We start from the raw sequence: 112,458 nt of genomic DNA on the forward strand, positions 1-112,458 counted from the left end.
GAGGGCATTCAGGGAGACAGGGGGTGTACGGGAGGGGGTGAGGGAGACGGGGGTGTACGGGAGGGGGTGAGGGAGACGGGGGTGTACGGGGGAGTGAGGGAGGGGGTTTACGGGAGTGGGTGAGGGAGACCGGGGGTGAGGGTTGAGGGAGACGGGGGGGTGTACGGGGGTGTACGGGAGGGGGTGAGGGAGACCGGGGGTGTACGGGGGGGGTGAGGGAGACGGGGGGTGTATGGGGGGTGAGGGAGACGGGGGTGTACGGGAGGGGGTGAGGGAGGGGGTGTGGGAGACCCGGGGGTGTACGGGAGGGGGTCAGGGAGATGGGAGTGAACGGGAGGGGGTGAGGGAGACCGGGGGTGTACGGGAGGGGGTGAGGGAGACGGGGGGTGAGGAAGGGGGTGTACGGGAGGGGGTGAGGGAGACCGGGGGTGTACGGGAGGGGGTGAGGGAGACGGGGGGGGTCTACGGGAGGGGGTGTACGGGAGGGGGTGTGGGAGACCGGGGGTGTACGGGAGGGGGTGTACGGGAGGGGGTGAGGGAGACGGGGGTGTACGGGAGGGGGTGAGGGAGACCGGGGGTGTGCGGGAGGGGGTGAGGGAGACGGGGGGTGTGCGGGAGGGGATGAGGGAGGGGGTGTGCAGGAGGGGGTAAGGGAGACCGGGGATGTACGGGAGGGGGTGAGGGAGACCGGGGGTGAGGGTTGAGGGAGACCGGGGGTGTACGGGAGGGGGTCAGGGAGACGGGGGGGTCTACGGGAGGGGGTGAGGGAGACCGGGGGTGTACGGGAGGGGGTGAGGGAGACTGGGGGTGTACGGGAGGGTGTGAGGGAGACCGGGCGTGTACAGGAGGGGGTGTACGGGAGGGGTTGAGGAAGACCAGGGGTGTACGGGAGGGGGTGAGGGAGACCGGGGCTGTATGGCAGGGGGTGAGGGAGACGGGGGGGGGAGGGGGACCGGGGGTGGACGGGGGGGGTGAGGGAGATGGGGGGTGTATGGGGGGGGTGAAGGAGATGGGGGGTATATGGGGGTGAGGGAGACCGGGGGTGTACGGGAGGGGGTCAGGGAGACGGGGGGTCTACGGGAGGGGGTGAGGGAGACCGGGGGTGTACGGGAGGGGGTGAGGGAGGGGGTGTACGGGAGGGGTTGGAGAGAGGGGGTGTACGGGAGGGGATGAGGGAGAGAGGGGGTGAGGGAGAGATGGGGTGTAGGGGAGGTGGTAAGGGAGAGGGGGGGGTGTACGGGAGAGGTTGAGAGAGAGGGGGTGTACGGCAGGGTTTGAGGGAGAGGGGGGTGTAAGGGAGGGCTTGAAGGATCGAGGGGGTGTACGGGAGGGGGTTTGATGGAGAGAGGGGTGTATGGGAGTTTTTGAGGGAAAGAGGGGCTGATGGAGATGGGGAGGGGTGTAGTGGAGGAAGAGGTGACGGAGACCTGGAGAGGTATAGTATTGATGTATTGACGGAGACGCAGAGGAAGGGGAGTAAGGGAGGTGGGGGTGACGGAGACGTGGAGGGAGGGGAGTCACGGAGACTGGGCGGGGTGTACAGCGATGGAGACTGGGTTGGTGATGGAGTCGGGGAGGAGTGACGGAAACGCGGAGGGAGGGGAGTCAGGGAGGTGGGGGTGACGGAGACTGGGCGGGAGGGAGCGATGGAGACTGGGTTGGTGATGGAGTCGGGGAGGAGTGACGGAGACGCGGAGGGAGGGGAGTCAGGGAGGTGGGGGTGACGGAGACTGGGCGGGAGGGAGCGATGGAGACTGGGTTGGTGATGGAGTCGGGGAGGAGTGACGGAGACGTGGAGGGAAGGGAGTAAGGGAGGTGGGGGTGACGGAGACTGGGCGGGAGGGAGCGATGGAGACTGGGTTGGTGATGGAGTCGGGGAGGAGTGACGGAGACGCGGAGGGACGGGAGTAAGGGAGGCGGGGGTGACGGAGACTGGGCGGGTGGGAGCGATGGAGACTGGGTTGGTGATGGAGTTGGGAAGGAGTGACGGAGACGTGGAGGGAGGGGAGTCACGGAGGTGGGGGTGACGGAGACTGGGCGGGAGGGAGCGATGGAGACTGGGTTGGTGATGGAGTCGGGAAGGAGTGACGGAGACGCGATGGGAGGGGAGTAAGGGAGGTGGGGGTGACGGAGACTGGGCGGGAGGGAGCGATGGAGACTGGGTTGGTGATGGAGTCGGGGAGGAGTGACGGAGACGCGGAGGGAGGGGAGTCAGGGAGGTGGGGGTGACGGAGACTGGGCGGGAGGGAGCGATGGAGATTGGGTTGGTGATGGAGTCGGGGAGGAGTGACGGAGACGTGGAGGGAGGGGAGTAAGGTAGGTGGGGGTGACGGAGACTGGGCGGGAGGGAGCGATGGAGACTGGGTTGGTGATGGAGTCGGGGAGGAGTGACGGAGACGCGATGGGAGGGGAGGTGGGGGTGACGGAGACTGGGCGGGAGGGAGCGATGGAGACTGGGTTGGTGATGGAGTCGGGGAGGAGTGACGGAGACGTGGAGGGAAGGGAGTAAGGGAGGTGGGGGTGACGGAGACTGGGCGGGAGGGAGCGATGGAGACTGGGTTGGTGATGGAGTCGGGGAGGAGTGACGGAGACGCGGAGGGACGGGAGTAAGGGAGGCGGGGGTGACGGAGACTGGGCGGGAGGGAGCGATGGAGACTGGGTTGGTGATGGAGTTGGGAAGGAGTGACGGAGACGTGGAGGGAGGGGAGTCACGGAGGTGGCGGTGACGGAGACTGGGCGGGAGGGAGCGATGGAGACTGGGTTGGTGACGGAGTCGGGAAGGAGTGACGGAGACGCGATGGGAGGGGAGTAAGGGAGTTGGGGGTGACGGAGACTGGGCGGGAGGGAGCGATGGAGACTGGGTTGGTGATGGAGTCGGGGAGGAGTGACGGAGACGCGGAGGGACGGGAGTAAGGGAGGCGGGGGTGACGGAGACTGGGCGGGAGGGAGCGATGGAGACTGGGTTGGTGATGGAGTCGGGAAGGAGTGACGGAGACGCGGAGGGAGGGGAGTAAGGGAGGTGGGGGTGACGGAGACTGGGCGGGAGGGAGCGATGGAGACTGGGTTGGTGATGGAGTCGGGAAGGAGTGACGGAGACGCGATGGGAGGGGAGTAAGGGAGGTGGGGGTGACGGAGACTGGGCGGGAGGGAGCGATGGAGATTGGGTTGGTGATGGAGTCGGGGAGGAGTGACGGAGACGCGGAGGGAGGGGAGTAAGGGAGGTGGGGGTGACGGAGACTGGGCGGGAGGGAGCGATGGAGACTGGGTTGGTGATGGAGTCGGGGAGGAGTGACGGAGACGCGGAGGAAGGGGAGTAAGGGAGGTGGGGGTGACGGAGACTGGGCGGGAGGGAGCGATGGAGACTGGGTTGGTGATGGAGTCGGGGAGGAGTGACGGAGACGTGGAGGGAGGGTGGTCTTGGAGATGGGCTGGCGTTCACCTTCTCGAGTTCCCGCGGCTCGACCGGCCCTTCCGGGGCGGGTTGTGCGGGCAGTGGCGGTACGGCGGAGGCACCGGGGGCCGGCTGGAGTCGATGTAGTCGTTGCCCTGACACAGGGGCTGGTTGGAGAGCCTGTTGGTTGGGGGACGAGGGTGGGGAAGGAGGCGGGTGGAACAGTCAGAGATTACTTCGCGGCGCCAGACGTTCAGGCCGAGTGTGCCCTGTCCCGCTTCCGTTTGAACCCCCAAGTGCCGCGCCGCGCACTGTCCCGACTTACGCCGCTCTGCCCCGACTTACGCCGCTCTGCCCCGCATCTCCGCCAGACTTTGCGCCCTCGTTCCAGCTGCCGTAGTTTTATTCGGGAGGACGGCGCGGAGCTGGGGCCTTCGATCCACCCGCCGAACGACCCCCCCCCCTCATCACGGGACGGTGACACCCACCCCCCGGCGTTATTATATGCGGTTTCAGACGCCACGAACTCCGCTGAGCTCAACACGAGGACAGTCAAGCCAAGGGAGAACATTGAAGGCAACCTGGGACTGGACTGGCTGGAATATGGGAGATCTTACAAAACCATATAAAATTATAAAAGGGACAGATAGGACAGAGGCAGGAAAGTCGTTCAGACCGGTAGGTGAGTCTAAAACAAGGGGGGGACAGCGTCAAGATTCGGGGGAGTGGATTAAGGACGGAGATGACACTCTATGTGGGTCCTCTGGACCACGACAGGAAACATCCTCTCCACATCCACTCTATCTCTGTCCTCTGGTCCTAGACTCCCCCACCATAGGAAACATCCTCTCCACATCCACACTATCTGTGTCCTCTGGTCCTAGACTCCCCCAATACAGGAAACATCCTCTCCCCATCCACTCTATCTGTGTCCTCTGGTCCTAGACTCCCCCACTATAGGAAACATCTTCTCCACATCCACTCTATCTGTGTCCTCTGGTCCAAGACTCCCCCACTACAGGAAACATTCTCAGCACATCCACTCTATCTGTGTCCTCTGGTCCTAGACTCCCCCACTACAGGAAACATCCTCTCCACATCCAATCTATCTGTGTCCTCTGGTCCTAGACTCTCCCACTACAGGAAACAACCTCTCCACATCCACTCTATCTGTGTCCTCTGGTCCTAGACTCCAGGACTAAAGGAAACAACCTCTCCACATCCACTCTATCTGTGTCCTCTGGTCCTAGACTCCACGACTACAGGAAACAACCTCTCCACATCCACTCTATCTCTGTCCGCTGGTCCTAAACTCCCCCACTACAGGAAATATCCTCTCTCCATCCACTCTATCTGTGTCCCCTGGTCCTAGACTCCCCCGCTAATGGAAACATCCTCTGCACATCCACTCTGTGTCATCTGGCCCTAGACTCCCCCACTACATGAAACAAACTCTCCACATCAACTCTACCTGTATCCTCTGGTACTAGGATCCCCCACTACAGGAAACATCCTCTCCACATCCAATCTGTCTGTGTCCTCTGGACCTAGACTACCCCACTACAGGAAACATCCTCTCCACATCCACTCTATGTGTGTCCTCTGGTCCTAGACTCCCCCACTACAGGAAGCATCCTCTCCACATCCACTCTACCTGTGTCCTCTGGTCCTAGACGCCGCCAGTACAGGAAACATCCTCTCCACATCCACTCTATGTGTGTCCTCTGGTCACAGACTCCCCCACTACAGGAAACATCCTCTCCACTTCCACTCAATCTGTGTCCTCTGGTCCTAGACTGCCCCACTACAGGAAACAACCTCTCAACATCCACACTATCTCGGTCCTCTGGCCCTAGACGCCAACACTACAGGAAACAAACTCTCCACATCCACTCGATCTGTGGTCCTAGACTCCCCCACGACAGGAAACATCCACTCCACATCCACTCTATCTGAATCCTCTGGTCGTAAACGCCCCCACAACAGGACATATCCTCTCTCCATCCACTCTATCTGTGTCCCCTGGTCCTAGACTCCCCCGCTAATGGAAACATCCTCTGCACATCCGCTCTGTGTCATCTGGTCCTAGACTCCCCCACCAAAGGAAACATCTTCAGCACATCCACTCTCTCTGTGTCCTCTGGTCCTAGACTCCCCCACTACAGGAAACATCCTCTCCACATCCACTCTATCTCTGTCCTCTGGTCCAACACTGCCCCACTGCAGGATGCATCCTCTCCACATCCACCCTATCTGTGTCCTCTGGTCCTAGACTCCCCCACTACAGGAAACATCCTCAGCACATCCACTCTAGCCGTGTCCGCTGGTCCTAGACTCCCCCACTATAGGAAACATCCTCTCCACATCCACTCAATCTGTGTCCTCTGGTCCTAGACTCTCTCACTACATGAAACATCCTCACCACATCCACTCTATCTGTGTCCCCTGGTCCTAGACTCCCCCGCTAATGGAAACATCCTCTGCACATCCACTCTGTGTCATCTGGTCCTAGACTCCCCCACTACAGGAAACAAACTCTCCACATCAAATCTACCTGTGTCCTCTGGTCCTAAACTCCCCCACTACAGGAAAGATCCTCTCCACATCCACTCTACCTGTATCCTCTGGTCCTAGACTCCCGCACTGCAGGAAACATCCTCTCCAACCACTTTACCTGTGTCCTCTGGTACTAGACGCCCCCACTACAGGAGACATCCTCTCCACATCCACTCTATCTGTGTCCTCTGGTCCTAGACTCTCCCACTACAGGAAACAACCTCTCCACATCCACTCCATCTGTGTCCTCTGGTCCTATACTCCCCCACTACAGGAAGCATACTCTCCAAATCCACTCTATCTGTGTCCTCTGGTCCTAGGATCCCACACTACAGGAAACATCCTCTCCCCATCCACTCTACCTGTGTCCTCTGGTCCTAGACGCCCCCAGTACAGGAAACATCCTCTACACATCCACTCTATCTGTGTCCCCTGGTCCTAGACTCCCCCGCTAATGGAAACATCCTCTGCACATCCACTCTGTGTCATCTGGTCCTAGACTCCCCCACTACAGGAAACAAACTCTCCACATCAAATCTACCTGTGTCCTCTGGTCCTAAACTCCCCCACTACAGGAAAGATCCTCTCCACATCCACTCTACCTGTATCCTCTGGTCCGAGACTCCCGCACTGTAGGAAACATCCTCTCCAACCACTCTACCTGTGTCCTCTGGTACCAGACGACCCCACTACAGGAAACATCCTCTCCACATCCACTCTATGTGTGTCCTCTGGTCCTAGACTCCCCCACTACAGGAAGCATCCTCTCCACATCCACTCTACCTGTGTCCTCTGGTCCTAGACGCCGCCAGTACAGGAAACATCCTCTCCACATCCACTCTATGTGTGTCCTCTGGTCACAGACTCCCCCACTACAGGAAACATCCTCTCCACTTCCACTCAATCTGTGTCCTCTGGTCCTAGACTGCCCCACTACAGGAAACTACCTCTCAACGTCCACTCTATCTCGGTCCTCTGGTCCTAGACGCCAACACTACAGGAAACAAACTCTCCACATCCACTCGATCTGTGGTCCTAGACTCCCCCACGACAGGAAACATCCACTCCACATCCACTCTATCTGAATCCTCTGGTCGTAAACGCCCCCACTACAGGACATATCCTCTCTCCATCCACTCTATCTGTGTCCCCTGGTCCTAGACTCCCCCGCTAATGGAAACATCCTCTGCACATCCGCTCTGTGTCATCTGGTCCTAGACTCCCCCACCAAAGGAAACATCCTCAGCACATCCAGTCTAGCTGTGTCCTCTGGGCCTAGACTCCCCCACTATAGGAAACATCCTCTCCACAACAACTCTGTCTGTGTCCTCGGGTCCTAAGCTCCCCCACTACAGGAAACATCCTCAGCACATCCACTCTATCTGTGTCCTCTGGTCCTAGACTCCTCCACTACAGGAAGCATCCTCTCCACATCCACTCTATCTGTGTCCTCTGGTCCTAGACTCTCTCACTACAGGAAACATCCTCTCCACATCCACTCTATCTCTGTCCTCTGGTCCAACACTGCCCCACTGCAGGATGCATCCTCTCCACATCCACTCTATCAGTGTCCTCTGGTCCTAGACTCCCCCACTACAGGGTACATCCTCTCCACATCCAATCTGTCTGTGTCCTCTGGACCTAGACTACCCCACTACAGGAAACATCCTCTCCACATCCACTCTATGTGTGTCCTCTGGTCCTAGACTCCCCCACTACAGGAAGCATCCTCTCCAAATCCACTCTACCTGTGTCCTCTGGTCCTAGACGCCGCCAGTACAGGAAACATCCTCTCCACATCCACTCTATGTCTGTCCTCTGGTCACAGACTCACCCACTACAGGAAACATCCTCTCCACTTCCACTCAATCTGTGTCCTCTGGTCCTAGACTGCCCCACTACAGGATACAACCTCTCAACATCCACTCTATCTCGGTCCTCTGGTTCTAGACGCCAACACTGCAGGAAACAAACTCTCCACATCCACTCGATCTGTGGTCCTAGACTCCCCCACGACAGGAAACATCCACTCCACATCCACTCTATCTGAATCCTCTGGTCGTAAACGCCCCCACTACAGGACATATCCTCTCTCCATCCACTCTATCTGTGTCCCCTGGTCCTAGACTCCCCCGCTAATGGAAACATCCTCTGCACATCCGCTCTGTGTCATCTGGTCCTAGACTCCCCCACCAAAGGAAACATCCTCAGCACATCCACTCTCTCTGTGTCCTCTGGTCCTAGACTCCCCCACTACAGGAAACATCCTCTCCACATCCACTCTATCTGTGTCCTCTGGTCCTAGACTCTCCCACTACAGGAAACAACCTCTCCACATCCACTCTACCTGTGTCCTCTGGTCCTAGACTCTCCCACTACAGGAAACAACCTCTCCACATCCACTCTATCTGTGTCCTCTGGTCCTAGACTCCAGGACTAAAGGAAACAACCTCTCCACATCCACTCTATCTGTGTCCTCTGGTCCTAGACTCCACGACTACAGGAAACAACCTCTCCACATCCACTCTATCTCTGTCCGCTGGTCCTAAACTCCCCCACTACAGGAAATATCCTCTCTCCATCCACTCTATCTGTGTCCCCTGGTCCTAGACTCCCCCGCTAATGGAAACATCCTCTGCACATCCACTCTGTGTCATCTGGCCCTAGACTCCCCCACTACATGAAACAAACTCTCCACATCAACTCAACCTGTATCCTCTGGTACTAGGATCCCCCACTACAGGAAACATCCTCTCCACATCCAATCTGTCTGTGTCCTCTGGACCTAGACTACCCCACTACAGGAAACATCCTCTCCACATCCACTCTATGTGTGTCCTCTGGTCCTAGACTCCCCCACTACAGGAAGCATCCTCTCCACATCCACTCTACCTGTGTCCTCTGGTCCTAGACGCCGCCAGTACAGGAAACATCCTCTCCACATCCACTCTATGTGTGTCCTCTGGTCACAGACTCCCCCACTACAGGAAACATCCTCTCCACTTCCACTCAATCTGTGTCCTCTGGTCCTAGACTGCCCCACTACAGGAAACAACCTCTCAACATCCACTCTATCTCGGTCCTCTGGCCCTAGACGCCAACACTACAGGAAACAAACTCTCCACATCCACTCGATCTGTGGTCCTAGACTCCCCCACGACAGGAAACATCCACTCCACATCCACTCTATCTGAATCCTCTGGTCGTAAACGCCCCCACTACAGGACATATCCTCTCTCCATCCACTCTATCTGTGTCCCCTGGTCCTAGACTCCCCCGCTAATGGAAACATCCTCTGCACATCCGCTCTGTGTCATCTGGTCCTAGACTCCCCCACCAAAGGAAACATCTTCAGCACATCCACTCTCTCTGTGTCCTCTGGTCCTACACTCCCCCACTACAGGAAATATCCTCTCCACATCCACTCTATCTCTGTCCTCTGGTCCAACACTGCCCCACTGCAGGATGCATCCTCTCCACATCCACCCTATCTGTGTCCTCTGGTCCTAGACTCCCCCACTACAGGAAACATCCTCAGCACATCCACTCTAGCCGTGTCCGCTGGTCCTAGACTCCCCCACTATAGGAAACATCCTCTCCACATCCACTCAATCTGTGTCCTCTGGTCCTAGACTCTCTCACTACATGAAACATCCTCACCACATCCACTCTATCTGTGTCCCCTGGTCCTAGACTCCCCCGCTAATGGAAACATCCTCTGCACATCCACTCTGTGTCATCTGGTCCTAGACTCCCCCACTACAGGAAACAAACTCTCCACATCAAATCTACCTGTGTCCTCTGGTCCTAAACTCCCCCACTACAGGAAAGATCCTCTCCACATCCACTCTACCTGTATCCTCTGGTCCTAGACTCCCGCACTGCAGGAAACATCCTCTCCAACCACTTTACCTGTGTCCTCTGGTACTAGACGCCCCCACTACAGGAGACATCCTCTCCACATCCACTCTATCTGTGTCCTCTGGTCCTAGACTCTCCCACTACAGGAAACAACCTCTCCACATCCACTCCATCTGTGTCCTCTGGTCCTATACTCCCCCACTACAGGAAGCATACTCTCCAAATCCACTCTATCTGTGTCCTCTGGTCCTAGGATCCCACACTACAGGAAACATCCTCTCCCCATCCACTCTACCTGTGTCCTCTGGTCCTAGACGCCCCCAGTACAGGAAACATCCTCTACACATCCACTCTATCTGTGTCCCCTGGTCCTAGACTCCCCCGCTAATGGAAACATCCTCTGCACATCCACTCTGTGTCATCTGGTCCTAGACTCCCCCACTACAGGAAACAAACTCTCCACATCAAATCTACCTGTGTCCTCTGGTCCTAAACTCCCCCACTACAGGAAAGATCCTCTCCACATCCACTCTACCTGTATCCTCTGGTCCGAGACTCCCGCACTGTAGGAAACATCCTCTCCAACCACTCTACCTGTGTCCTCTGGTACCAGACGACCCCACTACAGGAAACATCCTCTCCACATCCACTCTATCTGTGTCCTCTGGTCCTAGACTCTCCCACTACAGGAAACAGCCTCTCCACATCCACTCTACCTGTGTCCTCTGGTCCTAGACGCCCCCACTACAGGAAACATCCTCTCCACATCCACTCTGTCTGTGTCCTCTGGTCCCAGAACCCCCCACTACAGGAAACATCCTCTCCACATCAACTCTATCTGTGTCCTCTGGTCCTAGACTCCCCCATTACAGGATACATTCTCTCCACATCCAATCTGTCTGTGTCCTCTGGACCTAGACTACCCCACTACAGGAAACATCCTCTCCACATCCACTCTATGTGTGTCCTCTGGTCCTAGACTCCCCCACTACAGGAAGCATCCTCTCCACATCCACTCTACCTGTGTCCTCTGGTCCTAGACGCCGCCAGTACAGGAAACATCCTCTCCACATCCACTCTATGTGTGTCCTCTGGTCACAGACTCCCCCACTACAGGAAACATCCTCTCCACTTCCACTCAATCTGTGTCCTCTGGTCCTAGACTGCCCCACTACAGGAAACTACCTCTCAACGTCCACTCTATCTCGGTCCTCTGGTCCTAGACGCCAACACTACAGGAAACAAACTCTCCACATCCACTCGATCTGTGGTCCTAGACTCCCCCACGACAGGAAACATCCACTCCACATCCACTCTATCTGAATCCTCTGGTCGTAAACGCCCCCACTACAGGACATATCCTCTCTCCATCCACTCTATCTGTGTCCCCTGGTCCTAGACTCCCCCGCTAATGGAAACATCCTCTGCACATCCGCTCTGTGTCATCTGGTCCTAGACTCCCCCACCAAAGGAAACATCCTCAGCACATCCAGTCTAGCTGTGTCCTCTGGGCCTAGACTCCCCCACTATAGGAAACATCCTCTCCACAACAACTCTGTCTGTGTCCTCGGGTCCTAAGCTCCCCCACTACAGGAAACATCCTCAGCACATCCACTCTATCTGTGTCCTCTGGTCCTAGACTACTCCACTACAGGAAGCATCCTCTCCACATCCACTCTATCTGTGTCCTCTGGTCCTAGACTCTCTCACTACAGGAAACATCCTCTCCACATCCACTCTATCTCTGTCCTCTGGTCCAACACTGCCCCACTGCAGGATGCATCCTCTCCACATCCACTCTATCTGTGTCCTCTGGTCCTAGACTCCCCCGCTAATGGAAACATCCTCTGCACATCCGCTCTGTGTCATCTGGTCCTAGACTCCCCCACCAAAGGAAACATCCTCAGCACATCCACTCTCTCTGTGTCCTCTGGTCCTAGACTCCCCCACTACAGGAAACATCCTCTCCACATCCACTCTATCTGTGTCCTCTGGTCCTAGACTCTCCCACTACAGGAAACAACCTCTCCACATCCACTCTACCTGTGTCCTCTGGTCCTAGACTCTCCCACTACAGGAAACAACCTCTCCACATCCACTCTATCTGTGTCCTCTGGTCCTAGACTCCAGGACTAAAGGAAACAACCTCTCCACATCCACTCTATCTGTGTCCTCTGGTCCTAGACTCCACGACTACAGGAAACAACCTCTCCACATCCACTCTATCTCTGTCCGCTGGTCCTAAACTCCCCCACTACAGGAAATATCCTCTCTCCATCCACTCTATCTGTGTCCCCTGGTCCTAGACTCCCCCGCTAATGGAAACATCCTCTGCACATCCACTCTGTGTCATCTGGCCCTAGACTCCCCCACTACATGAAACAAACTCTCCACATCAACTCAACCTGTATCCTCTGGTACTAGGATCCCCCACTACAGGAAACATCCTCTCCACATCCAATCTGTCTGTGTCCTCTGGACCTAGACTACCCCACTACAGGAAACATCCTCTCCACATCCACTCTATGTGTGTCCTCTGGTCCTAGACTCCCCCACTACAGGAAGCATCCTCTCCACATCCACTCTACCTGTGTCCTCTGGTCCTAGACGCCGCCAGTACAGGAAACATCCTCTCCACATCCACTCTATGTGTGTCCTCTGGTCACAGACTCCCCCACTACAGGAAACATCCTCTCCACTTCCACTCAATCTGTGTCCTCTGGTCCTAGACTGCCCCACTACAGGAAACAACCTCTCAACATCCACTCTATCTCGGTCCTCTGGCCCTAGACGCCAACACTACAGGAAACAAACTCTCCACATCCACTCGATCTGTGGTCCTAGACTCCCCCACGACAGGAAACATCCACTCCACATCCACTCTATCTGAATCCTCTGGTCGTAAACGCCCCCACTACAGGACATATCCTCTCTCCATCCACTCTATCTGTGTCCCCTGGTCCTAGACTCCCCCGCTAATGGAAACATCCTCTGCACATCCGCTCTGTGTCATCTGGTCCTAGACTCCCCCACCAAAGGAAACATCTTCAGCACATCCACTCTCTCTGTGTCCTCTGGTCCTAGACTCCCCCACTACAGGAAATATCCTCTCCACATCCACTCTATCTCTGTCCTCTGGTCCAACACTGCCCCACTGCAGGATGCATCCTCTCCACATCCACCCTATCTGTGTCCTCTGGTCCTAGACTCCCCCACTACAGGAAACATCCTCAGCACATCCACTCTAGCCGTGTCCGCTGGTCCTAGACTCCCCCACTATAGGAAACATCCTCTCCACATCCACTCAATCTGTGTCCTCTGGTCCTAGACTCTCTCACTACATGAAACATCCTCACCACATCCACTCTATCTGTGTCCCCTGGTCCTAGACTCCCCCGCTAATGGAAACATCCTCTGCACATCCACTCTGTGTCATCTGGTCCTAGACTCCCCCACTACAGGAAACAAACTCTCCACATCAAATCTACCTGTGTCCTCTGGTCCTAAACTCCCCCACTACAGGAAAGATCCTCTCCACATCCACTCTACCTGTATCCTCTGGTCCTAGACTCCCGCACTGCAGGAAACATCCTCTCCAACCACTTTACCTGTGTCCTCTGGTACTAGACGCCCCCACTACAGGAGACATCCTCTCCACATCCACTCTATCTGTGTCCTCTGGTCCTAGACTCTCCCACTACAGGAAACAACCTCTCCACATCCACTCCATCTGTGTCCTCTGGTCCTATACTCCCCCACTACAGGAAGCATACTCTCCAAATCCACTCTATCTGTGTCCTCTGGTCCTAGGATCCCACACTACAGGAAACATCCTCTCCCCATCCACTCTACCTGTGTCCTCTGGTCCTAGACGCCCCCAGTACAGGAAACATCCTCTACACATCCACTCTATCTGTGTCCCCTGGTCCTAGACTCCCCCGCTAATGGAAACATCCTCTGCACATCCACTCTGTGTCATCTGGTCCTAGACTCCCCCACTACAGGAAACAAACTCTCCACATCAAATCTACCTGTGTCCTCTGGTCCTAAACTCCCCCACTACAGGAAAGATCCTCTCCACATCCACTCTACCTGTATCCTCTGGTCCGAGACTCCCGCACTGTAGGAAACATCCTCTCCAACCACTCTACCTGTGTCCTCTGGTACCAGACGACCCCACTACAGGAAACATCCTCTCCACATCCACTCTATCTGTGTCCTCTGGTCCTAGACTCTCCCACTACAGGAAACAGCCTCTCCACATCCACTCTACCTGTGTCCTCTGGTCCTAGACGCCCCCACTACAGGAAACATCCTCTCCACATCCACTCTGTCTGTGTCCTCTGGTCCCAGAACCCCCCACTACAGGAAACATCCTCTCCACATCAACTCTATCTGTGTCCTCTGGTCCTAGACTACCCCACTACAGGAAACATCCTCTCCACATCCACTCTATGTGTGTCCTCTGGTCCTAGACTCCCCCACTACAGGAAGCATCCTCTCCACATCCACTCTACCTGTGTCCTCTGGTCCTAGACGCCGCCAGTACAGGAAACATCCTCTCCACATCCACTCTATGTGTGTCCTCTGGTCACAGACTCCCCCACTACAGGAAACATCCTCTCCACTTCCACTCAATCTGTGTCCTCTGGTCCTAGACTGCCCCACTACAGGAAACTACCTCTCAACGTCCACTCTATCTCGGTCCTCTGGTCCTAGACGCCAACACTACAGGAAACAAACTCTCCACATCCACTCGATCTGTGGTCCTAGACTCCCCCACGACAGGAAACATCCACTCCACATCCACTCTATCTGAATCCTCTGGTCGTAAACGCCCCCACTACAGGACATATCCTCTCTCCATCCACTCTATCTGTGTCCCCTGGTCCTAGACTCCCCCGCTAATGGAAACATCCTCTGCACATCCGCTCTGTGTCATCTGGTCCTAGACTCCCCCACCAAAGGAAACATCCTCAGCACATCCAGTCTAGCTGTGTCCTCTGGGCCTAGACTCCCCCACTATAGGAAACATCCTCTCCACAACAACTCTGTCTGTGTCCTCGGGTCCTAAGCTCCCCCACTACAGGAAACATCCTCAGCACATCCACTCTATCTGTGTCCTCTGGTCCTAGACTACTCCACTACAGGAAGCATCCTCTCCACATCCACTCTATCTGTGTCCTCTGGTCCTAGACTCTCTCACTACAGGAAACATCCTCTCCACATCCACTCTATCTCTGTCCTCTGGTCCAACACTGCCCCACTGCAGGATGCATCCTCTCCACATCCACTCTATCTGTGTCCTCTGGTCCTAGACTCCCCCACTACAGGGTACATCCTCTCCACATCCAATCTGTCTGTGTCCTCTGGACCTAGAGTACCCCACTACAGGAAACATCCTCTCCACATCCACTCTATGTGTGTCCTCTGGTCCTAGACTCCCCCACTACAGGAAGCATCCTCTCCACATCCACTCTACCTGTGTCCTCTGGTCCTAGACGCCGCCAGTACAGGAAACATCCTCTCCACATCCACTCTATGTCTGTCCTCTGGTCACAGACTCACCCACTACAGGAAACATCCTCTCCACTTCCACTCAATCTGTGTCCTCTGGTCCTAGACTGCCCCACTACAGGATACAACCTCTCAACATCCACTCTATCTCGGTCCTCTGGTTCTAGACGCCAACACTGCAGGAAACAAACTCTCCACATCCACTCGATCTGTGGTCCTAGACTCCCCCACGACAGGAAACATCCACTCCACATCCACTCTATCTGAATCCTCTGGTCGTAAACGCCCCCACTACAGGACATATCCTCTCTCCATCCACTCTATCTGTGTCCCCTGGTCCTAGACTCCCCCGCTAATGGAAACATCCTCTGCACATCCGCTCTGTGTCATCTGGTCCTAGACTCCCCCACCAAAGGAAACATCCTCAGCACATCCACTCTCTCTGTGTCCTCTGGTCCTAGACTCCCCCACTACAGGAAACATACTCTCCACATCCACTCTATCTGTGTCCTCTGGTCCTAGACTCTCCCACTACAGGAAACAACCTCTCCACATCCACTCTACCTGTGTCCTCTGGTCCTAGACGCCCCCACTACAGGAAACATCCTCAGCACATCCACTCTAGCCGTGTCCGCTGGTCCTAGACTCCCCCACTACAGGAAACATCCTCTCCACATCCACTCAATCTGTGTCCTCTGGTCCTAGACTCCCCCGCTAATGGAAACATCCTCTGCACATCCACTCTGTGTCATCTGGTCCTAGACTCCCCCACTACAGGAAACAATCTCTCCACATCAAATCTACCTGTGTCCTCTGGTCCTAAACTCCCCCACTACAGGAAAGATCCTCTCCACATCCACTCTACCTGTATCCTCTGGTCCTAGACTCCCGCACTGCAGGAAACATCCTCTCCAACCACTTTACCTGTGTCCTCTGGTACTAGACGCCCCCACTACAGGAGACGTCCTCTCCACATCCACTCTATGTGTGTCCTCTGGTCACAGACTCCCCCACTACAGGAAACATCCTCTCCACTTCCACTCAATCTGTGTCCTCTGGTCCTAGACTGCCCCACTACAGGAAACAACCTCTCAACATCCACTCTATCTCGGTCCTCTGGTCCTAGACGCCAACACTACAGGAAACAAACTCTCCACATCCACTCGATCTGTGGTCCTAGACTCCCCCACGACAGGAAACATCCACTCCACATCCACTCTATCTGAATCCTCTGGTCGTAAACGCCCCCACTACAGGACATATCCTCTCTCCATCCACTCTATCTGTGTCCCCTGGTCCTAGACTCCCCCGCTAATGGAAACATCCTCTGCACATCCGCTCTGTGTCATCTGGTTCTAGACTCCCCCACTATAGGAAACATCCTCTCCACAACAACTCTGTCTGTGTCCTCGGGTCCTAAGCTCCCCCACTACAGGAAACATCCTCAGCACATCCACTCTCTCTGGGTCCTCTGGTCCTAGACTCCCCCACTACAGGAAACATCCTCTCCACATCCACTCTATCTGTGTCCTCTGGTCCTAGACTCCTCCACTACAGGAAGCATCCTCTCCACATCCACTCTATCTGTGTCCTCTGGTCCTAGACTCTCTCACTACAGGAAACATCCTCTCCATATCCACTCTATCTCTGTCCTCTGGTCCAACACTGCCCCACTGCAGGATGCATCCTCTCCACATCCACTCTATCTGTGTCCTCTGCTCCTAGACTCCCCCACTACAGGATACATCCTCTCCACATCCAATCTGTCTGTGTCCTCTGGACCTAGACTACCCCACTACAGGAAACATCCTCTCCACATCCACTCTATGTGTGTCCTCTGGTCCTAGACTCCCCCACTACAGGAAGCATCCTCTCCACATCCACTCTACCTGTGTGCTCTGGTCCTAGACGCCGCCAGTACAGGAAACATCCTCTCCACATCCACTCTATGTTTGTCCTCTGGTCACAGACTCACCCACTACAGGAAACATCCTCTCCACTTCCACTCAATCTGTGTCCTCTGGTCCTAGACTGCCCCACTACAGGATACAACCTCTCAACATCCACTCTATCTCGGTCCTCTGGTTCTAGACGCCAACACTGCAGGAAACAAACTCTCCACATCCACTCGATCTGTGGTCCTAGACTCCCCCACGACAGGAAACATCCACTCCACATCCACTCTATCTGAATCCTCTGGTCGTAAACGCCCCCACTACAGGACATATCCTCTCTCCATCCACTCTATCTGTGTCCCCTGGTCCTAGACTCCCCCGCTAATGGAAACATCCTCTGCACATCCGCTCTGTGTCATCTGGTCCTAGACTCCCCCACCAAAGGAAACATCCTCAGCACATCCAGTCTAGCTGTGTCCTCTGGTCCTAGACTCCCCCACTATAGGAAATATCCTCTCCACAACAACTCTGTCTGTGTCCTCGGGTCCTAAGCTCCCCCACTACAGGAAACATCCTCAGCACATCCACTCTCTCTGTGTCCTCTGGTCCTAGACTCCCCCACTACAGGAAACATCCTCTCCACATCCACTCTATCTGTGTCCTCTGGTCCTAGACTCTCCCACTACAGGAAACAACCTCTCCACATCCACTCTACCTGTGTCCTCTGGTCCTAGACGCCCCCACTACAGGAAACATCCTCAGCACATCCACTCTAGCCGTGTCCGCTGGTCCTAGACTCCCCCACTATAGGAAACATCCTCTCCACATCCACTCAATCTGTGTCCTCTGGTCCTAGACTCTCTCACTACAGGAAACATCCTCACCACATCCACTCTATCTGTGTCCCCTGGTCCTAGACTCCCCCGCTAATGGAAACATCCTCTGCACATCCACTCTGTGTCATCTGGTCCTAGACTCCCCCACTACAGGAAACAATCTCTCCACATCAAATCTACCTGTGTCCTCTGGTCCTAAACTCCCCCACTACAGGAAAGATCCTCTCCACATCCACTCTACCTGTATCCTCTGGTCCTAGACTCCCGCACTGCAGGAAACATCCTCTCCAACCACTTTACCTGTGTCCTCTGGTACTAGACGCCCCCACTACAGGAGACGTCCTCTCCACATCCACTCTATGTGTGTCCTCTGGTCACAGACTCCCCCACTACAGGAAACATCCTCTCCACTTCCACTCAATCTGTGTCCTCTGGTCCTAGACTGCCCCACTACAGGAAACAACCTCTCAACATCCACTCTATCTCGGTCCTCTGGTCCTAGACGCCAACACTACAGGAAACAAACTCTCCACATCCACTCGATCTGTGGTCCTAGACTCCCCCACGACAGGAAACATCCACTCCACATCCACTCTATCTGAATCCTCTGGTCGTAAACGCCCCCACTACAGGACATATCCTCTCTCCATCCACTCTATCTGTGTCCCCTGGTCCTAGACTCCCCCGCTAATGGAAACATCCTCTGCACATCCGCTCTGTGTCATCTGGTTCTAGACTCCCCCACTATAGGAAACATCTTCTCCACAACAACTCTGTCTGTGTCCTCGGGTCCTAAGCTCCCCCACTACAGGAAACATCCTCAGCACATCCACTCTATCTGTGTCCTCTGGTCCTAGACTCCTCCACTACAGGAAGCATCCTCTCCACATCCACTCTATCTGTGTCCTCTGGTCCTAGACTCTCTCACTACAGGAAACATCCTCTCCATATCCACTCTATCTCTGTCCTCTGGTCCAACACTGCCCCACTGCAGGATGCATCCTCTCCACATCCACTCTATCTGTGTCCTCTGCTCCTAGACTCCCCCACTACAGGATACATCCTCTCCACATCCAATCTGTCTGTGTCCTCTGGACCTAGACTACCCCACTACAGGAAACATCCTCTCCACATCCACTCTATGTGTGTCCTCTGGTCCTAGACTCCCCCACTACAGGAAGCATCCTCTCCACATCCACTCTACCTGTGTGCTCTGGTCCTAGACGCCGCCAGTACAGGAAACATCCTCTCCACATCCACTCTATGTTTGTCCTCTGGTCACAGACTCACCCACTACAGGAAACATCCTCTCCACTTCCACTCAATCTGTGTCCTCTGGTCCTAGACTGCCCCACTACAGGATACAACCTCTCAACATCCACTCTATCTCGGTCCTCTGGTTCTAGACGCCAACACTGCAGGAAACAAACTCTCCACATCCACTCGATCTGTGGTCCTAGACTCCCCCACGACAGGAAACATCCACTCCACATCCACTCTATCTGAATCCTCTGGTCGTAAACGCCCCCACCACAGGACATATCCTCTCTCCATCCACTCTATCTGTGTCCCCTGGTCCTAGACTCCCCCGCTAATGGAAACATCCTCTGCACATCCGCTCTGTGTCATCTGGTCCTAGACTCCCCCACCAAAGGAAACATCCTCAGCACATCCAGTCTAGCCGTGACCTCTGGTCCTAGACTCCCCCACTATAGGAAATATCCTCTCCACAACAACTCTGTCTGTGTCCTCGGGTCCTAAGCTCCCCCACTACAGGAAACATCCTCAGCACATCCACTCTCTCTGTGTCCTCTGGTCCTAGACTCCCCCACTACAGGAAACATCCTCTCCACATCCACTCTATCTGTGTCCTCTGGTCCTAGACTCTCCCACTACAGGAAACAACCTCTCCACATCCACTCTACCTGTGTCCTCTGGTCCTAGACGCCCCCACTACAGGAAACATCCTCAGCACATCCACTCTAGCCGTGTCCGCTGGTCCTAGACTCCCCCACTATAGGAAACATCCTCTCCACATCCACTCAATCTGTGTCCTCTGGTCCTAGACTCTCTCACTACAGGAAACATCCTCACCACATCCACTCTATCTGTGTCCCCTGGTCCTAGACTCCCCCGCTAATGGAAACATCCTCTGCACATCCACTCTGTGTCATCTGGTCCTAGACTCCCCCACTACAGGAAACAATCTCTCCACATCAAATCTACCTGTGTCCTCTGGTCCTAAACTCCCCCACTACAGGAAAGATCCTCTCCACATCCACTCTACCTGTATCCTCTGGTCCTAGACTCCCGCACTGCAGGAAACATCCTCTCCAACCACTTTACCTGTGTCCTCTGGTACTAGACGCCCCCACTACAGGAGACGTCCTCTCCACATCCACTCTATGTGTGTCCTCTGGTCACAGACTCCCCCACTACAGGAAACATCCTCTCCACTTCCACTCAATCTGTGTCCTCTGGTCCTAGACTGCCCCACTACAGGAAACAACCTCTCAACATCCACTCTATCTCGGTCCTCTGGTCCTAGACGCCAACACTACAGGAAACAAACTCTCCACATCCACTCGATCTGTGGTCCTAGACTCCCCCACGACAGGAAACATCCACTCCACATCCACTCTATCTGAATCCTCTGGTCGTAAACGCCCCCACTACAGGACATATCCTCTCTCCATCCACTCTATCTGTGTCCCCTGGTCCTAGACTCCCCCGCTAATGGAAACATCCTCTGCACATCCGCTCTGTGTCATCTGGTTCTAGACTCCCCCACTATAGGAAACATCCTCTCCACAACAACTCTGTCTGTGTCCTCGGGTCCTAAGCTCCCCCACTACAGGAAACATCCTCAGCACATCCACTCTATCTGTGTCCTCTGGTCCTAGACTCCTCCACTACAGGAAGCATCCTCTCCACATCCACTCTATCTGTGTCCTCTGGTCCTAGACTCTCTCACTACAGGAAACATCCTCTCCATATCCACTCTATCTCTGTCCTCTGGTCCAACACTGCCCCACTGCAGGATGCATCCTCTCCACATCCACTCTATCTGTGTCTTCTGCTCCTAGACTCCCCCACTACAGGATACATCCTCTCCACATCCAATCTGTCTGTGTCCTCTGGACCTAGACTACCCCACTACAGGAAACATCCTCTCCACATCCACTCTATGTGTGTCCTCTGGTCCTAGACTCCCCCACTACAGGAAGCATCCTCTCCACATCCACTCTACCTGTGTGCTCTGGTCCTAGACGCCGCCAGTACAGGAAACATCCTCTCCACATCCACTCTATGTTTGTCCTCTGGTCACAGACTCACCCACTACAGGAAACATCCTCTCCACTTCCACTCAATCTGTGTCCTCTGGTCCTAGACTGCCCCACTACAGGATACAACCTCTCAACATCCACTCTATCTCGGTCCTCTGGTTCTAGACGCCAACACTGCAGGAAACAAACTCTCCACATCCACTCGATCTGTGGTCCTAGACTCCCCCACGACAGGAAACATCCACTCCACATCCACTCTATCTGAATCCTCTGGTCGTAAACGCCCCCACCACAGGACATATCCTCTCTCCATCCACTCTATCTGTGTCCCCTGGTCCTAGACTCCCCCGCTAATGGAAACATCCTCTGCACATCCGCTCTGTGTCATCTGGTCCTAGACTCCCCCACCAAAGGAAACATCCTCAGCACATCCAGTCTAGCTGTGACCTCTGGTCCTAGACTCCCCCACTATAGGAAATATCCTCTCCACAACAACTCTGTCTGTGTCCTCGGGTCCTAAGCTCCCCCACTACAGGAAACATCCTCAGCACATCCACTCTCTCTGTGTCCTCTGGTCCTAGACTCCCCCACTACAGGAAACATCCTCTCCACATCCACTCTATCTGTGTCCTCTGGTCCTAGACTCTCCCACTACAGGAAACAACCTCTCCACATCCACTCTACCTGTGTCCTCTGGTCCTAGACGCCCCCACTACAGGAAACATCCTCAGCACATCCACTCTAGCCGTGTCCGCTGGTCCTAGACTCCCCCACTATAGGAAACATCCTCTCCACATCCACTCAATCTGTGTCCTCTGGTCCTAGACTCTCTCACTACAGGAAACATCCTCACCACATCCACTCTATCTGTGTCCCCTGGTCCTAGACTCCCCCGCTAATGGAAACATCCTCTGCACATCCACTCTGTGTCATCTGGTCCTAGACTCCCCCACTACAGGAAACAATCTCTCCACATCAAATCTACCTGTGTCCTCTGGTCCTAAACTCCCCCACTACAGGAAAGATCCTCTCCACATCCACTCTACCTGTATCCTCTGGTCCTAGACTCCCGCACTACAGGAAACATCCTCTCCCCATCCACTCTACCTGTGTCCTCTGGTCCTAGACGCCCCCAGTACAGGAAACATCCTCTACACATCCACTCTATCTGTGTCCCCTGGTCCTAGACTCTCCCACTACAGGAAACAACCTCTCCACATCCACTCCATCTGTGTCCTCTGGTCCTATACTCCCCCACTACAGGAAGCATCCTCTCCAAATCCACTCTATCTGTGTCCTCTGGTCCTAGGATCCCGCACTACAGGAAACATCCTCTCCCCATCCACTCTACCTGTGTCCTCTGGTCCTAGACGCCCCCAGTACAGGAAACATCCTCTACACATCCACTCTATCTGTGTCCCCTGGTCCTAGACTCCCCCGCTAATGGAAACATCCTCTGCACATCCACTCTGTGTCATCTGGTCCTAGACTCCCCCACTACAGGAAACAAACTCTCCACATCAAATCTACCTGTGTCCTCTGGTCCTAAACTCCCCCACTGTAGGAAACATCCTCTCCAACCACTCTACCTGTGTCCTCTGGTACCAGACGCCCCCACTACAGGAAACATCCTCTCCACATCCACTCTATCTGTGTCCTCTGGTCCTAGAATCTCCCACTACAGGAAACAACCTCTCCACATCCACTCTACCTGTGTCCTCTGGTACTAGACTCCCCCAATACAGGAAGCATCCTCTCCACATCCACTCTATCTGTGTCCTCTGGTCCTAGACTCCCCCACTACTGTAAGTATCCTCTCCACATCCACTCCATCTGTGTCCTCTGGTCCTAGACTCTCCCACTACAGGAAACAGCCTCTCCACATCCACTCTATCTGTTTCCTCTGGTTCTAGACTCACCCTCTACAGGAAACAACCTCTCCACATCCACTCTATGTGTGTCCTCTGGTCCCAGACTCCCCCACTACAGGAACCATCCTCTCCACATCCACTCTATCTGTGTCCTTTGGTCCTAGACTCTCCCTCTACAGGAAACAACCTCTCCACATCCACTCTATCTGTGTCCTCTGGTCCTAGACTCTCCCTCTACAGGAAACAACATCTCCACATCCACTCTATCTGTGTCCTCTGGTCCTAGACTCCCCCACTACATGAAAGTACGACTCCGCATCCACTCATTCTATGTCCTCTGGTCCTAGACTGCCCCACTACAGGAACCATCCTCTCCACATCCACTCTATCTGTGTCCTCTGGTCCCAGACTCCCCCACTACAGGAACCATCCTCTCTTCATCCACTCTATCTGAGTCCAATGGTCCTAGACTCCCCCACTACAGGAAACATCCTCTCCACATCCACTCCATCTGTGTCCTCTGGTCCTAGACTCTCCCACTACAGGAAACAGCCTCTCCACATCCACTCTATCTGTGTCCTCTGGTTCTAGACTCTCCCTCTACAGGAAACAACCTCTCCACATCCACTCTATCTGTGTCCTCTGGTCCTAGACTCTCCCTCTACAGGAAACAACCTCTCCAAATCCACTCTATCTGTGTCCTCTGGTCCTAGACTCCCCCACTACATGAAAGTACCACTCCGCATCCACTCATTCTGTGTCCTCTGGTCCTAGACTGCCCCACTACAGGAACCATCCTCTCCACATCCACTCTATCTGTGTCCTCTGGTCCCAGACTCCCCCACTACAGGAACCATCCTCTCTTCATCCACTCTATCTGAGTCCTATGGTCCTAGACTCCCCCACTACAGGAAACATCCTCTCCAAATCCACTCTATCTGAGTCCTCTGGTCCTAAACTCCCGCACTATAGGATACATCCTCTCCATATCCACTCTATCTGTGTCCTCTGGTCCTAGATTCTCTCACTACAGGAAGCATCCTCTCCACATCCACTCCATCTGTGTCCTCTGGTCCTAGGCTCCCCGACTACAGGAAACATCCTCTCCACATCCTGTCTACCTGTGTCCTCTGGTCCTGGACTAGCCCACTACAGGACACATCCTCTCCACCCACTCTGCCTTTGCCCTCTGGTCCTAGACTCCCCCACTACAGGAAGCATCCTCTCCACATCCACTCTATCTGTGTCCTCTGGTCCTAGACTCCCCCACTACAGGAAGCATCCTCTCCACATCCACTCCATCTGTGTCCTCTGGTCCTAGGCTCCCCGACTACAGGAAACATACTCTCCACATCGACTCTACCTGTGTCCTCTGGTCCTAGACTCCTGCACTACAGGAAACATCCTCTCCACCCACTCTGCCTATGTCCTCTGGTCCTAGACTCCCCCAATACAGGAAGCATCCTCTCCACATCCACTCTATCTGTGTCCTCTGGTCCTAGACTCCCCCACTACTGTAAGTATCCTCTCCACATCCACTCCATCTGTGTCCTCTGGTCCTAGACTCTCCCACTACAGGAAACAGCCTCTCCACATCCACTCTATCTGTTTCCTCTGGTTCTAGACTCTCCCTCTACAGGAAACAACCTCTCCACATCCACTCTATGTGTGTCCTCTGGTCCCAGACTCCCCCACTACAGGAACCATCCTCTCCACATCCACTCTATCTGTGTCCTCTGGTCCTAGACTCTCCCTCTACAGGAAACAACCTCTCCACATCCACTCTATCTGTGTCCTCTGGTCCTAGACTCTCCCTCTACAGGAAACAACCTCTCCACATCCACTCTATCTGTGTCCTCTGGTCCTAGACTCCCCCACTACATGAAAGTACCACTCCGCATCCACTCATTCTGTGTCCTCTGGTCCTAGACTGCCCCACTACAGGAACCATCCTCTCCACATCCACTCTATCTGTGTCCTCTGGTCCCAGACTCCCCAACTACAGGAACCATCCTCTCTTCATCCACTCTATCTGAGTCCAATGGTCCTAGACTCCCCCACTACAGGAAACATCCTCTCCACATCCACTCTATGTGTGTCCTCTGGTCCCAGACTCCCCCAATACAGGAAACATCCTCTCCACATCTACTCCATCTGTGTCCTCTGGTCCTAGATTCTCTCACTACAGGAAACATCCTCTCCACATCCACTCTATCTGTGTCCTCTGGTCCTAGACTCCCCCACGACAGGAAACATCCTCTCCACATCCACTCTATCTGTGTCCTCTGGTCCTAGACTCCCCCACTACAGGAAACATCCTCTCCACATCCACTCTATCTGTGTCCTCTGGTCCTAGATTCTCTCACTACAGGAAACATCCTCTCCACATCCACTCTATCTGTGTCCTCTGGTCCTAGACTCCCCCATTACAGGATACATCCTCTCCACATCCACTCTTTCTGTGTCCTCTGGTACTGGACTCCTCCACTACAGGAAACAACCTCTCCACATCCACTCTATCTGTGTCCTCTGGTCCTAGACTGCCCCACTACAGGAAACATCCTCTCCACATCCACTCTATCTGTGTCCTCTGGTCCTAGATTCTCTCACTGAAGGAAACATCCTCTCCACATCCACTCTATCTGTGTCCTCTGGTCTTAGACTCCCCCACTACAGGAAGCATCCTCTCCACATCCACTCCATCTGTGTCCTCTGGTCCTCGGCTCCCCGACTACAGGAAACATCCTCTCCACATCCACTCTACCTGTGTCCTCTGGTCCTAGACTCCTGCACTACAGGAACCATCCTCTCCACATCCACTCTATCTGTGTCCTCTGGTCCTAGACTCCCCCACTACAGGATACATCCTCTCCACATCCACTCTATCTGTGTCCTCTGGTCCTGGACTCCCCCACGACAGGAAACATCCTCTTCACATCCACTCTATGTTTCCTCTGGTCCTTGACTCCCACACAACAGGAAACATCGTCTCCACATCTACTCTATCTGTGTCCTCAGGTCCTAGATTCTCTCACTACAGGAAACATCCTCTCCACATCCACTCTATCTGTGTCCTCTTGTCCTAGACTCCCCCATTACAGGATACATCCTCTCCACATCCAATCTATCTGTGTCCTCTGGTCCTGGACTCCCTCACTACAGGAAACATGCTCTCCACATCCACTCTACCTGAGTCCTCTGGTCCTAGACGCCCCCACTACAGAAAACATCCTCTCCACATCCTCTCTGTCTGTGTCCTCTGGTCCCAGACTCCCCCACTACAGGAAACATCCTCTCCACATCCACTCTATCTGTGTCCTCTGGTCCTAGACTCCCCCATTACAGGATACATCCTCTCCACATCCACTCTATCTGTGTCCTCTGGTCCTGGACTCCCCCACTACAGGAAACATCCTCTCCACATCCACTCTATCTCTGTCCTCTGGTCCTAGACGCCCCCACTGCAGGAAACATCCTCTCCACATCCACTCTATCTGTGTCCTCTGGTCCTAGACTCCCCCACTACAGGAAACATCCTCTCCACATCCACTCTATCTGTGTCCTCTGGTCCTAGATTCTCTCACTACAGGAAACATCCTCTCCACATCCACTCTATCTGTGTCCTCTGGTCCTAGACTCCCCCATTACAGGATACATCCTCTCCACATCCACTCTTTCTGTGTCCTCTGGTCCTGGACTCCTCCACTACAGGAAACAACCTCTCCACATCCACTCTATCTGTGTCATCTGGTCCTAGACGCCCCCACTGCAGGAAACATCCTCTCCACATCCACTCTATCTGTGTCCTCTGGTCCTAGACTCCCCCACTACAGGAAACATCCTCTCCACATCCACTCTATCTGTGTCCTCTGGTCCTAGATTCTCTCACTACAGGAAACATCCTCTCCACATCCACTCTATCTGTGTCCTCTGGTCCTAGACTCCCCCATTACAGGAATCATCCTCTCCACATCCACTCTTTCTGTGTCCTCTGGTCCTGGACTCCTCCACTACAGGAAACAACCTCTCCACATCCACTCTATCTGTGTCCTCTGGTCCTAGACTGCCTCACTACAGGAAACATCCTCTCCACATCCACTCTATGTGTGTCCTCTGGTCCCAGACTCCCCCAATACAGGAAACATCCTCTCCACATCTACTCCATCTGTGTCCTCTGGTCCTAGATTCTCTCACTACAGGAAACATCCTCTCCACATCCACTCTATCTGTGTCCTCTGGTCCTAGACTCCCCCACGACAGGAAACATCCTCTCCACATCCACTCTATCTGTGTCCTCTGGTCCTAGACTCCCCCACTACAGGAAACATCCTCTCCACATCCACTCTATCTGTGTCCTCTGGTCCTAGATTCTCTCACTACAGGAAACATCCTCTCCACATCCACTCTATCTGTGTCCTCTGGTCCTAGACTCCCCCATTACAGGATACATCCTCTCCACATCCACTCTTTCTGTGGTCCTGGACTCCTCCACTACAGGAAACAACCTCTCCACATCCACTCTATCTGTGTCCTCTGGTCCTAGACTGCCCCACTACAGGAAACATCCTCTCCACATCCACTCTATCTGTGTCCTCTGGTCCTAGATTCTCTCACTGAAGGAAACATCCTCTCCACATCCACTCTATCTGTGTCCTCTGGTCTTAGACTCCCCCACTACAGGAAGCATCCTCTCCACATCCACTCCATCTGTGTCCTCTGGTCCTCGGCTCCCCGACAACAGGAAACATCCTCTCCACATCCACTCTACCTGTGTCCTCTGGTCCTAGACTCCTGCACTACAGGAAACATCCTCTCCACATCCACTCTATCTGTGTCCTCTGGTCCTAGACTCCCCCACTACAGGATACATCCTCTCCACATCCACTCTATCTGTGTCCTCTGGTCCTGGACTCCCCCACGACAGGAAACATCCTCTTCACATCCACTCTATGTTTCCTCTGGTCCTTGACTCCCACACAACAGGAAACATCGTCTCCACATCTACTCTATCTGTGTCCTCAGGTCCTAGATTCTCTCACTACAGGAAACATCCTCTCCACATCCACTCTATCTGTGTCCTCTTGTCCTAGACTCCCCCATTACAGGATACATCCTCTCCACATCCAATCTATCTGTGTCCTCTGGTCCTGGACTCCCCCACTACAGGAAACATCCTCTCCACATCCACTCTACCTGAGTCCTCTGGTCCTAGACGCCCCCACTACAGAAAACATCCTCTCCACATCCTCTCTGTCTGTGTCCTCTGGTCCCAGACTCCCCCACTACAGGAAACATCCTCTCCACATCCACTCTATCTGTGTCCTCTGGTCCTAGACTCCCCCATTACAGGATACATCCTCTCCACATCCACTCTATCTGTGTCCTCTGGTCCTGGACTCCCCCACTACAGGAAACATCCTCTCCACATCCACTCTATCTCTGTCCTCTGGTCCTAGACGCCCCCACTGCAGGAAACATCCTCTCCACATCCACTCTATCTGTGTCCTCTGGTCCTAGACTCCCCCACTACAGGAAACATCCTCTCCACATCCACTCTATCTGTGTCCTCTGGTCCTAGATTCTGTCACTACAGGAAACATCCTCTCCACATCCACTCTATCTGTGTCCTCTGGTCCTAGACTCCCCCATTACAGGATACATCCTCTCCACATCCACTCTTTCTGTGTCCTCTGGTCCTGGACTCCTCCACTACAGGAAACATCCTCTCCACATCCACTCTATCTGTGTCCTCTGGTCCTAGACTGCCCCACTACAGGAAACATCCTCTCCACATCCACTCTATCTGTGTCCTCTGGTCCTAGATTCTCTCACTGAAGGAAACATCCTCTCCACATCCACTCTATCTGTGTCCTCTGGTCTTAGACTCCCCCACTACAGGAAGCATCCTCTCCACATCCACTCCATCTGTGTCCTCTGGTCCTCGGCTCCCCGACTACAGGAAACATCCTCTCCACATCCACTCTACCTGTGTCCTCTGGTCCTAGACTCCTGCACTACAGGAAACATCCTCTCCACCCACTCTGCCTATGTCCTCTGGTCCTAGACTCCCCCACTACAGGAAGCATCCTCTCCACATCCACTCTATCTGTGGTCCTAGACTCCCCCACTACAGGAAGCATCCTCTCCACATCCACTCTATCTGTGTCCTCTGGTCCTAGACTCCCCCATTACAGGATACATCCTCTCCACATCCACTCTTTCTGTGTCCTCTGGTCCTGGACTCCTCCACTACAGGAAACAACCTCTCCACATCCACTCTATCTGTGTCCTCTGGTCCTAGACTGCCCCACTACAGGAAACATCCTCTCCACATCCACTCTATCTGTGTCCTCTGGTCCTAGATTCTCTCACTGAAGGAAACATCCTCTCCACATCCACTCTATCTGTGTCCTCTGGTCTTAGACTCCCCCACTACAGGAAGCATCCTCTCCACATCCACTCCATCTGTGTCCTCTGGTCCTCGGCTCCCCGACTACAGGAAACATCCTCTCCACATCCACTCTACCTGTGTCCTCTGGTCCTAGACTCCTGCACTACAGGAAACATCCTCTCCACCCACTCTGACTATGTCCTCTGGTCCTAGACTCCCCCACTACAGGAAGCATCCTCTCCACATCCACTCTATCTGTGGTCCTAGACTCCCCCACTACAGGAAGCATCCTCTCCACTTCCACTCCATCTGTGTCCTCTGGTCCTAGGCTCCCCGACTACAGGAAACATCCTCTCCACTTCCACTCTACCTATGTCCTCTGGTCCTAGATTCTCTCACTACAGGAAACATCCTCTCCACATCCACTCTATCTGTGTCCTCTGGTCCTAGACTGCCCCACTACAGGAAACATCCTCTCCACATCCACTCTATCTGTGTCCTCTGGTCCTAGATTCTCTCACTGAAGGAAACATCCTCTCCACATCCACTCTATCTGTGTCCTCTGGTCTTAGACTCCCCCACTACAGGAAGCATCCTCTCCACATCCACTCCATCTGTGTCCTCTGGTCCTCGGCTCCCCGACTACAGGAAACATCCTCTCCACATCCACTCTACCTGTGTCCTCTGGTCCTAGACTCCTGCACTACAGGAAACATCCTCTCCACCCACTCTGACTATGTCCTCTGGTCCTAGACTCCCCCACTACAGGAAGCATCCTCTCCACATCCACTCTATCTGTGGTCCTAGACTCCCCCACTACAGGAAGCATCCTCTCCACTTCCACTCCATCTGTGTCCTCTGGTCCTAGGCTCCCCGACTACAGGAAACATCCTCTCCACTTCCACTCTACCTATGTCCTCTGGTCCTAGATTCTCTCACTACAGGAAACATCCTCTCCACATCCACTCTACCTGTGTCCTCTGGTCCTAGACTCCTGCACTACAGGAAACATCCTCTCCACATCCACTCTATCTGTGTCCTCTGGTCCTAGACTCCCCCACTACAGGATACATCCTCTCCACATCCACTCTATCTGTGTCCTCTGGTCCTGGACTCCCCCACGACTGGAAACATCCTCTTCACATCCACTCTATGTTTCCTCTGGTCCTTGACTCCCACACAACAGGAAACATCGTCTCCACATCTACTCTATCTGTGTCCTCAGGTCCTAGATTCTCTCACTACAGGAAACATCCTCTCCACATCCACTCTATCTGTGTCCTCTTGTCCTGGACTCCCCCACTACAGGAAACATCCTCTCCACATCCACTCTACCTGTGTCCTCTGGTCCTAGACTCCCCCACTACAGGAAACATCCTCTCCACATCCACTCTATCTGTGTCCTCTGGTCCTAGATTCTCTCACTACAGGAAACATCCTCTCCACATCCACTCTATCTGTGTCCTCTGGTCCTAGACTCCCCCATTACAGGAATCATCCTCTCCACATCCACTCTTTCTGTGTCCTCTGGTCCTGGACTCCTCCACTACAGGAAACAACCTCTCCACATCCACTCTATCTGTGTCCTCTGGTCCTAGACTGCCTCACTACAGGAAACATCCTCTCCACATCCACTCTATGTGTGTCCTCTGGTCCCAGACTCCCCCAATACAGGAAACATCCTCTCCACATCTACTCCATCTGTGTCCTCTGGTCCTAGATTCTCTCACTACAGGAAACATCCTCTCCACATCCACTCTATCTGTGTCCTCTGGTCCTAGACTCCCCCACGACAGGAAACATCCTCTCCACATCCACTCTATCTGTGTCCTCTGGTCCTAGACTCCCCCACTACAGGAAACATCCTCTCCACATCCACTCTATCTGTGTCCTCTGGTCCTAGATTCTCTCACTACAGGAAACATCCTCTCCACATCCACTCTATCTGTGTCCTCTGGTCCTAGACTCCCCCATTACAGGATACATCCTCTCCACATCCACTCTTTCTGTGTCCTCTGGTCCTGGACTCCTCCACTACAGGAAACAACCTCTCCACATCCACTCTATCTGTGTCCTCTGGTCCTAGACTGCCCCACTACAGGAAACATCCTCTCCACATCCACTCTATCTGTGTCCTCTGGTCCTAGATTCTCTCACTGAAGGAAACATCCTCTCCACATCCACTCTATCTGTGTCCTCTGGTCTTAGACTCCCCCACTACAGGAAGCATCCTCTCCACATCCACTCCATCTGTGTCCTCTGGTCCTCGGCTCCCCGACAACAGGAAACATCCTCTCCACATCCACTCTACCTGTGTCCTCTGGTCCTAGACTCCTGCACTACAGGAAACATCCTCTCCACATCCACTCTATCTGTGTCCTCTGGTCCTAGACTCCCCCACTACAGGATACATCCTCTCCACATCCACTCTATCTGTGTCCTCTGGTCCTGGACTCCCCCACGACAGGAAACATCCTCTTCACATCCACTCTATGTTTCCTCTGGTCCTTGACTCCCACACAACAGGAAACATCGTCTCCACATCTACTCTATCTGTGTCCTCAGGTCCTAGATTCTCTCACTACAGGAAACATCCTCTCCACATCCACTCTATCTGTGTCCTCTTGTCCTAGACTCCCCCATTACAGGATACATCCTCTCCACATCCAATCTATCTGTGTCCTCTGGTCCTGGACTCCCCCACTACAGGAAACATCCTCTCCACATCCACTCTACCTGAGTCCTCTGGTCCTAGACGCCCCCACTACAGAAAACATCCTCTCCACATCCTCTCTGTCTGTGTCCTCTGGTCCCAGACTCCCCCACTACAGGAAACATCCTCTCCACATCCACTCTATCTGTGTCCTCTGGTCCTAGACTCCCCCATTACAGGATACATCCTCTCCACATCCACTCTATCTGTGTCCTCTGGTCCTGGACTCCCCCACTACAGGAAACATCCTCTCCACATCCACTCTATCTCTGTCCTCTGGTCCTAGACGCCCCCACTGCAGGAAACATCCTCTCCACATCCACTCTATCTGTGTCCTCTGGTCCTAGACTCCCCCACTACAGGAAACATCCTCTCCACATCCACTCTATCTGTGTCCTCTGGTCCTAGATTCTGTCACTACAGGAAACATCCTCTCCACATCCACTCTATCTGTGTCCTCTGGTCCTAGACTCCCCCATTACAGGATACATCCTCTCCACATCCACTCTTTCTGTGTCCTCTGGTCCTGGACTCCTCCACTACAGGAAACATCCTCTCCACATCCACTCTATCTGTGTCCTCTGGTCCTAGACTGCCCCACTACAGGAAACATCCTCTCCACATCCACTCTATCTGTGTCCTCTGGTCCTAGATTCTCTCACTGAAGGAAACATCCTCTCCACATCCACTCTATCTGTGTCCTCTGGTCTTAGACTCCCCCACTACAGGAAGCATCCTCTCCACATCCACTCCATCTGTGTCCTCTGGTCCTCGGCTCCCCGACTACAGGAAACATCCTCTCCACATCCACTCTACCTGTGTCCTCTGGTCCTAGACTCCTGCACTACAGGAAACATCCTCTCCACCCACTCTGCCTATGTCCTCTGGTCCTAGACTCCCCCACTACAGGAAGCATCCTCTCCACATCCACTCTATCTGTGGTCCTAGACTCCCCCACTACAGGAAGCATCCTCTCCACATCCACTCTATCTGTGTCCTCTGGTCCTAGACTCCCCCATTACAGGATACATCCTCTCCACATCCACTCTTTCTGTGTCCTCTGGTCCTGGACTCCTCCACTACAGGAAACAACCTCTCCACATCCACTCTATCTGTGTCCTCTGGTCCTAGACTGCCCCACTACAGGAAACATCCTCTCCACATCCACTCTATCTGTGTCCTCTGGTCCTAGATTCTCTCACTGAAGGAAACATCCTCTCCACATCCACTCTATCTGTGTCCTCTGGTCTTAGACTCCCCCACTACAGGAAGCATCCTCTCCACATCCACTCCATCTGTGTCCTCTGGTCCTCGGCTCCCCGACTACAGGAAACATCCTCTCCACATCCACTCTACCTGTGTCCTCTGGTCCTAGACTCCTGCACTACAGGAAACATCCTCTCCACCCACTCTGACTATGTCCTCTGGTCCTAGACTCCCCCACTACAGGAAGCATCCTCTCCACATCCACTCTATCTGTGGTCCTAGACTCCCCCACTACAGGAAGCATCCTCTCCACTTCCACTCCATCTGTGTCCTCTGGTCCTAGGCTCCCCGACTACAGGAAACATCCTCTCCACTTCCACTCTACCTATGTCCTCTGGTCCTAGATTCTCTCACTACAGGAAACATCCTCTCCACATCCACTCTACCTGTGTCCTCTGGTCCTAGACTCCTGCACTACAGGAAACATCCTCTCCACATCCACTCTATCTGTGTCCTCTGGTCCTAGACTCCCCCACTACAGGATACATCCTCTCCACATCCACTCTATCTGTGTCCTCTGGTCCTGGACTCCCCCACGACTGGAAACATCCTCTTCACATCCACTCTATGTTTCCTCTGGTCCTTGACTCCCACACAACAGGAAACATCGTCTCCACATCTACTCTATCTGTGTCCTCAGGTCCTAGATTCTCTCACTACAGGAAACATCCTCTCCACATCCACTCTATCTGTGTCCTCTTGTCCTAGACTCCCCCATTACAGGATACATCCTCTCCACATCCAATCTATCTGTGTCCTCTGGTCCTGGACTCCCCCACTACAGGAAACATCCTCTCCACATCCACTCTACCTGTGTCCTCTGGTCCTAGACGCCCCCACTACAGAAAACATCCTCTCCACATCCACTCTATCTGTGTCCTCTGGTCCTAGACTCCCCCATTACAGGATACATCCTCTCCACATCCACTCTATCTGTGTCCTCTGGTCCTCGACTCCCCCACTACAGGAAACATCCTCTCCACATCCACTCTATCTCTGTCCTCTGGTCCTAGACGCCCCCACTGCAGGAAACATCCTCTCCACATCCACTCTGTCTGTGTCCTCAGGTCCCAGACTCCCCCACTGCAGGAAACATCCTCTCCACATCTACTCTATCTGTGTCCTCTGGTCCTAGACTCTCCCACTACAGGAAACATCCTCTCCACATCCACTCTATCTGTGTCCTCTGGTCCCAGACACCCCCACTACAGGAAACATCCTCTCCACATCCACTCTATCTGTGTCCTGTGGTCCCAGACTCCCCCAGTACAGGTAACATCCTCTCCACATCCACTCTATCCGTGTCCTCTGGTCCTAGACTCCACGACTACAGGAAACATCCTCTCCACATCAACTCTATGTGTGTCCTCTGGTCCTAGACTGCCCCACTACAGGAAACATCCTCTCCACATCCACTCTATCTGTGTCCGCTGGTCCTAGACTCCCCCGCTAATGGAAACATCCTCTGCACATCCACTCTATCTGTGTCCTCAGGTCCTAGATTCTCTCACTACAGGAAACATCCTCTCCACATCCACTCTATCTGTGTCCTCTAGTCCTAGACTCCCCCATTACAGGATACATCCTCTCCACATCCAATCTATCTGTGTCCTCTGGTCCTGGACTCCCCCACTACAGGAAACATCCTCTCCACATCCACTCTACCTGTGTCCTCTGGTCCTAGACGCCCCCACTACAGAAAACATCCTCTCCACATCCTCTCTGTCTGTGTCCTCTGGTCCCAGACTCCCCCACTACAGGAAACATCCTCTCCACATCCACTCTATCTGTGTCCTCTGGTCCTAGACTCCCCCATTACAGGATACATCCTCTCCACATCCACTCTATCTGTGTCCTCTGGTCCTGGACTCCCCCACTACAGGAAACATCCTCTCCACATCCACTCTATCTCTGTCCTCTGGTCCTAGACGCCCCCACTGCAGGAAACATCCTCTCCACATCCACTCTATCTGTGTCCTCTGGTCCTAGACTCCCCCACTACAGGAAACATCCTCTCCACATCCACTCTATCTGTGTCCTCTGGTCCTAGATTCTCTCACTACAGGAAACATCCTCTCCACATCCACTCTATCTGTGTCCTCTGGTCCTAGACTCCCCCATTACAGGATACATCCTCTCCACATCCACTCTTTCTGTGTCCTCTGGTCCTGGACTCCTCCACTACAGGAAACAACCTCTCCACATCCACTCTATCTGTGTCCTCTGGTCCTAGACTGCCCCACTACAGGAAACATCCTCTCCACATCCACTCTATCTGTGTCCTCTGGTCCTAGATTCTCTCACTGAAGGAAACATCCTCTCCACATCCACTCTATCTGTGTCCTCTGGTCTTAGACTCCCCCACTACAGGAAGCATCCTCTCCACATCCACTCCATCTGTGTCCTCTGGTCCTCGGCTCCCCGACTGCAGGAAACATCCTCTCCACATCCACTCTACCTGTGTCCTCTGGTCCTAGACTCCTGCACTACAGGAAACATCCTCTCCACCCACTCTGCCTATGTCCTCTGGTCCTAGACTCCCCCACTACAGGAAGCATCCTCTCCACATCCACTCTATCTGTGGTCCTAGACTCCCCCACTACAGGAAACATCCTCTCCACATCCACTCTATGTGTGTCCTCTGGTCCCAGACTCCCCCAATACAGGAAACATCCTCTCCACATCCACTCTTTCTGTGTCCTCTGGTCCTGGACTCCTCCACTACAGGAAACAACCTCTCCACATCCACTCTATCTGTGTCCTCTGGTCCTAGACTGCCCCACTACAGGAAACATCCTCTCCACATCCACTCTATCTGTGTCCTCTGGTCCTAGATTCTCTCACTGAAGGAAACATCCTCTCCACATCCACTCTATCTGTGTCCTCTGGCCTTAGACTCCCCCACTACAGGAAGCATCCTCTCCACATCCACTCCATCTGTGTCCTCTGGTCCTCGGCTCCCCGACTACAGGAAACATCCTCTCCACATCCACTCTACCTGTGTCCTCTGGTCCTAGACTCCTGCACTACAGGAAACATCCTCTCCACCCACTCTGACTATGTCCTCTGGTCCTAGACTCCCCCACTACAGGAAGCATCCTCTCCACATCCACTCTATCTGTGGTCCTAGACTCCCCCACTACAGGAAGCATCCTCTCCACTTCCACTCCATCTGTGTCCTCTGGTCCTAGGCTCCCCGACTACAGGAAACATCCTCTCCACTTCCACTCTACCTATGTCCTCTGGTCCTAGATTCGCTCACTACAGGAAACATCCTCTCCACATCCACTCTACCTGTGTCCTCTGGTCCTAGACTCCTGCACTACAGGAAACATCCTCTCCACATCCACTCTATCTGTGTCCTCTGGTCCTAGACTCCCCCACTACAGGATACATCCTCTCCACATCCACTCTATCTGTGTCCTCTGGTCCTGGACTCCCCCACGACTGGAAACATCCTCTTCACATCCACTCTATGTTTCCTCTGGTCCTTGACTCCCACACAACAGGAAACATCGTCTCCACATCTACTCTATCTGTGTCCTCAGGTCCTAGATTCTCTCACTACAGGAAACATCCTCTCCACATCCACTCTATCTGTGTCCTCTTGTCCTAGACTCCCCCATTACAGGATACATCCTCTCCACATCCAATCTATCTGTGTCCTCTGGTCCTGGACTCCCCCACTACAGGAAACATCCTCTCCACATCCACTCTACCTGTGTCCTCTGGTCCTAGACGCCCCCACTACAGAAAACATCCTCTCCACATCCACTCTATCTGTGTCCTCTGGTCCTAGACTCCCCCATTACAGGATACATCCTCTCCACATCCACTCTATCTGTGTCCTCTGGTCCTCGACTCCCCCACTACAGGAAACATCCTCTCCACATCCACTCTATCTCTGTCCTCTGGTCCTAGACGCCCCCACTGCAGGAAACATCCTCTCCACATCCACTCTGTCTGTGTCCTCAGGTCCCAGACTCCCCCACTGCAGGAAACATCCTCTCCACATCCACTCTATCTGTGTCCTCTGGTCCTAGACTCTCCCACTACAGGAAACATCCTCTCCACATCCACTCTATCTGTGTCCTCTGGTCCCAGACACCCCCACTACAGGGAACATCCTCTCCACATCCACTCTATCTGTGTCCTGTGGTCCCAGACTCCCCCAGTACAGGTAACATCCTCTCCACATCCACTCTATCCGTGTCCTCTGGTCCTAGACTCCACGACTACAGGAAACATCCTCTCCACATCAACTCTATGTGTGTCCTCTGGTCCTAGACTGCCCCACTACAGGAAACATCCTCTCCACATCCACTCTATCTGTGTCCGCTGGTCCTAGACTCCCCCGCTAATGGAAACATCCTCTGCACATCCACTCTATCTGTGTCCTCAGGTCCTAGATTCTCTCACTACAGGAAACATCCTCTCCACATCCACTCTATCTGTGTCCTCTAGTCCTAGACTCCCCCATTACAGGATACATCCTCTCCACATCCAATCTATCTGTGTCCTCTGGTCCTGGACTCCCCCACTACAGGAAACATCCTCTCCACATCCACTCTACCTGTGTCCTCTGGTCCTAGACGCCCCCACTACAGAAAACATCCTCTCCACATCCTCTCTGTCTGTGTCCTCTGGTCCCAGACTCCCCCACTACAGGAAACATCCTCTCCACATCCACTCTATCTGTGTCCTCTGGTCCTAGACTCCCCCATTACAGGATACATCCTCTCCACATCCACTCTATCTGTGTCCTCTGGTCCTGGACTCCCCCACTACAGGAAACATCCTCTCCACATCCACTCTATCTCTGTCCTCTGGTCCTAGACGCCCCCACTGCAGGAAACATCCTCTCCACATCCACTCTATCTGTGTCCTCTGGTCCTAGACTCCCCCACTACAGGAAACATCCTCTCCACATCCACTCTATCTGTGTCCTCTGGTCCTAGATTCTCTCACTACAGGAAACATCCTCTCCACATCCACTCTATCTGTGTCCTCTGGTCCTAGACTCCCCCATTACAGGATACATCCTCTCCACATCCACTCTTTCTGTGTCCTCTGGTCCTGGACTCCTCCACTACAGGAAACAACCTCTCCACATCCACTCTATCTGTGTCCTCTGGTCCTAGACTGCCCCACTACAGGAAACATCCTCTCCACATCCACTCTATCTGTGTCCTCTGGTCCTAAATTCTCTCACTGAAGGAAACATCCTCTCCACATCCACTCTATCTGTGTCCTCTGGTCTTAGACTCCCCCACTACAGGAAGCATCCTCTCCACATCCACTCCATCTGTGTCCTCTGGTCCTCGGCTCCCCGACTACAGGAAACATCCTCTCCACATCCACTCTACCTGTGTCCTCTGGTCCTAGACTCCTGCACTACAGGAAACATCCTCTCCACCCACTCTGCCTATGTCCTCTGGTCCTAGACTCCCCCACTACAGGAAGCATCCTCTCCACATCCACTCTATCTGTGGTCCTAGACCCCCCCACTACAGGAAGCATCCTCTCCACATCCACTCTATCTGTGTCCTCTGGTCCTAGACTCCCCCATTACAGGATACATCCTCTCCACATCCACTCTTTCTGTGTCCTCTGGTCCTGGACTCCTCCACTACAGGAAACAACCTCTCCACATCCACTCTATCTGTGTCCTCTGGTCCTAGACTGCCCCACTACAGGAAACATCCTCTCCACATCCACTCTATCTGTGTCCTCTGGTCCTAGATTCTCTCACTGAAGGAAACATCCTCTCCACATCCACTCTATCTGTGTCCTCTGGTCTTAGACTCCCCCACTACAGGAAGCATCCTCTCCACATCCACTCCATCTGTGTCCTCTGGTCCTCGGCTCCCCGACTACAGGAAACATCCTCTCCACATCCACTCTACCTGTGTCCTCTGGTCCTAGACTCCTGCACTACAGGAAACATCCTCTCCACCCACTCTGACTATGTCCTCTGGACCTAGACTCCCCCACTACAGGAAGCATCCTCTCCACATCCACTCTATCTGTGGTCCTAGACTCCCCCACTACAGGAAGCATCCTCTCCACTTCCACTCCATCTGTGTCCTCTGGTCCTAGGCTCCCCGACTACAGGAAACATCCTCTCCACATCCACTCTACCTGTGTCCTCTGGTCCTAGATTCTCTCACTACAGGAAACATCCTCTCCACATCCACTCTACCTGTGTCCTCTGGTCCTAGACTCCTGCACTACAGGAAACATCCTCTCCACATCCACTCTATCTGTGTCCTCTGGTCCTAGACTCCCCCACTACAGGATACATCCTCTCCACATCCACTCTATCTGTGTCCTCTGGTCCTGGACTCCCCCACGACAGGAAACATCCTCTTCACATCCACTCTATGTTTCCTCTGGTCCTTGACTCCCACACAACAGGAAACATCGTCTCCACATCTACTCTATCTGTGCCCTCAGGTCCTAGATTCTCTCACTACGGGAAACATCCTCTCCACATCCACTCTATCTGTGTCCTCTTGTCCTAGACTCCCCCATTACAGGATACATCCTCTCCACATCCAATCTATCTGTGTCCTCTGGTCCTGGACTCCCCCACTACAGGAAACATCCTCTCCACATCCACTCTACCTGTGTCCTCTGGTCCTAGACGCCCCCACTACAGAAAACATCCTCTCCACATCCACTCTATCTGTGTCCTCTGGTCCTAGACTCCCCCATTACAGGATACATCCTCTCCACATCCACTCTATCTGTGTCCTCTGGTCCTGGACTCCCCCACTACAGGAAACATCCTCTCCACATCCACTCTATCTCTGTCCTCTGGTCCTAGACGCCCCCACTGCAGGAAACATCCTCTCCACATCCACTCTGTCTGTGTCCTCAGGTCCCAGACTCCCCCACTGCAGGAAACATCCTCTCCACATCCACTCTATCTGTGTCCTCTGGTCCTAGACTCTCCCACTACAGGAAACATCCTCTCCACATCCACTCTATCTGTGTCCTCTGGTCCCAGACACCCCCACTACAGGAAACATCCTCTCCACATCCACTCTATCTGTGTCCTGTGGTCCCAGACTCCCCCAGTACAGGTAACATCCTCTCCACATCCACTCTATCCGTGTCCTCTGGTCCTAGACTCCACGACTACAGGAAACATCCTCTCCACATCAACTCTATGTGTGTCCTCTGGTCCTAGACTGCCCCACTACAGGAAACATCCTCTCCACATCCACTCTATCTGTGTCCGCTGGTCCTAGACTCCCCCGCTAATGGAAACATCCTCTGCACATCGACTCTGTGTCTTCTGGTCCTTGACTACCCCACTACTGGAAGCATCCTCTCCACATCCACTCTATCTGTGTCCTCTGGTCCTAGACTCCCCCATTACAGGATACATCCTCTCCACATCCACTCTATCTGTCTCCTCTGGTCCTAGACTGCCCCACTACAGGAAATATTCTCTCTCCATCCACTCTATCTGTGTCCCCTGGTCCTAGACTCCCCCGCTAATGGAAACATCCTCTGCACATCCACTCTATGTGTGTCCTCTGGTCCCAGACTCCCCCACTACAGGAAAACTCCTCTCGAAATCCACTCTATCTCTGTCCTCTGGTCCTGGACGCCACCACTACTGGAAACTAACTCTCCACATCCACCCTATCTGTGTCCTCTACTCCTAGACTCGCCCACTACAGGAAACATCCTCTCCACATCCACTCTATGTGTGTCCTCTGGTCCCAGACTCCCCCACTACAGGAAAACTCCTCTCGAAATCCACTCTATCTCTGTCCTCTGGTCCTGGACGCCACCACTACAGGAAACAACCTCTCCACATCCACTCTATCTGTGTCCTCTGGTCCTAGACTCTCCCTCTACAGGAAACAACCTCTCCACATCCACTCTATCTGTGTCCTCTGGTCCTAGACTCCCCCACTACATGAAAGTACCACTCCGCATCCACTCATTCTGTGTCCTCTGGTCCTAGACTGCCCCACTACAGGAACCATCCTCTCCACATCCACTCTATCTGTGTCCTCTGGTCCCAGACTCCCCCACTACAGGAACCATCCTCTCTTCATCCACTCTATCTGTGTCCTATGGTCCTAGACTCCCCCACTACAGGAAACATCCTCTCCACATCCACTCTATGTGTGTCCTCTGGTCCCAGACGCCCCCACTACAGAAAACATCCTCTCCACATCCACTCTATCTGTGTCCTCTGGTCCTAGACTCCCCCATTACAGGATACATCCTCTCCACATCCACTCTATCTGTGTCCTCTGGTCCTGGACTCCCCCACTACAGGAAACATCCTCTCCACATCCACTCTATCTCTGTCCTCTGGTCCTAGACGCCCCCACTGCAGGAAACATCCTCTCCACATCCACTCTGTCTGTGTCCTCAGGTCCCAGACTCCCCCACTGCAGGAAACATCCTCTCCACATCCACTCTATCTGTGTCCTCTGGTCCTAGACTCTCCCACTACAGGAAACATCCTCTCCACATCCACTCTATCTGTGTCCTCTGGTCCCAGACACCCCCACTACAGGAAACATCCTCTCCACATCCACTCTATCTGTGTCCTGTGGTCCCAGACTCCCCCAGTACAGGTAACATCCTCTCCACATCCACTCTATCCGTGTCCTCTGGTCCTAGACTCCACGACTACAGGAAACATCCTCTCCACATCAACTCTATGTGTGTCCTCTGGTCCTAGACTCCCCCACTACAGGAACCATCCTCTCCTCATCCACTCTATCTGTGTCCTATGGTCCTAGACTCCCCCACTACAGGAAACATCCTCTCCACATCCACTCTATGTGTGTCCTCTGGTCCCAGACTCCCCCAATACAGGAAACATCCTCTCCACATCCACTCTATCTGTGTCCTCTGGTCCTAGACTCCCCCAATACAGGAAACATCCTCTCCACATCCACTCTATCTGTGTCCTCTGGTCCTAGATTCTCTCACTACAGGAAACATCCTCTCCACATCCACTCTATCTGTGTCCTCTGGTCCTAGACTCCCACACTACAGGATACATCCTCTCCACATCCACTACCTCTCCACATCCACTCTATCTGTGTCCTCTGGTCCTAGACTCCCCCACTACAGGAAACATCCTATCGAAATCCACTCTATCTGAGTCCTCTGGTCCTAAACTCCCCCACTATAGGATACATCCTCTCCTCATCCACTCTATCTTTGTCCTATGGTCCTAGACTCCCCCACTACAGGAAACATCCTCTCCACATCCACTCTATGTGTGTCCTCTGGTCCCAGACTCCCCCAATACAGGAAACATCCTCTCCACATCCACTCTATCTGTGTCCTCTGGTCCTAGACTCCCCCACTACAGGAACCATTCTCTCTTCATCCACTCTATCTGTGTCCTATGGTCCTAGACTCCCCCACCACAGGAAACATCCTCTCCACATCCACTCTATGTGTGTCCTCTGGTCCCAGACTCCCCCAATACAGGAAACATCCTCTCCACATCCACTCTTTCTGTGTCCTCTGGTCCTGGACTCCTCCACTACAGGAAACAACCTCTCCACATCCACTCTATCTGTGTCCTCTGGTCCTAGACTGCCCCACTACAGGAAACATCCTCTCCACATCCACTCTATCTGTGTCCTCTGCTCCTAGATTCTCTCACTGAAGGAAACATCCTCTCCACATCCACTCTGTCTGTGTCCTCTGGTCTTAGACTCCCCCACTACAGGAAGCATCCTCTCCACATCCACTCCATCTGTGTCCTCTGGTCCTCGGCTCCCCGACTACAGGAAACATCCTCTCCACATCCACTCTACCTGTGTCCTCTGGTCCTAGACTCCTGCACTACAGGAAACATCCTCTCCACCCACTCTGCCTATGTCCTCTGGTCCTAGACTCCCCCACTACAGGAAGCATCCTCTCCACATCCACTCTATCTGTGGTCCTAGACTCCCCCACTACAGGAAGCATCCTCTCCACATCCACTCTATCTGTGTCCTCTGGTCCTAGACTCCCCCATTACAGGATACATCCTCTCCACATCCACTCTATCTGTCTCCTCTGGTCCTAGACTGCCCCACTACAGGAAATATCCTCTCTCCATCCACTCTATCTGTGTCCCCTGGTCCTAGACTCCCCCGCTAATGGAAACATCCTCTGCACATCCACTCTATGTGTGTCCTCTGGTCCCAGACTCCCCCACTACAGGAAAACTCCTCTCGAAATCCACTCTATCTCTGTCCTCTGGTCCTGGACGCCACCACTACTGGAAACTAACTCTCCACATCCACCCTATCTGTGTCCTCTACTCCTAGACTCGCCCACTACAGGAAACATCCTCTCCACATCCACTCTATGTGTGTCCTCTGGTCCCAGACTCCCCCACTACAGAAAAACTCCTCTCGAAATCCACTCTATCTCTGTCCTCTGGTCCTGGACGCCACCACTACAGGAAACAACCTCTCCACATCCACTCTATCTGTGTCCTCTGGTCCTAGACTCTCCCTCTACAGGAAACAACCTCTCCACATCCACTCTATCTGTGTCCTCTGGTCCTAGACTCCCCCACTACATGAAAGTACCACTCCGCATCCACTCATTCTGTGTCCTCTGGTCCTAGACTGCCCCACTACAGGAACCATCCTCTCCACATCCACTCTATCTGTGTCCTCTGGTCCCAGACTCCCCCACTACAGGAACCATCCTCTCTTCATCCACTCTATCTGTGTCCTATGGTCCTAGACTCCCCCACTACAGGAAACATCCTCTCCACATCCACTCTATGTGTGTCCTCTGGTCCCAGACTCCCCCAATACAGGAAACATCCTCTCCACATCTACTCTATCTGTGTCCTCTGGTCCTAGATTCTCTCACTACAGGAAACATCCTCTCCAGATCCACTCTATCTGTGTCCTCTGGTCCTAGACTCCCACACTACAGGATACATCCTCTCCACATCCACTACCTCTCCACATCCACTCTATCTGTGTCCTCTGGTCCTAGACTCCCCCACTACAGGAAACATCCTATCGAAATCCACTCTATCTGAGTCCTCTGGTCCTAAACTCCCCCACTATAGGATACATCCTCTCCTCATCCACTCTATCTGTGTCCTCTGCTCCTAGATTCTCTCACTAAAGGAAACATCCTCTCCACATCCACTACCTCTCCACATCCACTCTATCTGTGTCCTCTGGTCCTAGACTCCCCCACTACAGGAAACATCCTATCGAAATCCACTCTATCTGAGTCCTCTGGTCCTAAACTCCCCCACTATAGGATACATCCTCTCCTCATCCACTCTATCTGTGTCCTATGGTCCTAGACTCCCCCACTACAGGAAACATCCTCTCCACATCCACTCTATGTGTGTCCTCTGGTCCCAGACTCCCCCAATACAGGAAACATCCTCTCCACATCCACTCTATCTGTGTCCTCTGGTCCTAGACTCCCCCACTACAGGAACCATCCTCTCTTCATCCACTCTATCTGTGTCCTATGGTCCTAGACTCCCCCACTACAGGAAACATCCTCTCCACATCCACTCTATGTGTGTCCTCTGGTCCCAGACTCCCCCAATACAGGAAACATCCTCTCCACATCCACTCTTTCTGTGTCCTCTGGTCCTGGACTCCTCCACTACAGGAAACAACCTCTCCACATCCACTCTATCTGTGTCCTCTGGTCCTAGACTGCCCCACTACAGGAAACATCCTCTCCACATCCACTCTATCTGTGTCCTCTGGTCCTAGATTCTCTCACTGAAGGAAACATCCTCTCCACATCCACTCTATCTGTGTCCTCTGGTCTTAGACTCCCCCACTACAGGAAGCATCCTCTCCACATCCACTCCATCTGTGTCCTCTGGTCCTCGGCTCCCCGACTACAGGAAACATCCTCTCCACATCCACTCTACCTGTGTCCTCTGGTCCTAGACTACTGCACTACAGGAAACATCCGCTCCACACACTCTGCCTATGTCCTCTGGTCCTAGACTCCCCCACTACAGGAAGCATCCTCTCCACATCCACTATCTGTGGTCCTAGACTCCCCCACTACAGGAAGCATCCTCTCCACATCCACTCTATCTGTCTCCTCTGGTCCTAGACTCCCCCATTACAGGATACATCCTCTCCACATCCACTCTATCTGTGTCCTCTGGTCCTAGACTGCCCCACTACAGGAAACATCCTCTCCACATCCACTCTATCTGTGTCCTCTGGTCCTAGATTCTCTCACTGAAGGAAACATCCTCTCCACATCCACTCTATCTGTGTCCTCTGGTCTTAGACTCCCCCACTACAGGAAGCATCCTCTCCACATCCACTCCATCTGTGTCCTCTGGTCCTCGGCTCCCCGACTACAGGAAACATCCTCTCCACATCCACTCTACCTGTGTCCTCTGGTCCTAGACTCCTGCACTACAGGAAACATCCTCTCCACCCACTCTGCCTATGTCCTCTGGTCCTAGACTCCCCCACTACAGGAAGCATCCTCTCCACATCCGCTCTATCTGTGGTCCTAGACTCCCCCACTACAGGAAGCATCCTCTCCACATCCACTCTATCTGTGTCCTCTGGTCCTAGACTCCCCCATTACAGGATACATCCTCTCCACATCCACTCTTTCTGTGTCCTCTGGTCCTGGACTCCAACACTACAGGAAACAACCTCTCCACATCCACTCTATCTGTGTCCTCTGGTCCTAGACTGCCCCACTACAGGAAACATCCTCTCCACATCCACTCTATCTGTGTCCTCTGGTCCTAGATTCTCTCACTGAAGGAAACATCCTCTCCACATCCACTCTATCTGTGTCCTCTGGTCTTAGACTCCCCCACTACAGGAAGCATCCTCTCCACATCCACTCCATCTGTGTCCTCTGGTCCTCGGCTCCCCGACTACAGGAAACATCCTCTCCACATCCACTCTACCTGTGTCCTCTGGTCCTAGACTCCTGCACTACAGGAAACATCCTCTCCACCCACTCTGACTATGTCCTCTGGTCCTAGACTCCCCCACTACAGGAAGCATCCTCTCCACATCCACTCTATCTGTGGTCCTAGACTCCCCCACTACAGGAAGCATCCTCTCCACTTCCACTCCATCTGTGTCCTCTGGTCCTAGGCTCCCCGACTACAGGAAACATCCTCTCCACATCCACTCTACCTGTGTCCTCTGGTCCTAGATTCTCTCACTACAGGAAACATCCTCTCCACATCCACTCTACCTGTGTCCTCTGGTCCTAGACTCCTGCACTACAGGAAACATCCTCTCCACATCCACTCTATCTGTGTCCTCTGGTCCTAGACTCCCCCACTACAGGATACATCCTCTCCACATCCACTCTATCTGTGTCCTCTGGTCCTGGACTCCCCCACGACAGGAAACATCCTCTTCACATCCACTCTATGTTTCCTCTGGTCCTTGACTCCCACACAACAGGAAACATCGTCTCCACATCTACTCTATCTGTGTCCTCAGGTCCTAGATTCTCTCACTACAGGAAACATCCTCTCCGCATCCACTCATTCTCTGTCCTCTGGTCCTAGACTGCCCCACTACAGGAACCATCCTCTCCACATCCACTCTATCTGTGTCCTCTGGTCCCAGACTCCCCCACTACAGGAACCATCATCTCTTCATCCACTCTATCTGTGTCCTATGGTCCTAGACTCCCCCACTACAGGAAACATCCTCTCCGCATCCACTCTATGTGTGTCCTCTGGTCCCAGACTCCCCCAATACAGGAAACATCCTCTCCACATCTACTCTATCTGTGTCCTCTGGTCCTAGACTCCCCCACTACAGGAACCATCCTCTCCTCATCCACTCTATCTGTGTCCTATGGTCCTAGACTCCCCCACTACAGGAAACATCCTCTCCACATCCACTCTATGTGTGTCCTCTGGTCCCAGACTCCCCCAATACAGGAAACATCCTCTCCACATCCACTCTATCTGTGTCCTCTGGTCCTAGACTCCCCCAATACAGGAAACATCCTCTCCACATCCACTCTATCTGTGTCCTCTGGTCCTAGATTCTCTCACTACAGGAAACATCCTCTCCACATCCACTCTATCTGTGTCCTCTGGTCCTAGACTCCCACACTACAGGATACATCCTCTCCACATCCACTACCTCTCCACATCCACTCTATCTGTGTCCTCTGGTGCTAGACTCCCCACTACAGGAAACATCCTATCGAAATCCTCTCTATCTGAGTCCTCTGGTCCTTAACTCCCCCACTATAGGATACATCCTCTCCTCATCCACTCTATCTGTGTCCTATGGTCCTAGACTCCCCCACTACAGGAAACATCCTCTCCACATCCACTCTATGTGTGTCCTCTGGTCCCAGACTCCCCCAATACAGGAAACATCCTCTCCACATCCACTCTATCTGTGTCCTCTGGTCCTAGACTCCCCCAATACAGGAAACATCCTCTCCACATCCAGTCTACCTGTGTCCTCTGGTCCTAGACTCCCCCACTACAGGACACATCCTCTCCACATCCACTCTGTCTGCGTCCTCTGGTCCCAGACTCCCCCAATACCGAAACATCCTCTCCACATCTACTCTATCTGTGTCCTCTGGTCCTAGACTCCCCCACTTCAGGAGAAATCCTCTCCACATCCACTCATTCTGTGTCCTCTGGTCCTAGACTCCCCCACTACAGGAAACATCCTCTCGAAATCCACTCTATCTGAGTCCTCTGGTCCTAAACTCCCCCACTATAGGATACATCCTCTCCACATCTACTCTATCTGTGTCCTCTGGTCCTAGATTCTCTCACTAAAGGAAACATCCTCTCCACATCCACTCTATCTGTGTCCTCTGGTCCTAGACTCCCCCACTACAGGAAGCATCCTCTCCACATCCACTCCATCTGTGTCCTCTGGTCCTAGGCTCCCCGACTACAGGAAACATACTCTCCACATCCACTCTACCTGTGTCCTCTGGTCCTAGACTCCTGCACTACAGGAAACATCCTCTCCACCCACTCTGCCTATGTCCTCTGGTCCTAGACTCCCCCACTACAGGAAGCATCCTCTCCACATCCACTCTATCTGTGTCCTCTGGTCCTAGACTCCCCCACTACAGGAAGTATCCTCTCCACATCCACTCCATCTGTGTCCTCTGGTCCTAGACTCTCCCACTACAGGAAACAGCCTCTCCACATCCACTCTATCTGTTTCCTCTGGTTCTAGACTCTCCCTCTACAGGAAACAACCTCTCCACATCCACTCTGTGTGTGTCCTCTGGTCCCAGACTCCCCCACTACAGGAACCATCCTCTCCACATCCACTCTATCTGTGTCCTCTGGTCCTAGACTCTCCCTCTACAGGAAACATCCTCTCCACATCCACTCTATCTGTGTCCTCTGGTCCTAGACTCTCCCTCTACAGGAAACATCCTCTCCACATCCACTCTACCTGTGTCCTCTGGTCCTAGACTCCTGCACTACAGGAAACATCCTCTCCACCCACTCTGACTATGTCCTCTGGTCCTAGACTCCCCCACTACAGGAAGCATCCTCTCCACATCCACTCTATCTGTGGTCCCAGACTCCCCCACTACAGGAACCATCCTCTCCACATCCACTCTATCTGTGTCCTCTGGTCCTAGACTCTCCCTCTACAGGAAACATCCTCTCCACTTCCACTCCATCTGTGTCCTCTGGTCCTAGGCTCCCCGACTACAGGAAACATCCTCTCCACATCCACTCTACCTGTGTCCTCTGGTCCTAGATTCTCTCACTACAGGAAACATCCTCTCCACATCCACTCTACCTGTGTCCTCTGGTCCTAGACTCCTGCACTACAGGAAACATCCTCTCCACATCCACTCTATCTGTGTCCTCTGGTCCTAGACTCCCCCACTACAGGAAGCATCCTCTCCACATCCACTCCATCTGTGTCCTCTGGTCCTAGGCTCCCCGACTACAGGAAACATACTCTCCACATCCACTCTACCTGTGTCCTCTGGTCCTAGACTCCTGCACTACAGGAAACATCCTCTCCACCCACTCTGCCTATGTCCTCTGGTCCTAGACTCCCCCACTACAGGAAGCATCCTCTCCACATCCACTCTATCTGTGTCCTCTGGTCCTAGACTCCCCCACTACAGGAAGTATCCTCTCCACATCCACTCCATCTGTGTCCTCTGGTCCTAGACTCTCCCACTACAGGAAACAGCCTCTCCACATCCACTCTATCTGTTTCCTCTGGTTCTAGACTCTCCCTCTACAGGAAACAACCTCTCCACATCCACTCTGTGTGTGTCCTCTGGTCCCAGACTCCCCCACTACAGGAACCATCCTCTCCACATCCACTCTATCTGTGTCCTCTGGTCCTAGACTCTCCCTCTACAGGAAACATCCTCTCCACATCCACTCTATCTGTGTCCTCTGGTCCTAGACTCTCCCTCTACAGGAAACATCCTCTCCACATCCACTCTACCTGTGTCCTCTGGTCCTAGACTCCTGCACTACAGGAAACATCCTCTCCACCCACTCTGACTATGTCCTCTGGTCCTAGACTCCCCCACTACAGGAAGCATCCTCTCCACATCCACTCTATCTGTGGTCCTAGACTCCCCCACTACAGGAAGCATCCTCTCCACTTCCACTCCATCTGTGTCCTCTGGTCCTAGGCTCCCCGACTACAGGAAACATCCTCTCCACATCCACTCTACCTGTGTCCTCTGGTCCTAGATTCTCTCACTACAGGAAACATCCTCTCCACATCCACTCTACCTGTGTCCTCTGGTCCTAGACTCCTGCACTACAGGAAACATCCTCTCCACATCCACTCTATCTGTGTCCTCTGGTCCTAGACTCCCCCACTACAGGATACATCCTCTCCACATCCACTCTATCTGTGTCCTCTGGTCCTGGACTCCCCCACGACAGGAAACATCCTCTTCACATCCACTCTATGTTTCCTCTGGTCCTTGACTCCCACACAACAGGAAACATCGTCTCCACATCTACTCTATCTGTGTCCTCAGGTCCTAGATTCTCTCACTACAGGAAACATCCTCTCCGCATCCACTCATTCTCTGTCCTCTGGTCCTAGACTGCCCCACTACAGGAACCATCCTCTCCACATCCACTCTATCTGTGTCCTCTGGTCCCAGACTCCCCCACTACAGGAACCATCCTCTCCACATCCACTCTACCTGTGTCCTCTGGTCCTAGATTCTCTCACTACAGGAAACATCCTCTCCGCATCCACTCATTCTCTGTCCTCTGGTCCTAGACTCCCCCACTACAGGACACATCCTCTCCACATCCACTCTGTCTGCGTCCTCTGGTCCCAGACTCCCCCAATACCGAAACATCCTCTCCACATCTACTCTATCTGTGTCCTCTGGTCCTAGACTCCCCCACTTCAGGAGAAATCCTCTCCACATCCACTCATTCTGTGTCCTCTGGTCCTAGACTCCCCCACTACAGGAAACATCCTCTCGAAATCCACTCTATCTGAGTCCTCTGGTCCTAAACTCCCCCACTATAGGATACATCCTCTCCACATCTACTCTATCTGTGTCCTCTGGTCCTAGATTCTCTCACTAAAGGAAACATCCTCTCCACATCCACTCTATCTGTGTCCTCTGGTCCTAGACTCCCCCACTACAGGAAGCATCCTCTCCACATCCACTCCATCTGTGTCCTCTGGTCCTAGGCTCCCCGACTACAGGAAACATACTCTCCACATCCACTCTACCTGTGTCCTCTGGTCCTAGACTCCTGCACTACAGGAAACATCCTCTCCACCCACTCTGCCTATGTCCTCTGGTCCTAGACTCCCCCACTACAGGAAGCATCCTCTCCACATCCACTCTATCTGTGTCCTCTGGTCCTAGACTCCCCCACTACAGGAAGTATCCTCTCCACATCCACTCCATCTGTGTCCTCTGGTCCTAGACTCTCCCACTACAGGAAACAGCCTCTCCACATCCACTCTATCTGTTTCCTCTGGTTCTAGACTCTCCCTCTACAGGAAACAACCTCTCCACATCCACTCTGTGTGTGTCCTCTGGTCCCAGACTCCCCCACTACAGGAACCATCCTCTCCACATCCACTCTATCTGTGTCCTCTGGTCCTAGACTCTCCCTCTACAGGAAACATCCTCTCCACATCCACTCTATCTGTGTCCTCTGGTCCTAGACTCTCCCTCTACAGGAAACATCCTCTCCACATCCACTCTACCTGTGTCCTCTGGTCCTAGACTCCTGCACTACAGGAAACATCCTCTCCACCCACTCTGACTATGTCCTCTGGTCCTAGACTCCCCCACTACAGGAAGCATCCTCTCCACATCCACTCTATCTGTGGTCCTAGACTCCCCCACTACAGGAAGCATCCTCTCCACTTCCACTCCATCTGTGTCCTCTGGTCCTAGGCTCCCCGACTACAGGAAACATCCTCTCCACATCCACTCTACCTGTGTCCTCTGGTCCTAGATTCTCTCACTACAGGAAACATCCTCTCCACATCCACTCTACCTGTGTCCTCTGGTCCTAGACTCCTGCACTACAGGAAACATCCTCTCCACATCCACTCTATCTGTGTCCTCTGGTCCTAGACTCCCCCACTACAGGAAGCATCCTCTCCACATCCACTCCATCTGTGTCCTCTGGTCCTAGGCTCCCCGACTACAGGAAACATACTCTCCACATCCACTCTACCTGTGTCCTCTGGTCCTAGACTCCTGCACTACAGGAAACATCCTCTCCACCCACTCTGCCTATGTCCTCTGGTCCTAGACTCCCCCACTACAGGAAGCATCCTCTCCACATCCACTCTATCTGTGTCCTCTGGTCCTAGACTCCCCCACTACAGGAAGTATCCTCTCCACATCCACTCCATCTGTGTCCTCTGGTCCTAGACTCTCCCACTACAGGAAACAGCCTCTCCACATCCACTCTATCTGTTTCCTCTGGTTCTAGACTCTCCCTCTACAGGAAACAACCTCTCCACATCCACTCTGTGTGTGTCCTCTGGTCCCAGACTCCCCCACTACAGGAACCATCCTCTCCACATCCACTCTATCTGTGTCCTCTGGTCCTAGACTCTCCCTCTACAGGAAACATCCTCTCCACATCCACTCTATCTGTGTCCTCTGGTCCTAGACTCTCCCTCTACAGGAAACATCCTCTCCACATCCACTCTACCTGTGTCCTCTGGTCCTAGACTCCTGCACTACAGGAAACATCCTCTCCACCCACTCTGACTATGTCCTCTGGTCCTAGACTCCCCCACTACAGGAAGCATCCTCTCCACATCCACTCTATCTGTGGTCCTAGACTCCCCCACTACAGGAAGCATCCTCTCCACTTCCACTCCATCTGTGTCCTCTGGTCCTAGGCTCCCCGACTACAGGAAACATCCTCTCCACATCCACTCTACCTGTGTCCTCTGGTCCTAGATTCTCTCACTACAGGAAACATCCTCTCCACATCCACTCTACCTGTGTCCTCTGGTCCTAGACTCCTGCACTACAGGAAACATCCTCTCCACATCCACTCTATCTGTGTCCTCTGGTCCTAGACTCCCCCACTACAGGATACATCCTCTCCACATCCACTCTATCTGTGTCCTCTGGTCCTGGACTCCCCCACGACAGGAAACATCCTCTTCACATCCACTCTATGTTTCCTCTGGTCCTTGACTCCCACACAACAGGAAACATCGTCTCCACATCTACTCTATCTGTGTCCTCAGGTCCTAGATTCTCTCACTACAGGAAACATCCTCTCCGCATCCACTCATTCTCTGTCCTCTGGTCCTAGACTGCCCCACTACAGGAACCATCCTCTCCACATCCACTCTATCTGTGTCCTCTGGTCCCAGACTCCCCCACTACAGGAACCATCCTCTCCACATCCACTCTACCTGTGTCCTCTGGTCCTAGATTCTCTCACTACAGGAAACATCCTCTCCGCATCCACTCATTCTCTGTCCTCTGGTCCTAGACTCCCCCACTACAGGAAACATCCTCTCCACATCCACTCTATGTGTGTCCTCTGGTCCCAGACTCCCCCAATACAGGAAACATCCTCTCCACATCCACTCTATCTGTGTCCTCTGGTCCTAGACTCCCCCAATACAGGAAACATCCTCTCCACATCCACTCTATCTGTGTCCTCTGGTCCTAGATTCTCTCACTACAGGAAACATCCTCTCCACATCCACTCTATCTGTGTCCTCTGGTCCTAGACTCCCACACTACAGGATACATCCTCTCCACATCCACTACCTCTCCACATCCACTCTATCTGTGTCCTCTGGTGCTAGACTCCCCACTACAGGAAACATCCTATCGAAATCCTCTCTATCTGAGTCCTCTGGTCCTTAACTCCCCCACTATAGGATACATCCTCTCCTCATCCACTCTATCTGTGTCCTATGGTCCTAGACTCCCCCACTACAGGAAACATCCTCTCCACATCCACTCTATGTGTGTCCTCTGGTCCCAGACTCCCCCAATACAGGAAACATCCTCTCCACATCCACTCTATCTGTGTCCTCTGGTCCTAGACTCCCCCAATACAGGAAACATCCTCTCCACATCCAGTCTACCTGTGTCCTCTGGTCCTAGACTCCCCCACTACAGGACACATCCTCTCCACATCCACTCTGTCTGCGTCCTCTGGTCCCAGACTCCCCCAATACCGAAACATCCTCTCCACATCTACTCTATCTGTGTCCTCTGGTCCTAGACTCCCCCACTTCAGGAGAAATCCTCTCCACATCCACTCATTCTGTGTCCTCTGGTCCTAGACTCCCCCACTACAGGAAACATCCTCTCGAAATCCACTCTATCTGAGTCCTCTGGTCCTAAACTCCCCCACTATAGGATACATCCTCTCCACATCTACTCTATCTGTGTCCTCTGGTCCTAGATTCTCTCACTAAAGGAAACATCCTCTCCACATCCACTCTATCTGTGTCCTCTGGTCCTAGACTCCCCCACTACAGGAAGCATCCTCTCCACATCCACTCCATCTGTGTCCTCTGGTCCTAGGCTCCCCGACTACAGGAAACATACTCTCCACATCCACTCTACCTGTGTCCTCTGGTCCTAGACTCCTGCACTACAGGAAACATCCTCTCCACCCACTCTGCCTATGTCCTCTGGTCCTAGACTCCCCCACTACAGGAAGCATCCTCTCCACATCCACTCTATCTGTGTCCTCTGGTCCTAGACTCCCCCACTACAGGAAGTATCCTCTCCACATCCACTCCATCTGTGTCCTCTGGTCCTAGACTCTCCCACTACAGGAAACAGCCTCTCCACATCCACTCTATCTGTTTCCTCTGGTTCTAGACTCTCCCTCTACAGGAAACAACCTCTCCACATCCACTCTGTGTGTGTCCTCTGGTCCCAGACTCCCCCACTACAGGAACCATCCTCTCCACATCCACTCTATCTGTGTCCTCTGGTCCTAGACTCTCCCTCTACAGGAAACATCCTCTCCACATCCACTCTATCTGTGTCCTCTGGTCCTAGACTCTCCCTCTACAGGAAACAACCTCTCCACATCCACTCTAACTGTGTCCTCTGGTCCTAGACTCCCCCACTACATGAAAGTACCACTCCGCATCCACTCATTCTGTGTCCTCTGGTCCTAGACTGCCCCACTACAGGAACCATCCTCTCCACATCCACTCTATCTGTGTCCTCTGGTCCCAGACTCCCCCACTACAGGAACCATCCTCTCTTCATCCACTCTATCTGAGTCCAATGGTCCTAGACTCCCCCACTACAGGAAACATCCTCTCCACATCCACTCTATGTGTGTCCTCTGGTCCCAGACTCCCCCAATACAGGAAACATCCTCTCCACATCTACTCTATCTGTGTCCTCTGGTCCTAGATTCTCTCACTACAGGAAACATCCTCTCCACATCCACTCTATCTGTGTCCTCTGGTCCTAGACTCCCCCACGACAGGAAACATCCTCTCCACATCCACTCTATCTGTGTCCTCTGGTCCTAGACTCCCCCACTACAGGAAACATCCTCTCCACATCCACTCTATCTGTGTCCTCTGGTCCTAGATTCTCTCACTACAGGAAACATCCTCTCCACATCCACTCTATCTGTGTCCTCTGGTCCTAGACTCCCCCATTACAGGATACATCCTCTCCACATCCACTCTTTCTGTGTCCTCTGGTCCTGGACTCCTCCACTACAGGAAACAACCTCTCCGCATCCACTCTATCTGTGTCCTCTGGTCCTAGACTGCCCCACTACAGGAAACATCCTCTCCACATCCACTCTATCTGTGTCCTCTGGTCCTAGATTCTCTCACTGAAGGAAACATCCTCTCCACATCCACTCTATCTGTGTCCTCTGGTCTTAGACTCCCCCACTACAGGAAGCATCCTCTCCACATCCACTCCATCTGTGTCCTCTGGTCCTCGGCTCCCCGACTACAGGAAACATCCTCTCCACATCCACTCTACCTGTGTCCTCTGGTCCTAGACTCCTGCACTACAGGAAACATCCTCTCCACCCACTCTGCCTATGTCCTCTGGTCCTAGACTCCCCCACTACAGGAAGCATCCTCTCCACATCCACTCTATCTGTGGTCCTAGACTCCCCCACTACAGGAAGCATCCTCTCCACTTCCACTCCATCTGTGTCCTCTGGTCCTAGGCTCCCCGACTACAGGAAACATCCTCTCCACATCCACTCTACCTGTGTCCTCTGGTCCTAGATACTCTCACTACAGGAAACATCCTCTCCACATCCACTCTACCTGTGTCCTCTGGTCCTAGACTCCTGCACTACAGGAAACATCCTCTCCACATCCACTCTATCTGTGTCCTCTGGTCCTAGACTCCCCCACTACAGGATACATCCTCTCCACATCCACTCTATCTGTGTCCTCTGGTCCTGGACTCCCCCACGACAGGAAACATCCTCTTCACATCCACTCTATGTTTCCTCTGGTCCTTGACTCCCACACAACAGGAAACATCGTCTCCACATCTACTCTATCTGTGTCCTCAGGTCCTAGATTCTCTCACTACAGGAAACATCCTCTCCACATCCACTCTATCTGTGTCCTCTTGTCCTAGACTCCCCCATTACAGGATACATCCTCTCCACATCCAATCTATCTGTGTCCTCTGGTCCTGGACTCCCCCACTACAGGAAACATCCTCTCCACATCCACTCTACCTGTGTCCTCTGGTCCTAGACGCCCCCACTACAGAAAACATCCTCTCCACATCCTCTCTGTCTGTGTCCTCTGTTCCCAGACTCCCCCATTACAGGATACATCCTCTCCACATCCACTCTATCTGTGTCCTCTGGTCCTAGACTCCCCCATTACAGGATACATCCTCTCCACATCCACTCTATCTGTGTCCTCTGGTCCTGGACTCCCCCACTACAGGAAACATCCTCTCCACATCCACTCTATCTCTGTCCTCTGGTCCTAGACGCCCCCACTGCAGGAAACATCCTCTCCACATCCACTCTGTCTGTGTCCTCAGGTCCCAGACTCCCCCACTGCAGGAAACATCCTCTCCACATCCACTCTATCTGTGTCCTCTGGTCCTAGACTCTCCCACTACAGGAAACATCCTCTCCACATCCACTCTATCTGTGTCCTCTGGTCCCAGACACCCCCACTACAGGAAACATCCTCTCCACATCCACTCTATCTGTGTCCTGTGGTCCCAGACTCCCCCAGTACAGGTAACATCCTCTCCACATCCACTCTATCCGTGTCCTCTGGTCCTAGACTCCACGACTACAGGAAACATCCTCTCCACATCAACTCTATGTGTGTCCTCTGGTCCTAGACTGCCCCACTACAGGAAACATCCTCTCCACATCCACTCTATCTGTGTCCGCTGGTCCTAGACTCCCCCGCTAATGGAAACATCCTCTGCACATCGACTCTGTGTCTTCTGGTCCTTGACTCCCCCACTACTGGAAGCATCCTCTCCACATCCACTCTATGTGTCTCCTCTGGTCCTAGACTGCCCCACTACAGGAAATATCCTCTCTCCATCCAATCTATCTGTGTCCCCTGGTCCTAGAATCCCCCGCTAATGGAAACATCCTCTGCACATCCACTCTATGTGTGTCCACTGGTCCCAGACTCCCCCACTACAGGAAAACTCCTCTCGAAATCCACTCTATCTCTGTCCTCTGGTCCTGGACGCCACCACTACTGGAAACTAACTCTCCACATCCACCCTATCTGTGTCCTCTACTCCTAGACTCGCCCACTACAGGAAACATCCTCTCCACATCCACTCTATGTGTGTCCTCTGGTCCCAGACTCCCCCACTACAGGAAAACTCCTCTCGAAATCCACTCTATCTCTGTCCTCTGGTCCTGGACGCCACCACTACAGGAAACAACCTCTCCACATCCACTCTATCTGTGTCCTCTGGTCCTAGACTCTCCCTCTACAGGAAACAACCTCTCCACATCCACTCTATCTGTGTCCTCTGGTCCTAGACTCCCCCACTACATGAAAGTACCACTCCGCATCCACTCATTCTGTGTCCTCTGGTCCTAGACTGCCCCACTACAGGAACCATCCTCTCCACATCCACTCTATCTGTGTCCTCTGGTCCCAGACTCCCCCACTACAGGAACCATCCTCTCTTCATCCACTCTATCTGTGTCCTATGGTCCTAGACTCCCCCACTACAGGAAACATCCTCTCCACATCCACTCTATGTGTGTCCTCTGGTCCCAGACTCCCCCAATACAGGAAACATCCTCTCCACATCTACTCTATCTGTGTCCTCTGGTCCTAGACTCCCCCACTACAGGAACCATCCTCTCCTCATCCACTCTATCTGTGTCCTATGGTCCTAGACTCCCCCACTACAGGAAACATCCTCTCCACATCCACACTATGTGTGTCCTCTGGTCCCAGACACCCCCAATACAGGAAACATCCTCTCCACATCCACTCTATCTGTGTCCTCTGGTCCTAGACTCCCCCAATACAGGAAACATCCTCTCCACATCCACTCTATCTGTGTCCTCTGGTCCTAGATTCTCTCACTACAGGAAACATCCTCTCCACATCCACTCTATCTGTCTCCTCTGGTCCTAGACTCCCCCACGATAGGAAACATCCTCTCCACATCCACTCTATCTGTGTCCTCTGGTCCTAGACTCCCCCACTACAGGAAACATCCTCTCCACATCCACTCTATCTGTGTCCTCTGGTCCTAGACTCCCACACTACAGGATACATCCTCTCCACATCCACTACCTCTCCACATCCACTCTATCTGTGTCCTCTGGTCCTAGACTCCCCCACTACAGGAAACATCCTCTCCACATCCACTCTATCTGTGTCCTCTGGTCCTAGACTCCCCCATTACAGGATACATCCTCTCCACATCCACTCTATCTGTGTCCTCTGGTCCTGGACTCCCCCACTACAGGAAACATCCTCTCCACATCCACTCTATCTCTGTCCTCTGGTCCTAGACGCCCCCACTGCAGGAAACATCCTCTCCACATCCACTCTGTCTGTGTCCTCAGGTCCCAGACTCCCCCACTGCAGGAAACATCCTCTCCACATCCACTCTATCTGTGTCCTCTGGTCCTAGACTCTCCCACTACAGGAAACATCCTCTCCACATCCACTCTATCTGTGTCCTCTGGTCCCAGACACCCCCACTACAGGAAACATCCTCTCCACATCCACTCTATCTGTGTCCTGTGGTCCCAGACTCCCCCAGTACAGGTAACATCCTCTCCACATCCACTCTATCCGTGTCCTCTGGTCCTAGACTCCACGACTACAGGAAACATCCTCTCCACATCAACTCTATGTGTGTCCTCTGGTCCTAGACTGCCCCACTACAGGAAACATCCTCTCCACATCCACTCTATCTGTGTCCGCTGGTCCTAGACTCCCCCGCTAATGGAAACATCCTCTGCACATCGACTCTGTGTCTTCTGGTCCTTGACTCCCCCACTACTGGAAGCATCCTCTCCACATCCACTCTATGTGTCTCCTCTGGTCCTAGACTGCCCCACTACAGGAAATATCCTCTCTCCATCCACTCTATCTGTGTCCCCTGGTCCTAGACTCCCCCGCTAATGGAAACATCCTCTGCACATCCACTCTATGTGTGTCCTCTGGTCCCAGACTCCCCCACTACAGGAAAACTCCTCTCGAAATCCACTCTATCTCTGTCCTCTGGTCCTGGACGCCACCACTACTGGAAACTAACTCTCCATATCCACCCTATCTGTGTCCTCTACTCCTAGACTCGCCCACTACAGGAAACATCCTCTCCACATCCACTCTATGTGTGTCCTCTGGTCCCAGACTCCCCCACTACAGGAAAACTCCTCTCGAAATCCACTCTATCTCTGTCCTCTGGTCCTGGACGCCACCACTACAGGAAACAACCTCTCCACATCCACTCTATCTGTGTCCTCTGGTCCTAGACTATCCCTCTACAGGAAACAACCTCTCCACATCCACTCTATCTGTGTCCTCTGGTCCTAGACTCCCCCACTACATGAAAGTACCACTCCGCATCCACTCATTCTGTGTCCTCTGGTCCTAGACTGCCCCACTACAGGAACCATCCTCTCCACATCCACTCTATCTGTGTCCTCTGGTCCCAGACTCCCCCACTACAGGAACCATCCTCTCTTCATCCACTCTATCTGTGTCCTATGGTCCTAGACTCCCCCACTACAGGAAACATCCTCTCCACATCCACTCTATGTGTGTCCTCTGGTCCCAGACTCCCCCAATACAGGAAACATCCTCTCCACATCTACTCTATCTGTGTCCTCTGGTCCTAGACTCCCCCACTACAGGAACCATCCTCTCCTCATCCACTCTATCTGTGTCCTATGGTCCTAGACTCCCCCACTACAGGAAACATCCTCTCCACATCCACTCTATGTGTGTCCTCTGGTCCCAGACACCCCCAATACAGGAAACATCCTCTCCACATCCACTCTATCTGTGTCCTCTGGTCCTAGACTCCCCCAATACAGGAAACATCCTCTCCACATCCACTCTATCTGTGTCCTCTGGTCCTAGATTCTCTCACTACAGGAAACATCCTCTCCACATCCACTCTATCTGTCTCCTCTGGTCCTAGACTCCCCCACGATAGGAAACATCCTCTCCACATCCACTCTATCTGTGTCCTCTGGTCCTAGACTCCCCCACTACAGGAAACATCCTCTCCACATCCACTCTATCTGTGTCCTCTGGTCCTAGACTCCCACACTACAGGATACATCCTCTCCACATCCACTACCTCTCCACATCCACTCTATCTGTGTCCTCTGGTCCTAGACTCCCCCACTACAGGAAACATCCTATCGAAATCCACTCTATCTGAGTCCTCTGGTCCTAAACTCCCCCACTATAGGATACATCTTCTCCACATCCACTCTATCTGTGTCCTCTGGTCCTAGATTCTCTCACTAAAGGAAACATCCTCTCCACATCCACTCTATCTGTGTCCGCTGGTCCTAGACTCCCCCGCTAATGGAAACATCCTCTGCACATCGACTCTGTGTCTTCTGGTCCTTCACTCCCCCACTACTGGAAGCATCCTCTCCACATCCACTCTATGTGTCTCCTCTGGTCTTAGACTGCCCCACTACAGGAAATATCCTCTCTCCATCCACTCTATCTGTGTCCCCTGGTCCTAGACTCCCCCGCTAATGGAAACATCCTCTGCACATCCACTCTATGTGTGTCCTCTGGTCCCAGACTCCCCCACTACAGGAAAACTCCTCTCGAAATCCACTCTATCTCTGTCCTCTGGTCCTGGACGCCACCACTACTGGAAACTAACTCTCCACATCCACCCTATCTGTGTCCTCTACTCCTAGACTCGCCCACTACAGGAAACATCCTCTCCACATCCACTCTATGTGTGTCCTCTGGTCCCAGACTCCCCCACTACAGGAAAACTCCTCTCGAAATCCACTCTATCTCTGTCCTCTGGTCCTGGACGCCACCACTACAGGAAACAACCTCTCCACATCCACTCTATCTGTGTCCTCTGGTCCTAGACTCTCCCTCTACAGGAAACAACCTCTCCACATCCACTCTATCTGTGTCCTCTGGTCCTAGACTCCCCCACTACATGAAAGTACCACTCCGCATCCACTCATTCTGTGTCCTCTGGTCCTAGACTGCCCCACTACAGGAACCATCCTCTCCACATCCACTCTATCTGTGTCCTCTGGTCCCAGACTCCCCCACTACAGGAACCATCCTCTCTTCATCCACTCTATCTGTGTCCTATGGTCCTAGACTCCCCCACTACAGGAAACATCCTCTCCACATCCACTCTATGTGTGTCCTCTGGTCCTAGACTCCCCCACTACAGGAACCATCCTCTCCTCATCCACTCTATCTGTGTCCTATGGTCCTAGACTCCCCCACTACAGGAAACATCCTCTCCACATCCACACTATGTGTGTCCTCTGGTCCCAGACACCCCCAATACAGGAAACATCCTCTCCACATCCACTCTATCTGTGTCCTCTGGTCCTAGACTCCCCCAATACAGGAAACATCCTCTCCACATCCACTCTATCTGTGTCCTCTGGTCCTAGATTCTCTCACTACAGGAAACATCCTCTCCACATCCACTCTATCTGTCTCCTCTGGTCCTAGACTCCCCCACGATAGGAAACATCCTCTCCACATCCACTCTATCTGTGTCCTCTGGTCCTAGACTCCCCCACTACAGGAAACATCCTCTCCACATCCACTCTATCTGTGTCCTCTGGTCCTAGACTCCCACACTACAGGATACATCCTCTCCACATCCACTACCTCTCCACATCCACTCTATCTGTGTCCTCTGGTCCTAGACTCCCCCACTACAGGAAACATCCTCTCCACATCCACTCTATCTGTGTCCTCTGGTCCTAGACTCCCCCATTACAGGATACATCCTCTCCACATCCACTCTATCTGTGTCCTCTGGTCCTGGACTCCCCCACTACAGGAAACATCCTCTCCACATCCACTCTATCTCTGTCCTCTGGTCCTAGACGCCCCCACTGCAGGAAACATCCTCTCCACATCCACTCTGTCTGTGTCCTCAGGTCCCAGACTCCCCCACTGCAGGAAACATCCTCTCCACATCCACTCTATCTGTGTCCTCTGGTCCTAGACTCTCCCACTACAGGAAACATCCTCTCCACATCCACTCTATCTGTGTCCTCTGGTCCCAGACACCCCCACTACAGGAAACATCCTCTCCACATCCACTCTATCTGTGTCCTGTGGTCCCAGACTCCCCCAGTACAGGTAACATCCTCTCCACATCCACTCTATCCGTGTCCTCTGGTCCTAGACTCCACGACTACAGGAAACATCCTCTCCACATCAACTCTATGTGTGTCCTCTGGTCCTAGACTGCCCCACTACAGGAAACATCCTCTCCACATCCACTCTATCTGTGTCCGCTGGTCCTAGACTCCCCCGCTAATGGAAACATCCTCTGCACATCGACTCTGTGTCTTCTGGTCCTTGACTCCCCCACTACTGGAAGCATCCTCTCCACATCCACTCTATGTGTCTCCTCTGGTCCTAGACTGCCCCACTACAGGAAATATCCTCTCTCCATCCACTCTATCTGTGTCCCCTGGTCCTAGACTCCCCCGCTAATGGAAACATCCTCTGCACATCCACTCTATGTGTGTCCTCTGGTCCCAGACTCCCCCACTACAGGAAAACTCCTCTCGAAATCCACTCTATCTCTGTCCTCTGGTCCTGGACGCCACCACTACTGGAAACTAACTCTCCATATCCACCCTATCTGTGTCCTCTACTCCTAGACTCGCCCACTACAGGAAACATCCTCTCCACATCCACTCTATGTGTGTCCTCTGGTCCCAGACTCCCCCACTACAGGAAAACTCCTCTCGAAATCCACTCTATCTCTGTCCTCTGGTCCTGGACGCCACCACTACAGGAAACAACCTCTCCACATCCACTCTATCTGTGTCCTCTGGTCCTAGACTATCCCTCTACAGGAAACAACCTCTCCACATCCACTCTATCTGTGTCCTCTGGTCCTAGACTCCCCCACTACATGAAAGTACCACTCCGCATCCACTCATTCTGTGTCCTCTGGTCCTAGACTGCCCCACTACAGGAACCATCCTCTCCACATCCACTCTATCTGTGTCCTCTGGTCCCAGACTCCCCCACTACAGGAACCATCCTCTCTTCATCCACTCTATCTGTGTCCTCTGGTCCTAGACTCCCCCACTACAGGAACCATCCTCTCCTCATCCACTCTATCTGTGTCCTATGGTCCTAGACTCCCCCACTACAGGAAACATCCTCTCCACATCCACACTATGTGTGTCCTCTGGTCCCAGACACCCCCAATACAGGAAACATCCTCTCCACATCCACTCTATCTGTGTCCTCTGGTCCTAGACTCCCCCAATACAGGAAACATCCTCTCCACATCCACTCTATCTGTGTCCTCTGGTCCTAGATTCTCTCACTACAGGAAACATCCTCTCCACATCCACTCTATCTGTCTCCTCTGGTCCTAGACTCCCCCACGATAGGAAACATCCTCTCCACATCCACTCTATCTGTGTCCTCTGGTCCTAGACTCCCCCACTACAGGAAACATCCTCTCCACATCCACTCTATCTGTGTCCTCTGGTCCTAGACTCCCACACTACAGGATACATCCTCTCCACATCCACTACCTCTCCACATCCACTCTATCTGTGTCCTCTGGTCCTAGACTCCCCCACTACAGGAAACATCCTCTCCACATCCACTCTATCTGTGTCCTCTGGTCCTAGACTCCCCCATTACAGGATACATCCTCTCCACATCCACTCTATCTGTGTCCTCTGGTCCTGGACTCCCCCACTACAGGAAACATCCTCTCCACATCCACTCTATCTCTGTCCTCTGGTCCTAGACGCCCCCACTGCAGGAAACATCCTCTCCACATCCACTCTGTCTGTGTCCTCAGGTCCCAGACTCCCCCACTGCAGGAAACATCCTCTCCACATCCACTCTATCTGTGTCCTCTGGTCCTAGACTCTCCCACTACAGGAAACATCCTCTCCACATCCACTCTATCTGTGTCCTCTGGTCCCAGACACCCCCACTACAGGAAACATCCTCTCCACATCCACTCTATCTGTGTCCTGTGGTCCCAGACTCCCCCAGTACAGGTAACATCCTCTCCACATCCACTCTATCCGTGTCCTCTGGTCCTAGACTCCACGACTACAGGAAACATCCTCTCCACATCAACTCTATGTGTGTCCTCTGGTCCTAGACTGCCCCACTACAGGAAACATCCTCTCCACATCCACTCTATCTGTGTCCGCTGGTCCTAGACTCCCCCGCTAATGGAAACATCCTCTGCACATCGACTCTGTGTCTTCTGGTCCTTGACTCCCCCACTACTGGAAGCATCCTCTCCACATCCACTCTATGTGTCTCCTCTGGTCCTAGACTGCCCCACCACAGGAAATATCCTCTCTCCATCCACTCTATCTGTGTCCCCTGGTCCTAGACTCCCCCGCTAATGGAAACATCCTCTGCACATCCACTCTATGTGTGTCCTCTGGTCCCAGACTCCCCCACTACAGGAAAACTCCTCTCGAAATCCACTCTATCTCTGTCCTCTGGTCCTGGACGCCACCACTACTGGAAACTAACTCTCCATATCCACCCTATCTGTGTCCTCTACTCCTAGACTCGCCCACTACAGGAAACATCCTCTCCACATCCACTCTATGTGTGTCCTCTGGTCCCAGACTCCCCCACTACAGGAAAACTCCTCTCGAAATCCACTCTATCTCTGTCCTCTGGTCCTGGACGCCACCACTACAGGAAACAACCTCTCCACATCCACTCTATCTGTGTCCTCTGGTCCTAGACTATCCCTCTACAGGAAACAACCTCTCCACATCCACTCTATCTGTGTCCTCTGGTCCTAGACTCCCCCACTACATGAAAGTACCACTCCGCATCCACTCATTCTGTGTCCTCTGGTCCTAGACTGCCCCACTACAGGAACCATCCTCTCCACATCCACTCTATCTGTGTCCTCTGGTCCCAGACTCCCCCACTACAGGAACCATCCTCTCTTCATCCACTCTATCTGTGTCCTATGGTCCTAGACTCCCCCACTACAGGAAACATCCTCTCCACATCCACTCTATGTGTGTCCTCTGGTCCCAGACTCCCCCAATACAGGAAACATCCTCTCCACATCTACTCTATCTGTGTCCTCTGGTCCTAGACTCCCCCACTACAGGAACCATCCTCTCCTCATCCACTCTATCTGTGTCCTATGGTCCTAGACTCCCCCACTACAGGAAACATCCTCTCCACATCCACTCTATGTGTGTCCTCTGGTCCCAGACACCCCCAATACAGGAAACATCCTCTCCACATCCACTCTATCTGTGTCCTCTGGTCCTAGACTCCCCCAATACAGGAAACATCCTCTCCACATCCACTCTATCTGTGTCCTCTGGTCCTAGATTCTCTCACTACAGGAAACATCCTCTCCACATCCACTCTATCTGTCTCCTCTGGTCCTAGACTCCCCCACGATAGGAAACATCCTCTCCACATCCACTCTATCTGTGTCCTCTGGTCCTAGACTCCCCCACTACAGGAAACATCCTCTCCACATCCACTCTATCTGTGTCCTCTGGTCCTAGACTCCCACACTACAGGATACATCCTCTCCACATCCACTACCTCTCCACATCCACTCTATCTGTGTCCTCTGGTCCTAGACTCCCCCACTACAGGAAACATCCTATCGAAATCCACTCTATCTGAGTCCTCTGGTCCTAAACTCCCCCACTATAGGATACATCTTCTCCACATCCACTCTATCTGTGTCCTCTGGTCCTAGATTCTCTCACTAAAGGAAACATCCTCTCCACATCCACTCTATCTGTGTCCGCTGGTCCTAGACTCCCCCGCTAATGGAAACATCCTCTGCACATCGACTCTGTGTCTTCTGGTCCTTCACTCCCCCACTACTGGAAGCATCCTCTCCACATCCACTCTATGTGTCTCCTCTGGTCTTAGACTGCCCCACTACAGGAAATATCCTCTCTCCATCCACTCTATCTGTGTCCCCTGGTCCTAGACTCCCCCGCTAATGGAAACATCCTCTGCACATCCACTCTATGTGTGTCCTCTGGTCCCAGACTCCCCCACTACAGGAAAACTCCTCTCGAAATCCACTCTATCTCTGTCCTCTGGTCCTGGACGCCACCACTACTGGAAACTAACTCTCCACATCCACCCTATCTGTGTCCTCTACTCCTAGACTCGCCCACTACAGGAAACATCCTCTCCACATCCACTCTATGTGTGTCCTCTGGTCCCAGACTCCCCCACTACAGGAAAACTCCTCTCGAAATCCACTCTATCTCTGTCCTCTGGTCCTGGACGCCACCACTACAGGAAACAACCTCTCCACATCCACTCTATCTGTGTCCTCTGGTCCTAGACTCTCCCTCTACAGGAAACAACCTCTCCACATCCACTCTATCTGTGTCCTCTGGTCCTAGACTCCCCCACTACATGAAAGTACCACTCCGCATCCACTCATTCTGTGTCCTCTGGTCCTAGACTGCCCCACTACAGGAACCATCCTCTCCACATCCACTCTATCTGTGTCCTCTGGTCCCAGACTCCCCCACTACAGGAACCATCCTCTCTTCATCCACTCTATCTGTGTCCTATGGTCCTAGACTCCCCCACTACAGGAAACATCCTCTCCACATCCACTCTATGTGTGTCCTCTGGTCCCAGACTCCCCCAATACACGAAACATCCTCTCCACATCTACTCTATCTGTGTCCTCTGGTCCTAGACTCCCCCACTACAGGAACCATCCTCTCTCATCCACTCTATCTGTGTCCTATGGTCCTAGACTCCCCCACTACAGGAAACATCCTCTCCACATCCACTCTATGTGTGTCCTCTGGTCCCAGACACCCCCAATACAGGAAACATCCTCTCCACATCCACTCTATCTGTGTCCTCTGGTCCTAGACTCCCCCAATACAGGAAACATCCTCTTCACATCCACTCTATGTTTCCTCTGGTCCTAGACTCCCCCATTACAGGATACATCCTCTCCACATCCACTCTATCTGTGTCCTCTGGTCCTGGACTCCCCCACTACAGGAAACATCCTCTCCACATCCACTCTATCTCTGTCCTCTGGTCCTAGACGCCCCCACTGCAGGAAACATCCTCTCCACATCCACTCTGTCTGTGTCCTCAGGTCCCAGACTCCCCCACTGCAGGAAACATCCTCTCCACATCCACTCTATCTGTGTCCTCTGGTCCTAGACTCTCCCACTACAGGAAACATCCTCTCCACATCCACTCTATCTGTGTCCTCTGGTCCCAGACACCCCCACTACAGGAAACATCCTCTCCACATCCACTCTATCTGTGTCCTGTGGTCCCAGACTCCCCCAGTACAGGTAACATCCTCTCCACATCCACTCTATCCGTGTCCTCTGGTCCTAGACTCCACGACTACAGGAAACATCCTCTCCACATCAACTCTATGTGTGTCCTCTGGTCCTAGACTGCCCCACTACAGGAAACATCCTCTCCACATCCACTCTATCTGTGTCCGCTGGTCCTAGACTCCCCCGCTAATGGAAACATCCTCTGCACATCGACTCTGTGTCTTCTGGTCCTTGACTCCCCCACTACTGGAAGCATCCTCTACACATCCACTCTATGTGTCTCCTCTGGTCCTAGACTGGCCCACTACAGGAAATATCCTCTCTCCATCCACTCTATCTGTGTCCCCTGGTCCTAGACTCCCCCGCTAATGGAAACATCCTCTGCACATCCACTCTATGTGTGTCCTCTGGTCCCAGACTCCCCCACTACAGGAAAACTCCTCTCGAAATCCACTCTATCTCTGTCCTCTGGTCCTGGACGCCACCACTACAGGAAACAACCTCTCCACATCCACTCTATCTGTGTCCTCTGGTCCTAGACTCTCCCTCTACAGGAAACAACCTCTCCACATCCACTCTATCTGTGTCCTCTGGTCCTAGACTCCCCCACTACATGAAAGTACCACTCCGCATCCACTCATTCTGTGTCCTCTGGTCCTAGACTGCCCCACTACAGGAACCATCCTCTCCACATCCACTCTATCTGTGTCCTCTGGTCCCAGACTCCCCCACTACAGGAACCATCCTCTCTTCATCCACTCTATCTGTGTCCTATGGTCCTAGACTCCCCCACTACAGGAAACATCCTCTCCACATCCACTCTATGTGTGTCCTCTGGTCCCAGACTCCCCCAATACAGGAAACATCCTCTCCACATCCACTCTATCTGTGTCCTCTGGTCCTAGACTCCCACACTACAGGATACATCCTCTCCACATCCACTACCTCTCCACATCCACTCTATCTGTGTCCTCTGGTCCTAGACTCCCCCGCTACAGGAAACATCCTATCGAAATCCACTCTATCTGAGTCCTCTGGTCCTAAACTCCCCCACTATAGGATACATCCTCTCCACATCCACTCTATCTGTGTCCTCTGGTCCTAGATTCTCTCACTAAAGGAAACATCCTCTCCACATCCACTCTATCTGTGTCCTCTGGTCCTAGACTCCCCCACTACAGGAAGCATCCTCTCCACATCCACTCCATCTGTGTCCTCTGGTCCTAGGCTCCCCGACTACAGGAAACATCCTCTCCACATCCAGTCTACCTGTGTCCTCTGGTCCTAGACTCCCCCACTACAGGACACATCCTCTCCACATCCACTCATTCTGTGTCCTCTGGTCCTAGACTCCCCCACTACAGGAAACATCCTCTCGAAATCCACTCTATCTGAGTCCTCTGGTCCTAAACTCCCCCACTATAGGATACATCCTCTCCACATCCACTCTATCTGTGTCCTCTGGTCCTAGATTCTCTCACTAAAGGAAACATCCTCTCCACATCCACTCTATCTGTGTCCTCTGGTCCTAGACTCCCCCATTACAGGATACATCCTCTCCACATCCACTCTTTCTGTGTCCTCTGGTCCTGGACTCCTCCACTACAGGAAACAACCTCTCCACATCCACTCTATCTGTGTCCTCTCGTCCTAGACTGCCCCACTACAGGAAACATCCTCTCCACATCCACTCTATCTGTGTCCTCTGGTCCTAGATTCTCTCACTGAAGGAAACATCCTCTCCACATCCACTCTATCTGTGTCCTCTGGTCTTAGACTCCCCCACTACAGGAAGCATCCTCTCCACATCCACTCCATCTGTGTCCTCTGGTCCTCGGCTCCCCGACTACAGGAAACATCCTCTCCACATCCACTCTACCTGTGTCCTCTGGTCCTAGACTCCTGCACTACAGGAAACATCCTCTCCACCCACTCTGCCTATGTCCTCTGGTCCTAGACTCCCCCACTACAGGAAGCATCCTCTCCACATCCACTCTATCTGTGGTCCTAGACTCCCCCACTACAGGAAGCATCCTCTCCACTTCCACTCCATCTGTGTCCTCTGGTCCTAGGCTCCCCGACTACAGGAAACATCCTCTCCACATCCACTCTACCTGTGTCCTCTGGTCCTAGATTCTCTCACTACAGGAAACATCCTCTCCACATCCACTCTACCTGTGTCCTCTGGTCCTAGACTCCTGCACTACAGGAAACATCCTCTCCACATCCACTCTATCTGTGTCCTCTGGTCCTAGACTCCCCCACTACAGGATACATCCTCTCCACATCCACTCTATCTGTGTCCTCTGGTCCTGGACTCCCCCACGACAGGAAACATCCTCTTCACATCCACTCTATGTTTCCTCTGGTCCTTGACTCCCACACAACAGGAAACATCGTCTCCACATCTACTCTATCTGTGTCCTCAGGTCCTAGATTCTCTCACTACAGGAAACATCCTCTCCACATCCACTCTATCTGTGTCCTCTTGTCCTAGACTCCCCCATTACAGGATACATCCTCTCCACATCCAATCTATCTGTGTCCTCTGGTCCTGGACTCCCCCACTACAGGAAACATCCTCTCCACATCCACTCTACCTGTGTCCTCTGGTCCTAGACGCCCCCACTACAGAAAACATCCTCTCCACATCCTCTCTGTCTGTGTCCTCTGGTCCCAGACTCCCCCACTACAGGAAACATCCTCTCCACATCCACTCTATCTGTGTCCTCTGGTCCTAGACTCCCCCATTACAGGATACATCCTCTCCACATCCAGTCTATCTGTGTCCTCTGGTCCTGGACTCCCCCACTACAGGAAACATCCTCTCCACATCCACTCTATCTCTGTCCTCTGGTCCTAGACGCCCCCACTGCAGGAAACATCCTCTCCACATCCACTCTGTCTGTGTCCTCAGGTCCCAGACTCCCCCACTGCAGGAAACATCCTCTCCACATCCACTCTATCTGTGTCCTCTGGTCCTAGACTCTCCCACTACAGGAAACATCCTCTCCACATCCACTCTATCTGTGTCCTCTGGTCCCAGACACCCCCACTACAGGAAACATCCTCTCCACATCCACTCTATCTGTGTCCTGTGGTCCCAGACTCCCCCAGTACAGGTAACATCCTCTCCACATCCACTCTATCCGTGTCCTCTGGTCCTAGACTCCACGACTACAGGAAACATCCTCTCCACATCAACTCTATGTGTGTCCTCTGGTCCTAGACTGCCCCACTACAGGAAACATCCTCTCCACATCCACTCTATCTGTGTCCGCTGGTCCTAGACTCCCCCGCTAATGGAAACATCCTCTGCACATCGACTCTGTGTCTTCTGGTCCTTGACTCCCCCACTACTGGAAGCATCCTCTCCACATCCACTCTATGTGTCTCCTCTGGTCCTAGACTGCCCCACTACAGGAAATATCCTCTCTCCATCCACTCTATCTGTGTCCCCTGGTCCTAGACTCCCCCGCTAATGGAAACATCCTCTGCACATCCACTCTATGTGTGTCCTCTGGTCCCAGACTCCCCCACTACAGGAAAACTCCTCTCGAAATCCACTCTATCTCTGTCCTCTGGTCCTGGACGCCACCACTACTGGAAACTAACTCTCCACATCCACCCTATCTGTGTCCTCTACTCCTAGACTCGCCCACTACAGGAAACATCCTCTCCACATCCACTCTATGTGTGTCCTCTGGTCCCAGACTCCCCCACTACAGGAAAACTCCTCTCGAAATCCACTCTATCTCTGTCCTCTGGTCCTGGACGCCACCACTACAGGAAACAACCTCTCCACATCCACTCTATCTGTGTCCTCTGGTCCTAGACTCTCCCTCTACAGGAATCAACCTCTCCACATCCACTCTATCTGTGTCCTCTGGTCCTAGACTCCCCCACTACATGAAAGTACCACTCCGCATCCACTCATTCTGTGTCCTCTGGTCCTAGACTGCCCCACTACAGGAACCATCCTCTCCACATCCACTCTATCTGTGTCCTCTGGTCCCAGACTCCCCCACTACAGGAACCATCCTCTCTTCATCCACTCTATCTGTGTCCTATGGTCCTAGACTCCCCCACTACAGGAAACATCCTCTCCACATCCACTCTATGTGTGTCCTCTGGTCCCAGACTCCCCCAATACAGGAAACATCCTCTCCACATCTACTCTATCTGTGTCCTCTGGTCCTAGACTCCCCCACTACAGGAACCATCCTCTCCTCATCCACTCTATCTGTGTCCTATGGTCCTAGACTCCCCCACTACAGGAAACATCCTCTCCACATCCACTCTATGTGTGTCCTCTGGTCCCAGACTCCCCCAATACAGGAAACATCCTCTCCACATCCACTCTATCTGTGTCCTCTGGTCCTAGACTCCCCCAATACAGGAAACATCCTCTCCACATCCACTCTATCTGTGTCCTCTGGTCCTAGATTCTCTCACTACAGGAAACATCCTCTCCACATCCACTCTATCTGTCTCCTCTGGTCCTAGACTCCCCCACGACAGGAAACATCCTCTCCACATCCACTCTATCTGTGTCCTCTGGTCCTAGACTCCCCCACTACAGGAAACATCCTCTCCACATCCACTCTATCTGTGTCCTCTGGTCCTAGACTCCCACACTACAGGATACATCCTCTCCACATCCACTACCTCTTCACATCCACTCTGTCTGCGTCCTCTGGTCCCAGACTCCCCCAATACAGGAAACATCCTCTCCACATCTACTCTATCTGTGTCCTCTGGTCCTAGACTCCCCCACTTCAGGAAAAATCCTCTCCACATCCACTCATTCTGTGTCCTCTGGTCCTAGACTCCCCCACTACAGGAAACATCCTCTCGAAATCCACTCTATCTGAGTCCTCTGGTCCTAAACTCCCCCACTATAGGATACATCCTCTCCACATCCACTCTATCTGTGTCCTCTGGTCCTAGATTCTCTCACTAAAGGAAACATCCTCTCCACATCCACTCTATCTGTGTCCTCTGGTCCTAGACTCCCCCACTACAGGAAGCATCCTCTCCACATCCACTCCATCTGTGTCCTCTGGTCCTAGGCTCCCCGACTACAGGAAACATACTCTCCACATCCGCTCTACCTGTGTCCTCTGGTCCTAGACTCCTGCACTACAGGAAACATCCTCTCCACCCACTCTGCCTATGTCCTCTGGTCCTAGACTCCCCCACTACAGGAAACATCCTCTCCACATCCACTCTATCTGTGTCCTCTGGTCCTAGACTCCCCCACTACAGGAAGTATCCTCTCCACATCCACTCCATCTGTGTCCTCTGGTCCTAGACTCTCCCACTACAGGAAACAGCCTCTCCACATCCACTCTATCTGTGTCCTCTGGTTCTAGACTCTCCCTCTACAGGAAACAACCTCTCCACATCCACTCTATGTGTGTCCTCTGGTCCCAGACTCCCCCAATACAGGAACCATCCTCTCCACATCCACTCTATCTGTGTCCTCTGGTCCTAGACTCTCCCTCTACAGGAAACAACCTCTCCACATCCACTCTATCTGTGTCCTCTGGTCCTAGACTCTCCCTCTACAGGAAACAACCTCTCCACATCCACTCTATCTGTGTCCTCTGGTCCTAGACTCCCCCACTACATGAAAGTTCCACGCCGCATCCACTCATTCTGTGTCCTCTGGTCCTAGACTGCCCCACTACAGGAACCATCCTCTCCACATCCACTCTATCTGTGTCCTCTGGTCCCAGACTCCCCCACTACAGGAACCATCCTCTCTTCATCCACTCTATCTGAGTCCTATGGTCCTAGACTCCCCCACTACAGGAAACATCCTCTCCACATCCACTCTATGTGTGTCCTCTGGTCCCAGACTCCCCCAATACAGGAAACATCCTCTCCACATCTACTCTATCTGTGTCCTCTGGTCCTAGATTCTCTCACTACAGGAAACATCCTCTCCACATCCACTCTATCTGTGTCCTCTGGTCCTAGACTCCCCCACGACAGGAAACATCCTCTCCACATCCACTCTATCTGTGTCCTCTGGTCCTAGACTCCCCCACTACAGGAAACATCCTCTCCACATCCACTCTATCTGTGTCCTCTGGTCCTAGATTCTCTCACTACAGGAAACATCCTCTCCACATCCACTCTATCTGTGTCCTCTGGTCCTAGACTCCCCCATTACAGGATACATCCTCTCCACATCCACTCTTTCTGTGTCCTCTGGTCCTGGACTCCTCCACTACAGGAAACAACCTCTCCACATCCACTCTATCTGTGTCCTCTGGTCCTAGACTGCCCCACTACAGGAAACATCCTCTCCACATCCACTCTATCTGTGTCCTCTGGTCCTAGATTCTCTCACTGAAGGAAACATCCTCTCCACATCCACTCTATCTGTGTCCTCTGGTCTTAGACTCCCCCACTACAGGAAGCATCCTCTCCACATCCACTCCATCTGTGTCCTCTGGTCCTCGGCTCCCCGACTACAGGAAACATCCTCTCCACTTCCACTCTACCTGTGTCCTCTGGTCCTAGACTCCTGCACTACAGGAAACATCCTCTCCACCCACTCTGCCTATGTCCTCTGGTCCTAGACTCCCCCACTACAGGAAGCATCCTCTCCACATCCACTCTATCTGTGTCCTCTGGTCCTAGACTCCCCCACTACAGGAAGCATCCTCTCCACATCCACTCCATCTGTGTCCTCTGGTCCTAGGCTCCCCGACTACAGGAAACATCCTCTCCACATCCACTCTATCTGTGTCCTCTGGTCCTGGACTCCCCCACGACAGGAAACATCCTCTCCACATCCACTCTATGTTTCCTCTGGTCCTTGACTCCCCCACAACAGGAAACATCGTCTCCACATCTACTCTATCTGTGTCCTCAGGTCCTAGATTCTCTCACTACAGGAAACATCCTCTCCACATCCACTCTATCTGTGTCCTCTTGTTCTAGACTCCCCCATTACAGGATACATCCTCTTCACATCCACTCTATCTGTGTCCTCTGGTCCTGGACTCCCCCACTACAGGAAACATCCTCTCCACATCCACTCTACCTGTGTCCTCTGGTCCTAGACGCCCCCACTACAGAAAACATCCTCTCCACATCCTCTCTGTCTGTGTCCTCTGGTCCCAGACTCCCCCACTACAGGAAACACCCTCTCCACATCCACTCTATCTGTGGTCCTAGACTCCCCCATTACAGGATACATCCTCTCCACATCCACTCTATCTGTGTCCTCTGGTCCTGGACTCCCCCACTACAGGAAACATCCTCTCCACATCCACTCTATCTCTGTCCTCTGGTCCTAGACGCCCCCACTGCAGGAAACATCCTCTCCACATCCACTCTGTCTGTGTCCTCTGGTCCCAGACTCCCCCACTGCAGGAAACATCCTCTCCACATCCACTCTATCTGTGTCCTCTGGTCCTAGACTCTCCCACTACAGGAAACATCCTCTCCACATCCACTCTATCTGTGTCCCCTGGTCCCAGACTCCCCCACTACAGGAAACATCCTCTCCACATCCACTCTATCTGTGTCCTGTGGTCCCAGACTCCCCCAGTACAGGTAACATCCTCTCCACATCCACTCTATCCGTGTCCTCTGGTCCTAGACTCCACGACTACAGGAAACATCTCCACATCAACTCTATGTGTGTCCTCTGGTCCTGGACTGCCCCACTACAGGAAACATCCTCTCCACATCCACTCTATCTGTGTCCGCTGGTCCTAGACTCCCCCGCTAATGGAAACATCCTCTGCACATCGACTCTGTGTCTTCTGGTCCTTGACTCCCCCACTACTGGAAGCATCCTCTCCACATCCACTCTATGTGTCTCCTCTGGTCCTAGACTGCCCCACTACAGGAAATATCCTCTCTCCATCCACTCTATCTGTGTCCCCTGGTCCTAGACTCCCCCGCTAATGGAAACATCCTCTGCACATCCACTCTATGTGTGTCCTCTGGTCCTAGACTGCCCCACTACAGGAAACATCCTCTCCACATCCACTCTATCTGTGTCCGCTGGTCCTGGACGCCACCACTACTGGAAACTAACTCTCCACATCCACCCTATCTGTGTCCTCTACTCCTAGACTCGCCCACTACAGGAAACATCCTCTCCACATCCACTCTATCTGTGTCCTCTGGTCCTAGACTCCCCCACTACAGGAAACATCCTCTCCACATCCACTCTATGTGTGTCCTCTGGTCCTAGACTGCCCCACTACAGGAAACATCCTCTCCACATCCACTCTATCTGTGTCCGCTGGTCCTAGACTCCCCCGCTAATGGAAACATCCTCTGCACATCGACTCTGTGTCTTCTGGTCCGAGACTCCCCCCTACAGGAAGCATCCTCTCCACATCCACTCTATGTGTGTCCTCTGGTCCTAGACTGCCCCACTACAGGAAATATCCTCTCTCCACCCACTCTATCTGTGTCCCCTGGTCCTAGACTCCCCCGCTAATGGAAACATCCTGTGCACATCCACTCCATCTGTGTCCTCTGGTCCTAGACGCCACCACTACTGGAAACTAACTCTCCACATCCACCCTATCTGTGTCCTCTAGTCCTAGACTCGCCCACTACAGGAAACATCCTCTCCACATCCACTCTATGTGTGTCCTCTGGTCCTAGACTGCCCCACTACAGGAAGCATCCTCTCCAAATCCACTCTATCTGAATCCTCTGGTCCTAAACTCCTCCACTACAGGAAACATCCTCTCCAACCACTCTACCTGTGTCCTCTGGTACTAGACCCCCCCAGTACAGGAAACATCCTCTCCACATCCACTCTATCTGTGTCCTCTGGTCCTAGACTCCCCCATTACAGGATACATCCTCTCCACATCCACTCTATCTGTGTCCTCTGGTCCTGGACTCCCCCACTACAGGATACATCCTCTCCACATCCACTCTATCTGTGTCCTCTGGTCCTAGACTCCCCCACTAACAGGAAACATCCTCTTCACATCCACTCTATCTGTGTCCTCTGGTCCTAGACTCCCCCACTACAGGAAACATACTCTCCACATCCACTCTCTCTGTGTCCTCTGGTCCTAGACTCCCCCACTACAGGAAACATCCTCTCCACATCCACTCTATCTGTGTCCTCTGGTCCTAGTCTCCCCCACTACAGGAAACATCCTCTCCACATCCACTCTATCTCTGTCCTCTGGTCCTAGACTCCCCCACTACAGGAAACATCCTCTCCACATCCACTCTACCTGTATCCTCTGGTCCTAGACTCCCCCACTACACTGTGGAGAGCGAGGTGGTGCTGCACTCTGGCTGATGGTGACCCCCCCACCCTCGGGCTAGCAGAGAGATTGGGTCCCAGACCTCCAACCCCCCACCACCCCCGGCCAGTCCTGGGCACCTCGACGGTGCAGGGGTCGCTCGAACTGTCGGGGGTGGTGGTCATGTCGGAGAGGCAGGTGCAGTTCAACGTCGCCGCGGGAGCAGACGGGGTGCGGTGGGGTGGGGGGTGTTTATGAAAGGTGTGCGGTGTGTCGGGGTGGGGGGTGGTTGACTTCCAGACCCGTGAGGTGATGTCGCGGCCCGATTTAATACTTCCCTCTCGCTCCGCCCCTCCCCGACACTCCGCCCTCTATCGTCCCCGCCCCCGCCATCGGCCCCTCCCGACACTCACTGGTTGCCGTGCTCTCTGCAGAGAGGGTGCCTCAGCCGGCGGACTGCTCGGCGCTGGAGGGAAGAACAGGAGGTCGGTTAGGACAGAGGAAGAGAAGGAGACGGGGTGACAGGAAAGGGGATGTGGGCGGGAGAGAGAGGGGAGGGGGATGGGTGGGGGAGGGAGGCAGGAGAGAGGAAGGGGAAGAGAAGGAGAGGGATGGAGCTGGGGATGAGAGAAGGGGGTAGGCATGGGAGAGGGGAGGGAGCGGGAGGGAGGTGGGAGAGAGGAAGGGGATGGAGCTGGGGATGAGAGAAGGGGGTAGGCATGGGAGGGGAAAGGGAGAGGGAGGGAGGAAGGGGGAGAGTGATGGAGCTGGGGATGAGAGAAAGGGTCAGGCATGGGAGAGGGGAGGGAGAGCGAGGGAGGTGGGAGAGAGGAAGGGGAAGAGAAGGAGAGGGATTGAGCTGGGGATGAGAGAAGGGGGTAGGCATGGGAGAGAGGGGAGCGAGGGGGAGGGAGTGGGAGAGAGAGGAGAGTGCAGAGAGAGATGAAGGGGAAAGAGAGGACAAGGGGAGAGAGATCGGGTGCATAAAGGGGATATGGTTGAGAGGAAGTGACGGAGAAGGGAGAGGGAGGGAGGTAGGGCAGGGAGAATGCGGGGGAGCAGGAGAGAGGGAGGGGAAGATGGAGAGAGAGCTGAAAACAGGATGAGGGGAGGGAGAGAGCAGGGGGTATAAGAGTTGGGAGGGAGGGGAGGAAGGGAGAGAGTGAGAGAAAGAAGGAACTGGAGAGAGAAGGGGCGAGGGCAGAGATGAGAGAGAGGGGGGTAGAAACAAAGGACGAGGGGGAAATGGGGCAAGCGAGAGCTGGAAGAGAGACGGGAAGGGGAGGGGGACGAGCCAGGTATTCTTACCCTCCGCCGGGACCTCTTGACCATGCAGAGGACCAACACCAACAGTAAGACCAGCATCAACAGGCAACCGGCGGCCATGCCCCCCATGACAATCAGGTTCCCGGTGCTCAAGAAATCGTCCAGCACTGAACACAGAAACCACGGACAGTAGTCAGACCCTGAGCCCCCAGTCCGACCCCGAACCCCCAATCACACCCCGAAACCCCAGTCACACCCGAACCCCCAGTCCGACCCCGAACCCCCAATCACACCCTGAACCCCCAGTCACACCCCGAACCCCCAATCACACCCCGAACCCCCAATCACACCCCGAACACCCAGTCACACCCGAACCCCCAGTCCGACCCCGAACCCCGAATCACACCCCGAACCCCCAGTCACACCCCGAACCCCCAGTCCGAACCCGAACCCCCAATCACACCCCGAAACCCCAGTCACACCCGAACCCCCAGTCCGACCCCGAACCCCCAGTCACACAACGAACCCTCAGTCCGACCTCGAATTCCCAGTCACACCCCGAACACCCAGTCACACCCGAACCCCCAGTCCGACCCCGAACCCCCAATCACACCCCGAACCCCCAGTCACACTCCGAACCCCCAGTCCAACCCCGAATTCCCAGTCACACCCCTAACCCCCAGTCACACCCCGAACCCCCAGTCTGACCCCGAACCCCCAGTCCCCGAACGAACCCCCAGTCACACCCCGAACCCCCAGTCACACCCCGTACCCCCAATCCGACCCCGAACCACCAGTCACACCCCGAACCCCCAGTCACACCCCGAACCTCCAGTCACACCCCGAACCCCCAGTCCGACCCCGAACCCCCAGTCACACCCCGAACCCCTAGTCCGACCCCGAACCTCCAGTCACACCCCGAACCCCCAGTCCAACCCCGAACCTCCAGTCACACCCCGAACCCCCAGTCACACCCCGAACCCCCAGTCCGAAACCGAACCCCCAGTTACTCTGTGTCTGACCTGTAACATTCATCCAGTAGGTCACGTTCTGCACCAGCTTCTCCTTCTCGTAGAGCAGACAGAACCAGGCACCGGCCTGGCCCCTGTCCACCCTGGCCCAGCTCATGGTGACCGACCCGTTCCCTTGGGCCTGCGCTCCGTTCCCCACGCTCCCGTTGGCCCTGACCCAGGTCAGTTTAGTGACCGGGCAGATCGGGGAGACCGCGCAGACGATCCTCGTCCTGTTGAACTCCGGGATGCTCCCTGAATGGTCGCTCGTCACTGGCGATTGTATCGCAGAGACCACAGTGACTTCTCCCGTCTCTCATATGCCCTCTGCCCCTCACCCCCCCCCCCGTTTCCACCCTCCCCTCTCATCCGCCTCCTCTTCCACTCTTTCTCTCCACAATTTTGCCCCCCACTCTCGCCTCTCACTGCTCTTAACCACCCCTCTACCCCTTCTCCCTCATAATTCCTTGCACTCTTTCCCTCTTTCTGTCTCAGTCCCCTCTCCACTCCATATTCTGCCCCTCTTCCCCCTCTCCCTCGCTCTCACAGCACTCGCCTCTGCTTCTCACTCCCTCTTTCTACCCCTCCTCTCTCTCCGTCCCCTCTCTCACCCTGCTGTCCCACCTCCTTTCCCCATCTTAGCCCTCCTCTCTTCCCATACCCTCCATCCCTCTCACCCTCCTCTCTCCCTGCATCCTCCCTCTCTCCTTTCTCACCCCAACATCCCTCCTACCCTCTCTCCCTCCATCTACCCTCCCACACTCCTCTCACCAACGTCCCTCTCACTTCACTCTCACTGCAGCCTCCCTCCCATCCTCCATCACCCTCCCACACTCCTCTCTCCCTCCATCCCTCCCTCCAACCTCCCTCTCACCATCCTCTCACTATCTCTCCCTCCCTCCGCTCTCCCTCCATCCTCCCTCCCACCCTCCTCTCTCCCTCCATCCCTCTCACCCTCTACCTCCATCCCCCTCACCCTCCTCCCTCCATCCCTCTCACCCACCGCTCTCGCCCTCTCTCTCTCCCCCCCTCTCTGCCGCCCCACCCCACCCCACACTCACCGTTGATCACACACACCCGGACGCTGGTTTTGACACCCCGGGACCCCAGGGAGAGCCGGCACTCGAAGGAGCTCGATTTCGCAACCTCGTCCGCCCGAAGCCGGACCGAGAGATCCGTGCCCGAGGGGAAGCTATTGTTCAGCAGCCGGAACGGGGACCCGTCCCGGAACCAGCCGACCTCGTCGACGTCAGCCAGCTTCGGGGGCAGGCTGCTGAGGACGCACTGGAGGGTGAACTCCTGGCGGGGTGTGAGGTACAGCCTGTCCGGCGGCATTTCAGTGAAGCCTGGAGAGACGGGAAGAGAGGGAGGTGAACGAGGGAGAGAGAGAGAGAGAGGGATAATGAGCGCGGGGACAGAGGGAGGTGAACGAGGGAGGGAGAGAGAGGGATAAAGAGCGCGGGAAGAGAGGGAGGTGAACGAGGGAGTGAGAGGGATAAAGAGCGCGGGGAGAGAGGGAGGTGAACGAGGGAGTGAGAGAGAGGGATAAAGAGCGCGGGGAGAGAGGGAGGTGAACGAGGGAGAGAGAGAGAGAGGGATAAAGAGCGCGGGGAGAGAGGGAGGTGAACGAGGGAGAGAGAGAGAGGGATAAAGAGCGCGGGGAGAGAGGGATAAAGAGCGCGGGGAGAGAGGGAGGTGAACGAGGGAGAGAGAGAGAGGGATAAAGAGCGCGGGGAGAGAGGGAGGTGAACGAGGGAGAGAGAGAGGGATAAAGAGCGCGGGGAGAGAGGGAGGTGAACGAGGGAGAGAGAGAGAGAGGGATAAAGAGCGCGGGAAGAGAGGGAGGTGAACGAGGGAGAGAGGGAGAGAGGAATAAAGAGCGCGGGAAGAGAGGGAGCTGAACGAGGGAGAGAGGGATAAAGAGCGTTGGAAGAGAGGGAGGCGAACGAGGGAGAAAGAGAGAGGGATAAAGAGCGCGGGGAGAGGGAGGTGAACGAGGGAGAGAGAGAGTGAGGGATAAAGAGCGCGGGGAGAGAGGGAGGTGAACGAGGGAGAGAGAGAGAGGGATAAAGAGCGCGGGGAGAGAGGGAGGTGAACGAGGAAGAGAGAGAGAGAGGGATAAAGAGCGCGGGGAGAGAGGGAGGTGAACGGGGGACGGAGAGAGAGAGGGATAAAGAGCGCGGGGAGAGAGGGAGGTGTACGAGGGAGAGAGAGAGGGATAAAGAGCGCGGGGAGAGAGAGAGGTGAACGAGGGAGAGAGAGAGGGATAAAGAGCGTGGGGAGAGAGGGAGGTGAACGAGGGAGGGAGAGAGGGATAAAGAGCGCGGAGAGAGAGAGGTGAACGAGGAGGAGAGAGAGAGAGGGATAAAGAGCGCGGGGAGAGAGGGAGGTGAACGAGGGAGAGAGAGAGAGGGATAAAGAGCGCGGGGAGAGAGGGAGGTGAACGAGGGAGAGAGAGAGAGGGATAAAGAGCGCGCGGAGAGAGGGAGGTGAACGAGGGAGGGAGAGAGGGATAAAGAGCGCGGGGAGAGAGAGAGGTGAACGAGGGAGGGAGAGAAGGACAAAGAGCGCAGGGAGGGAGCTGAACGAGGGAGAGAGAGAGAGAGAGGGATAAAGAGCGCGGGGAGAGAGGGAGGTGAACGAGGGAGAGAGAGCGAGAGAGGGATAAAGAGCGCGGGGAGAGAGGGAGCTGAACGAGGGAGGGAGAGAAGGATAAAGAGCGCGGGGAGGGAGCTGAACGAGGGAGAGAGAGAGACAGAGGGATAAAGAGCGCGGGGAGAGAGGGAGGTGAACGAGGGAGAGAGAGCGAGAGAGGGATAAAGAGCGCGGGGAGAGAGGGAGGTGAACGAGGGAGAGAGAGCGAGAGAGGGATGAAGAGCGCGGGGAGAGAGGGAGGTGAACGAGGGAGAGAGAGCGAGAGAGGGATAAAGAGCGCGGGGAGAGAGGGAGGTGAACGAGGGAGAGAGAGAGAGGGATGAAGAGCGCGGGGAGAGAGGGAGGTGTACGAGGGAGAGAGAGAGAGAGGGATAAAGAGCGCGGGGAGAGAGAGAGGTGAACGAGGGAGAGAGAGAGTGAGGGATAAAGAGCGCGGGGAGAGAGGGAGGTGAACGAGGGAGAGGGAGAGAGGGATGAAGAGCGCGGGGAGAGAGGGAGGTGTACGAGGGAGAGAGAGAGAGAGGGATAAAGAGCGCGGGGAGAGAGGGAGGTGAACGAGGGAGAGAGAGAGTGAGGGATAAAGAGCGCGGGGAGAGAGGGAGGTGAACGAGGGAGAGAGAGAGAGGGATAAAGAGCGCGGGGAGAGAGGGAGGTGTACGAGGGAGAGACAGAGAGAGGGATAAAGAGCGCGGGGAGAGAGAGAGGTGAACGAGGAAGAGAGAGAGAGAGGGATAAAGAGCGCGGGGAGAGAGGGAGGTGAACGAGGAAGAGAGAGAGAGAGGGATAAAGAGCGCGGGGAGAGAGGGAGGTGTACGAGGGAGAGAGAGAGTGAGGGATAAAGAGCGCGGGGAGAGAGAGAGGTGAACGACGGAGAGAGAGAGTGGGATAAAGAGCGCGGGGAGAGAGGGAGGTGTACGAGGGAGAGACAGAGAGAGGGATAAAGAGCGCGGGGAGAGAGAGAGGTGAACGAGGAAGAGAGAGAGAGAGGGATAAAGAGCGCGTGGAGAGAGGGAGGTGAACGAGGGAGAGAGAGAGTGGGATAAAGGGCGCGGGAAGAGAGGGAGGTGAACGAGGGAGAGAGAGAGAGGGATAAAGAGCGCGGGGAGAGAGGGAGGTGAACGAGGGAGAGAGAGAGAGGGATAAAGAGCGCGGGGAGAGAGAGAGGTGAACGAGGGAGAGAGAGAGAGGGATAAAGAGCGCGGGGAGAGAGGGAGGTGTACGAGGGAGAGACAGAGAGAGGGATAAAGAGCGCGGGGAGAGAGAGAGGTGAACGAGGAAGAGAGAGAGAGAGGGATAAAGAGCGCGGGGAGAGAGGGAGGTGAACGAGGGAGGAAGAGAGAGAGGGATAAAGAGCGCGGGGAGAGAGGGAGGTGAACGAGGGAGGGAGAGAGGGATAAAGAGCGCGGGGAGAAAGGGTGAACGAGGGAGGGAGAGAGGGATAAAGAGCGCGGGGAGAGAGGGAGCTGAACGAGGGAGGGAGAGAAGGATAAAGAGCGCGGGGAGGGAGCTGAACGAGGGAGAGAGAGAGAGAGGGATAAAGAGCGCGGGGAGAGAGGGAGGTGAACGAGGGAGAGAGAGAGAGAGGGATAAAGAGCGCGGGGAGAGAGGGAGGTGAACGATGGAGAGAGAGCGAGAGAGAGAGAGAGGGATAAAGAGCGCGGGGAGAGAGGAAGGTGAACGAGGGAGAGAGAGCGAGAGAGGGATAAAGAGCGCGGGGAGAGAGGGAGGTGAACGAGGGGGAGAGAGAGAGAGGGATAAAGAGCGCGGGGAGAGAGGGAGGTGAACGAGGGAGAGAGAGCGAGAGAGGGATAAAGAGCGCGGGGAGAGAGGGAGGTGAACGAGGGAGAGAGAGAGAGGGATAAAGAGCGCGGGGAGAGAGGGAGGTGAACGAGGGGGAGAGAGAGAGAGGGATAAAGAGCGCGGGGAGAGAGGGAGGTGAACGAGGGAGAGAGAGCGAGAGAGGGATAAAGAGCGCGGGGAGAGAGGGAGGTGAACGAGGGAGAGAGAGCGAGAGAGGGATAAAGAGCGCGGGGAGAGAGGGAGGTGAACGAGGGAGAGAGAGCGAGAGAGGGATAAAGAGCGCGGGGAGAGAGGGAGGTGAACGAGGGGGAGAGAGAGAGAGGGATAAAGAGCGCGGGGAGAGAGGGAGGTGAACGAGGGAGAGAGAGCGAGACAGGGATAAAGAGCGCGGGGAGAGAGGGAGGTGAACGAGGGGGAGAGAGAGAGAGGGATAAAGAGCGCGGGGAGAGAGGGAGGTGAACGAGGGAGAGAGAGCGAGAGAGGGATAAAGAGCGCGGGGAGAGAGGGAGGTGAACGAGGGAGAGAGAGGGAGAGAGGGATAAAGAGCGCGGGGAGAGAGGGAGGTGAACGAGGGAGAGAGAGAGAGGGATAAAGAGCGCGGTGAGAGAGGGAGATGAACGAGGGAGAGAGAGAGAGGGATAAAGAGCGCGGGGAGAGAGGGAGGTGAAGGAGGGAGAGAGAGCGAGAGAGGGATAAAGAGCGCGGGGAGAGAGGGAGGTGAACGAGGGAGCGAGAGCGAGAGAGGGATAAAGAGCGCGGGGAGAGAGGGAGGTGAACGAGGGAGAGAGAGAGAGGGATAAAGAGCGCGGGGAGAGAGAGAGGTGAACGAGGAAGAGAGAAAGTGGGGGATAAAGAGCGCGGGGAGAGAGGGAGGTGAACGAGGGAGGGAGAGAGAGAGGGATAAAGAGCGCGGGGAGAGAGGGAGGTGAACGAGGGAGAGAGAGGAATAAAGAGCGCGGGAAGAGAGGGAGGTGAACGAGGGGGAGAAAGAGAGAGATAAAGAGCGCGGGAAGAGAGGGAGGTGAACGAGGGAGAGAGAGAGAGAGATAAAGAGCGCGGGGAGAGAGGGAGGTGAACGAGGGAGAGAGAGAGAGGGATAAAGGGCGCGGGAAGAGAGGGAGGTGAACGAGGAAGAGAGAGAGAGAGATAAAGAGCGCGGGGAGAGAGGGAGGTGAACGAGGAAGAGAGAGAGAGAGGGATAAAGAGCGCGGGGAGAGAGGGAGGTGAACGAGGGAGGAAGAGAGAGAGGGATAAAGAGCGCGGGGAGAGAGGGAGGTGAACGAGGGAGGGAGAGAGGGATAAAGAGCGCGGGGAGAAAGGGTGAACGAGGGAGGGAGAGAGGGATAAAGAGCGCGGGGAGAGAGGGAGCTGAACGAGGGAGGGAGAGAAGGATAAAGAGCGCGGGGAGGGAGCTGAACGAGGGAGAGAGAGAGAGGGATAAAGAGCGCGGGGAGAGAGGGAGGTGAACGAGGGAGAGAGAGAGAGAGGGATAAAGAGCGCGGGGAGAGAGGGAGGTGAACGAGGGAGAGAGAGAGAGGGATAAAGGGCGCGGGAAGAGAGGGAGGTGAACGAGGAAGAGAGAGAGAGAGATAAAGAGCGCGGGGAGAGAGGGAGGTGAACGAGGGAGAGAGAGAGAGGGATAAAGAGCGCGGGGAGAGAGGGAGGTGAACGAGGAAGAGAGAGAGAGAGGGATAAAGAGCGCGGGGAGAGAGGGAGGTGAACGAGGGAGGAAGAGAGAGAGGGATAAAGAGCGCGGGGAGAGAGGGAGGTGAACGAGGGAGGGAGAGAGGGATAAAGAGCGCGGGGAGAAAGGGTGAACGAGGGAGGGAGAGAGGGATAAAGAGCGCGGGGAGAGAGGGAGCTGAACGAGGGAGGGAGAGAAGGATAAAGAGCGCGGGGAGAGAGGGAGGTGAACGAGGGAGAGAGAGAGAGAGGGATAAAGAGCGCGGGGAGAGAGGGAGGTGAACGATGGAGAGAGAGCGAGAGAGAGAGAGAGGGATAAAGAGCGCGGGGAGAGAGGAAGGTGAACGAGGGAGAGAGAGCGAGAGAGGGATAAAGAGCGCGGGGAGAGAGGGAGGTGAACGAGGGAGAGAGAGCGAGACAGGGATAAAGAGCGCGGGGAGAGAGGGAGGTGAACGAGGGGGAGAGAGAGAGAGGGATAAAGAGCGCGGGAAGGTGAACGAGGGAGAGAGAGCGAGAGAGGGATAAAGAGCGCGGGGAGAGAGGGAGGTGAACGAGGGGGAGAGAGAGAGAGGGATAAAGAGCGCGGGGAGAGAGGGAGGTGAACGAGGGAGAGAGAGCGAGAGAGGGATAAAGAGCGCGGGGAGAGAGGGAGGTGAACGAGGGAGAGAGAGGGAGAGAGGGATAAAGAGCGCGGGGAGAGAGGGAGGTGAAGGAGGGAGAGAGAGCGAGAGAGGGATAAAGAGCGCGGGGAGAGAGGGAGGTGAACGAGGGAGCGAGAGCGAGAGAGGGATAAAGAGCGCGGGGAGAGAGGGAGGTGAACGAGGGAGAGAGAGAGAGGGATAAAGAGCGCGGGGAGAGAGGGAGGTGAACGAGGGAGGGAGAGGAATAAAGAGCGCGGGAAGAGAGGGAGGTGAACGAGGGGGAGAAAGAGAGAGATAAAGAGCGCGGGAAGAGAGGGAGGTGAACGAGGGAGAGAGAGAGAGGGATAAAGGGCGCGGGGAGGTGAACGAGGAAGACAGAGAGAGGGATAAAGGGCGCGGGAAGAGAGGGAGGTGAACGAGGGAGAGAGAGAGAGGGATAAAGGGCGCGGGGAGGTGAACGAGGAAGACAGAGAGAGGGATAAAGGGCGCGGGAAGAGAGGGAGGTGAACGAGGAAGAGAGAGAGAGAGATAAAGAGCGCGGGGAGAGAGGGAGGTGTACGAGGGGGAGAAAGAGAGAGATAAAGAGCGCGGGAAGAGAGGGAGGTGAACGAGGGGGAGAAAGAGAGAGATAAAGAGCGCGGGAAGAGAGGGAGGTGAACGAGGGAGAGAGAGAGGGATAAAGAGCGCGGGGAGAGAGGGAGGTGAACGAGGGAGAGAGAGCGAGAGAGGGATAAAGAGCGCGGGGAGAGAGGGAGGTGAACGAGGGGGAGAGAGAGAGGGATAAAGGGCGCGGGAAGAGAGGGAGGTGAAAGAGGAAGAGAGAGAGAGGGATAAAGAGCGCGGGGAGAGAGGGAGGTGAACGAGGGAGAGAGAAAGAGGGATAAAGAGCGCGGGGAGAGAGGGAGGTGAACGAGGGGGAGAGAGAGAGGGATAAAGGGCGCGGGGAGAGAGGGAGGTGAACGAGGGAGAGAGAGAGAGATAAAGAGCGCGGGGAGAGAGGGAGGTGAACGAGGGGGAGAGAGAGAGGGATAAAGGGCGCGGGAAGAGAGGGAGGTGAACGAGGAAGACAGAGAGAGAGATAAAGAGCGCGGGGAGAGAGGGAGGTGTACGAGGGGGAGAAAGAGAGAGATAAAGAGCGCGGGAAGAGAGGGAGGTGAACGAGGGGGAGAAAGAGAGAGATAAAGAGCGCGGGAAGAGAGGGAGGTGAACGAGGGAGAGAGAGAGAGAGATAAAGAGCGCGGGGAGAGAGGGAGGTGAACGAGGGAGAGAGAGAGAGAGATAAAGAGCGCGGGAAGAGAGGGAGGTGAACGAGGAAGAGAGAGAGAGGGATAAAGAGCGCGGGAAGAGAGGGCGGTGAACGAGGGAGAGAGAGAGAGGGATAAAGAGCGCGGGAAGAGAGGGAGGTGAACGAGGGAGAGAGAGAGGGATGAAGAGCGCGGGGAGAGAGGGAGGTGAACGAGGGAGAGAGAGAGGGATAAAGAGCGCGGTAAGAGAGGGAGGTGAACGAGGGAGAGAGAGAGAGATAAAGAGCGCGGGGAGAGAGGGAGATGAACGAGGGAGAGAGAGAGAGGGATAAAGAGCGCGGGAAGAGAGGGAGGTGAACGAGGGAGAGAGAGAGAGATAAAGAGCGCGGGGAGAGAGGGAGGTGAACGAGGGAGAGAGAGAGGGGGATAAGGAGCGCGGGAAGAGAGGGGTGAACGAGGGAGAGAGAGAGGGATAAAGAGCGCGGGAAGTGAGGGAGGTGAACGAGGGAGAGAGAGAGAGAGGGATAAAGAGCGCGGGGAGAGAGGGAGGTGAACGATGGAGAGAGAGCGAGAGAGAGAGAGAGGGATAAAGAGCGCGGGGAGAGAGGAAGGTGAACGAGGGAGAGAGAGCGAGACAGGGATAAAGAGCGCGGGAAGAGAGGGAGGTGAACGAGGGGGGAGAGAGAGAGAGGGATAAAGAGCGCGGGGAGAGAGGGAGGTGAACGAGGGAGAGAGAGCGAGAGAGGGATAAAGAGCGCGGGGAGAGAGGGAGGTGAAGGAGGGAGAGAGAGCGAGAGAGGGATAAAGAGCGCGGGGAGAGAGGGAGGTGAACGAGGGAGCGAGAGCGAGAGAGGGATAAAGAGCGCGGGGAGAGAGGGAGGTGAACGAGGGAGAGAGAGAGAGGAATAAAGAGCTCGGGGAGAGAGAGAGGTGAACGAGGGAGAGAGAGCGAGACAGGGATAAAGAGCGCGGGGAGAGAGGGAGGTGAACGAGGGGGAGAGAGAGAGAGGGATAAAGAGCGCGGGGAGAGAGGGAGGTGAACGAGGGAGAGAGAGGGAGAGAGGGATAAAGAGCGCGGGGAGAGAGGGAGGTGAAGGAGGGAGAGAGAGCGAGAGAGGGATAAAGAGCGCGGGGAGAGAGGGAGGTGAACGAGGGAGCGAGAGCGAGAGAGGGATAAAGAGCGCGGGGAGAGAGGGAGGTGAACGAGGGAGAGAGAGAGAGGGATAAAGAGCGCGGGGAGAGAGAGAGGTGAACGAGGAAGAGAGAGAGTGGGGGATAAAGAGCGCGGGGAGAGAGGGAGGTGAACGAGGGAGAGAGAGAGAGGGATAAAGAGCGCGGGGAGAGAGGGAGGTGAACGAGGGAGAGAGAGAGGGATAAAGAGCGCGGGGAGAGAGGGAGCTGAACGAGGGAGGGAGAGGATAAAGAGCGCGGGGAGAGAGGGAGGTGAACGAGGGAGAGAGAGAGGGATAAAGAGCGCCGGGAGAGAGGGAGGTGAACGAGGGAGAGAGAGAGAGGGATAAAGAGCGCGGGGAGAGAGGGAGCTGAACGAGGGAGGGAGAGGATATAGAGCGCGGGGAGAGAGGGAGCTGAACGAGGGAGAGAGAGAGGGATAAAGAGCGCGGGGAGAGAGGGAGGTGAACGAGGGTGAGAAAGAGAGAGAGGGATAAAGAACGCGGGGAGAGAGGGAGGTGAACGAGGGAGGGAGAGAGAGGGAAAAAGAACGCGGGGAGAGAGGGAGGTGAACGAGGAAGAGAGAGAGAGAGGGATAAATGGCGCGGGAAGAGAGGGAGTTGAACGAGGGAGGGAGAGAGGATAATGAGCCCGGGAGAGAGGGAGGTGAACGAGGAAGAGAGAGAGGGATAAAGAACGCGGGGAGAGAGGGAGGTGAACGAGGGAGAGAGAGAGGGATAAAGAACGCGGGGAGAGAGGGAGGTGAACGAGGAGGAAGAGAGAGGGATAAAGAGCGCGGAGAGAGAGGGATAAAGGGCGCGGGAAGAGAGGGAGGTGAACGAAGGAGGGAGAGATGGATAAAGAGCGCGGGAAGAGAGGGAGCTGAACGACGGAGAGAGAGAGATAAAGAGCGTTGGAAGAGAGGGAGGTGAACGAGGGAGAGAGAGAGGGGGATAAAGAGCGTTGGAGGAGAGGGAGCTGAACGAGGGAGAGAGAGAGAGGGATAAAGAACGCGGGGAGAGAGGGAGGTGAACGAGGGAGAGAGAGAGAGGGATAAAGAGCGCGGGGAGAGAGGGATAAAGGGCGCGGGAAGAGAGGGAGGTGAACGAGGGAGGGAAGAGATGGATAAAGAGCGCGGGAAGAGAGGGAGCTGAACGAGGGAGAGAGAGAGAGGGATAAAGAGCGCGGGGAGAGAGGGAGGTGAACGAGGAAGAGAGAGAGAGAGGGATAAAGAGCGCGGGGAGAGAGGGAGGTGAACGAGGGAGGGAGAGAGAGGGATAAAGAGCGCGGGAAGAGAGGGAGCTGAACGAGGGAGAGAGAGAGAGGGATAAGAGCGTTGGAAGAGAGGGAGGTGAACGAGGGAGAGAGAGAGAGGGATAAAGAGCGCGGGAGAGAGGGAGGTGAACGAGGGAGAGAGAGAGGATAAAGAGCGCGGGGAGAGAGGGAGGTGAACGAGGGAGAGAGAGAGGGATAAAGAACGCGGGGAGAGAGGGAGGTGAACGAGGGAGAGAGAGAGAGGGATAAAGAGCGCGGGGAGAGAGGGAGGTGAACGAGGGGAGAGAGAGAGGGATAAAGGGCGCGGAAGAGAGGGAGGTGAACGAGGGAGGGAGAGAGAGAGGGATAAAGAGCGCGGGGAGAGAGAGAGGTGAACGAGGGAGAGAGGGATAAAGAGCGCGGGGAGAGAGGGAGGTGAACGAGGGAGAGAGAGAGAGGGATTAAAGAGCGCGGGGAGAGAGGGAGGTGAACGAGGGGGGAGAGAGAGAGAGGGATAAAGAGCGCGGGGAGAGAGGGAGGTGGACGGAGAGAGAGAGGGATAAAGAGCGCGGGGAGAGAGGGAGGTGAACGAGGGAGAGAGAGAGAGAGGGATAAAGAGCGCGGGGAGAGAGGGAGGTGAACGAGGGGAGAGAGAGAGGGATAAAGAGCGCGGGGAGAGGAGGGAGGTGAACGAGGAAGAGAGAGAGAGAGGGATAAAGAGCGCGGGGAGAGAGGGAGGTGAACGAGGGGGAGAGAGAGAGAGGGATAAAGAGCGCGGGGAGAGAGGGAGGTGGACGGAGAGAGAGAGGGATAAAGAGCGCGGGGAGAGAGGGAGGTGAACGAGGGAGAGAGAGAGAGAGGGATAAAGAGCGCGGGAGAGAGGGAGGTGAACGAGGGGAGAGAGAGAGGGATAAAGAGCGCGGGGAGAGAGGGAGGTGAACGAGGAAGAGAGAGAGAGAGGGATAAAGAGCGCGGGGAGAGAGGGAGGTGAACGAGGGGGAGAGAGAGAGGGATAAAGGGGCGCGGAAGAGAGGGAGGTGAACGAGGGAGGGAGAGAGGGATAAAGAGCGCGGGAAGAGAGGGAGCTGAACGAGGGGAGAGAGAGAGGGGATAAAGGCGCGGGAAGAGAGGGAGCTGAACGAGGGAGGGAGAGAGGGATAAAGAGCGTTGGAAGAGGAGGGAGGTGAACGAGGGAGAGAGAGAGGGATAAAGAGCGCGGGGAGAGACGGAGGTGAACGAGGGAGAGAGAGAGATGGATAAAGAGCGCGGGGAGAGAGGGTGAACGAGGGGGAGAGAGAGGGATAAAGAGCGCGGGGAGAGAGGGAGGTGAACGAGGGAGAGAGAGAGAGGGATAAAGAGCGCGGGGAGAGAGGGAGGTGAACGAGGGAGAAAGAGAGAGGGATAAAGAGCGCGTGGAGAGAGGGAGGTGAACGAGGGAGAGAGAGAGGGATAAAGAGCGCGGGGAGAGAGGGAGGTGAACGAGGGAGAGAGAGTGAGGATAAAGAGCGCGGGGAGAGAGGAGGTGAACGAGGGAAGAGAGAGCGATAAAGAGCGCGGGGAGAGAGGGAGGTGAACGACGGAGAGAGAGAGAGGGATAAAGAGCGCGGGAAGAGAGGGAGGTGAACGAGGGAGGAAGAGAGAGAGGGATAAAGAGCGCGTGGAGAGAGAGAGGTGAACGAGGAAGAGAGAGAGAGAGGGATAAAGAGCGCGGGGAGAGAGGGAGGTGAACGAGGGAGGAAGAGAGAGAGGGATAAAGAGCGCGGGGAGAAAGGGTGAACGAGGGAGGGAGAGAGGGATAAAGAGCGCGGGAGAGAGGGAGCTGAACGAGGGAGGGAGAGAAGGATAAAGAGCGCGGGGAGGGAGCTGAACGAGGGAGAGAGAGAGAGAGGAATAAAGAGCGCGGGGAGAGAGGGAGGTGAACGAGGGTGAGAAAGAGAGAGAGGGATAATGAACGCGGGGAGAGAGGGAGGTGAACGAGGGAGAGAGAGGGAGAGAGGGATAAAGATCGCGGGAGAGAGGGAGGTGAAGAGGGAGAGAGAGCGAGAGAGGGATAAAGAGCGCGGGGAGAGAGGGAGGTGAACGAGGGAGAGAGAGAGAGGGATAAAGAGCGCGGGGAGAGAGAGAGGTGAACGAGGAAGAGAGAGAGTGGGGGATAAAGAGCGCGGGGAGAGAGGGAGGTGAACGAGGGAGGGAGAGAGAGAGGGATAAAGAGCGCGGGGAGAGAGGGAGGTGAACGAGGGAGAGAGAGAGGAATAAAGAGCGCGGGGAGAGAGGGAGGTGAACGAGGGAGAGAGAGAGGGATAAAGAACGCGGGGAGAGAGGGAGGTGAACGAGGGAGGGAGAGAGGGATAAAGAGCGCGGGGAGAAAGGGTGAACGAGGGAGGGAGAGAGGGATAAAGAGCGCGGGGAGAGAGGGAGCTGAACGAGGGAGGGAGAGAAGGATAAAGAGCGCGGGGAGGGAGCTGAACGAGGGAGAGAGAGAGAGAGGAATAAAGAGCGCGGGGAGAGAGGGAGGTGAACGAGGGTGAGAAAGAGAGAGAGGGATAAAGAACGCGGGGAGAGAGGGAGGTGAACGAGGGAGGGAGAGAGGGATAAAGAGCGCGGGGAGAAAGGGTGAACGAGGGAGGGAGAGAGGGATAAAGAGCGCGGGGAGAGAGGGAGCTGAACGAGGGAGGGAGAGAAGGATAAAGAGCGCGGGGAGGGAGCTGAACGAGGGAGAGAGAGAGAGAGGGATAAAGTGCGCGGGGAGAGAGGGAGGTGAACGAGGGAGAGAGAGAGAGAGGGATAAAGAGCGCGGGGAGAGAGGGAGGTGAACGATGGAGAGAGAGCGAGAGAGAGAGAGGGATAAAGAGCGAAGGTGAACGAGGGAGAGAGAGCGAGACAGGGATAAAGAGCGCGGGAAAGGGAGGTGAACGAGGGGGAGAGAGAGAGAGGGATAAAGAGCGCGGGGAGAGAGGGAGGTGAACGAGGGAGAGAGAGCGAGAGAGGGATAAAGAGCGCGGGGAGAGAGGGAGGTGAAGGAGGGAGAGAGAGCGAGAGAGGGATAAAGAGCGCGGGGAGAGAGGGAGGTGAACGAGGGAGCGAGAGCGAGAGAGGGATAAAGAGCGCGGGGAGAGAGGGAGGTGAACGAGGGAGAGAGAGAGAGGGATAAAGAGCTCGGGGAGAGAGAGAGGTGAACGAGGGAGAGAGAGCGAGACAGGGATAAAGAGCGCGGGGAGAGAGGGAGGTGAACGAGGGGGAGAGAGAGAGAGGGATAAAGAGCGCGGGGAGAGAGGGAGGTGAACGAGGGAGAGAGAGGGAGAGAGGGATAAAGAGCGCGGGGAGAGAGGGAGGTGAAGGAGGGAGAGAGAGCGAGAGAGGGATAAAGAGCGCGGGGAGAGAGGGAGGTGAACGAGGGAGCGAGAGCGAGAGAGGGATAAAGAGCGCGGGGAGAGAGGGAGGTGAACGAGGGAGAGAGAGAGAGGGATAAAGAGCGCGGGGAGAGAGAGAGGTGAACGAGGAAGAGAGAGAGTGGGGGATAAAGAGCGCGGGGAGAGAGGGAGGTGAACGAGGGAGAGAGAGAGAGGGATAAAGAGCGCGGGGAGAGAGGGAGGTGAACGAGGGAGAGAGAGAGGGATAAAGAGCGCGGGGAGAGAGGGAGCTGAACGAGGGAGGGAGAGGATAAAGAGCGCGGGGAGAGAGGGAGGTGAACGAGGGAGAGAGAGAGGGATAAAGAGCGCCGGGAGAGAGGGAGGTGAACGAGGGAGAGAGAGAGAGGGATAAAGAGCGCGGGGAGAGAGGGAGCTGAACGAGGGAGGGAGAGGATATAGAGCGCGGGGAGAGAGGGAGCTGAACGAGGGAGAGAGAGAGGGATAAAGAGCGCGGGGAGAGAGGGAGGTGAACGAGGGTGAGAAAGAGAGAGAGGGATAAAGAACGCGGGGAGAGAGGGAGCTGAACGAGGGAGGGAGAGAGAGGGAAAAAGAACGCGGGGAGAGAGGGAGGTGAACGAGGAAGAGAGAGAGAGAGGGATAAATGGCGCGGGAAGAGAGGGAGTTGAACGAGGGAGGGAGAGAGGGATAATGAGCCCGGGGAGAGAGGGAGGTGAACGAGGAAGAGAGAGAGGGATAAAGAACGCGGGGAGAGAGGGAGGTGAACGAGGGAGAGAGAGAGGGATAAAGAACGCGGGGAGAGAGGGAGGTGAACGAGGGAGGAAGAGAGAGGGATAAAGAGCGCGGAGAGAGAGGGATAAAGGGCGCGGGAAGAGAGGGAGGTGAACGAAGGAGGGAGAGATGGATAAAGAGCGCGGGAAGAGAGGGAGCTGAACGACGGAGAGAGAGAGATAAAGAGCGTTGGAAGAGAGGGAGGTGAACGAGGGAGAGAGAGAGGGGGATAAAGAGCGTTGGAGGAGAGGGAGCTGAACGAGGGAGAGAGAGAGAGGGATAAAGAACGCGGGGAGAGAGGGAGGTGAACGAGGGAGAGAGAGAGAGGGATAAAGAGCGCGGGGAGAGAGGGATAAAGGGCGCGGGAAGAGAGGGAGGTGAACGAGGGAGGGAGAGATGGATAAAGAGCGCGGGAAGAGAGGGAGCTGAACGAGGGAGAGAGAGAGAGGGATAAAGAGCGCGGGGAGAGAGGGAGGTGAACGAGGAAGAGAGAGAGAGAGGGATAAAGAGCGCGGGGAGAGAGGGAGGTGAACGAGGGAGGGAGAGAGAGGGATAAAGAGCGCGGGAAGAGAGGGAGCTGAACGAGGGAGAGAGAGAGAGGGATAAAGAGCGTTGGAAGAGAGGGAGGTGAACGAGGGAGAGAGAGAGAGGGATAAAGAGCGCGGGGAGAGAGGGAGGTGAACGAGGGAGAGAGAGAGGGATAAAGAGCGCGGGGAGAGAGGGAGGTGAACGAGGGAGAGAGAGAGGGATAAAGAACGCGGGGAGAGAGGGAGGTGAACGAGGGAGAGAGAGAGAGGGATAAAGAGCGCGGGGAGAGAGGGAGGTGAACGAGGGGAGAGAGAGAGGGATAAAGGGCGCGGGAAGAGAGGGAGGTGAACGAGGGAGGGAGAGAGAGAGGGATAAAGAGCGCGGGGAGAGAGAGAGGTGAACGAGGGAGAGAGGGATAAAGAGCGCGGGGAGAGAGGGAGGTGAACGAGGGAGAGAGAGAGAGGGATAAAGAGCGCGGGGAGAGGGGGAGGTGAACGAGGGGGAGAGAGAGAGAGGGATAAAGAGCGCGGGGAGAGAGGGAGGTGGACGGAGAGAGAGAGGGATAAAGAGCGCGGGGAGAGAGGGAGGTGAAGGAGGGAGAGAGAGAGAGAGGGATAAAGAGCGCGGGGAGAGAGGGAGGTGAACGAGGGGAGAGAGAGAGGGATAAAGAGCGCGGGGAGAGAGGGAGGTGAACGAGGAAGAGAGAGAGAGAGGGATAAAGAGCGCGGGGAGAGAGGGAGGTGAACGAGGGGGAGAGAGAGAGAGGGATAAAGAGCGCGGGGAGAGAGGGAGGTGGACGGAGAGAGAGAGGGATAAAGAGCGCGGGGAGAGAGGGAGGTGAACGAGGGGAGAGAGAGAGGGATAACGAGCGCGGGGAGAGAGGGAGGTGAACGAGGAAGAGAGAGAGAGAGGGATAAAGAGCGCGGGGAGAGAGGGAGGTGAACGAGGGGAGAGAGAGAGGGATAAAGGGCGCGGGAAGAGAGGGAGGTGAACGAGGGAGGGAGAGAGGGATAAAGAGCGCGGGAAGAGAGGGAGCTGAACGAGGGAGAGAGAGAGGGATAAAGGGCGCGGGAAGAGAGGGAGCTGAACGAGGGAGGGAGAGAGGGATAAAGAGCGTTGGAAGAGAGGGAGGTGAACGAGGGAGAGAGAGAGGGATAAAGAGCGCGGGGAGAGACGGACGTGAACGAGGGAGAGAGAGAGATGGATAAAGAGCGCGGGGAGAGAGGGTGAACGAGGGGGAGAGAGAGAGGGATAAAGAGCGCGGTGAGAGAGGGAGGTGAACGAGGGAGAGAGAGAGAGGGATAAAGAGCGCGGGGAGAGAGGGAGGTGAACGAGGGAGAAAGAGAGGGATAAAGAGCGCGGGGAGAGAGAGAGGTGAACGAGGGAGAGAGAGTGAGGGATAAAGAGCGCGGGGAGAGAGGGAGGTGAACGAGGGAGAGAGAGAGAGGGATAAAGAGCGCGGGGAGAGAGGGAGGTGAACGACGGAGAGAGAGAGAGGGATAAAGAGCGCGTGGAGAGAGGGAGGTGAACGAGGGAGAGAGAGAGAGGGATAAAGAGCGCGGGGAGAGAGGGAGGTGAACGAGGGAGGAAGAGAGAGAGGGATAAAGAGCGCGGGGAGAAAGGGTGAACGAGGGAGGGAGAGAGGGATAAAGAGCGCGGGGAGAGAGGGAGCTGAACGAGGGAGGGAGAGAAGGATAAAGAGCGCGGGGAGGGAGCTGAACGAGGGAGAGAGAGAGAGAGGAATAAAGAGCGCGGGGAGAGAGGGAGGTGAACGAGGGTGAGAAAGAGAGAGAGGGATAAAGAACGCGGGGAGAGAGGGAGGTGAACGAGGGAGAGAGAGGGAGAGAGGGATAAAGATCGCGGGGAGAGAGGGAGGTGAAGGAGGGAGAGAGAGCGAGAGAGGGATAAAGAGCGCGGGGAGAGAGGGAGGTGAACGAGGGAGAGAGAGAGAGGGATAAAGAGCGCGGGGAGAGAGAGAGGTGAACGAGGAAGAGAGAGAGTGGGGGATAAAGAGCGCGGGGAGAGAGGGAGGTGAACGAGGGAGGGAGAGAGAGAGGGATAAAGAGCGCGGGGAGAGAGGGAGGTGAACGAGGGAGGGAGAGAGAGAGGGATAAAGAGCGCGGGGAGAGAGGGAGGTGAACGAGGGAGAGAGAGAGGAATAAAGAGCGCGGGGAGAGAGGGAGGTGAACGAGGGTGAGAAAGAGAGAGAGGGATAAAGAACGCGGGGAGAGAGGGAGGTGAACGAGGGAGGGAGAGAGGGATAAAGAGCGCGGGGAGAAAGGGTGAACGAGGGAGGGAGAGAGGGATAAAGAGCGCGGGGAGAGAGGGAGCTGAACGAGGGAGGGAGAGAAGGATAAAGAGCGCGGGGAGGGAGCTGAACGAGGGAGAGAGAGAGAGAGGAATAAAGAGCGCGGGGAGAGAGGGAGGTGAACGAGGGTGAGAAAGAGAGAGAGGGATAAAGAACGCGGGGAGAGAGGGAGGTGAACGAGGGAGGGAGAGAGGGATAAAGAGCGCGGGGAGAAAGGGTGAACGAGGGAGGGAGAGAGGGATAAAGAGCGCGGGGAGAGAGGGAGCTGAACGAGGGAGGGAGAGAAGGATAAAGAGCGCGGGGAGGGAGCTGAACGAGGGAGAGAGAGAGAGAGGGATAAAGTGCGCGGGGAGAGAGGGAGGTGAACGAGGGAGAGAGAGAGAGAGGGATAAAGAGCGCGGGGAGAGAGGGAGGTGAACGATGGAGAGAGAGCGAGAGAGAGAGAGAGAGGGATAAAGAGCGCGGGGAGAGAGGAAGGTGAACGAGGGAGAGAGAGCGAGAGAGGGATAAAGAGCGCGGGGAGAGAGGGAGGTGAACGAGGGAGAGAGAGCGAGACAGGGATAAAGAGCGCGGGGAGAGAGGGAGGTGAACGAGGGGGAGAGAGAGAGAGGGATAAAGAGCGCGGGGAGAGAGGGAGGTGAACGAGGGAGAGAGAGCGAGAGGGATAAAGAGCACGGGGAGAGAGGGAGGTGAACGAGGGAGAGAGAGGGAGAGAGGGATAAAGATCGCGGGGAGAGAGGGAGGTGAAGGAGGGAGAGAGAGCGAGAGAGGGATAAAGAGCGCGGGGAGAGAGGGAGGTGAACGAGGGAGAGAGAGAGAGGGATAAAGAGCGCGGGGAGAGAGAGAGGTGAACGAGGAAGAGAGAGAGTGGGGGATAAAGAGCGCGGGGAGAGAGGGAGGTGAACGAGGGAGGGAGAGAGAGAGGGATAAAGAGCGCGGGGAGAGAGGGAGGTGAACGAGGGAGAGAGAGAGGAATAAAGAGCGCGGGGAGAGAGGGAGGTGAACGAGGGTGAGAAAGAGAGAGAGGGATAAAGAACGCGGGGAGAGAGGGAGGTGAACGAGGGAGGGAGAGAGGGATAAAGAGCGCGGGGAGAAAGGGTGAACGAGGGAGGGAGAGAGGGATAAAGAGCGCGGGGAGAGAGGGAGCTGAACGAGGGAGGGAGAGAAGGATAAAGAGCGCGGGGAGGGAGCTGAACGAGGGAGAGAGAGAGAGAGGAATAAAGAGCGCGGGGAGAGAGGGAGGTGAACGAGGGTGAGAAAGAGAGAGAGGGATAAAGAACGCGGGGAGAGAGGGAGGTGAACGAGGGAGGGAGAGAGGGATAAAGAGCGCGGGGAGAAAGGGTGAACGAGGGAGGGAGAGAGGGATAAAGAGCGCGGGGAGAGAGGGAGCTGAACGAGGGAGGGAGAGAAGGATAAAGAGCGCGGGGAGGGAGCTGAACGAGGGAGAGAGAGAGAGAGGGATAAAGTGCGCGGGGAGAGAGGGAGGTGAACGAGGGAGAGAGAGAGAGAGGGATAAAGAGCGCGGGGAGAGAGGGAGGTGAACGATGGAGAGAGAGCGAGAGAGAGAGAGAGGGATAAAGAGCGCGGGGAGAGAGGAAGGTGAACGAGGGAGAGAGAGCGAGAGAGGGATAAAGAGCGCGGGGAGAGAGGGAGGTGAACGAGGGAGAGAGAGCGAGACAGGGATAAAGAGCGCGGGGAGAGAGGGAGGTGAACGAGGGGGAGAGAGAGAGGGATAAAGAGCGCGGGGAGAGAGGGAGGTGAACGAGGGAGAGAGAGAGAGGTATAAAGAGCGCGGGGAGAGAGAGAGGTGAACGAGGAAGAGAGAGAGTGGGGGATAAAGAGCGCGGGGAGAGAGGGAGGTGAACGAGGGAGGGAGTGAGAGAGGGATAAAGAGCGCGGGGAGAGAGGGAGGTGAACGAGGGAGAGAGAGAGGAATAAAGAGCGCGGGGAGAGAGGGAGGTGAACGAGGGTGAGAAAGAGAGAGAGGGATAAAGAACGCGGGGAGAGAGGGAGGTGAACGAGGGAGGGAGAGAGGGATAAAGAGCGCGGGGAGAAAGGGTGAACGAGGGAGGGAGAGAGGGATAAAGAGCGCGGGGAGAGAGGGAGCTGAACGAGGGAGGGAGAGAAGGATAAAGAGCGCGGGGAGGGAGCTGAACGAGGGAGAGAGAGAGAGAGGGATAAAGTGCGCGGGGAGAGAGGGAGGTGAACGAGGGAGAGAGAGAGAGAGGGATAAAGAGCGCGGGGAGAGAGGGAGGTGAACGATGGAGAGAGAGCGAGAGAGAGAGAGAGGGATAAAGAGCGCGGGGAGAGAGGAAGGTGAACGAGGGAGAGAGAGCGAGAGAGGGATAAAGAGCGCGGGGAGAGAGGGAGGTGAACGAGGGAGAGAGAGCGAGACAGGGATAAAGAGCGCGGGGAGAGAGGGAGGTGAACGAGGGGGAGAGAGAGAGAGGGATAAAGAGCGCGGGGAGAGAGGGAGGTGAACGAGGGAGAGAGAGCGAGAGGGATAAAGAGCACGGGGAGAGAGGGAGGTGAACGAGGGAGAGAGAGGGAGAGAGGGATAAAGAGCGCGGGGAGAGAGGGAGGTGAAGGAGGGAGAGAGAGCGAGAGAGGGATAAAGAGCGCGGGGAGAGAGGGAGGTGAACGAGGGAGAGAGAGAGAGGGATAAAGAGCGCGGGGAGAGAGAGAGGTGAACGAGGAAGAGAGAGAGTGGGGGATAAAGAGCGCGGGGAGAGAGGGAGGTGAACGAGGGAGGGAGAGAGAGAGGGATAAAGAGCGCGGGGAGAGAGGGAGGTGAACGAGGGAGAGAGAGAGGAATAAAGAGCGCGGGGAGAGAGGGAGGTGAACGAGGGTGAGAAAGAGAGAGAGGGATAAAGAACGCGGGGAGAGAGGGAGGTGAACGAGGGAGGGAGAGAGAGGGAAAAAGAACGCGGGGAGAGAGGGAGGTGAACGAGGAAGAGAGAGAGAGAGGGATAAATGGCGCGGGAAGAGAGGGAGTTGAACGAGGGAGGGAGAGAGGGATAATGAGCCCGGGGAGAGAGGGAGGTGAACGAGGAAGAGAGAGAGGGATAAAGAACGCGGGGAGAGAGGGAGGTGAACGAGGGAGAGAGAGAGGGATAAAGAACGCGGGGAGAGAGGGAGGTGAACGAGGGAGGAAGAGAGAGGGATAAAGAGCGCGGAGAGAGAGGGATAAAGGGCGCGGGAAGAGAGGGAGGTGAACGAAGGAGGGAGAGATGGATAAAGAGCGCGGGAAGAGAGGGAGCTGAACGACGGAGAGAGAGAGATAAAGAGCGTTGGAAGAGAGGGAGGTGAACGAGGGAGAGAGAGAGGGGGATAAAGAGCGTTGGAGGAGAGGGAGCTGAACGAGGGAGAGAGAGAGAGGGATAAAGAGCGCGGGGAGAGAGGGATAAAGGGCGCGGGAAGAGAGGGAGGTGAACGAGGGAGGGAGAGATGGATAAAGAGCGCGGGAAGAGAGGGAGCTGAACGAGGGAGAGAGAGAGAGGGATAAAGAGCGCGGGGAGAGAGGGAGGTGAACGAGGAAGAGAGAGAGAGAGGGATAAAGAGCGCGGGGAGAGAGGGAGGTGAACGAGGGAGGGAGAGAGAGGGATAAAGAGCGCGGGAAGAGAGGGAGCTGAACGAGGGAGAGAGAGAGAGGGATAAAGAGCGTTGGAAGAGAGGGAGGTGAACGAGGGAGAGAGAGAGAGGGATAAAGAGCGCGGGGAGAGAGGGAGGTGAACGAGGGAGAGAGAGAGGGATAAAGAGCGCGGGGAGAGAGGGAGGTGAACGAGGGAGAGAGAGAGGGATAAAGAGCGCGGGGAGAGAGGGAGGTGAACGAGGGAGAGAGAGAGGGATAAAGAGCGCGGGGAGTGAGGGAGGTGAACGAGGGAGAGAGAGGGAGGGATAAAGATCGCGGGGAGAGAGGGAGGTGAACGAGGAAGAGAGAGAGAGGGATAAAGAGCGCGGGGAGAGAGGGAGGTGAACGAGGGGAGAGAGAGAGGGATAAAGGGCGCGGGAAGAGAGGGAGGTGAACGAGGGAGGGAGAGAGAGAGGGATAAAGAGCGCGGGGAGAGAGAGAGGTGAACGAGGGAGAGAGGGATAAAGAGCGCGGGGAGAGAGGGAGGTGAACGAGGGAGAGAGAGAGAGGGATAAAGAGCGCGGGGAGAGAGGGAGGTGAACGAGGGGGAGAGAGAGAGAGGGATAAAGAGCGCGGGGAGAGAGGGAGGTGGACGGAGAGAGAGAGGGATATAGAGCGCGGGGAGAGAGGGAGGTGAACGAGGGAGAGAGAGAGAGGTATAAAGAGCGCGGGGAGAGAGGGAGGTGAACGAGGGAGAGAGAGAGAGAGAGGGATAAAGAGCGCGGGGAGAGAGGGAGGTGAACGAGGGGAGAGAGAGAGGGATAAAGAGCGCGGGGAGAGAGGGAGGTGAACGAGGAAGAGAGAGAGAGAGGGATAAAGAGCGCGGGGAGAGAGGGAGGTGAACGAGGGAGAGAGAGAGATGGATAAAGAGCGCGGGGAGAGAGGGTGAACGAGGGGGAGAGAGAGAGGGATAAAGAGCGCGGGGAGAGAGGGAGGTGAACGAGGGAGAGAGAGCGAGAGAGGGATAAAGAGCGCGGGGAGAGAGGGAGGTGAACGAGGGGGAGAGAGAGAGGGATAAAGAGCGCGGGGAGAGAGGGAGGTGAACGAGGGGGAGAGAGAGAGGGATAAAGAGCGCGGGGAGAGAGGGAGGTGAACGAGGGAGAGAGAGAGAGAGATAAAGAGCGCGGTGAGAGAGGGAGGTGAACGAGGGAGAGAGAGAGAGGGATAAAGAGCGCGGGGAGAGAGGGAGTTGAACGAGGGAGAAAGAGAGAGGGATAAAGAGCGCGGGGAGAGAGAGAGGTGTACGAGGGAGAGAGAGAGAGAGGGATAAAGAGCGCGGGGAGAGAGAGAGGTGAACGAGGGAGAGAGAGTGAGGGATAAAGAGCGCGGGGAGAGAGGGAGGTGAACGACGGAGAGAGAGAGTGGGATAAAGAGCGCGTGGAGAGAGGGAGGTGAACGAGGGAGAGAGAGAGAGAGGGATAAAGAGCGCGGGGAGAGAGGGAGGTGAACGACGGAGAGACAGAGAGGGATAAAGAGCGCGGGGAGAGAGGGAGGTGTACGAGGGAGAGACAGAGAGAGGGATAAAGAGCGCGGGGAGAGAGGGAGGTGAACGAGGGAGGGAGAGAGGGATAAAGAGCGCGGGGAGAGAGGGAGGTGAACGAGGGAGGGAGAGAGGGATAAAGAGCGCGGGGAGAAAGGGTGAACGAGGGAGGGAGAGAGGGATAAAGAGCGCGGGGAGAGAGGGAGGTGAACGAGGGAGGGAGAGAGAGAGGGATAAAGAGCGCGGGGAGAGAGGGAGGTGAACGAGGGAGAGAGAGAGGAATAAAGAGCGCGGGAAGAGAGGGAGGTGAACGAGGGGGAGAAAGAGAGAGATAAAGAGCGCGGGAAGAGAGGGAGGTGAACGAGGGAGAGAGAGAGAGAGATAAAGAGCGCGGGGAGAGAGGGAGGTGAACGAGGGAGAGAGAGCGAGACAGGGATAAAGAGCGCGGGTAGAGAGGGAGGTGAACGAGGGAGAGAGAGCGAGACAGGGATAAAGAGCGCGGGGAGAGAGGGAGGTGAACGAGGGAGAGAGAGAGAGAGGGATAAAGAGCGCTGGGATAGAGGGAGGTGAAGGAGGGAGAGAGAGCGAGAGAGGGATAAAGAGCGCGGGGAGAGAGGGAGGTGAACGAGGGGGAGAAAGAGAGAGATAAAGAGCGCGGGAAGAGAGGGAGGTGAACGAGGGAGAGAGAGAGAGAGATAAAGAGCGCGGGGAGAGAGGGAGGTGAACGAGGGAGAGAGAGAGAGGGGTAAAGAGCGCGGGAAGAGAGGGAGGTGAACGACGGAGAGAGAGAGGGATAAAGAGCGCGGGAAGAGAGGGAGGTGAACGAGGAAGAGAGCGAGAGGGATAAAGGGCGCGGGAAGAGAGGGAGGTGAACGAGGAAGAGAGAGAGAGGGATAAAGAGCGCGGGAAGAGAGGGCGGTGAACGATGGAGAGAGAGAGAGGGATAAAGAGCGCGGGAAGAGAGGGAGGTGAACGAGGGAGAGAGAGAGGGATGTAGAGCGCGGGGAGAGAGGGAGGTGAACGAGGGAGAGAGAGAGAGGGATAAAGAGCGCGGGGAGAGAGGGAGGTGAACGAGGGAGAGAGAGAGGGGGATAAAGAGCGCGGGAAGAGAGGGGTGAACGAGGGAGAGAGAGAGGGATTAAGAGCGCGGGAAGTGAGGGAGGTGAACGAGGGAGAGAGAGAGGGATAAAGAGCGCGGTAAGAGAGGGAGGTGAACGAGGGTGAGAGAGTGAGATAAAGAGCGCGGGGAGAGAGGGAGGTGAACGAGGGAGAGAGAGAGAGGGATAAAGAGCGCGGGAAGAGAGGGAGGTGAACGAGGAAGACAGAGAGAGGGATAAGGAGCGCGGGAAGAGAGGGAGGTGAACGAGGGAGAGAGAGAGGGATAAAAAGCGCGGGGAGAGAGGGAGGTGAACGAGGAAGAGAGAGAGAGGGATAAAGAGCGCGGGGAGAGAGGGAGGTGAACGAGGGAGAGAGAGAGAGGGATAAAGAGCGCGGGGAGAGAGGGAGGTGAACGAGGGAGAGAGAGAGAGGGATGAAGAGCGCGGGGAGAGAGGGAGGTGAACGAGGGGGAGAGAGAGAGAGGGATAAAGAGCGCGTGGAGAGAGGGAGGAACGAGGGAGAGAGAGAGAGAGGGATAAAGAGCGCGGGGAGAGAGGGAGGTGATCGAGGGAGAGAGAGAGAGGGATAAAGAGCGCGGGGAGAGAGGGAGGTGATCGAGGGAGAGAGAGAGGCATAAAGAGCGCGGGGAGAGAGGGAGGTGAACGAGGGAGAGAGAGAGAGGGATAAAGAGCGCGGGGAGAGAGGGAGGTGAACGAGGAAGAGAGAGAGAGAGGGATAAAGGGGGCGGGAAGAGAGGGAGTTGAACGAGGGAGGGAAAGAGGGATAATGAGCGCGGGGAGAGAGGGAGGTGAACGAGGAAGAGAGAGAGGGATAAAGAACGCGGGGAGAGAGGGAGGTGAACGAGGGAGAGAGAGAGGGATAAAGAACGCGGGGAGAGAGGGAGGTGAACGAGGGAGGAAGAGACAGGGATAAAGAGAGCGGAGAGAGAGGGATAAAGGGCGCGGGAAGAGAGGGAGGTGAACGAAGGAGGGAGAGATGGATAAAGAGCGCGGGAAGAGAGGGAGCTGAACGAGGGAGAGAGAGAGATAAAGAGCGTTGGAAGAGAGGGAGGTGAACGAGGGAGAGAGAGAGGGGGATAAAGAGCGTTGGAGGAGAGGGAGCTGAACGAGGGAGAGAGAGAGAGGGATAAAGAACGCGGGGAGAGAGGGAGGTGAACGAGGGAGAGAGAGAGAGAGGGATAAAGAGCGCGGGGAGAGAGGGATAAAGGGCGCGGGAAGAGAGGGAGGTGAACGAGGGAGGGAGAGATGGATAAAGAGCGCGGGAAGAGAGGGAGCTGAACGAGGGAGAGAGAGAGAGGGATAAAGAGCGCGGGGAAAGAGGGAGGTGAACGAGGAAGAGAGAGAGAGAGGGATAAAGAGCGCGGGGAGAGAGGGAGGTGAACGAGGGAGGGAGAGAGAGGGATAAAGAGCGCGGGGAGAGAGGGATAAAGAGCGCGGGAAGAGAGGGAGCTGAACGAGGAAGAGAGAGAGAGGGATAAAGAGCGTTGGAAGAGAGGGAGGTGAACGAGGGAGAGAGAGAGAGGGATAAAGAGCGCGGGGAGAGAGGGAGGTGAACGAGGGAGAGAGAGAGGGATAAAGAGCGCGGGGAGAGAGGGAGGTGAACGAGGGAGAGAGAGAGGGATAAAGAGCGCGGGGAGAGAGGGAGGTGAACGAGGGAGAGAGAGAGAGGGATAAAGAGCGCGGGGAGTGAGGGAGGTGAACGAGGGAGAGAGAGAGAGGGATAAAGATCGCGGGGAGAGAGGGAGGTGAACGAGGAAGAGAGAGAGAGGGATAAAGAGCGCGGGGAGAGAGGGAGGTGAACGAGGGGAGAGAGAGAGGGATAAAGAGCGCGGGGAGAGAGGGAGGTGAACGAGGGAGGGAGAGAGAGAGGGATAAAGAGCGCGGGGAGAGAGGGAGGTGAACGAGGGGAGAGAGAGAGGGATAAAGAGCGCGGGGAGAGAGGGAGGTGAACGAGGGGAGAGAGAGAGGGATAAAGAGCGCGGGGAGAGAGGGAGGTGAACGAGGGAGAGAGAGGGGGATAAAGAGCGCGGGGAGAGAGAGAGGTGAACGAGGGAGAGAGGGATAAAGAGCGCGGGGAGAGAGGGAGGTGAACGAGGGAGAGAGAGAGAGGGATAAAGAGCGCGGGGAGAGAGGGAGGTGAACGAGGGGGAGAGAGAGAGAGGGATAAAGATCGCGGGGAGAGAGGGAGGTGAACGACGGAGAGAGAGAGGGATAAAGAGCGCGGGGAGAGAGGGAGGTGAACGAGGGAGAGAGAGAGAGGGATAAAGAGCGCGGGGAGAGAGGGAGGTGAACGAGGGAGAGAGAGAGAGAGGGATAAAGAGCGCGGGGAGACAGGGAGGTGAACGAGGGGAGAGAGAGAGGGATAAAGAGCGCGGGGAGAGAGGGAGGTGAACGAGGAAGAGAGAGAGAGAGGGATAAAGAGCGCGGGGAGAGAGGGAGGTGAACGAGGGGAGAGAGAGAGGGATAAAGGGCGCGGGAAGAGAGGGAGGTGAACGAGGGAGGGAGAGAGGGATAAAGAGCGCGGGAAGAGAGGGAGCTGAACGAGGGAGAGAGAGAGGGATAAAGGGCGCGGGAAGAGAGGGAGCTGAACGAGGGAGGGAGAGAGGGATAAAGAGCGTTGGAAGAGAGGGAGGTGAACGCGGGAGAGAGAGAGAGGGATAAAGAGCGCGGGGAGAGACGGAGGTGAACGAGGGAGAGAGAGAGATGGATAAAGAGCGCGGGGAGAGAGGGTGAACGAGGGGGAGAGAGAGAGGGATAAAGAGCGCGGGGAGAGAGGGAGGTGAACGAGGGAGAGAGAGAGAGGGATAAAGAGCGCGTGGAGAGAGGGAGGTGATCGAGGGAGAGAGAGAGAGGGATAAAGAGCGCGGGGAGAGAGAGAGGTGAACGAGGGAGAGAGAGTGAGGGATAAAGAGCGCGGGGAGAGAGGGAGGTGAACGACGGAGAGAGAGAGAGGGATAAAGAGCGCGTGGAGAGAGGGAGGTGAACGAGGGAGAGAGAGAGTGAGGGATAAAGAGCGCGGGGAGAGAGGGAGGTGAACGAGGGGGAGAGAGAGAGAGAGGGATAAAGAGCGCGGGGAGAGAGGGAGGTGAACGAGGGAGGAAGAGAGAGAGGGATAAAGAGCGCGGGGAGAGAGGGAGGTGAACGAGGGGGAGAGAGAGAGAGAGGGATAAAGAGAGCGGGGAGAGAGGGAGGTGAACGAGGGGGAGAGAGAGAGAGAGGGATAAAGAGCGCGGGGAGAGAGGGAGGTGAACGAGGGGGAGAGAGAGAGAGAGGGATAAAGAGCGCGGGGAGAGAGGGAGGTGAACGAGGGGGAGAGAGAGAGAGAGGGATAAAGAGCGCGGGGAGAGAGGGAGGTGAACGAGGGAGGAAGAGAGAGAGGGATAAAGAGCGCGGGGAGAGAGGGAGGTGAACGAGGGGGAGAGAGAGAGAGAGGGATAAAGAGCGCGGGGAGAGAGGGAGGTGAACGAGGGAGGAAGAGAGAGAGGGATAAAGAGCGCGGGGAGAGAGGGAGGTGAACGAGGGAGAGAGAGCGAGAGAGGGATAAAGAGCGCGGGGAGAGAGGGAGGTGTACGAGGGAGAGACAGAGAGAGGGATAAAGAGCGCGGGGAGAGAGAGAGGTGAACGAGGAAGAGAGAGAGAGAGGGATAAAGAGCGCGGGGAGAGAGGGAGGTGAACGAGGGAGGAAGAGAGAGAGGGATAAAGAGCGCGGGGAGAGAGGGAGGTGAACGAGGGAGGGAGAGAGGGATAAAGAGCGCGGGGAGAAAGGGTGAACGAGGGAGGGAGAGAGGGATAAAGAGCGCGGGGAGAGAGGGAGCTGAACGAGGGAGGGAGAGAAGGATAAAGAGCGCGGGGAGGGAGCTGAACGAGGGAGAGAGAGAGAGAGGGATAAAGAGCGCGGGGAGAGAGGAAGGTGAACGAGGGAGAGAGAGCGAGAGAGGGATAAAGAGCGCGGGGAGAGAGGGAGGTGAACGAGGGAGAGAGGCCGAGACAGGGATCAAGAGCGCGGGGAGAGAGGGAGGTGAACGAGGGGGAGAGAGAGAGAGGGATAAAGAGCGCGGGGAGAGAGGGAGGTGAACGAGGGAGAGAGAGCGAGAGAGGGATAAAGAGCGCGGGGAGAGAGGGAGGTGAACGAGGGAGAGAGAGGGAGAGAGGGATAAAGAGCGCGGGGAGAGAGGGAGGTGAAGGAGGGAGCGAGAGCGAGAGAGGGATAAAGAGCGCGGGGAGAGAGGGAGGTGAACGAGGGAGCGAGAGCGAGAGAGGGATAAAGAGCGCGGGGAGAGAGGGAGGTGAACGAGGGAGAGAGAGAGAGGGATAAAGAGCGCGGGGAGAGAGAGAGGTGAACGAGGAAGAGAGAGAGTGGGGGATAAAGAGCGCGGGGAGAGAGGGAGGTGAACGAGGGAGGGAGAGAGAGAGGGATAAAGAGCGCGGGGAGAGAGGGAGGTGAACGAGGGAGAGAGAGAGGAATAAAGAGCGCGGGAAGAGAGGGAGGTGAACGAGGGGGAGAAAGAGAGAGATAAAGAGCGCGGGAAGAGAGGGAGGTGAACGAGGGAGAGAGAGAGAGAGATAAAGAGCGCGGGGAGAGAGGGAGGTGAACGAGGGAGAGAGAGAGAAGGGTAAAGAGCGCGGGAAGAGAGGGAGGTGTACGAGGGAGAGAGAGAGAGGGATAAAGGGCGCGGGAAGTGAGGGAAGTGAACGAGGAAGAGAGAGAGAGGGATAAAGGGCGCGGGAAGAGAGGGAGGTGAACGAGGAAGAGAGAGAGAGGGATAAAGAGCGCGGGAAGAGAGGGCGGTGAACGAGGGAGAGAGAGAGAGGGATAAAGAGCGCGGGAAGAGAGGGAGGTGAACGAGGGAGAGAGAGAGGGATGAAGAGCGCGGGGAGAGAGGGTGAACGAGGGAGAGAGAGAGGGATAAAGAGCGCGGTAAGAGAGGGAGGTGAACGAGGGAGAGAGAGAGAGATAAAGAGCGCGGGGAGAGAGGGAGGTGAACGAGGGAGAGAGAGAGAGGGATAAAGAGCGCGGGAAGAGGGGTGAACGAGGGAGAGAGAGAGGGATAAAGAGCGCGGGAAGTGAGGGAGGTGAACGAGGGAGAGAGAGAGAGAGGGATAAAGAGCGCGGGGAGAGAGGGAGGTGAACGATGGAGAGAGAGCGAGAGAGAGAGAGAGGGATAAAGAGCGCGGGGAGAGAGGAAGGTGAACGAGGGAGAGAGAGCGAGAGAGGGATAAAGAGCGCGGGGAGAGAGGGAGGTGAACGAGGGAGAGAGAGCGAGACAGGGATAAAGAGCGCAGGGAGAGAGGGAGGTGAACGAGGGGGAGAGAGAGAGAGGGATAAAGAGCGCGTGGAGAGAAGGAGGTGAACGAGGGAGAGAGAGCGAGACAGGGATAAAGAGCGCGGGGAGAGAGGGAGGTGAACGAGGGAGAGAGAGAGAGAGAGGGATAAAGAGCGCGGGGAGAGAGGGAGGTGGAGAGAGAGCGAGAGAGGGATAAAGAGCGCGGTGAGAGAGGGAGGTGAACGAGGGAGCGAGAGCGAGAGAGGGATAAAGAGCGCGGGGAGAGAGGGAGGTGAACGAGGGAGAGAGAGAGAGGGATAAAGAGCGCGGGGAGAGAGAGAGGTGAACGAGGAAGAGAGAGAGTGGGGGATAAAGAGCGCGGGGAGAGAGGGAGGTGAACGAGGGAGGGAGAGAGAGAGGGATAAAGAGCGCGGGGAGAGAGGGAGGTGAACGAGGGAGAGAGAGAGGAATAAAGAGCGCAGGAAGAGAGGGAGGTGAACGAGGGGGAGAAAGAGAGAGATAAAGAGCGCGGGAAGAGAGGGAGGTGAACGAGGGAGAGAGAGAGAGAGATAAAGAGCGCGGGGAGAGAGGGAGGTGAACGAGGGAGAGAGAGAGAGGGGTAAAGAGCGCGGGAAGAGAGGGAGGTGAACGACGGAGAGAGAGAGGGATAAAGAGCGCGGGAAGAGAGGGAGGTGAACGAGGAAGAGAGAGAGAGGGATAAAGGGCGCGGGAAGAGAGGGAGGTGAACGAGGAAGAGAGAGAGAGGGATAAAGAGCGCGGGAAGAGAGGGCGGTGAACGAGGGAGAGAGAGGGATAAAGAGCGCGGGAAGAGAGGGAGGTGAACGAGGGAGAGAGAGAGGGATGTAGAGCGCGGGGAGAGAGGGAGGTGAACGAGGGAGAGAGAGAGAGGGATAAAGAGCGCGGGAAGAGAGGGAGTTGAACGAGGGAGAGAGAGAGAGATAAAGAGCGCGGGGAGAGAGGGAGGTGAACGAGGGAGAGAGAGAGGGGTGAACGAGGGAGAGAGAGAGGGATAAAGAGCGCGGGAAGTGAGGGAGGTGAACGAGGGAGAGAGAGAGGGATAAAGAGCGCGGTAAGAGAGGGAGGTGAACGAGGGTGAGAGAGAGAGATAAAGAGCGCGGGGAGAGAGGGAGGTGAACGAGGGAGAGAGAGAGAGGGATAAAGAGCGCGGGAAGAGAGGGAGGTGAACGAGGAAGACAGAGGGATAAGGAGCGCGGGAAGAGAGGGAGGTGAACGAGGGAGAGAGAGAGGGATAAAAAGCGCGGGGAGAGAGGGAGGTGAACGAGGAAGAGAGAGAGAGGGATAAAGAGCGCGGGAGAGAGGGAGGTGAACGAGGGAGAGAGAGAGAGGGATAAAGAGCGCGGGGAGAGAGGGAGGTGAGCGAGGGAGAGAGAGAGAGGGATGAAGAGCGCGGGGAGAGAGGGAGGTGAACGAGGGGGAGAGGGAGAGAGGGATAAAGAGCGCGTGGAGAGAGGGAGGAACGAGGGAGAGAGAGAGAGAGGGATAAAGAGCGCGGGGAGAGAGGGAGGTGAACGAGGGAGAGAGAGAGATGGATAAAGAGCGCGGGGAGAGAGGGAGGTGATCGAGGGAGAGAGAGAGAGGGATAAAGAGCGCGGGAGAGACGGAGGGAACGAGGGAGGGAGAGAAGAGTAGAAGAGGGAGGAGTGAGGAGAGTGGATAAGAGGACGGAAGAGGCGACGAGGAGGAGAGAGGGATAAAGAGCGCGGGGAGAGAGGGAGGTGAACGAGGGAGAGAGACAGAGGGATAAAAAGCGCGGAAGAGAGGGTCAACGAGGGAGAGAGAGAGGGATAAAGAGCGCGGGAAGAGAGGGAGGTGACCGAGGGAGAGAGAGGGATAAAGAGCGCGGTAAGAGAGGGAGGTGAACGAGGAGAGAGAGAGAGAGAGATAAAGAGCGCGGGAGAGAGGGAGGTGAACGAGGGAGAGAGAGAGGGATAAAGTGCGCGGGAAGAGAGGGAGGTGAACGAGGGAGAGAGAGAGGGATAAAGAGCGCGGGAGAGAGGGAGGTGAACGAGGGAGAGAGAGAGAGGGATAAAGAGCGCGGGGAGAGAGGGAGGTGAACGAGGGAGAGAGAGAGGGATAAAGAGCGCGGGGAGAGAGGGAGCTGAACGAGGGAGGGAGAGGATAAAGAGCGCGGGGAGAGAGGGAGGTGAACGAGGAGAGAGAGAGGGATAAAGAGCGCGGGGAGAGAGGGAGGTGAACGAGGGAGAGAGAGAGAGGGATAAAGAGCGCGGGGAGAGAGGGAGCTGAACGAGGGAGGGAGAGGATATAGAGCGCGGGGAGAGAGGGAGCTGAACGAGGGAGAGAGAGAGGGATAAAGAGCGCGGGGAGAGAGGGAGGTGAACGAGGGTGAGAAAGAGAGAGAGGGATAAAGAACGCGGGGAGAGAGGGAGGTGAACGAGGGAGGGAGAGAGAGGGAAAAAGAACGCGGGGAGAGAGGGAGGTGAACGAGGAAGAGAGAGAGAGAGGGATAAAGGGCGCGGGAAGAGAGGGAGGTGAACGAAGGAGAGAGAGAGGGATAAAGAACGCGGGGAGAGAGGGAGGTGAACGAGGGAGGAAGAGAGAGGGATAAAGAGCGCGGAGAGAGAGGGATAAAGGGCGCGGGAAGAGAGGGAGGTGAACGAAGGAGGGAGAGATGGATAAAGAGCGCGGGAAGAGAGGGAGCTGAACGAGGGAGAGAGAGAGATAAAGAGCGTTGGAAGAGAGGGAGGTGAACGAGGGAGAGAGAGAGGGGGATAAAGAGCGTTGGAGGAGAGGGAGCTGAACGAGGGAGAGAGAGAGAGGGATAAAGAACGCGGGGAGAGAGGGAGGTGAACGAGGGAGAGAGAGAGAGGGATAAAGAGCGCGGGGAGAGAGGGATAAAGGGCGCGGGAAGAGAGGGAGGTGAACGAGGGAGGGAGAGATGGATAAAGAGCGCGGGAAGAGAGGGAGCTGAACGAGGGAGAGAGAGAGAGGGATAAAGAGCGCGGGGAGAGAGGGAGGTGAACGAGGAAGAGAGAGAGAGAGGGATAAAGAGCGCGGGGAGAGAGGGAGGTGAACGAGGGAGGGAGAGAGAGGGATAAAGAGCGCGGGGAGAGAGGGATAAAGAGCGCGGGGAAGAGAGGGAGCTGAACGAGGGAGAGAGAGAGAGGGATAAAGAGCGCGGGGAGAGAGGGAGGTGAACGAGGGAGAGAGAGAGAGGGATAAAGAGCGCGGGGAGAGAGGGAGGTGAACGAGGGAGAGAGAGAGGGATAAAGAGCGCGGGGAGAGAGGGAGGTGAACGAGGGAGAGAGAGAGAGGGATAAAGAGCGGCTTGACGGGGGAGAGAGGGAGGTGAACGAGGAAGAGAGAGAGAGGGATAAAGAGCGCGGGGAGAGAGGGAGGTGAACGAGGGGAGAGAGAGAGGGATAAAGGGCGCGGGAAGAGAGGGAGGTGAACGAGGGAGGGAGAGAGAGAGGGATAAAGAGCGCGGGGAGAGAGGGAGGTGAACGAGGGAGAGAGAGAGAGGGATAAAGATCGCGGGGAGAGAGGGAGGTGAACGAGGGAAGAGAGAGAGAGGGATAAAGAGCGCGGGGAGAGAGGGAGGTGAACGAGGGAGAGAGAGAGGGATAAAGGGCGCGGGAAGAGAGGGAGGTGAACGAGGGAGGAGAGAGAGAGGATAAAGAGCGCGGGGAGAGAGGGAGGTGAACGAGGGGAGAGAGAGAGGGATAAAGAGCGCGGGGAGAGAGGGAGGTGAACGAGGGGGAGAGAGAGAGGGATAAAGAGCGCGGGGAGAGAGGGAGGTGAACGAGGGAGAGGAGAGAGGGATAAAGAGCGCGGGGAGAGAGAGAGGTGAACGAGGGGAGAGAGAGAGGATAAAGAGCGCGGGGAGAGAGGGAAGGGTGAACGAGGGAGAGAGAGAGAGAGGGATAAAGAGCGC

The 112,458-nt window shown here is 55.2% G+C and overlaps 1 protein-coding gene across 1 annotated transcript; it reads right to left on the reverse strand.

Moving 5' to 3' along the window:
- Positions 1-3,376: 3,376 nt before the first annotated feature.
- LOC132386775 (uncharacterized) lies at positions 3,377-81,022 on the reverse strand. Its single transcript, XM_059959106.1, has 5 exons — positions 80,671-81,022; positions 79,622-79,882; positions 78,642-78,766; positions 77,747-77,799; positions 3,377-3,571 (listed from the first exon to the last, which is right to left on the reverse strand). The coding sequence occupies exons 1-5, from the start codon at positions 80,942-80,944 to the stop codon at positions 3,436-3,438; spliced, it is 849 nt and encodes a 282-aa protein (XP_059815089.1). The 5' UTR covers positions 80,945-81,022; the 3' UTR covers positions 3,377-3,435.
- Positions 81,023-112,458: the final 31,436 nt, after the last annotated feature.

The sequence above is a fragment of the Hypanus sabinus genome, unplaced genomic scaffold (genome assembly GCF_030144855.1).
Source record: "Hypanus sabinus isolate sHypSab1 unplaced genomic scaffold, sHypSab1.hap1 scaffold_1304, whole genome shotgun sequence".
In the NCBI taxonomy this organism is placed as follows: Eukaryota; Metazoa; Chordata; class Chondrichthyes; order Myliobatiformes; family Dasyatidae; genus Hypanus; species Hypanus sabinus.

Excerpts from the sequence above, each read along its gene's own strand:
- LOC132386775 (XM_059959106.1), bottom strand. The coding sequence starts at position 80,944 with ATGCCGCCGGACAGGCTGTACCTCACACCCCGCCAGGAGTTCACCCTC. Across the intron at positions 79,883-80,670 it reads CCGGGTGTGTGTGATCAACG|TGACGAGCGACCATTCAGGG; the intron begins GTGAGTGTGGGG and ends TACAATCGCCAG. Across the intron at positions 78,767-79,621 it reads CTACTGGATGAATGTTACAG|TGCTGGACGATTTCTTGAGC; the intron begins GTCAGACACAGA and ends TTCTGTGTTCAG.